At 42.6% G+C, this 144,179-nt stretch overlaps 1 protein-coding gene across 1 annotated transcript; it reads right to left on the bottom strand.

Annotated features, from left to right (window-relative positions):
• Window positions 1-54,295: 54,295 nt before the first annotated feature.
• On the bottom strand, window positions 54,296-117,824 carry IRS1 (insulin receptor substrate 1). The gene is made up of 2 exons (XM_043578005.1): window positions 112,928-117,824; window positions 54,296-58,843 (listed from the first exon to the last, which is right to left on the bottom strand). Exon 1 carries the CDS (start codon window positions 116,657-116,659, stop codon window positions 112,949-112,951), a length of 3,711 nt encoding a protein of 1,236 aa, XP_043433940.1. The 5' UTR covers window positions 116,660-117,824; the 3' UTR covers window positions 54,296-58,843; window positions 112,928-112,948.
• Between the last annotated feature and the right edge of the window lie 26,355 nt (window positions 117,825-144,179).

Consider the following 144,179-nt stretch of genomic DNA (forward strand, 5'->3'; position numbering starts at 1 on the left):
ACAGAAAAGAACACTAATAAAGCCATTGTATTAGCTACATTAGCTTTGTGAAAGTTAAGGGTTTGAACGCAGAATGTATGACTCACTTATCTGGAAGCCTTGATAAGGATTAGGCCTATCCAGGGACTGGACAATGTCATGAAACACTCAGGTTCTTTCTATCTCTCTGCTAAACACAATTCAGCTTCATCCTAAGGTTGTTTTCCCTGTGGTTATAGGACAGCTACATGTATCACTTAGGCCTTTCATGTCTACTGGAGGGGCAAGTGAGGAGGAATAGAGAAGGAGAGAGAGAGATGGATGATTTCCCCAGCCACTGAATCAAAGCCTTCTTTTTTGTCTGTTTAGACCAACATATGTCATTTACCCCTAAGCTGTCATACATGGAATGCTGTGTTCTGTCTGAGTTCCTGAACCAACTACTGATAAGGAGAAGAAGGGCCATTATTGACTGAGACTAATCAGGGCCCCACCCACCCTGAAGCTGGCACAAAATCTCCCAACCCAGGCTGGGGGGGAGGTGCATACAATGGATATTATGGAGTCAACCACGAGGTCTAACAGAGCTCCCCTCCCCCCAAAAAATGATCGATGACATTTTATCAAGGAAGGAAACAAGACAAGAGAATGAATCTCTGAAATTTTAGAAGTCAGAGAGAAACCCGATTGGGAAAGGCTCACTTACTTAATGATTCTCATGTCATATGCTGGAAATGACAGACCAGATCTGGGAGGGAAGGAGACTTCTCAAAGTCATTGTGAGTGAAGACAGAGTCCTGGAACATAAGTTAGTCCAGGAAGAGTTTTGCCTAAAGAACTATTATTAAACACACCGAACCCAGAAGAAATGACATTTGGGGGTTGGGGGAGGGGGGTCTCAGAAATTGGATCAAGGCTGCGAAACAGAAAAATAAAGACAAGATGAAGGTATGAGGCCCTAGAGGCTGGGGGTGACCCAATGGGGGTTGGAAAATTTGGGACTTAAATCAGAAAGACATGGGGACACGAGGTCTTGGGGGAAAGCCTCACAGTAATACAACAGCCCTTTTTTATCCACAGGGGATACATGCCAAGATGCCCAGTGGGTGTCTGATACTGGATAGTACCAAGGTCTATATATATATATATATATATACTGTTTTTTCCTACACATACATACCTATGATAAAGTTTAATTTATAAATTAGGCACAGTCAGAGATCAACACCAATAACTGGTAATAAAATAGAATGATTATAGTAATATGCTGTTATAAAAGTTCCGTGGCTATGGTCTCTCTTAAAGTATCTTATTGTACTGTATTCACCCTTCTCCTTGTGACGATATGAGATGACCAAATGTTCATGGAATGAGATGAAGTGACGTTAATGATGTAGATATTGGGACATAGCATTAGGCAACCACTGACCTTCTGACAATACATCAGAAGAATCATCTGCTTCTGGACGGTAGTTGACCGTGGGTAGCTGAAACCACAAGTATGGGGAGGGCTACTCCATTCCCAGAGGAGCCACAGGAAGAGGACTCAGCCAATTCTGAGGCAGTATTTCTAATGACCGAGTAAGAAAGGGGGATGTTCTCTTTTGGTTTTATTGTGCAATGTGCTTTTTTTTTTTTTTCCTAGATCACTTTGTACATATAACCCACCAAACTAAATGAATTATCTCATGAAGTGGATCCCCTTTATAGATATACACTGTTGAACTGAAGCAAAAATGATGCGTAAAATGGTCTTTGGAAGTCTCTAAGAACACTTATCAATATATTTTGTTGAATTAGCAGAACTGTCTCCCAAACTGTACCTTCCACCTTTAGTAGAAAAGACCTCTATTTTGGTGTGACCTGTAAGTAATTAGACTCAGGCTTTCTAATTAATATAGCCTGCTTTGAGTGTTGCCCAAACAAACAGGTAACCCTCCGTAGGAATCATGACTCTGAGTTTCAAATGATGGAAACCCAACTCAAATGAGCTCTTGAAAAAAAAAAAAAAAGGCAATCCCATATTTCTGGGAGGCGTAGAATTATCACGGATTTCAGGCACAGCTAGTGTGAGGAAGTAAATAATGTCTCCAGACCTCCATTTCTCTATCCCTCCTCCTTTTTTTTTTTTTTACCTCACTTGGCTTCATACTTCAACCTGTGTCTCCCCGAGATGACCCCCAGCGCTGCCCACCGCATTCTCTCAGTGTAGCAACTCCGGCAGAAAATAGCGAACTCTGAGATTTTAGAGGAGGCAGTTAGTGATGGACTCAAATTGGTCCACGTGCCAATCTCGGAATCAGTCGCTGTAGCCGTGCCAAAAGGATACTCTGAATTATGTGCCTGGCTTCTGGGGTCACGAGAGGGCAGGCCAATGTGACTGCCAGGCCCGCCAAGTTCACGTGGAATGGGCAGGGTTGGTACCAAAAGGAAAACAAAGATCTGTTATCAGAAGGACACTGGAAAAGCATGCAGGGCAGTGAGAGGCCACGGTTACCACAGGCTGACCTGCTCTCTGGGTCTTAATCTTTACTCTGTGACTTCCTGAAAGGTAATCTGAATGTGTTCAATCCCCCACCTTAAATATAAACCATGGTAACGGGACGCCTGGGTCGCTCAGTCAGTTAAGCATCAGACTTCTGCTCAGGTCATGATGTCTCTCTATTCATGGGTTCTAGCTCTGCATCAGGCTCTGTGCTGACAGCTCAGAGCCTGGAGCCTGCTTCACGTTCTGGGTCTCCCTCGCTCTCTGCCCCTCCCCCGTTCATGCTCGGTCTCTCTTTCTCTCAAAAAGAAATAAACTTTAAAAAAAAATTGTTTTGAATAATATAAGCCATGGTCATTCCTATCCATGTGAATGAGAGTAATATTACAAAAATCACATAGTAGATGAAGAGTTCAGAAAATTTAACAAAATGTTTAATAATAAACATCACCAAGCAGACTAAGAATACTACTGTAACGAAAGTGTCTACTAATCTCGAGTGAAGTTTAGTCTAATTAAAAGGCAACCACAATGGCCTAGAAGTACCCAGTGTCCACACATAAGATACAAGGGCAATATATATTCTGTCCCAATATCGATAATCCCGGCCAGGTTTACCCTTTCGACACATAAGTCTTTAAAGGAGAAAACTTAAAAAAAAAAAAAAAAAAAAAAAAAAAAGGAGGAAACTTTTACCGAAATGCTTTTGTATGTGTGTTGCTTTTTTTATGATTAGCTTTGAAGGATAATGCATTCCACTAAATCACATCGTATGAACAGAAATATGTTCCAGCGTGCCTAAATGTCTTTCAAATAATTCTCCATTAGAATTCCGCTTAACGCACTCTAACAAGTGAACAGAGCTGGTGAAGCATAACACTACTGGTTTTATTGACAGATTTTACTGCTATCTGTTACCCGGCTGTGGGGTTCGTTAGTAGTTTATCACAGGGCAATTAAAGACATTGCTCCTTAGACACATAGCTAGATTGTTTATTTGAAAGTCATTTTGCTAATTAGAAATTACCACATTAATATGCATAACTCTTTATAAGTATCCTCACCCAAACACTAACTTCATGCTAACATCTCCAAGAAACTTCCCCAATCAAAAGTATCTTTGGACACAAATATCTACAGAATACTTTATATGTAATATCTTCACCTGGTAATATATAGCTGTCACATTGCTCTCATTTTAAAAAAAAATGCTTACTTATATACAACAGTGGATCACATATATAAATTTATTTTTACGCTTCTCAAAATGGTTTCAAAAATAAGCAAAAAGCAGACAAAAACAAAAAAAAACAAAAAACACTTACCTCAAAAATGAAAATCCAGACTCCTAGAACTATAAAATTCCAACTGGGTTACATTAACAAGATTGTTTGTTACACTTACCAAAAAAAAAAAAAAAAGCACAGTCTTTTTTTTCTTTTTGGCAAGTGAACGCTACACTATAATTCTCCCTGTATAAAATTGGTGCCAAGCCCAAAACAAAGCAAGAAGCAAATGGCAACCTATTTGTGGGTCTGCAATGAGCTGCCGTTTGTGTAATTGCCTGGGCCCCCAGGGACGCCTGACCTTGCTTATCTGAGCATGAGCTTGCCACGGAGTTCAGTCTGGACCTCTCCATATCTGCACACGCTGGCTTGGTAAATTAAGCAGGCCTCTGCGTGCAGGTGGCCTGGCTTTCGTAGGCACTGTCCTTGTAGCTCAGTGACAAATGCTTGGTGCTATAGGGGTGCTCATACGACCAAAGTCCCCAGAGACATGGCAGAAATCAGTTGGTCTTAAGTCACAAGGGAAAACAGGCACATATACCCTGGCTTTTTTGGGTTTTTTTTCAGTTGTTTCTATGGCCCTTCTATTTCATACTAGTGTCCATGGGGGTTATGGTAGAAAAATAGTGATTGCAAATTCTTAATTTGGAGGAGGAAATTTTACAGTGGAAAAAATAGATCTAGTTTTCATCCCGTGTGTGTTTGTGTTTGTGTACATGATCTTACGGCGAGAGAGAATAGCAAACAATCTCAAAGCCATGCTTCATCGATAGAAAGATCTAGATTTTAAAGGTAGCTTAGGGACCGTGTCCTGCCTATCATTCTATCTCCAGTGGCTAGAACATGGCTGGCACATAAATATTTGCCCAGTGAGTGATCAAACAATAGTTCTCAGAACTATTTAATTCATAACAAGAGCTCAACTAGTGTTTATCTCCGTCACCCTTCTTCCTCCTACTGTTCCAGCCATTGAAAAAGGAAATTCTGACCTGCATATCTATCCCACAACGAAAGAAGCCGTGTGCAGCCTTGATGTGATCCAGAAACCATCATGTTGTATAGTCTGCCCTGTGAGGCTCTGAGAAGAATCATGCATTGGGATGGGTAGTCCATTTCAGCAGCGAACGGTGGAAGAAAAAGATGCTTCCGGAGGGGACACAGAGCTAAAAACACAGAGGTGAAAATCCCCATGGGACGACCCATTGGAGAAGAGATTAGGAAACAGAGCCAAAGCCTAGCTGGTCTAAAAAGCCAAAGTAATTATTCTTGCGTGGTCTGCTCCCCCAAGTTAGCTCAGATGTCGGAATTGTTGTGTGCAGGAGGTGACTCACACAGTGGCAGGAAGTAACACCACAACACGATCCCTCTTCACACCCCAGGAGGCGGTGCTCAGCTGGTGGCCATTGGGAGCTGTGTGCCTGCTCATAATCCTTTTAGGAGCTTCTGCTTAATCAGTCCTCACGCCTTGCTTCTCCTAAGAGAACTAGACATTAAGTCTTACGTGTCTGAGAGCTGAGATAATTAGGCTTAGGGGGACACAGCATAGAGGTTCAAGAAGTGTCGCAGATGCCTTGACGTTTCCAAGCAGACAATCAGAAGCCTTGAATCTTTGTTGTTTAGGGGTTTTGTTGCTGGTGGTGGTGGTGGTTTGTTTGGGGAGATTTGAGGGGGTGTAGTTTTTTTGTTTCGAGTGATTGCTTCAGAGCACTGAAGTTGAAACCATTAGCTGAGGGCCTTACAATGTCTCAGCCTCCAATACAAGTCCTCAGATGCTCCGTAAATAGTAGACTTTTAAAAACCTTTCCCTTAATACAGAAAGGGCACCAAACAGCCAGAAGGGATGTCAGCCTCGGCACGACAGCAAGATCCTGGGGACCCCTTTGGTGGGAGAGTCCCAGGGAATCTGGGGGCAGAAAGACGTCCGCTTGGGGCCTGGGAGGCAGTGGGTATTTAACAACCAGTACGGAAGTATGGGGTTAAGTCACATGAACGGACCGATATTTAACCATTTTCAGCCCACAAAAAGTCGATTTCATAAAGCTTCACTATTTTTATAACCAGTACAGCCACAGGAGTGCGTATGCAGAGGTTACGTCTCTTGGAGAGTCTGATACTCTGGTAACCCAGCACAAGTAGGTATGACCTGGCAAGTATCTAGTTAACTTAATCCATACAGGCAACTAGATGTTTTTGGACCTCAAGTAGAAGTGGCTGGGGTTAGGGGGCTCAGTCAGTAGCATACCAGCCCCCCCACACCCCATTCAGAATCATAACAGCTGCATTTACTGAGCAAGCACCCCTTTCTCATTATCATTCTAAGACCTTTATGTGAACAAACTCATTGCATTTTCATACAAGCCTATGGGGAGGGTTCTGTTAGCTCCATTTTACAAACGAGAAAACTGAGTTGGAGAAATACATCGCTTTCCAAAGGCCCCAGCAGGTAGTAGCAGGGGTGGGCTTTGCACCCAAGCTGTCTGCCTCCAGAATCTGTGGGCTTGAGCCTCACAGTCGGGCTGGCCTGGGGATTGCAGAGGGAGGTTGACCAAGGAGGCCGACCACAGCAAGACATCAGGAGCTCCAAAACGGTTGCTTGCTTGCCGATAAAAACTGGATCTGAACACAAGGCTTAGCACCATCACAAAGGATGATGTGCGGGACCCCTGAAAGAGACAGATTTGCCCGCTTTGTATCTGGCGAACAGCTCGACGACTGCAGGCAGGTCTCCCTTCTAGGGCAGGCTTCTCTGCGGGACGAGAAGTGGGAAGGAAGGCAGTGTGCAGACAAGGCTCTCTGGAAAAGCGAGACAAGACTGCAGGAAGCCGAGCGGAGAAGAGCAGGCTGCGTTTCTTTTCCCAAAGTCACCAGGCCGATACCCCATCCCTCCTCTGGCAGAAAACGAGTGAGGGAAGCATAGCCAGGGGTTCTAAACAAGATGTCCCTGGAGAAAATTCAGGGAGGGCTCTGAAATTGGAGAGGGGAAAAATTACTTCTTTCTTGTCATTGACCTCTGGCTGACCTACTCACCTCTAGCTGAAATTTAGCATTTCCTGCAGTTATGAAAGGAGGCAATGAGCCAGACTTACATGAGCAGTTAGTTGCATGTGACTCTGTGGGCAACGCACAGCTCAGATGCTTTCATGCCGCGTGACCACACACTTCAAAGTTATGGAAGTGCGGACGTGCTGCTAGATCTCATTCTGTATCTTAAAACACATATGTATTACCTCCCAGATTTAGATTTGTGTTAGTATTTTGATAATGGCATTTTGAGAGAATTAATGTTGTCTACGGTACGATATAATTTCCTCTACTAATCCAATATATGTGCACACTGTATATGTATTATCTAATTTAAAAATATTATTCTGGGGCTCCTGGGTAGCTCAGTTGGTGGATCGTCGGGTTCTTGATGTCAGGTCAAGTCATGACCCCAAGGTCATGGGATTGAGCCCCGCGTTGGGCTCCCCGCGTTGGCCTGCTTAAAATTCTCTCTTTCTCTCCCTCTGCCCCTCTCCCCTACTCGTGCGCTGTCTAAAGAATAAAAATTAAAAATTAATAAAAAGAAACATTATTCTTAGAAGGTGTCGGTAAATTTTGCCAGACTTCCAAAAAGACCCCCCAAAATCAAAGAATTTCTGCTTAATATGAAGTGCCTCCATGTAGAAATGAAGGGCAGTAGAAACGAAGCCCCTCCCCCACCTCTGCACGCCCCTAAGAAGTGTAAATAAATAATAAATAACTGAATAATCTTGTCTCTCTGGGTTTGACGTCTCCTCCCTCCTTTCCATGAATCCTTCCATCAGACCTCTCAAAACTCAAGGCTGTGACACTGACATCTTCTTACACTAGACTGCTGGGTGGGAGATTTTGTTTCCTTCCTCTCCTGTCTTTTCTGATCACGATTTGCTTAAACTAGGCAAAAGTGTTAAATGTGTCTTTTTACTTTTGCTTTATGTACTTATGCCCTGCCTTGACCCAAAAGTATGTTTAGGGATTCTTGAAATGCATGCCTTTGAGGACCGTCACACAATAATATTCCTAATTATGGCCACTGGCAGTTCTGTGACTTGCTGATGCCCGAATACTGTGCCCCGCATCAAATTCTGCTTTCTGCGCAGAGAAACGTGCTAGTTCTTCCCAGGGAAACAGGAAGGAAACTGCAGGCACCAACTATGAGGGGTGCTTCACATCTAAGTGATAATAAACAGATTTAGAAATTCTCATTTCAGACATACCACTTTGTATTTGAACTGCATATTTACGTAGGGAAGTTTCTTTCCCATCAAGCTCAGAGTTTGTGGGTGTTTGCAAAAGACTCTGCGTCACCCTGAGTGTCCATGACCAAGTAGAGTTCACACTTCTCTTCCCCTCACAAAACTCTCATTGTCCAACCAGGAGAAATTGACATTAAGAGAGAAAAAAAAAACAAAAACAAAACCCTAATGATCTAATGCCAACCTGGTCTTAAAGTCTTCATGTGCATTTAATGTCTTATACTAGCCTCTCTTTGGGAATTGCTTCTTCTTATTATTATTTCATTAACAGCACAGATATTTGCTCCTAAGATTCAAGCCTTTGTCCCTTTTTACAATCATCATAATATCCAGTTCTCCTCATTTATATACATATTTTGAAAGCCTTTAGAATTTAATTACCTTTATCCCAAAACTCAGAAAAACGTATGTAAATGGATTTCCTTCCCTATCTCTGCCAAATATAAACAATGAGCTGGTGAGCATGAGAACGTGTGGTGTATCCGGGTGTATCTGGGGATAAGCCCAGACTGCAACAAGCCTTTTCTGGGCACTCTGTAAGGAGAACTCTGTCTTGTCTGCCTCCTCCAAGAATCTAAATCTCCTGTGAATTTATCAATTGATTCTGCCCAGTACATACATGTCTAAAAATATCAGAACAGGCTCTTTCACTCGATACTTTATAAAGAGTCCGTTGAACGCGATCAAACTCACGCTATGAAATAAAAAACTAGAGAGATTGACTTACTCATCAGTATAAGCACGTGCTCACACACACGAGCTAGACCTCAGCTGCCACACTATACCCAGAAAACAAACTGCGAACACTGTTTCGTGAAGTTCTGGTATTCTTTTCTAAGTGAATTCCTTTCTTACTGAAGGATTGGTGGAAATTCTTAGCCAGGTAAGATCTAGCCTTTCCCGGCCGAGTCTGTCCCCACCCTCACCCGCTGTTGGAGTCCCAGTTCTGTCCCCTGAAGATTCATTTCAAGGGGGCTCTAAACGTATCCTCACTGGTGAGCTGTTTCTTCATGGCAAGATATTTCATATCAGCTACAAATGATTCTCAGTCCGCAATGCTTTCGGTGGTGATTTGGGGTGAGCAGTCTATCAACCCTAGTGCCACGCCAGTTGCTTTCATTCAACGCCCTCCGAAAGGCCATCTCCGGTCTGACATGTGCTTGCTGGTTCGCTTGTGAGGCCTCCCGGCTCTGCCTGTACTCTGCACCTTGAGTGATCTTGGCCACTGAGGCTCCTCCGTCCAGCCTCCCCCAAAGGACTGCAGCATCTGGGAACGTTTTTAAAGCAACTGGCTATAACTTCCAAGCTGGATCCAAACAGAAAGAGGTTTCCCAGACAAGTGGAGTTCCTGGTCATCCTGATAGTCCCTGGGCACCCCATTATACATGTTCCATGGGGCACAGGCTCAAAGCTTCAGAGTTTAACCCTTTTGTTCCCACAGACTCTTAGGCAATGCTAAGGGTTCTCGTCCATGGAGTCAGGACACCATGTATACTAGGCATGAAGCACACTGGAAATAATTCATTACTGATGTTGGAAAATGATGGAGTGCTTTAATAAGTCAGAGCCTTTTCTAGGTTATTCTTATAAGAGAGGTAACTTCATTCACCCTTTCTTTAAGAGAGAGCTGCACTCCTCTGGCCAGGGAATAAAATGTTGCCTATGGCCCATTTTATCTACGCCAGGGGCTCTTAATTCTTACGATGATAAAAATCGTTAGTCCCCACCTTCCTCCCACTCCTAATTCGGTGTTTCCATAAAGTCTGAATACATCCAGTGAGTGTAGCACATGGAAATGTCAACTAATCATTGTAGTGGAGTAAGGAGGAGGGAGAGAAGAAAGAACCACTACTGATCAATTTTATAATCAACCTGTGCGATATAAACCAAGAAATATCCATTCTAAGTATGACTCTAAGAAATGGCCAAAATTTGGCCATTTCTGACCCGCAAAACTAACAATTTCATATGGTTTGGTCTGTTATTCACATTGCACTGAACACAACCTGGGAACAGACTGAGAAAAGTCACCCAGTCCTACCCGACGTACGTGTCTGCAGTTGCTGGAAGGAGGTTGCCCGCAATGTTTTTATTCTGTTTTATTTTGTTTTGTTTTATTCCATTTTTACCCAAGAGGACTTCAACAATACACAGCGCTATAAATGCTTCCTTGTTTTTACCCATGTTTGGGAATATACATCTGAGAATAGCAATGGAATTTCTTCCTCGGCTCTGGACCCTTCATCACTGCAAGAAAAGTGCGTCAACAGAGTTTGTGAGAATGGTCGATCTAAGTCCTCTGGAAATGGAAAGCTAGTATTTTAAAGTTTCTGAGAAAGCATCCAACAGAGAGGAATAAAGTATCCTTTTACTTGAACTTTTCTGACTGGGTTTCTCCATCAGTAACAGGACACAATGATATCTGCCACTATAATTTGACCCCCAATACAAATACAAATGAGATCATGTGTGTGAAAGATTCAAGAATGATTGTATTCTTTTTAAAATTTTGTTACATTTTCATTTCTCAAGTTAATCTGTTGTCGTTGCAAGGAAGGAACTCACCAACTATATTGTAAGTAGACATTACCATAGTCAAAATCCTTCCACACGGGAAGTTTTATTTCCTTAATGTATTTACAGGTATATATGGAACCAGGTCATCCTCCATGGCCAAGATCATAACAATTCTATTTCAAAACAAAGATGTGGCTATTAGTCATTTAAACATTGGCAGCGTCCCTCTCCCTCCTCCCGGTATTATACTGCCAAAGACACAGAAATGCTTAACTTTGAGGGCTTTGCCTTTTAATTAAACATTTTAAGTCTACCCATGGTAGAAATGTTTTATCAAGTGAGGACCAGTGCAGATCAGAACAAGTATTGGGAGCAGTCTTCACCTGCTGGCATTTCCAAAAGATTTCATTCATCATGGAGGAAAGAGAAAAGAATATGGAGAGGAACAAAAATGTCTGGTGGGTCATTCCTGGATTACTGAACAATAACCATACAACTTATCTTTTCGACACAACAATGGCAATGCTGGTTGTATTCGCTGTCCTGGCTGCTATAGCAGAATACCATAGGCTGGGTGGCTTAAACAACAGACATTGATTTCCCACAGTCCTGGAGGCTGGGAAGTCCAAGATCAAGATGCCAGCAGACTTGGTTCATGATGAGGAGTCTCTTCTTGGCTTGCAGACGGCCCCTTTCCACTGTGTCCTCACATAGTGGAGGGAGAGAGAGAAAGAGCAAGCACTCTGGTGTGTCTTCTGATGGGGGCACCATTCCCATCACGAGGACCCTACCACCAAGAGCTTATCTAGATGGTCTTGCTTCCCAAAGGCTCCACCTCCAAATGTGGTCCCCTTAGGCGTTAGGGCTTCAACATATGAGTGGGGTGGGGGGGGGGGGTGGACGATTCAGTCCACAGCCCTGGTTAATAACAAAAAGTACCTCTTGAAATTTTCTAATTCAGTTCAGGTAGTACTTTCTGGATATCTGAATTTTACAAATATTAATAAAATAACAGAGATGGCCATTTTAAAACGAATATCCTCAATGCTCTGGACATACCTGGAATCCTTGGAAATTATGGCTACGCGCCAAGAAACTTCTGTTACCTTTTCTTCTAAGTATTTATACTCCCTTCTTTCTACTTACTCTTGGCTTTAAAAAAAATTTTTAAAAAGGAAGAAGAAGAAAAACAATTTGGTGAAGTGTGCTAAAAATAGCCTGGGTGCTCTGTTTCTTCTTTTAGCTTCATTGTTAGGAACAGATTTCTAATTGTCTTGCAGACTCAGAAAATCTCACCTGAAAGGACTAAGCATATTTGATTGAAATTCATGAGGGGATTGATGGACCCTGGATTTGGGGCTGTAGTTCTTCTGATCCCTTCAACGCTACCCATCCCACCCTCCTTAATCACACGCGTTTGGAATTCAGTTCGGAATTCAGTTCTGCCCGTGTAGAATCTGGGTATTAAATGCTCTGAGTTGCTATAGTTAGATAGACTCTATTTTTAGTTACAAACTGTTTCCCTGAGATACATACAGCTGCTCATTAACACTGGAAGCCTTTCTCACAAAACTTGGGTTCCCGTCCTTCCTTTTCAATGCCCAACAGGCTTATGCGGGAAAAATACAAATGCTGGTTATATTTAGTTTTCTACTCTGCCCTGTCAAGCCCTAAATGGACGAGAAAGTTATAAATACACTGCAAGGAAAATGCTCTCACTTCCTTTACGTCCCATTTTAGTGCCACGCCGTGTTGTGGTATTAAAGGGGTATTAAAAGAGGAGATTAAGTAAATCAAAGCTTGACTTTTTGAGAGAGAGAGAGAGAGAAAATAGGGAGGGGCAGAGAGAGGGGTGGACAGAGGTGCATGCTCCACGCGGGCAGCACAGAGCCGGATGCAGGGCTCGAACGCTTGAACCGTGAGATCATGACCTGAGCGGAAGGCAGACGCTTACTTAACCCCCTGAGCCACCCAGACGCCCCTGAAATATGAATTTTAAAATACATCGTCCAATACAAGGAGTTAGCGTTCACCTTAGGTGGCTTTGAAGAACCCCTGACACATAACAGGCTTTCATTCAATGTTTGTGGAACGTGGAAGGATGGGGAGGAGGTACTCAAAAAAGGTGGATTTTGCTTGAATGAATCATTTTGCACGGTTTACATAGATCCCTCGGGGATGAGAGAAAACATTCCCTGAAGCGGATTCCCTCAGAAAATAGCCATTGCGAACCCACAAACGTCCAACATATTCCCAACCGTGGGTCCAACAGTCGGAGAGCGCAAGTTGTCTCCATTGTTTCTCCGTGGTGGTGAGCTTTCACTAACACGGATGCAACAAGAGGTGTTCCTGAGTTTGGATCTCCAGGCTTGTCAAAATCCTGAGACTGCTACCAGCCCCTTTCTCCATGATTGATCCCGGTTTGCTCCTCACCACCTCATCACTCACTTCCCGACAAGTAACAGGAACCACCAACACGCTCGTCAGCGGCCCTTTCCATCCCTCCCAAATGGCTCACACACATAATGACCACCCACATCTTCCATTTTCCACCTGGGGTCAGTGGAGTTGAGAAGACGTTGTCATAATGGGAGGGCAGAGGCTTTGGCACTCAACAGGCTTGCATGTAAATCCAGACACACGTACCTTTTTACCTGGAGGTCAAAAAGCTACCTTGAGTGAGTTGTTTCATCTCTCGATTTGGGTTTCCCCACTGAGGCATAGGGGGAGAAGATCTACTTCATAGGGTTGTCAGGAAAATTACAAGAAATAATCAATGTAAATAACCTAGCTCAGATCCTGGTGTTGGAAGGAAGTGTCTGTAAGTGGAGAGGATTATCATTCCCAAGTCCGTGAATTTCTCCTCCGGCAATCATCCTAAACTTTGGCTTTGTCCTTTCACTTTCTTTCAACTTCTGTCCACTGTATATCAGTCTCCGTTTGCCTCTCAACTTTTCTTTTCTCTCTCATAGTTTTTTCCAGTCACAAATCCACACAAGGCTACTTAATGATTCTAAGAGCAGCCCCGCTGCTATGCCCACAGACAAGAAAAGGGAAGCTATCAACTTTGAAATAAAATACTTGAAGTGAAATATAGGGCTAGGGCTAATAAGTGCGAACACTCTTAAGATAAGCCCCGAATGGGAAGCCTGGATGGCTCAGTCCATTAAGTGCCCGACTCTTGATCTTAGCTCATGTCTTGATCTCAGCGTTGGGAGTTCAAGCCCCACATGGGGTTCCGTGCTGGGCACGAAGCCTACTTTAAAAAAAACAGGCCCAGAGTACCCCAGACACCTTCTTCAGAATGTCCCCCCAAATCTCCCTCTTCTTCTAAATTTAATCTGCTTTTCTTTGAGTAGCCAACACTTCAAAACAAAACAAAAAATCAACTCTTCTGCAATGTGTCAAACCTCGCAAGTGTTTTTGGAGAGCAGTATCGAATAATTAACCTTGCTGTGTTTGGGTGTGGCTTTCCGTTAACAGCCTGCACTCCGCAGAAGCATTTTCTCCTATTTTTTTGCAAATATGCCATATGTCAACTCCATGATGGGTCAAATAGACTACCAGAGGTTAGCCTTGGAAGCTAGCCAGTTATAAAAGTGCTTCCATAGAGAACACGTTCCAGATTCCAAGTCAGTGAGTTACAGTCACACATGGAATGACTTGGTAGCAAGTTGAAACCTGAATCATAAAGCATTTTCCCACACCTAGCACAGCTTCCCCTCTCTGTTTTACTGTTTTGTTTTGTTTTTCTAAGATGGGGCTTGGAAAGGAGTTCGACAGCTCTCCGACACAGATAAAAGTGCAGGAACCCAGCATCCAGAAATGAATGACAGTAGGAGAGTGGTCTGCTTGCTGAGACATTACTGCTTTTCATCACGGCAAATGTCTGGCCAAGAAATAATCATCAGTCCTTCCCAAGAAACACCTGTAACTTGAGCTTTTTTTTTTTCTTTTCATTTCTTTTCTTCTGGTTTTTAATGAGGGTGTTATCATATTGCAGGAATGTGTCTTGCTTCTATGATCAGCACTTCAGCTTCGTGAGAAAAATAAGTGGAAGCTCCCAAGCTTTAAAAACATACACCAGACATTGCATCCTTGAATTATGCGTTGCCCGCGAAGCAGGTGCTCACAACACATCTGTGCTGCGGTCCCTCTAGAACCGTGCTACCCAACGTAGGATCCATTAGACGCATGGGACTACTTAAATTAAAATGAATTAAAAATAAGTGAACCTGGGGCACCTGGGTGGCTCAGTCAGTTAAGCATCCAGCTCTTGAGTTTGGCTCAGGTCATGATCTATCTACTGTTCATGAGATCAACCCCCATGTCAGGCTCTGCACTAACAGCTTGGGATTCTCTCTCTCCCTCTCTCTCTGACCCTCTCCCACTCATCCATCCTCTCTCTCTCTCTCTCTCTCTCTCTCTCTCCTCTCTCTCTCAATAAATAAACATCTAAAAATAAAAATAAGTAACACTAAACTTCAGTTTCTTAGTCCCAGTAGCCACATGCGGCTTGTGGCTACCATATTGGACAGTGCAGACAGAGAACATTTCCTTCACCATGCAAGGTCTTTTATTGAACAAAGCTGTTGCAGAACATGGACAATTTTTTTTTTCATGGAGACCTGTACTATCACCGGGTGATGAATCTTTGGAGAGAAACTTTGCTGTTCCGCAACAGTGTTCACATGAAGATTTCTCTATTGCACCACATGACTCTTTGGTACTGGCCACCGTATTGCACAAGAAAGTCGTCACTCTGCTTGTCTGACTTTGGGACTAGTTGCTTTAGGAATAGGTAAAGTCACGCACAGATTGAGACTGCCGACCTGTTACACAACTCAGCAGGCGGTGAGCAGTGAAGGAGTCAACCTTTGTTCTCAACCATTCTGTTAGCAAGCAAATTGGGCAAGGACAACCTGGCTGTCATGTTCTCCCCCCATTACAACAGAGATTGTGAGTCCCTAACCAAGGCCATCATGCAGTTCTAGACATAAGGCCTCCTTAGTTTCCTGTGTGGCCTTTATGACACTTCTGAAAATGACTCTTGACATTTTCAAGAACCTCAACACGCAGACCGCCTTCTCAGAGAGGGAAGGCAGATAACAGAAAATGACTTCAGCCTTAGGATTAAGCCAGTCTTTCCCACTAGTCAGCTCAGTACAAGCACAGAAAAATATTCTTCTGACCTAAACCCTTGTATTATTCAGACGCTAATTTCCACCTTCTAAAACACATCTATTAAATTCGGTAGTCCAATAAGTGTTTTATTAAATGTGGGTTGAGCCGGCTTTCACTTAACTCTGCCATGAGCTTATTAAATTAAAAAAAAAAAAACTGTTAAGAAGATCAAAGTTCCCTCTTCTAATTCCTTTAGATCCTTTGGGGAAACCAATGTTTATCTCTGTAAAGTTCAAGCCTGCATAACTAAAAGTCAGCCAAATCTGACATCCAACCACTGAATCTCGTAGAGGCCACTTCTCCCTCCCTCTTCAGTCTTGGGTTCCCATTCCCTGCTTAGACTACAGTTTGGAAGTCACTGAATGAATTCACAAGTACTACCATTTGCTCGTTCACGCATGGTTTAAAGGCAAAAGTATCAGGTTTCACAGCGCTTGGAGGAAGTTGGCAACCGCTTCAAAGTGATTTTGAAGCATCTATTACTTTATTAAGCAGGGGCAATAATGACCTACAAAGTGCCAACTTGCCCTCGTTCCCCTGCTCTTCCTGCCTTTGGTTGCAAATAGCACAGTTTCTTTTCCTGCTCAAACGCCAGTTAGCATGTTGCCTTTCAAATTACGGATCTGGGCGGTGAGCCCCAGTAAAATAGCTAAGACCACATAGCTAGGTGACTTCTTCAGCCATGAGAACTATGGACGGGTAGGAAAGTCTGTGGTGAAATAATCCGTCTCTCTTCACTTTCCCTGCAGCAAAATGCACTGTATTCCCCCACTTGCTTTGTTTCTGCGCCGTATGTATTTCTACAGATATTGTGAGACCCAAACATGCTTACAAATGGTTAGTCCTAACAGTAACTCAACATATTTAACTGCCTGTTTCCAAATAGTCCAACACTTGCTAACCTAAGTGGAGACAGTACAAGTGCATCTTTTCTAGGCTAATTCCAAGCAACACACGATTTAGTCTTGGACAGAAATCTAACCCACCCTAAGCAGCAATGACAAATTATCATTTAATTACATGTGAATTGTGGGAAATGAATTCTTTTCCCCAGTCCCTTTCTACCTTAAAGCTCTATGTATTCGAGGACTGCATACATAGGGGGCTCCATGATGCCTTTCAGGCTGTCAGTCTTGTGGACATTAAGACTCAAGGTGACAATTGAACTGCCATTCCTGAAGCTTGACCTTGTCTCTTTTAACAAGGCTAGCCCTTACCAAGTGATCCCTTGCACTTAGGATCTATTTGTCAGCAGCTAGTGAAACTCCAGCTGATAGCGACACTTACCTCTTCTCTCTGACGGTCCGCCCTGGGATAGACGCGCGGAGGTGAATTACTTTCAAAGTCACAGTGATTCGGTCAGCCTCTCGAATGTGATCGCATTAGCACATGGTCCTGTCAAAGTCTTCTGCAAGGTCCCATCAATGAATAATTTCTGTGGAAGCCAAATATCAAATGGGATTATTGGTCTTCCCATTTATATATATAAAATAAAAATCGTTTGGTGATCATAATCCCTCTACCACCAAAAATTCCAATGCTGAAGAACATGGAGATAGCATCTACTCAGGAAAGTGGAGGCAAAGTTTAGAGATTATCGTGCATACAGCTAGCCAGTCATCCGAGTGTTTCAGGACTCAGGCCTCAAGCCAAAGTTTGAGGCATATAGCTGGGTGTGGCAGAGCATCAAGGGACAGGAGAAGTGGAAGGGGCTACATGTGTCCCCAAACGGGCACTGTGTCTTGTTCGCATGATGTGCGTACTGCCTAATTTTTCTCTTTTATTAAGGACAAAGTCAAAGTTAATTACCTCCTTTGACCACACCAATGATGCTCATATAATAATTAAATATGAGCTGAGTTTGTTCTCCTTTCCCTATGATTTTCTTGAGTCAGAGAGGTCATTTCTTGACATCACAGCTAATTGGTTTGATTACAGAAGCAAAGAAGACATTTCCATGTGCAAAGAGCCAGTAGAAGGAATTCAGAGAAATGAGAAAAGAATCCCTTTCTACAATTGTGGAAAGTGATGAATGAATAGTAACGTTGCTTTTTTAGCAATTATTTATCCAAATGAGCAATGGCTTTCAAAACAGTCACCTTAGAAGGTGATTTACGACAGACACAGTTCTCCTCAACACATTTTTAACCCCCAACTTTAAAGGCAACCCTGAGTTGCCTTCAGCTCCAGTGTGGGAGACACATCTGAAAATATAGCCCATTACTTTAAAATCACACTTCCGTTGAGGTTCGAACAGCATTGTCCAACTTGATTGGTGCCGGTGTCTCAGTTCATGCAGGCTGCTATAACAAAATACCATAGATTGGGTGGTTTATAAGCAACAAATATTTATTTCTGACAGTTCCGGATGCCTGGAAGTCTAAGATCAAGGCACCAGCAGATCGGGGGGCTTGTGAAAGCCTACTCCCTAATTAATAGCCATTTTGTCTGTGTCCTCACATGGTGGAAGGAGTAAGGGAGTTCTTTGAGGTCCCTTTAATAAGACCACTAATCCCATTATTAATCCCACGAGAGCCATCATGACCTAATCACCCCAAAAGCCCACCTTGAGCATTAGGCTCTCATAGGATCAAGCCCTATGTTTTCCAGGAAACTTTCCCCACCAACCAGCTACCTTCAGTCCATTCAGCCAAGGTTGCTTACACACTCCCTGAGCTCTTTCTCTTATTCTGCCTCAAGACTTCATACTATTTTCCTGGGTTCTTAATTTTCCATGCATCGACATCTCCTTCACCAATTACATTTTAAGATATTCGAAGGCAAAGGTCTCTCTTGAGCTTCAGGTATTATCCAACACAACGCCTAATGTGTAACCAGCACTCAGTAACTATCGACTGATTAATTGCAAGATAACTTTCCTGCCTAACTTTTATCTGCTAGTTTCTCCCTCAGAAGTTTTTGGCTATGCAAAGAATAAAAATAAAATGCATAGGCCATGAAGCGTGTCCTTAATTTTGTGCAAATGATAAAAGTCCTCATCCTTAATTTAGGTCAACAGATATTTACTGAGCACCTTCTATGTGAAAGCCACCATTCTAGGTGCTTAGAATACGACTATATAAGAACAGTGCTTATATTTCCAGTGAGGGGAGAGAAAAATAGTTGATTAATAATAATAATAACTAATAAATAGTAAAATATATATTCTATCTAAAGGCGAGAGTTGCTGGAGAAAAAGCAATAAAGCACAGAGGGGCGCCTGGGTGACTCCGTCAGTTAAGCATCAGACTCTCAATTTCAGCTCATGTCATGATCTCATGGCTCGTGAGTTCAAGCCCTGCATCTGTGCTGACAGCATGGAGCCTGCTTGGGATTAATTCTCTCTCTCTCTCTCTCTCTCCTTCTCAAAATAAATAAAAATTAAACAAAAAAGAAATAAAGTACAGAAGAAGATTAGAGAATACAGGGTCGGGGAAGAGTGATCTGGGTGGATGTGAGATAAAGATAGATTTTTAAATCTGATAACCCCAGAAGACCTCAGTAGGAAGGTGGTATTCGAGGAAAGACTTAAAGAACACGGGTTGTCAACCCTTGTAATATGCAGAGAGCATTTGGGAAACCGAAGAAAATAAGAATCCAGATAGGTAGTTGTAGAAGTCTTTGGCATTGCAATGGTTGATATTCTGAACCTGATATTTTATGTCTGGAGCCCCTCAAAATGGCTTTAAAGCTTCCTCTGCTTACTTACACCTAGACATTAATTACAAGTGCCATTAATCTTTTATTATACATCTCTCTCAAGAGACGGTGAGTGATTTGAAGGCAGGCATTATCTCATTTATCAATACAAACCTCATAGTATTTAACACAATTCCTGGCCAACATTGAGAAATCAATAAATGTTTGTTGAATACCGAATAAATCTTCATTCTGGCAAACAACGCATCTCGTCTAAATTCCAAGCATAGCTTATCCTAATTTGAGTCAAATAGTGTTTGTGTAGATATATTTCTTTTTAATGTAAACACTTGGCAAATGTCTTTTAAAATACAGAATTCAATTTCTTATAAAAATCAAGAAAAGCTGGCCCCGTCACCTCTTTTGACACCGAACTATGGAGAACTTGCCAAAAATGGATTTAAAACTGGGTAACACACTTGCTACCGTTCAATAAAGGAGGAACAGCTAGTACCAGAAACAATGGTGTAGGTTCCCAACGGAAAACTTTAAACTGGCACACACAGTACTAATTTAGTCCTAGAATTATTAACATGAGGAAAAAGTAAAGTTGAAGCCATCCAAACACTCAAGGGCAAATAAGACGACTACTCAGTCTCTTTGGCATAATCATGGTAGTGTGAAGACAGAACTTTCTCTCTGGCTTTTAAGGTGGGAGAGGAAAGGTGAGGAGTGCCAGTTTCTTCTTACCGGTGATCTACAGCCCATGGAAGAGAAGTTTCCTTTCTTTCTTAACCCATCTCCAGTCCTCCCCTTATTGACTGTGTGAGCCCTGGAGGCAGAGAAATCTAGCACTCTGTCATCAAGTCATCTCTTCAGAATGGCTCTTCTCCTGAAAAAAGCCATCTATTGAGCAGTCCTGAAGGGTAACACCAACTCGTCTGTTGCCTGGCAACCAGGCATCATGAGGAAGTTTGTTCCAATCAAATAAAATCTATTGTAACTATAGTTGATATAACAAGGCAAACAAAATGTTTGGTATCACTCAATGCTCCACTGTGAGCCTTCCACAGTGTCTCCTGTTGAAGGACTTAGAGAGAGAAGAGATGACTCAGGGGTCCTGTCATACTCCTTGGCCCTGAGCTGGTGTGGCAGTTCCAGAGAAATCTACTGCTGGCTGCTGGCCAGCCATGATCCTCTTCACCAGTACAGTTCTAGTCATTTCATAGTTGGCAAGGTCCAGATGTTGCTTTTGATGGTACCTCTCTGCTATCCCCAGAAGTGACAACGTGCCTACAAAAAGTTGCTAGAGCCACTCTCACAACTCAGGCTCCATTTCCCTTCCACTTCTAAACCCTGGACTCAACTGGTTTCCCGCCCATTGACAGGACTTTCTTCTGATGGGTCCTTCAGATGGACAAACCAGCTGTATAATTCGATCTGATTTTGTTTCCAGATGCTGCATCTGAATGGATGCTGCATCTTCAGGGTGTTCCTTCAGTGAGTGAAAATTAACACCCAAGGGCATGAGATAGCCATCCCTGGCCCCCTCAGTACCATCCAATAAGTGTCTCAGCTCCTGCTCATCTAGGAGAGGACATAGATGGAGTATCGTCCATTACCCCACACCAAAAAATAAATATAAAACATATGAAAGAAAAGGAATGTACTTGATATCTGTGCCATAATATAAATCTGTCATTCTATCATCCTAAGGCACACTTTTAACCAACGAATAGTGTAAAAGGAATCAACATTGACTCCTAGAGGCTCTCAGCTTGGGATATGTCCAAAACATCAGCAAAAAAATAAATAAATAAAAAGATGTGGTGTCAAGTTAAATGGGCAGAAGGCAGACAGGAGCCAATTTTTTAATAATTTTCTTTTATTTATTTTATGTATTTCTTTTTTTAAGTTTTTTATTAATGTTTATTTTTGAGAGAGAGAAAGACAGAGCGCAAGTGGGGGAGGGGCAGAGAGAGAGGGAGACACAGAATCCTAAGCCGACTCCAGGCTCCCAGCTGACAGCACAGAGCCCGACCTGGCGCTTGAATTCAAGAACTGTCAGATCATGACCTGAGCTGAAGCTGGACGCTTAACTGACCGAGCCACCCAGGCACACCTATAAAGAATTTTTTTTTTGAAAGCTAGTCATAGACTATCATCTCAGGGATCTTCAAAATTCTTATATTTGCCTGTGAACACAAAATTCTGCCTTTAGAGATCAGTGAATACTACCTGGTAGCCTAGAGATCACCTCTCAACTGCTAAGCAGAGACCCTTGAAGCTTTGATTTCAAAGAAGACTGGAGGGGCGCATGGGTGACTCAGTGGGTTGAGCATATGACCTCGGCTCAGGTCATAATCTCATGGTTCGTGGGTTCGAGCCCCACATCAGGCTCTGTGCTGACAGCTCGGAGCTTGGAACCTGCTTTAGATTCTGTGTCTCCCTCTCTCCCCGTGCCCCTCCTCCACTTATGCTCGTGCTCTTTTTCTCTCTCTCTCTCAAAAATAAACTTAAAAAATAAAAAGTATATCAAAGAAGACTGGAGCTGGGTTTGAAATTATCCTTCTTTATTTTAGTGAAAAACCAAGACCTTGTGAAGTTGAATGGTGAACCCAAGACCTCTGCTGGAGTTCACATGTGGTTCATACATGGCTCACACATGCCTTGTACATGCCTCTCTTTTAGTCTCATCTTCCTCCATACTCGATCTGATGATGTTGAATATGCCTTCTCTGAGAGAAGAAACACGATGTGTTAAGAAATGAGTAAATTACATTGTAGTTTCCCCAAGTTTATTTCAAAATGAACTCTAAAGTCTTTCAACCTTCTCAGATGGTGCTAGACCTTCATAGGTCTCAGTCTGCCCCAATCAACTGTAAGCCCCATAAAGGCAGAGACTGTCTTCATCTTGTTTTTCCCAGGGTTTGTACACGATTCATTATGAGTGTTCCATATGCAGTTTTTGAATAAGTAATAAATCCTTCTAGTGTTAACTGTAGGGCAGTCAACATGTAAGCATATTGACTTCACTGTCAGTATGTGACTAGTAAGCTACCTTGGGGGATGCTTGGTTAAACGATTTCAGGAAAGTCATGGTTTGTTTATCCTTTTAACTGGTTACCTATGTTCTGTCCAAAGAGATAATTTAAATCTATAATCTCTACTAGTCCTCTTGAAGGTGGGCACCATAAATGAAAACTCATTTGTATCAAGGTCCATAAATATGTTTATGCTGTTTAACTTGATATTTATACTTTTAGGAAATCAAATTTTAGAAAATAACTCCCAAGGCAAGTGATTTATGATGTGTTCAAAAGCATCCCTAGTAATATAATTTATAAAAGAAAGAAACTGCCCATAAGAGTAAACAAGTAAATTAGAGTACATTCATAATAGACAGAACCATTCAATAGCTATCAAGAGCCTACTATGTCCAGACACTATCCAGACAAACATCTCTGCCACAGTGGAGTTTACATAATTTAAAAATTATGTTCTTAAGAGTTTTTAGTTATATAGAATATGCTTAACATTTGTTGTTAAGTAAAAAAAGCAGAATACTAAATTACATGTTCAACAGGATCTTTATATATTTATATATCCACAGAAAACTATTTTAAAAGTCAGATTCTGAATAGAAGTTGTCTCCGAGTGTTGAAATTGAGTTATTGTCATTTTATTTATGCTCTTATTGATTTCCATATTTAAAAAATTATTTTCAATAAGCAACTTTTATAATCAGATAAACAATGGAGTAGGCCGGACCATGAGTAACACAGCCACAGGAATCTGAAATCCTTGCTCCAAAAATTCCCACTCTGTGTTTCTAATAAGTAATATCATTTTTTTAAGTGTAAGTTTACCAACCTACAAAGCCATTTTTAGCATTCCTTCATCTGGCAGCCAAGAAGAGAAAGAAATAACCTGCCATGAACAATGGCTGCTCAGTGTTGTATGTTTAGGTGTGATAAGTTAACAACCTGATTGGTCAATGTAAATTGCATTTTGAAATATTATATATTCTAATACCTTGGAATTATTTATATAATACTACTTGTACACAAAGTAGACTAAGCATCTGTAAGAATCTCATACACACACACACACACACACACACACACATCCAACCAAGGGTAACGATACAATAGTGATCAAGTACTGAAGATTGTCTAAAACAGTCCTAATGTCATAGAACTTTCTTTCATCAATACAGCTAACTTTTAAACTAAGCATTTTTATCCCCTTGTAAACTGGACCAAATAGATACTTAAACACAAGAAAAAAATATATGCCACATTATGTGTCCTAATTTTTGCTTCAGAATCTAAGGTCACCTAAACAAAGAGCAGTATATAAATGTTCATGGAGCAACCTAATGGGGAGTCTTACATTTTAATCCCAAACAGATTACCAAATGTGTGCAAACATCCTATCGTTCAACTGTCATTTTGCTATATATCTGCAAGTCTTACCCGTATGCGGGTGTGTGAGCACGCATGATGTTGAGAAGGAAACGATGCCCAGCAGGAAGAGGGTGCTGTGAAGGCATAATAAGTTAGGTAAAAGTGACTAATAGGACAACGATATAAAGATCAGAAATTATAACATCTCAGCTCTGATTAGTGGATTTGGGGAAGGTAGCATATGGGGTCAAGGGAGATTTTTCTCAACTTTGTGAAACTAATCAATCAACATCTCTAAAGGAACAAAAAAAAAACCTCAAATGCTTCACTAATACTCAGAGCATAAGAAGTTTAAGATTATCTGCTTGACCAGAAGATTAGCTTTCAGGTAAAGCTAATGACTACATGAAGGGGAAGAATGGTACGTTCACCTTAAATTCTTCACGACTCGTACAAGAAGTAGTGACATCTGAGTGCTCTAATGCAGTGACCGGCAGAAAGGGGTCACCATGGAGAAATAGCACTACAAAAGACTGAATTTTGCTCTAAATTGGTAGCTAAAAGAAAAGCAATCTCTTTTATCCCCAAGGTCGAAAGAGTTTCCCAACTATGATATATGAACAAGGCGGGCTTCGAAAACATCGAGGTGTCAGATCTCAATGAAACAGGGCTCTGAAGGGCTGGATTCCAAAGACACAGGTGGTAGGAAGAGGCCAGCAGTCCCTGGGGAGTGTATATATATATAGATTCCATTCCCTACATAGCTCCACACTGCCCTATGTAAGGAACAGGGGGAAGAGACAGCGACTCAGATTGTGTTTTTCTGTTGTGTTCATTTTTTTCCATTTGTCTTTGTTCTCTTGGGCTAATTTCTTAACATAACAGCAATACACGGTAACACATGCATTGTAGAAAACACAGAGATGCAAAATAACACAAAAATAGAAATAAATGCCTCCTCTAATCACATCCTCCAGAGATACTGAAGATATTTAACATGCTGACGTAGCTATTCAGCTTTTTTTTTTTTTTTACAATGCATGAAGATGTTTGGGTTTTTTAATTTTTTTTTTCAACGTTTATTTATTTTTGGGACAGAGACAGAGCCTGAACGGGGGAGGGGCAGAGAGAGAGGGAGACACAGAATCGGAAACAGGCTCCAGGCTCTGAGCCATCAGCCCAGAGCCCGACGCGGGGCTCGAACCCACGGACCGCCAGATCGTGACCTGGCTGAAGTCGGACGCTTAACCGACTGCGCCACCCAGGCGCCCCTGTTTGGGTTTTTTAAATCACAGATCATTACGAACCTACTGCTTTGTAACCTACCTCTTAAATTTTAAACAATGTCCTGATCATTTGGCAGTGTTATTAAATATTCATTTAAAACGTGATTTTTAATGGCTGCATGAAATGCTATCATACGGATGCCCTCTAATTTAACTATTACCCTACTAATGTTTCACTGATTGCGACCTACACATAGTTTGTGAATGCATATCCCTCACACATAGGTCTGTAACAAATCTTTTTTGTTTTTCTTCTAGATAATTTCCTAGAGGTGAAGCTGGGTGAACACATGGGCATATTTTTCAGGCCTTTGAAAATTGATATAAAATTCTCCCCCAGAAAAGTCTGCTGACCTATATTGTACCAGCAGTGTGTTAGACTGCCTATTCTCCCCACATCCCTAGTATTAAATATCACAACATCACCGTAAAAAGAATCTGCTGGGTTGACATTTAAATATAAGTATGCATTATAGTTTTAATTACAATTTCTTAAATTATGGGTGAGGGTCTCCTTATCCTTTTTCACTTCTTGCATCTTTTTTGTTTTTAAGTTTATTTATTTATTTTGAGAGAGAGAGAGAGAAGCGGGGAGGGGCAGAGAGAGAGAATCTCAAGCAGGCTCTGCTCTGCCAGCACAGAACCCGATGTGGGGCTCAAACTCACAAAACGTGAGATCGTAACCTGAGCCGAAACCAAGAGTGAGTTGGTTAACTGACTCAGCCGCCCGGGAACACCTACTTCTCGCATTTTAACGTTAAAGTAAAACCAAAATGCGCTGGTTCCTAGTGCACATCCCTATACACAAAAGCCGATGGAGCCCCCATACTTAGGTCTCTTCCTTCCCAATTCCTGAGGTACTGTTTTCCTCACTTTTTTCCCCACTAAAGTGACAGTACAGTGGTTAATAAAAGAAGAGAGGGGACAATGGTGGAAGAGGACATCACAGAGTTTGAAAACGATGGACTTAGCTTTCAACCTCAGTGTCCCTAAAGGAGAAGACTCGGCAGGCAAGTGAATTTTTGCCAAAGGATATTGGAAACGTTCAGAAGTCGGTGTTAATAGTTCAGTCCTCTCATTTCCTCTTCTAACCCACGTGGCCTGACGGAGGCTCTCCCAGGGGAAGATGGTGGGTGGGTATCTAGAAGGTGGTTATACAGCCTGCCCACTGTGACCGAGCAAGGACACTTGACTGGCGTTCCATCCTGTTTAGCATTTGTCAATCCCAACATGTCTTGGCTTGGACAAACAAAATATATAGTCACTGTATTGGGTTGACTTGTGTTCCCCAAAAGACATCCACCCCCAACCTCAGAATGTGACCTTATTTGGAATAATCTTTGCAGATGTAATGAAGGTAAAGATGTCTCGAAAGAAGACCTGTTTTGGATAAAGATGGATCCTAAATCTAATGAGGAGATCCCTTATCAGAGACAGAAAGGAGAAGAAAGAGACACGGGGAGGGTCATGTGACAACTAGAGACAAAAATGAGGTGATGTAGCCACAAGCCAAGGAGCATCAAAGATTGCCAACAGCCACCAGAAGCCATGAGAGAGGCATGACATGGATTCTCCCTCACAGCTTCCAGAAAGAACCAGCCCTCCCAACACCTTCATTTGGGACTTAGTGCCCAGAGAACTGTGAGAAAATTAATTCCTGTTGTTGTAAGCCATCCAGTTTGCGGTACTTTGTTACATACGGCAGTCCTGGGAAGCTAATACAGTCACCTTGATCTAGAAAGACCATCCCGGGGGTTGAAGGAGTAAGGATCTCCTGGAGAGAGGATGGTAAAGTGGAATGTACATGCTGAAAGTTCTGATAACCCTCATCAGCCTGCTTTTCCTACTCAGCTCCAGAACTCAATTTCCAGGCAGGAGATTGGCAGAGGTTTTCCTGGGTCAGGCAACTGCCCTGGCTAGTGCCCCTACTGAACCCTCTCCTGTGAGACCCATGAGTCAACAGTCTCTGCCCATGCAGACACAGCCTCCAATCACATCTCCATGCAACACTCTTAACTATAATTGGACACCAAATAATCATAAATGGAAACAAATTTAGATAATTAAGACAATGGTGTGCAGAGACTTACAAGTGATCAGACGACCAAATTCTCTATCCCTGTCCCTCTATCTTGCTCTGGATTCCTAGAGTCTGATCTAGCTGCCTTAGTCCTGTGGCATTTATGAGAACTTTTATATCTATTTCACTCTCTCTTGCAGATGCTGAGTTCTGTATCTTATACACTTCTGTCTTTCCCACAGCACTGACTTCTGCCAAGAATCTCCATAAATATGACCAAACAGAGGATTCAGAGTACAGTACATTCGCCCCACCACCACTGCCGCCCAAACACACACACACACACACACACACACACACACACACACATATATTCAGCATAACCTTGGGGAATCAACAAGCAAATCCATGTTCTGAAAATCTCCGTGGCTGGACACATTATTCACAAGTGCTTCCACAGATTGAGTGCTTCTGGATGCCAGCCATTGTGCTAAAAGCTTGACTCAGGGGGCACCTGGGTGGCTCAGTTGGTTACGCGTCCGACTTCAGCTCAGGTCACGATCTCACAGTCCATGAGTTCGAGCCCTGTGTCAGGCTCTGTGCTGACCGCTCAGAGCCTGGAGCCTGCTTCGGATTCTATGTCTCCCTCTCTGCCCCTCCCTTGCTCATGCTCTGTCTCTCTCTGTCTCAAAAATAAATAGAAACATAAAAAAGAAAACTTGACTCAGATTATATTATTCAATCTTCCCAGCAAACGCAGAAGCTAAGAATTGCAATTTTCCCCCATTTTACAGCTCGGAAAACCGAGGCTCCCAAAGGTTTCCCACCTTGCCCAGGATCACACAGACCAGATTCAGACCCAGGAAGTCTAACTCCAGAGCCTGGACCCTTAAATCTTAAGCCAGATGCTTCTTCTGACATCATCTGGATTATTCGTGGTATCCAGCAATAAGATTCACTCACCTCTTCCACCATCCATAGCTTCCCTACCTCCAGAGGTTACAGGCACCCAGACCTTAAATCTTAAGGCTTATGTCAAGTATACTGAGAGAAAAATCACTGGCCAGTGTCATAGGTGGGGCTCCCAATTGCGCAGTGGAAAGAAGCCAGAACCAGAGCCTGACACGGAACCCTTCCAAATCCAGCTGAGGTCCAGTAGGATCCGAGACAATAAGGCTTCCAGTCCTGTGTGGTGATAAGACTTGTATTTGGAAGAGAGAAGAACACGAGAGGAGAGAGGAATAATCCTTCTCCTTACCGCCAGCCAGATCTGCACAAATGTAAGCAAACTCAGCCTATATAAAGAGTAGTAGCTGTTATGGATAAAAATTTAATCCCGTTCCAAAGCCCCTTCCTGAGTGTAAATTGGGCCTTTAAGAAAGTAGATGAATTTCTGTGGGCTTCTAAGATCCACTTTGGCACAGTGAGTGCACCCAATGGCCCTGAAGAATTAATTATGCTTAAAATTACGCTCAAAAGCAGGGCTCATGTGTACCCTTGAGAAAGCTTATTGGCCTTGCAAACTCTGGTCAGCTAAATAATGCAGTGCCCTCCACCAATATATTGAGGGTGCAGTCCTTGAAACCTGTGAATGCTACCTTATGTGGCAAAAGAGACTGCAGGTGTGATTAAATTAAGAATCTTGAGATGGAGAGACTACCCCGGGTTATTCAGGTAGGTGCTAAATGTAATCACTCCCTAGATACTCAGAGGGAGCACAGTCCTGCTGACATCTTGATTTTGGCTCAGTGAAACTGAGTCTAGGCTTCTGACCTCCAGACCCATGGGAGAATAAACACGTGCTGTTTCAAGCCATCAAGTTGGTATTTATTTGTTATAGAAGCGACAGGAAGCTAATACACAGACTCATGCTTATTAATGAATAACCAGTTTGTTCTGCATTCATAGAGTGTGCCCAACTTTCTTTTTATTGAATAAGTAGCAAACAATCATCAGATGCTTTGTGAACAAAGAACGGGCAGCAGCTGGTCAATCACATGCCGCTGATGACCGCTAGAAGACTCACTTCTCGTTTCTTCTGGCTTTTGGTGCATTAGCTTGGAGGAAGGTATGATTATGGGGCAGCCTGCAACAGGATGCACATATCCCAAACTCTGTTAAGATCATCTGCTTTTCCTCAACAATAGTAGACAAGGTAAAACACTGCAAATTCACAGCAATCATCATGATGCTATGGTCCCAAACCACTGGTCCCTGAAACTCCGTCTCCCATACGTGTATCAAAGCAGAAATCACAGAGTTGCAATGATGCTCACAGATCAACAGCAAGTCGAGAAGGTTCCTCTCTCTCATCCTCAACAGGAGGGCAACAAACCTACAGGACAGAGTGGACTTAGCTACTCCAACTCCATTCCTGTTGTTTCGGTCAAGTTGACTTCTAATAAGAGCCTTGAGGAAACTATTGAAGACTTTTGATAAGTGGTGTTTGGCCACATTCAGGCACTTCTGATCTTCCATCAGCATTGGGTGGTAGAAAGTAGGCTGGTCTTAGACAAGCTCACCTTTGACGTATCACATCTGGGCCTCAATGTCATCTATAAAATGGGAGAATGGCATCAGATAATTGCACCCCAGCTTCCCTTATTTATTGACTTCACTGGTCTGCACTGTCAAATAGTTTAAAATCATCACTCAATGTATAGCTTACAAATAGTGCTGTTTTTTTAAGAATATAAATGCAATGAAAATTATTTTTCCCTTTATAGACAAAAATGTATAGAATAAGCAGCATCCTGTTTAAAGCCTAAATAGAGATGATTATTTTTTGAAGGGAGTATTTCAAGAGAGCAATCAAAACCATGCCAGCTGGCATAACTATCGTATTTGTGATCGTCAAGTTTTATGCCATTTAACCGAATACTGTATTTAAAGCCCGTTGTTTGACCCTAGGTACAAACATGTGTCTGTACTGTAAGATCCATTCCTGAACTTTAATGAATGGTATAAATGTGTAGCATTTATCACAACATACACTTTGTCTTTAAGCACCTCCTGAAATAAAATCATGAAGTCTCTAAAATCGAGACACTCTGTAGAAAGTGCTGATCATTACTCATTAAAGAAATTAATTTATGCAGTACCATAGGTGAGAAAGTGCTTATCGGTGAATATTTTCTTCAATTGTAAACCTGCTAAGAAAATGCATTTGCAGCTCATCAGGCTGTTAGCTCTGTGTTATTTACTTTGCAAGGGCTTCCTCTTTTTCTTCACCTTTCAGAGGGAAGCATTTAATTTGCTGGAAGGCAGAGCCGGGAGGTTGACAAGACCCTCCACACAAATGAACATTTCCCAGAAAACTTGGGAGGTGAGAGTGATTCTGTAGGTCTGGCCAAGGCCACACTTTATATCCTTCGTCTAGGTGAGAGTCAGTTGGGTTAGGAATCCAAGAGATTCTGGAATATATCTTTTGAAATGTGCATATGGTTAATCTTTTCCTAGGTAAATTTGGTATCTGACATTTATCACATCCTTTTGTAAACTGAGATATAATTTAGAAACCACAAAATTCACTAAAGTGTTCAACTCAGTAGATTTTAGGATATTCATGAGGTGGCACAATTATCCTCTCTAACTCCAGAACATTATTATCATCCCCAAAAGAAACCCGATATTCGTTAGCAGTCACTCCCCATTGTCCCCTCTCTGCAACCCCATGGCAATTACTAATCTACTGTCTGTCTCTATGGATCGGCCTATCCTGGACATCTCATACACATGGAATCATCCAACATGTGGCTTCTTTTACTTAGCATAGTGTTTTCAAGAGTCATTCATGTTGTAGCATGTATCTCTATTTCATTCTATTTTAAATTCCACTTAACATACAGTGTAATATCAGCTTCAGGTGTGCAATACTGTGATCCAACAATTCTGTACAACACCCAGTGATCAAGACAAGTGCGCTCCTTAATCCCCATCACTTATTCCACTCATCCCCCCACCAACCTCCATTTTGATTGAATAATACCATCGTATAGGTGTAACACATTTTTTTATCTCTTCATCGGTTGATGGACATTTGGGTTGTCTTCATTGTTTTGGCTCTTAGGAGTAATACATACAAGTCTTTGTGTGGACATCTGTTTTCAGTTCTCTTGGATATAGACCTAAGGTTGACATTGCTGCCTTGCATGGTAACTCTATGTTGAAACTTTTAAGAACTGCAAGGTATTTTTCTTTTATTTTTTTTTTAAGTTTATTTATTTATTTTGAGAGAGAAAGCGCACACGAGCAAGGGAGGGGCAAAGGGAGAGGGAGACAGAGAATCCCAAGCAGGTTCAACACTGTTAACACAAAGCCTGATGTGGGGCTCCAACCCACGAACCGTGACCTGAGCCAAAGGCAAGAGCTGGACGCTTAACTGACTGAGCCACCAGGCACCCCACAAAACTGTTTTTCAAATGGCTACACCATTCTACAATCCCAAATGTATGAAGGTTCTGTTTTCTCTACGTTCTAATCAACACTTGTTACGGCCTATCTTTCTGATTGCCGCCATCCCAGTGGATGAGAAATGGTATCTCATCGTGACTTTGATTGGTATTTCTCTAATGACACTGATGTTAGCCATCTTTTCATGGGCTTATTGGCCATTTGTATATCTTCTCTGGGCAAATGTCTATTCGAATATTTTTCCACTTCTTGAGTAACTTGTCTTTTTTATTGTTGGCTTGTAAGAGTTCCTTCTATATTCTCAATACTAGACTTATCAGATACATGACTTGCAAACATTTTCAATTCTATGGGTTGTCTTTTCACTTTGTTGATAGTGTTCTTTGAGGCCAAAGGTTTTTAATTTTGATGACATCCAATTTATATATTTTTCCTTTGTTTGCTTGTGCTTTAGGTGTCATAGCTGAGAAATCATTGCCTAATCCAAAATCCTACAGATTTACAACCACGTTTCCTCTTAAGAGTTTTATCATTTGAGCTGTTACATTAAAGGCTTTGACCCATTTTGAGTTAATTTTCATATATGGTGTGAGCATTTATTTTATCTTGATAACACATGAAAACCCCCAACTCAGCATCCTGTTACATAAGTAAATCAATTATATTTTTGTAAATAAAAGGTGGCCAGAAAAAAAATCTATGTCATGAAAGAAAAATATTTTATGTACTTTAAAATATTTATTTGTTATAAAAATTAAAATATGTGTTGGTATGTGTGTATATTATAAATCATGCATATGTATTAAAAGAGATCTCCTAAGGTATTTATTAGGCGACAAATTATTGACTTTATTTTACTTACTATTTTTACTTAAAAACAATGCAAGTGGCATTTCTTTAAAAGCCATACTGCATAACTGAATTTGAGTTACTCAAATACTCAATAACTAATTTCTCTAAGAATTTCTCTCTATTACTCTTGTGGTTATCTCCTACATTAGCTCCAAGTTAACAACATATTAGGACTCAAAATCACTCTTGCTAAAGTGTAGGTACCTGACGAAGAGAAATAACCTTGTAGCATTCTGATATCTTCTTTTTTAAAAAATGTTCAGTTTAGGGGCGCCTGGGTGGCGCAGTCGGTTAAGCGTCCGACTTCAGCCAGGTCACGATCTCGCGGTCCGGGAGTTCGAGCCCCGCGTCAGGCTCTGAGCTGATGGCTCAGAGCTTGGAGCCTGTTTCCGATTCTGTGTCTCCCTCTCTCTCTCTGCCCCTCCCCCGTTCATGCTCTGTCTCTCTCTGTCCCAAAAATAAATAAACGTTGAAAAAAAAAATTAAAATGTTCAGTTTATTTTTTTGAAAGAGATCAGGAGCGGGGGAGGGGCAGAGAGAGAGAGGACAGAGGATCTGAAGCAGGCTCTGCACTGTCAGCAGAGAGCCTGATGCAGAGCTCAAACCCACACACCATGAGATCTTGAACCCACAAACCGTGAGATCACGACCTGAGCCAAAGTCAGAGGCTCAACTGGCTGAGCCACCCAGACACCCCCATTCTGATGTCTTCAATGAAGGTTTTTGTTTTTTTTTTTTTAATGTCTGTTTTTGAGACAGAGACAGAGACAGAGACAGAGACAGAGACAGAATCCAAAGCAGGCTTCAAGGCTCTGAGCTGTCAGCACAGAGCCTGATACGGGGCTCGAACTCACAAACCACAAGATGGTGACCAGAGCCAAAGTCAGATGCTTAACCAACTAAGCCACCCAGATGCCCCTTCAATGAAGTCTTAGATAAGACGAAGTGTCCAAGAGCAGAACTGTTGGTAGACTGCCATCAGAGCTCATTGCATTCAGAAATTCATGAAAATATAAAGACATTTCCAAACCAGTGGGTCTGAAAGAAGTGGAAGGAAACCAGAGTCAGAGATCTAAAGAAAAAAAAGAATTCCTTATGACAGAGGCATCTGAGAAACCATGAAGGATGTTGATTCATTCAGGAGTTAACCTTCATTTGCCTGCAACTCAATTCCATTTCTGACCAGTTCTGACAACCTGAGAGACTTCACGTCTGCAAGCCTCAGTTCCTTCCTCGTGAAATGGGTTCCATGACAGTATCTGTCTCCTAATATTGTTAAGAAGATTAAATGAGTTAATACAGGTAGCTCTTGCTTCCTTGCTTATAGAGAGAACCCAATAAATGTTAGCTATACTATTTATTATTGTTATTATTCTAGGAAAACAGAAAGCTTGCACAGCATCGCCAAATTACTGAACGTTCTTGACTTACAGAATCAAATCTCTATTCTTTGGAGCTATAATGCAATACCTAACTTCAGAATAAGACCACAAAGAAAATGTTCCTGTATACAGAGGAATTTAGTTATCACTCCAGCCTTTGGCCATGAATTTTAGGGATCTAATTTCCTATTGGGGAATAACAAACTTGGAAGAACCATGAAGTAGTTATTACACAATTAATACTAAGCAAGAACCAACTAAGTAGAACAGGGGAGTTAAAATAGCCTGAAAGGAATTGTATAAATGATCACTAATTTGCCAGGGAATCAATAGGAAAATGCAAGCTGTCTTAGTTCTAGCTCGCTCTGACAGTAGGTAAAACAGACCACGTCATGTCTCTGGGCGTACGTCCCACCCTTGGCCAAAGAGATTTTGGATTTCCTCAGATGATCGTTCCAGATTTAAAAGTGCTACGATTACGCTCCCAGCAACACTGAAAGTATTATCATTTGTTGTGAGAGCACAGATAATCATAGTAGCACAAACTTGTAACTTCTTTTTCAAATTACCTACTTAATATTTTGAATAGGTAATAGATTCATGTGATCCCAGAACTAAAAGTATGAAAAGATATACTATAAAAAGTCTTTCTTCACCTATTTGGTTTCAGTTACTCCCTCACGACACACACGCACATGTGTGCAGCACAACTTACTATGATTTCACCTTCTTGTTATCTTTTCAGATGATATTTATAAATTTATACATTCCAGATAACACAAACATCTTTTCTCTTCCTTTCTACATGCTGATAATATGTGATGCTCTTTCCTCTGCACCTTGCTTTTTTTTTTTTTTCACTTAACAATGTACCTTGGAGATATTTCCATACCAGCAATGGAGATGTTCCTCATTCTTTCTCTCTCTCTTACGGGGACAGAACAGTCCATTGTGTGTATGTATCATAATTTATATACTAGTCCTCATTGATGACTACACACGTTTCCACTTCTTTCTATTTTAATACAAAACCTTTTTAGTTAAAAAAAATGGACATTGTGGGGTGCCTGGGTGGCTCAGTCAGTTAAGTATCCACTCTTGATTTCAGCTCAGGTCATGATCTCGTGGGTTTGTGGGATCGAGCCCCACTTGGAGCTTTGCACTGACAGCATGGATCCTGCTTGGGATTCTCTCTCTTCCTTGCTCTCTGCCCCTCCCTCACTTGTGCACACTCTCTCTCTCTCTCTCTCTCTCTCTTTCTCTTTTTCAAAAGAAATAAATAGGAGCACCTAGGTGGCTCAGTTGGTTAAGCATGTGACTCTTGATTTCAGCTCATGATTTCACGGTTCCTGAATTCGAGCCCTGCATTCGTTTTCTCTGCTGTCAGTGTGGAACCTGCTTCAGATCCTGCCGCACCCCCCTCTCTCTGCCCCTCCCCCACTGATGCACACGTGCTCTCTCTGTCTCAAAAATAAAAATTTACAAATAAATAAATGCATAAACATTTAAAAAAATGGACATTGAATATTATCAAATGCCTTTTCCACATACATTGGGACAAATGACTCTCATAGCTTTAGCTACTGACTTGCTAAATTATGTTAAACATCTTTTTATTTTTATTTGTATTTTTTAAGTTTATTTATTTATTTTGAGAGAGAGAGAGAGAGAGAGTGCATGTGAATGGGAGAGGGGCAGAGAGAAAGGGAGGGAGAGAGAATCCTAGGCAGGCTCCACACCGTCAGTGCAGAGCCCAATGCGGGACTCAAACTCAGGAACAGTGAGATTATGACCTGAGCCGAAGTTGGATGTTTAACCAACTGAGCCATCCAGGTGCCCCAAACTTTTTGTTTTCAAATCATCGTATGTTCCTTAAATAATCCCCATGTGACTATGATTTATTTTTTTAATAAAGAAGAAGTTATTCTTCTTGCTAGAGTCCTGTCTGCTAGTATGTCATCTAGGATTTTTGCATTGATAGCCATGTAATATTGTTTATGGCTTTCTTTTTGTGCTATCTCTGTTGGGTTGTGAGATCAGTACTATCCTTGTCCTGTAAGAATCACTTAGAAGCTTTCCTTCTTCTGTTCTACAACACCCTGAGTAACACAGGAGTTACCTGTTCTAAAGATTTGGTAGAACTTCTTTGTGAAACTGTCTGGGCCTGGGGCTTTCCAAGGATTTGCTTTCACAAACTGCTGTTTTATTTATATTATTTTTCCAGTGTACATTTTAGTTTAGTTTAGTTTAGTTTTTTTAAGGTTCAGGAACAAAAGGTTGGGTTTATCAGACTCCTCAACATCATTATCATGTGTTTCACAAGGACCCCCCCCCCTTTCCAATTTTTAAAAGCATCTGTTCCTGGGGTGTCGGGGTGGCTCAGTCAGTTGAGCGTCTGTCTTTGGCTTAGGCCATGATCTCACAGTTCTTGAGTTTGGGCCCCATATCGGGCTCCCTGCTGTCAGTGCAGAGACCACTTTGGATCCTCTCTCCTTCTTTCTCTGCCCCTGCCCCATCTGTGCTCACTCTCCCTCTCTCAAAAATAAATAAACATTAAAAATTTAAATTAAAAAAAAATTTTTAAAGCATCTGTTTCTTTTACCCCTCACGTCCTCTCCCATCCTCGTCCCCCTAATACAGGCAACTATTCTAATATGTTTAATGAGGGTGATGGGCATTGAGGAGGGCACCTGTTGGGATGAGCACTGGGTGTTGTATGGAAACCAATTTGACAATAAATTATATTTAATAAAAAAATAATATGTTTAATGAACGTCTTTCTATATATGTGTGTGTGTGTGTATATATATATAGAGAGAGAGAAAGACAAATAGATATCCTTGCAAAGTGCATTTGTGTGTGTGTGTGTGTGTGTGTGTGTGCGTGTGCAGGCATTCTTTTATCTCTATAAATGGTGTTGTGCTATGTGTCTTATTCCTTTCGTTACCTTTTCTCTCAAGCACTATGTTTTAAGACCCATTCATGTCACTTTGCAAACATGAAATCCACTGCTTCTAACTGGTGCAATAGATTCCAAAGTGTGCATCCTCCTGATTTTAAAATACTGCCCTCTTCCAGCAATGGGCACCCAGGTGGTCCTCTGTGCCCCACCTTCCACCATCAAGTGGCTCTGCAGTGTCCTTGTACCTGGCCTCCCTGGAAACCAACGTGAGAATTCACTGGTAGAAAGGCCAGGCCACAGGGGATGTCCTGTTTCATTGAGTAAAATAGCTGAGCAGCCTACAGTCCTGCTAACAGTGTGTAAGGATTTCTCCTCTTTGAACCCTACTGATTGTCTAGTTTTCTAATTGTTGTCCGATAGGTACACACCAATATACCATTGTTACTTTAAATTTGCTTTTGATTTCTCTTCAAATACAAGCTTTCCAAATACTGTCCTCTTCAGTGTCCTGCCTTTTCATATCCTTTGCCCATTTTTTCTAACGGACTTGCTCTAATTTTCTTTTTGGTTTTCAAGGGTTTCTTGATTAATCTGGATATTAGTCCTTGGCTTTAGACAGTGCAAATGCCTCTCTTATTCTGTCCTTGATCTATCCACTTTGGTCATGATGACTTTTGTGGACTAGCAGTCTTTAATGTAATCAGTTTTCTCAGAATTTTCGTTTATGGTCTTGCTTTTGAGGTTTTTTTGGAAAGTTTTTTCCTGCTAACTTTCTGACCACCAGTTCCAATTCAGGGCAGGGTGGGGGTGGGGGATGGGTGTTGTCCTACACATCCAAGCAATTCTCTGGCACCAGCTGAATATCCTACAGTTCATCTCCATTGTGACCCCATTCAACTGGAGATGACATCAGATCCCACAGCTTAAGGGCTCAGTCCCACAAGACTGCTCCCTACTTGAGGTGCCAGTCTCAAGACCAGGTTGTCACCTGTGCTTCCGACTGCCTGGCTCTAGATTGAAGGTTCCAGTGACCCCCTCCTTAAGCCTGATTAATTTGCTAGAGCAGCTCACAGGACTCAGAGAAATATTTTACTTCCTAGGTCACTGGTTTATTATAAAAGGGTATAATCAGGATAGCCCAATGGAAGAAGTGGAAAGAACAAGGTATGGGAGAAGGGTGTAGAGCTTTCATGCACCCTCTGAGTACTCCATTCACCCGAAATCTCCGTGTGTTTATCAACCCAGAAGCTCTCTGAGCCCCATCCTTTGGGCTTTTTGTGGAAACTTTGTTCCATAGGCATGATTAATTAAACCACTGGCCATGGGTTATTGAAACCAGTCTACAGCCTGTCTCCCCTCCCTGGCGGTTGGGAAGATGGGGCTGAAAGTTCTAGCCCTCCAACCTCAAGGTCAGCTCTCCTATAACCAGCCCTCCATCCCCTTAGCTTACCTAGGCACTTTGCAAAAGTCACTTCATTAACATAAGAAAAGACACCTTTATTGCTCTTGTCACTTAGGAAATTCCAATAGTTTTAGGAGCTCTGTGCCAGAAATGGGACAAAGAGCAAATATTTATTTATTATCATAAATCACAACATCATACTTGCTCGAGGTAACAAAGATATTCTTCTGAATTTTCTTCTACCAACTTGTTTGTTCTTTTTTTCTTTGATATTTAATTATCTAGTTAAATCCATTTCAAGTTTACCTTTAGGTGAGATATTCGGGAAGAATCTAGTTGGATTTTCCTCCAAGTTTTTCTAATACCACCTTAATTGGATATGTAGTCATGATGGTTAACTTTATGTGTCAACTTGCCTGGGCATGGTGTTCAGATAAGTGGTCATACATTATTCTGCATGTTTCTGTGAGGGTACTTTTGGTTGAAATTAACACTTAAATGACTTGAGTAAAGCAGGCTGCTCTCCATAATGTGAGTGGGTCTCATGCCATCAGTTGAAAGCCCAAAAAGAACAAAAGACAGACCTCTGGGAAGAGGAAACCCAGCTCTTCTGTGGGTGTCCAGCTCCCCGGCTCACCCTGTAGACTTTGGATTTGCCAGCCTTCATAATCATGTGTTATTACTTTGTTAAATTAACGTTTGTTAAGCAGAGGCCCAGAGAGCTGGATGGTGAGTCTTGGTTCAACGAAGACCACAAGAGACATCAAAATCAAGAGTTTGATTACTCACAGGTGCCAGAAGAAGTACACAGCATTCCTCAAAATTCCACCATAGGAAGGTCAAGGGAGGGAGCAGGAGAGAACGTGATGGGATCTGAGGCACATGCCTTTATCAGCATCTGTGGGTGAGGTGCTTTGGGGGTTAGCCAGACTAAGGCAAGATTGAAATTCAAATTTAAAAAGCAGGGTGTTTGTAAGCTGCATGAGGATTCTATCTAAGCAATGCACAAGGGAACACTTGGGAGTCTGAGAGACTGTTTATTACAAGGCCTTGGTGGAAGTCACATCAATAACCTACATTTACTTGTGACCTAAAGGGTGTTATCTAGAACATGGGCTTGCATGAGGGGCAAGAGTCAGTTTAAGGCCCCCAGTGGCTATTTGGCCAAATTAAATGGATGCCAAGGCAGCAGTACCCTGGAGTAGTTTATCTATCTATCTATCTATTTTTAATGTTTGTTTATTTTTGAGAGAGAGAGAGAGAAAGAGCAAGGGAGGGGTAGAGAGAGGAAGACAAAGGATCTGAAGCAGGATCCGCACTGATAGCATTGAGCCCCACGTGGGGTTTGAACTCACAAACTGTGAGACCATGACCTGAGCTGAAGTCAGACCCTTAACTAACTGAGTCACACAGGGACCCCATACCATGGAGTATGGTGTATATATACACACACATATATAGTGTATATATATGCATATATACACACACATATATATGCATATACATACACTATATATGTGTGTGTATATATGCATATAGATAGATAGATAATAGATGATTGGTAGATAGATACATAAATACATACATACATACATAGATCTCCTATTGGTCTGTCTCTCTAGAGAACCCTACCTAATAGTTTTAGCTTTACACATAATTTATTAAGAACCATACATTCAGGGCTCTGTCCTTAAGCTCTTTATCCTGATCATTGGAATGATTTGCTATTAACACTCCTTTCATAAAACTAAACCTGTGACTTCTGTCATAACACCTGGTAAGACAAATCTCTCTTTGTCTCCTTTTTTTGATTGACTTAACAATTTGTAGAACTTTATTCCTCCAGGTACATTTTAGGATAAATTTATTGTTTCTTTTTAAAAATCCAAATGTAAATTTGATGAGGGTTGTACTGAAATTATAGGTAAATTTGTTGCAACCAAGAGCATGAGTATCTTTAGCATCCTTATTTTTTAAATCTTCCTTGTTTCCAAGTAAATTTATCTCAAAGTTCTGCTTTGCTGCCACACAATTTTAAAAAACCAACTTTATTGAGATCAAATTTAAATTGAATTCAGTATAGTAATTTTAAGTGGACAGGTTGACATCTTAACTTATGTATCCCACTGAGTAACCATAGTCACATTTCCACAACCTTCCAAAACGTTCCTTCATCCCCCTTGTCAATCTTTCCTGATCCTTCACCAAAGGAACCGCTAATTTGCTTTCTAGTACTATAGATCAGTTTTGCCTTTTCCAGAACTTTATATAAATGGAAACATAAGCTACTATTTTATGCCTGGTGTTATTTACTCAGCATAATGTCTTTGAGGCCCATCCATGTTGTTGAGTGTATCAATAGTTCATTCCTTGTTATTCCTGAGTGTTATCCCACTGTATAGATATACCACAATCTGTTGAGCTGTTCACCCATTAGTGAACATTTGACTTGTTTCCAATTTGGGGCTAATATGTAGAAGTCTGTGAACGTTTTGTACAAACACGTGTGTTGTCTCACAAACTCTGAACTATAGTATTTTCATATCATTCATTACTAAATACTTTTTTTCTTTACAATTTTCACTTTAACTTGAGAGCTATATAATTATATGTTACCTAGTTTCCAAAAATATGAATTTTAGGCTTATTTCTTGCTATTTTCTAATATTTCCAGTTCCTATCTATTCTGGGATCAGTTTTTATAACTCGTCCTAGAAAACGTATCCATTACAACCAAGTTCACACATTTATTTTTATGGAGTGATGCAGTGTATTCTCTGAGAGACTTTTAATCCCCTTTCCTGTGTTTCTTTTCTCATTATTAGTTTATATAGTCTTCACTTTGTGTCTTCCTTTTTCACTTATTTAAATTAGCTGACGGTTTTGTTTTGTGTTGCTTCTTTTAAAAAAAACAGATTTGGGTTTTTCATTTTCTACTGTACTCTTTATTTTCTCAATTAATTTATGTTCTCTTCTTTCATACTTTCTCTTACTTTCCTTTGATTTATTCTCCCCTCTTTGTTAGTTTATTTTCATTTTTTACTACATGTAAATGGAGTAGAGTAGAATTCATACCTTTATAACATGGTTCTGATAGGTAGTGTTTTTGTTTTCATTATTTCCTAAATAACTTCGGTTCTGCAGTCTCAGTTTTGAATTCCTGTTTGACCCAGGAGTTACCTAAGAAAATTCCAGTCAGTAGAGCTTTTGTTGTTGATTGTTTTCTTCTATTTTTTTTCCATTTATGAGCAGGAGATGATTTTTGTACAGGTTGGACTTTGCTTAGTTTTCTCTGTGTACTGATATGTGGTCTTTTTTGTGAATGTTCCATGGACACATAGGGAAAAAGGCATAGTCTGTGTTTGTGAAACAAAGTATGAGATATACCACGTAGATTTTGGTTGTTAATTTTGTTGTATAAGTATTTTTCTGTTTTTATTACTTTTTATACACTTGATCCACCCTGGACTAATAGAATGCATGCAAGTCTTTTGCTAGAAAGTATTTTTGTTTTGTTTTGTTTTGTTTTTAATTTGTTAATGTTTTATTTGTTTTTGAGAGAGACAGAGCATGAGTGGGGGAGAGGAAGAGAGAGAAGGAGACAGAGAATCCAAAGCAGGCTCCAGGCTCTGAGCTGTCAGCACAGAGCCCGATGTGGGGCTTGAACCCATGAACTGCGAGATCATGACCTGAGCCGAAGTCAGACACTTAACTGATTGAACCACCCAGGCGCCCCTAATTTATTATTTAAAAAATGTTTTAATGTTTATTTATTTTTGATAAAGAGAGAGAGAGAGAGGAGGAGAAGGAGGGGGAGAGAGAGAGGGAGACAGAATCTGAAGCAGGCTCCAGGCTCTGAGCTGTCAGCACAGAGCCCGATGTGGGGCTGGAACCCACGAACCATGAGATCATGACCTAAGCTAAAGTCAGATGCTTAACCGACTGAGCCACCCAGGGGCCCCTTGTTTTGGTTTTTAGGGAAAGAGAGAGAGTGTGAGTGGGGGAGAGGGCAGAGAGAGAGAGAGAGAGAGAGAGAATCTTAAGCAGTCTCCACACAGTGTGGTTCCCAACGTGGGGCTCAATCCCATGACCCTGGGATCGTGACCTGAGCCAAAATCAAGAGTCAGATGCTTAACCAACTGAGCTACCTAGGTGCCCTTGTAAAGTAATTTTGCCTGTATTTTGTATTGAATTTTTTTCTTTATGAATATTGATACTGTGTTCTTAGGCTTACGTATATTCAAAACCATTAGATCCTTGCTCTGAATTGCACTCTTTATCATACTAAACTGTGATATATTATAGTTATAAAGGCAACCAGTAGATCGGAATTGTTATAGTTCTATTTCTGTCTCCCATGGCTCTTTCCTCTGCTATCAATTTTGCTTTGTGATATTGAGTTTTACACTTTGAATATACGTTTACTTCTACCATTTGGCTTATCACCCATAAATTATGTTTTGTCTCTTCACCTGAAAGATCAGGAAATCAGCACATCTACACGACCTCCTTCACATCACACTGTAAAAATCACATCGACATCATCTCTTTCAGTTCCCTGAAAACACACTGGTATCAATCTAAATGGAATCTACTGTGACTGGCAGGGCTCTTGCTGTGCTTTCGATTCTAGTGGCCAGCCCGCCCCCAACAGGTCTGAGACTCAGAAGAGAGGAGGCCTTTGGCCCCGTCCTGTGAGGACCACAGTGTATAGGTCCAGTGCCGGGAAGACTAAGGGGAATGCAGTCCATTTGGAGACTGGGGATCTGGAGCCATAGGCAGGGGACTTGGTCCAAAGCACGGAGTCCAGCAGCAGAGAGAGGGCAAAGCAGAGAAAACAGGAAGGACTTGTCTGTGAACGCAGCCGATGTGTCCCTGAAAACGCGAGGAAAATCTGGTCAGAGGTATTTCAAGGAACATAAAACCTACTAAGTAGATGGGGACACCGAATCGTGAAAACTTGGGTTTAAGTGGTAACGTGGTCATATGTGACCCCTCCCTCAGGCTAGATAGGCCTGGGAACGTTTAGACTGCATCTGAACTGAAGACGTGACTCAGGAAGAAAATATATTTTGTTTTGTAGATAAATAGTGAGGTTTGCTTAAACAGAAATGTGAGATAATAAATGTTTATTTGAAGCTCTTACTCTAATAGATACAGATGTGTGCTTTTGTCTTTAAATAATAATCAGAGAGCTGGAGACCAGAAGAAAATACTCCCTATTACAAGCACTAGCTTCCTCTGCACTGAATTTAAAATCATCTTGTTCTTGCCTTTCTGCCCTCAGCGATCACGTGCGTGCTTGCGTGTACGCACACACACGCACACACACACACACGCACACACAGCCCTCTGGTGTTTGACTTCAACCCACTCCAACTGTCCAAATCCCCCCACCTCTCTCCCTTGAGTCATCAGGGGCACAAGGCCAGCAAAACAAAATCACCTTGTCACAAGCCTTCCCTGTTGCCCTCATCCAGAGGCCACTTCTTCCTTCTTTGAATTCCCATGACATTTTATCTGTGCCTCTCATGGAGCTTATCTCTTCCTGGCTTGTATGATCGTTGTTTACGTGTTTTAGACATCACGGTCAAGAGGAAAGAACAACCACCGGCCATAAGGTCAGACCTGTCTGAGGATAGATCCCAGGTCTGTCCCTCACTAGGTAGGTGGTCTTGGGAAAATACCAATGCTTGGAAGCCTCATTTAGGGGTGGGAGGGCAAAATATAAGAACAATATTCTCTCTCAATTGTTTTGCAGATTGGGGATAGCATCCATAAGACACAGTGCTTGGGAAAATCCCCAGAGAAGTCAATCATTGTTACCATTATCATGATTTGTGATGCTATTTCTTACATCCCCTACTGAAGTATTTATTTATCCACTTATTCAACAGATATTTATGGAAGACGAAGTCTGTGTCAGGCACTGGGGGCCACATGGAGAAAAAGACAGAGGGTCTGCGGGATAAAGGCAGAAAATAAACAAGTAAACAAATAAATACAGAGATAATTGCAGATGAAGACTGCACTGTTAAGAAAGTAAACATGTGCAGTGGACGGCTAGAGAGGCAGGGGTGATGAGCCAAGGCCACTCCGGGAAGGGAGCGTTTGGATTGAGTGGTGTCCCGGGGGATGAGAAGAAAGCACCTATGAGAAGTTCTGAAGCCAGGCATTTTGGAAGAGGGGGCGTGAATGTGATGGCTCTGGGCGGGGAAGGAGCTGACAGCACAGGGAGTGAAGGGAAGCATGCAGAGGTCAGGTGGGAAGAGACAGGCAGGGGCCAGTCCCTCAGGGCCAGGCTGGCCCCGATGAAGAGCGCGGATTTTATTCTCCGTGTGTTGGGAACATTCTGGAAGACATGGCTCACTGGCTCGTACTCAGTGTTATATCTGCCATTGTGCTTGGAGAGCTGTTACCCAGCAGCCAGCCCACAGATTTTTATGAAAGGTAGAGGAAGGGAAGGGAGGAAGACAGGAAGGGAGAAAGAGACAGGAAGGAGAGAAGATCCTGGTAGACACCCACACAGATGAATCTGATGGCTCTCCCCCTTGTTGGGGGCTCAAGGACAGACCGAGGCCGACCTTGGCGGGTGGAGAAAACTTCCATCCTCCTGTGAACATTTGTTGTCACACTGGTCTCTTTCCTCGGGTGGTCCCAGATGGCGGTGGGGGCTGGGGAGCTGGGAGGTCTTCGAGAAGAACAGGCTCCTGGCTGCCTCTGGCTTTCAGGTCACAGATAACAACTGTCAGATGGTCTCACTGTGAAGCAATAAGCTTCCCCAAAACAAAGAGGCCGGCCCAGCTCCAGAAGAGCCACAGTCTGGACAAAACACACAAGCCTGGAAAAAATTAAAAGTTCATGAGCGACTGAACAAAGCACCTCGGGGAAATGCAAGGGGTTAACCGTAAGTAAGCACACGATGTTCCCGAGCCCCCGAATGCACGGTGGAAAAACAATCGCACATCCTTGGTAAAGGGGAAAAAGAAACCAGCAGAGAGACAAGTCCGTGTTCCCGTGCGAGAACTAAAAATAATGCTGTGCAAGGTTGGCTCAGCCCTAAAATGGAGGGAAAAAAACGAAAGGCAGGAGAAGGGATGAAACATGGTGAGAAGAAGTTGGCCAGAAGCAGGGTCTGCTCCGCGCTGCCTGGCTCCTTTGTCTTGGGCAGTATGCTCTCTCCACAGCGTGGGGTGGCTGAACCATGCCATAGCAGGGTCCCCTGGACACCCTCCTCTCTAAGAGCCCTGTGACAGAGACAACCCGCATTATAAACAAGGCAGAAACAGCCTCTTCTTACATATTTTTCTTCATTAATTTTGTTTTTTAATATAATTTATTGTCAAATTGGTTTCCATAAAACACCCAGTGTTCATCCCAGCAAGTGCCCTCCTCAATGCCCATCACCCATTTTCCCCTCTCCCGCACCCCCCCATTTTCTTCATTAATTTTGATCTTAAATATAAAAAGAGTTGAACTTAAGCCTGGCCAACCCCAAGGGCCAAAGGGTGCAGCGGCTATTTGCTAATAGACAGGCACCTCCAAAAGAGGGCTACAGTTAGAATGAAACAGCAGTGTTTGCACGAGCGGAAAGCGTGAGAGGGTGACACTCGGGAACCATATTTGAATCCAAGGGAAAAGTTACCATGCTTGGCTGGGAGGAGAGTGTCCAGTCCCCACTCATGTCTTGAGAGTAACGCAGTAGTTGGAGTGGAAGGTAGAGTTAACTAACGTTGTTCGTTGTTCTTAATGCCCAGTTTCCTCATCAGTGCCAGTTTTGTGCTCAGAGACTGCCCGAGTGCATTTCTGAGAAGCAGCGCCATGATCACTCAATTCCACCAGTGGCCCTGTCATAAACTTTCCTTGGAGCCTGGGTCTTTTTTGCCAGAAATACAGAATGAAGACCAGGCAAGGAAGACTTCCTGTGTCTACGGCCTTTTAAACTTTACAGATATAAACAGATAGATTGAACGCTTTTGGCACGAAAGAAGTGCTATTGTCCAAAAGTTGTAAAAATGTTGAGACTCAAAATTACTCTACGGGGTCTACATGTATCGGGTACCAGCTACGGGTGAAGCGCTACTTGAAATGCACTGGGAATGACAGGAGTATCTTCAATGCTTAAGAAACCTCTTCAGGGTAAATAGCATCATCCCCACGTTACAAATGGTAAAACAATAGCTCTGGGAAGTTAAGTGATTTTCCCATGGTCTCTGAGCTAGTAAACAGCATTTCCCGGTTGGCCTAGGACTGACTAATTCCAACACTACAGCATAGTTTTTCTAGAAGAAAAACTTACCTCTCTCTCCGTGACCACCAAGGGAAAAGTTAAATGGCAGATTTCAACTGTGTGGTCATCTCTGTTGAAAATCTTTGATTGTAGGTTGTTTTCACTGGGGCTCAACATTTTTATGGAACATGCACAGGGAGCATCATCTTCATACTTGAAGTACTATAGTGTGGTTTCCTAGAGGAGATGTTGGGAGTTGGTAAGTTCCAAAGAGAAATGCTCTTTCTAAATTTTTTGGCTGAGGGTTTCTTTGTGTCATGAAGATCAACTCCATTGCTGGGGCACGGAAGAATAAAAATAGATTTCCTGTTAGTAGCAACAAGTAGGAATTGTTTGTCTGCCAGAAGGAAATTCTTTCATTCTTTTCCTGCTTCAGTTCTTTCCCTGCCAACAAGTAAACAAAGTTCATCGTTAAGTGAGTCAGAGCCAACTTCACAAATGGCTGGTGTAGGTGGTCACCTACCAGAATGACCTCAGAGACGTGAAGACAAGGGGGTTGAGCCCAGGAAAGGCTTGAGAGCACCAGCCAGGCAAAGACCCTCCTTTCACCCCAAAAACAAAGGAGGGAAAAAGTTTAACTTTGGTGAACTTACCCCAAATTAAATTTATTCAAAAAATCTAGAAATTAAGGTTATCATTAGCAAACATGCATGGATTATGTCATTACCAAAGTACAGTTTTATTTTAATTACATGTAAGAGAAGGGGATTACCTCATCATACCGAGGCTCAGTGCCTATAAAGTATGAAATCTGATTCAACTAAACTAAACACCCCTTATTAAACATCTCCCCACATGGTTACCTAAAATACCACCATTAGCAATTAATTCCTTTTTGCCAAAGTGTTCTTTTCCTTCTGGATATGTTTTCTTTTTTGAGCCAAATGCTCTGAGGGCTAATACATTAATTTCATATACTTGTGGGAAAAATAGTTTATCAGATGTGTTTTCTCCACTCCAGGAACCTGGGCCCCCAAGAAAACATTTGGCAAAGGGGGTGGTAGGTATCCAACTTCAATCAGTGTGTAGAGTTGAGGGGAGAAAACACTAGGGGAAATTTGTGCTGGTCTAATATTTTTGCCAGTCCCTAACTCTATACAAATTGCTAGAGCATCCTACCAATTGCGAAATTCTGTGATTTCAAGAAACCATCTCTTTGCTTTGAATCTTTGGTGAATCCAGCAGAAATCACAGTCCCTTCTCCCCAGGGGAAAAGAATGCACACAGCCATCCACATGAAAAACATTGCACCAGATTTTAGTGTTGACGGGTTCCTGAAACCCAGGGTACAATTAGGTAGCCCTCATATTTTATAAACAAAGAAGTGGAGAGCCAGAGAGAAGTGCTTTGCCCAAAGTCACACAGGTAGTGGCGAGGCAAAGACAAGATTTGAAGTATTCACACAGCCATTAAAAGAAATTCCACCCCCACCTCCATCAGATTCCCATCTGTCAAACATTTCAGCAAACACAAATGGTAGAGTTACTCTGTTCAGGAAGAAGTTTGTTTAGCTCAGACCAACTCATTTTATTTTTCAACAGATGAAGTAAACCAGATTCAGAGGTCTACATTTTTTTTTTTCACATATGGGGCATGGGACCGTGCTAACTGGAATAGTTGCTGTGTGGTGGAGACGACAGGGGGATGTAAAATTAAATGGACAACTTGAATTTAACCCAGAAACATGCTGCTGATATAAAAAATAAGTTGGCTGTTTGAGATGCCTCATTAACATTTCCTCCTTGAATTGTGTTTGTGTGTGGGGCCTGTGTGTGTGTGTCTGTGTGCACGCACGTGCATGAGTGGTGTGGTATGCATGTGTGTGTGTATTTGTCTGCCATCTTCTGTGACAAGCAAATTAGAAGCTGCATTAACCTGGTGAGGAAAATCGCTTAAGAATTGAGTTTCAAGAAGCTGAGGAACACTTTCATCTTGACTTAACTGGAAACCCTCAAAAGCACTAGAGAAAGTTGGACTTGATGGGGGGGGGGTGGTGTGGAGGAGAGGGTATAGGTTGTGTCTGGAGAATTGAAACTGTAAATCGAGAACTTTCCATATGGCATTTTCTGACAACCTAGGGTCATAAATGTATACGAAGATTTCAAAGAACGTGGATTTTTGTTGTTTCCATGGCTTTCAATTATTGAAACTCTAAAACAAAGCTCTGGAGTTAACTGGGCTCAGCTGGGATTCTAGCTCTACCTTTACCCACTGAGTGACCCTAGGCAAGTTCTTTTTCTAGACCTTGATTTTCTTTTCCTCTGTAAAATGGTGTTTTATATAATATCTACAAAACCTTTGGGATGAAGGGTTACATGGGCACACGAGCTGATCCATGACCAGCCTCAGACATGTAGCAAAAATGCCACTAAAGGGTGAGCTGGGGGTGTTACTTGGATTTTCACCATATTTGATCCAGGAGAAAGTTGCGAATTGATGGGCTGGTGTCTGGGGACCTTAGTTTCTTCACATTAGTTGAGTATAAGGAGTTGCTCCTGATGACAGATAAAGGACTCTGCTCCACAGCAACAATTTGTGATTCTATGATGCGTTCTGGTTTTTTTGAAAGATGGCTGTGGGAGGCTTTCCCCACCTCCTTGCTCTCACTCTCCTCATGCCAGCTTTCTGGTCCTCACCACCGCTCCATTTCAGTGCTGTACCTATCTCCCACTCTCCACCTAACCGGCTATCCAGGTCAACATCAGCAACCATCTAGGACATGACTTCTCAAATCTGTGCACCAGCTTCACTGCATACCGGGCCCTTGAAAGAACCCCAAACACTCGCTGGGAGGGGGGTGTTAAGGAATCCATTTAATCAACTGATATAAATTCAATTTATTTTATTTTATTTTATTTTATTTTATTTTAGAGAGAACATGAGAAGGGGAGAGGGGCAGAAGGAGAGAGAGAGAGAGAAAGAGAGAGAGAGAAAGAATCTCAAGCAGGCTCCAAGCCCATCATGGGGCTCCATATCAAGACCCTGGGATCATGACCTGAGCTGAAATCAAGAGTGGGATGCTCAACTGACTGAGCGACCCAGGCACCCCATTAATTCAACTTCTAAAATAAAGTCACATTCAGTGAGGGTGGGACTGAAATACAGTTTCTTTGTACATAAAACAAGTGGTCCAGATTTGAGAGTACCTCCAATGACAGCTCCAGGGGGACAAGATCTGGGTTATTATGAGGGTATCTCTTACACATAAGACATAATAGTTCCTCGATAATATTGTGGGTGAATAAATATTGGGACTCTATAACAATTTTAAAAAGTACCAAGCAATTGCCTTCCTAGCTAATGACTCAATTGATGACAGTGGTTCTTCTTTTTTAATCCAGCAATTCTCAAATATTTTCTCTTTGTCTCATAGGTTTCCAGGTATTATCTTCCTGACTGGAATTCATGCTCTTGGCCCTGGTTTCCATTCTCAGCATGACAGTTGATGACAAGTTAGAAAAGGAGATTGGAAAAGGATGCCTGTTTATTGTCTCTCTGATTGGTTGAGGTCCTGCTGTTCTGGACACCACAAACTACTTTGAACTCCCCTTGGAATTCTTGAGGAAACCCAGCCCCCTTTGAAAAGGACAAACTTTTAATTTGTTTCTACCTTTTGTGGGGGAGGTTGGCTGTTAATCTAGAAATACTGAGGCACCAAGAAAAAGGTATCATCCCAGATTGACCCTAATTCAGCTGTACATGCCTAACTATAAATAAGTATTTCAGTGTAAGTGACATTTAAAGAAGTCCTTCTAGCACTTCATTGATCAACTGTACAAGGACTAAGAAGCTCTGATAATATGATCATAAACTCTGTCCAACAGCAATATAGTGGTGGCCTCAGAGCTTCTTGACACTTTTTCAGCACACTGGGGAGAATTTCAGAAGCCCAGGGCACAAAACGTTGCTTCATCCCAAATATGACTCTTGAAAAACATCAGTTACAGGGATCAGCAAACATTTTCTATATAGGCCAGATAATATTTTATTTGGGGGCCATTTGGTCTTTGTCCCAACTACTCAACTCTGCTGTTACGGTGTTAGAGGCAATAAATAAATGAATGAGCATGGCTACATTCCAATAGTACTTTATTTACAAAAACAGGCAGCTGGCTGGATTTGGCTCACAGGCCATAGCTGTCTGACCTGACTGATTGATCATGGCATGGTGTGATGTATGGTAATATTGAAATGTGGGATTCACTGAGATTCCCACCCAACCCCCTTTGTGCTTTTTTAAAATAATATTTTGCTTTGTTTAACATTATGGAAATAAGACAGGATCATTGTAAACACAGAAAATTAGAAAAGCTAGAATTAAAGTCATCTATAATGCCATCAGACATACCACTTCTTAATATTTGGGGATATTTTGGTTTTTGTTTGTGATTTTGTTTTATAGAATCAGAAGAATGCTGTATAACACTGTAAGTAAAAATTTACCTAATTCCTTTATTTTTATGCTAATCCCTATGTAAGTTGAAACTAATTTATACTTTAGAGACTGTTTTTTATTTTTTTCTTTTTTTTTCCAGAAGCAGTGAGGATCTCCAACAATATCATTCCTTCTCTCCCATTTACAACTAAGAACATGATGCTTGAGATTTGGGGTGATATACATGTAGGACAGAGCAGAAAGGATAATGCTTATCAAGCACCAACAACACATTCCTTTAAGGTCAGGGTGTAAAATAACCCTGGAGAGATGTGTGTTTTGGGGAAACAACTGATTACTAATACAGTGTCATGAGGTCTTTGTTAAAATCTATTTGGTAAAAGCTCTTCAGGAAACTCTGTGTAGTTTGTGTGTAGTCCAAGCTTTGAGAAGCACTGTGGACTGGTGGGGTTCAAAGTACAGCAACTTGGGGCGCCTGGGTGGCTCAGTCGGTTGGGCGTCCGACTTCAGCTCAGGTCACGATCTCGCAGTCCGTGAGTTCGAGCCCCGCGTTGGGCTCTGGGCCGATGGCTCAGAGCCTGGAGCCTGCTTCCGATTCTGTGTCTCCCTCTCTCTCTGCCCCTCCCCCGTTCATGCTCTGTCTCTCTCTGTCCCAAAAATAAATAAACATTAAAAAAAATTCAAAATACAACACCTTCGCATATTAAATATTTTAAACTGAAGGAGTTTAAGAAAACAGCAGAAGCAGGAAGATCACTCTGACCTTCTCCCCTGGAACAGGTCATAACATGCTCACGTGAGTGGTGCCTGCCCTATACCCACAGGAAAAGAGCATACTTCTCTCCAAAGACAAAGGGGTGTCTGGAAAGAATCTGAACAAGCAGGCCTTGCTGTTTCCCTGTTTACTACCATAACCTCATACTCCTTAACCTTTCACCTTCCTCCACAATTGCCCGCTTTTCATCAAACCAAGCCTAAACATCCTCATCTAGCTGTTTCTTTGGGTCTTTGTTTCCTTAGGAAAGTTCCCGCCTTATGCAAAATTTATATTGAATAAATTTGTGTGCTCTCCTCCTGTCAATCTTTGTCAGTTTAATTTTCAGACCAAGCCAGGAACCTTAAGAGTCAATGAAAACTCTTTCCTCCCCTGCAGGGTATAGCAGAGAGGAAATTCCTGTATTGGAGGAGTTTCTACTATTCTTTCACTTCACGTGAGGCCTTGTTCTTCAACTCGTTGAGACTCAGGCATCCACCTGCTCATGTTTTTCCTCTGGCTAATCTCTGTCATTTATCTGATCATTGATAATCCATAAGAGAGAACCTAAGAAGTTCTGATTTACCTCTATTTACAGAGGTAATATGTAAAACCTAATGCCCAAAAACACAGTGGTTTGGATTTTATGCGGCTTTCACATTTCACCTGCTGCCCATGTTCATTCCTAAAATAAAGCCAAATATTTCTATTCTGCTGCTTTTGAAAAGGGGCATACCTATTGAGAAAAACAAGAGGGAACCAGAAAAAAAGATTTTTGACACAAATAAACGAAGCTAGACACAAAGGTAAAGAATGGAAACAAATCTAATAAGGCCTTGTTACTTTCTAGGGTGAAAGTTATTAAGATGAACAGAACTTCACTTTCAAGCTCCTATGAGATCATACTTGCTCAGCAAATTTGTAACACAAGGCAGCTGGAGCGATAAATGTTTTTCATGTACAGAACTTAAGTTTTGTTTAAGTACTTAGAAACCAAAGACTTGCAGTGGCATCGATGAGAATACACACTTGGCCATCAAGTCACCCTCACTGCAGGGGCTGCTCTGAAGCATCCTAGCCAGTGACACACATGTGCCCCTTCTCGCCTCTGCTTCCACATCTGGGAAACAGGAATACGGATAATACCTACCTCTGGGTTGCTGGAAAGATGAGGTGAGACAATTGATGTAACTTCCTGGTATCTAACCTAGAATGAATGCAGAGTAATGTCGCTTCAGAGAGATAATACCAGATACTCGATTATTAATGCTCCTAGTCCTTTCATCCACCTTTTATGTGCTCTGGTTTATTTCTGTATATGTGTAAAAGGCAATAAAACAGTTAGGCTATAAATGGCACCATCAATTCATTCCAACTAGACTTCCCTCAAATTACTCCTAATTAGTGATGTTCACATATAATTTCAATAGGGGCTAGAGTGATGTTTGTTGTGTAATACTACAGGGAGGGCAAAGTCAGTTGCTGTCATTGTTTTTCTTTTGAAAATAAATGGACAAAGTTAATGTAAAGCAAAGATGAACTAATGACTTCAAGCATTTATTCAATCATGTTCTGTGCTGCTTCTTAGCAATAAGGATACCATTTACAATGTAGGCAGAGGGAAGACCGTGCTAGCCTGTTGCACCAAATAAGAAAACTCAGGCTTTTTACTCTCAGTGGAGTATCAGCCTCATTAAAAAAAACGTTTTTTAAGTTAATCTTGAGTCTGCTCTAACAATGTAAGACACAACAATCACCTATTTAAATTGCTTAAGTTAGGGGTACCTGGGTGGCTCAGTCAGTTAAGCATCCAACTTCAGTTCAGGTCACGATCTCATGGGTTCATGGGTTTGAGCCCCATGTCAGGCTGTGTACTGACAGCTCAGAACCCACAGACTACTTCAGGTTTTGTGTGTGTCTCTCTCTCTGCCTGTCTCCTGTTCACACTCTGTCTTTGTCTCTGTCTCTCTCTCAAAAAATAAACATTAAAAAAATAAATTGCTTAAGCAAGAAAGCTCAATTTGGGAGAAGGTAGAGGAGTTGGCTGTTTCTATATTGGCAACATGCTTTCTTATTTGCAAAAGTCATTGGTGTCCTATCTTTTCTAGTGGTGAAACAATCCAAAAGGTTCCACTTGCACAGAAATCAGGATTTCTCACTCGCCCACCATGAGTCACCTGTTTAAACATATGTTCCTACACAGCTCCAGGGAATCAGCATTTCTAAGTGACTTTAGCAATCAGATACTTTCCCTGTACTAGTGTCCTATACAGTGTAAACAGTGGTGGCAGTAACCACGGCTGATGCCCAGACCCCATTCCAAAGAATCGGCCATCTTTGGAGTGGGTCTGGCCATTGATGTTTTTTTAAAAGCTATCCAGATGACGACAATGTGTCACCAGTGCATCTCTAGCCCCGTCCCCATAACCCATCAATGACAATCTGCATTTGAACAACCTCTTGGGGGATCCATGTGCACACTGAAAGTTTTGACAAGGCTGTTCCAGTGCCTATCAACAGAACATCTATCTTTCCATCCCAAGGAGAATGGATTTTTGCTTCCCTCTTCCCATTTTACCAACAACAACAAAAGCAGCTTAAAATCTTTCCAGGGTCTTTTTCTTTATGCTCTTGGCCACTGAAAGCCAACTGACAAGGGACAGTGTGAAGCAAACCTATCTGTTCCAAAATCATTTATTAAAGTATGTTAAATGGTGTATGCTGCTCTTACCCAAATGCCCCAGCAACTCTTTTAATTGGCAGTTTTGTTTCACATCCCATAACCAAAAACATTAAGGATCACTAGCATTCACATCCGTGAATTCATTTAGACAATTTTCTTTAATTAACAATGAAGACACTACAGTTCTAAGTACCAGACAAAATCGGGGGGAAGGGGGGACCGAAAATAAGCATAACACTATAAAGAAAACTAGGAAAAGTGAAACACTTCTAAATAAAAATATATACCTGGCCTGGTACCCATTACATATATACATAATACATATGTTATACACATATATACAGTAAATGTTTTGGTAGCAATACAGACCATGCATTGGTCCTTTTGTACACGGATGAAGTAGCACCATGGACAGCACCACCATCTTAAGATGATAAACCAAACTGCACATACATTAAATGAAAAAAATATATATATGTATTTAATTTGGCCCACCCTGCAGCCAAGAGGTGTAATGAAAGAACTTCGTAAGGAAAATTGTCCTGGGAACTACATTCTTAAGCCAAATAGCAAAGTTCTAACACAAACAAACAAAAACAAACAAAAACAAACACAAAACAGCACTCAAGAGGTCTATACAAATACAGACAAGTTTTCCTGTTTACTGAATTTGTCCTATTATGTGGCAGACTGGTTCACACCAGGGAAATTAACAACAGAAGCAAGGAGAGATTTAAATGCCAGGTGAATGGCAAGGGTTGAAAACACCAGAGCTCTTGGTGTATACATCACAAATGCCAAGTCATCAACAATGAAAGGAAGGCAACTCTCCGGCTGAGTCATTTTCTAATCTTATTAACTAATTATAAGCTCTCCATTACTGATACATTCCTTAAGAATGGGGTCAAACACCTTCACTATCTTTCTACCTCTTCACCACATCGAACTAGATGCTCTGGTTACAAGAAGTGGGAAACCCAACATGCCATCCGACCCATGCTTTCTCTACCCAGGTGTAGGAGACATGGACATACAGAGCTACACTAGGTAGGACCTCCAAGATCTTCTATGGCTTGGTTTTGGAAATGATCAAAGGCACCGGTGTCTAACCCTCGATGTTCTGACTACAGGAAGGCTGTTTTGCTTTCCACAGTGGATGTCTTTCTCTCAGTATTGGTGAGGCCAGATTTCCTCACATCCCAAGAAATGCATCCTTCTTCCTCTCAACTTTTTCAGCAGCCTTTATGAAAGCAGCGTTACCTCCACCTAACACACACGATGTCCTAGGAACACTAACTCCCCTGTCAAGTCATTGCAAAGCAGCAATTTCATATGTGGCTTCCATCCATCTCCATATTCCTCCCAAGGGGTCCTCCTGATCTCCCCAATCAAGGTCTTACTTCCCACAGTGTCTCTGGCTTCAGCACCTCTTTGTGTGATGGACTGACCCACAGAATTGTGCCAAAGCACTCAGAGCATTTCACATCTCTCCCATTTTTCATGGCTCTACTGTCGGTGGACGATGAGCTCCCCTCCCATTTTTAAACCACCTGCAGTAAACAAAATTAAAGTTTCAACTACATGGTGTATTGCATTCAGGATGCGAGATCGAACAAAACGGGCTTCAGTGTTGTAAAATGCTGTTTCTTACAGGACAGTAAAATTGTTTCTTAATATGTTAAATGTCCCAAAATTAAGTTAGGAGACAACAGAGGAAAAAAGGTTAAAAATCTCTACTTTTGGCTAGATGGTGTTCAGTAAACCCACTTTTGCAGTCAACCTAGATTAGTTAAGAAAGTCCCTGACCTTTGAAAGTTAGCAAGAAATAGCCACAAATGTAACATCGGTACTGAATTGTCATTATTGACTCAGGTGGTTGATCATTAATGGATTCTCTTCACTTCTAGCTGGTTCTAGGATTTTTTTTTCCCAGAATGAAGATATTCTCAAAGTCATGAAATATATTTGTTCTTTCTACAAAGGAGAATTTTAAAACTCTGTCTAGGTCTCTAAGAAAGAACACTATAAAAGGTTGGTCTCATGAGGAAAAGCCACTAACTTATAGGTTAACCAGAGGCCACTAGAAGCCCCATTAATGTAATTCCTTGGCTGGCCTACAAATACTTGGAAATGGATAAAAGCCAGCTCTCAATAGGAACTGAACACAAGGATTTAGTGGCTGATGTTGCTCAAGGTCAACCCCTCTGTAGTCAGAGCATGAGTTTTTGCCTTAAATACCAGCACTTCCAGTTTTAAATTGATGAGGTTGGATACCACCACCAGACCCAGCTCAGGGACCCCTAGAAGCAGCTTCTATAAGATTTTCTAACTTTATGCTACGTGACTCAACAAAGCATCAGAGAAATTAACCAAGCGATGGCTTTTCCAGTCTGTTCATTTCTGTTCTCACTCAAAAGATGTCGATACTCCACACACAGAGGTATCTTGGCAATACATAGTCAAAACTTAGCTTCCTTGAGAAATAATAACCAGCTTCACAGGAAAAGTGGTTGGGGCTGACTTTGTTCATTGATTTCTCTTTAACTACCTATGTCCCCAGTAGAAGACAGCAGGACAGCTTGCTTTCTTCCTACACTAGCAAGAGTATGAGTCAGAATACTTGAAACATTTAAGTTAGTTTGACGAAGAAAGTCTTTTTTATAAAAGTGTAAAAAAAAAATTCGTATCAGATTTTTAAAATCGGTAGTGTCCTCTCCTCATAGGAAATGATGTAATTCAGCAAGTTCCTTGAAAACAATGGATTCTTACGACCACAGACCTATTCATCTTAGAAATTGATGAGCATGCAAATGATTGGAATCTGCCACAATGAACACTGTACAACAATCTGTGAGGTACATGCTATCTGGCTGAGTTAACAGAACGCAGGCCTTGCCAGCGTGAGGAATTCCATTTATGTCCACTCCCTTTTGAGTGGTCCCCCGACCAGTTGACGAGGGGCAGCGGCCACTGCAGTGCCCCCAACCCTGGCCCCTTCCGGGTCTCCCTTCCCCCACCCAGGGAGCTCAACCCATGGGAGAAATAAAATGTTGCTCTTTCTCAACAGCAGGGCTGGGAATTTTTGATAGAGAGTTTACATGGCCTCCGAAGAGCCTGACATCGGCATTAATTCACTTAACCTTTAGGAAGTTCCCTGGCAAAAAAAGATTAAAAACACTGTAGGCAATAGCTCGAAGTTATGTCCACTGCCTTTTCTTTTTCATAAGGAAAAATTCCAAGATGTGTGTACTTTCCAAATAAGAGGAGGATTAACCTCTTCACTGCTGGCTAGATGTTTCAGTAGCTGGTCATTAGGCATTGACATGCTCTCTGTACACTGGGTTTTATTAACTAATCACTAAAAGGCCAGTACCCACCAGGGCAAATGGGCCAAATTACATTCAGTTAAATAATGTGGCACGGGATGTTCTCAGAAAACAGGAGATAAGGGTCTTATGGAAAGTGACATGTAGCCCTGGTCATGATAAAAAACATTTTTCTGGAGTTTTAATTTCTGGTTAGAAATGAAAGACAAGTACTCACTTGTCTTACCATCTTTCCCGAGACGATGCAGGAAATAAAAGATCCTAATGTGTGCACAGAAAAAAAAAAATGGTAGCAATGGAGCAGGAAGCTTACAGAAGTGGGGGGAGGGGGAGAAGAAAAGATCAACAGTCTCTAGTTTATTATGAATAGAAAGAAATTTCCAGAATTTACAAACACCCACATTGTTCATTCCAAAGAGAGCTTTTGATTTAAAGGAATCACCCAAGTCTCCTCCTCTTTACAGTATATACAATGGAAGTCTTTGATTTCTTTTAGTTGTGATTTTACTTCCATCCAATTGCCAATTTTACGCTGACACTTGAAAATACCCAGTAGAATATACCCTTCTTCAGTTTAATTAACATGGCCTATTGCCTTACAGGAAAAATACAAAATTAAGGTCAATTCTTGTAAGGATCTCAGCTCAACATCAGGGCTATATTACAAGAGATAGTATCAGCAAATATAACTATACAATTGAGAACCATCTAATGGTACTATGATTCTTATTATATTATTTTTCTGAATTACAATCTTAAAACAAGGATCGTACCCTATTCTACTCTTGTTAGCCTCGTTTTAAGTATTTGCTCCACTCTTTACAACAGAACATTGTATACCTCAGTTCCACATCCAAAAAAAAGATGTGCTGTAAGAAAAGTTACATTTTAATTAAAAAAATTACACATATAAATCAAAACCTATGTTAAATATTTAATACTCTCTCCACCCAAAGCGAACAGTTCTGTATGAAATAATTTACAATGATGCTTTGTCATACGCAGTTTCAGCAGCAGATGAAATGTATCTTGTAAATGCAGTGAGAGTAAACCCCTTCTCTCGTGGCATGGAGGTGATCACATCAGCTCACGTGGCCAGCTGAGTCCTTAAGGTTGAAGATGAACTTAATGCAGACTCATTATTCTGGTGTCACAGTGCTTTTTTGCTTGGCACAATATAGTACGTGCAGTTCAGTCAAGGAACTCCTGAGGATTGTAGAAAGTAAACAAACTGAAATGGATGCATCGTACCATCTACTGAGGAGGAAGATGTGAGGTCCTGGTTGTGAATCATGAAATATTCAGAGTCTGGGTACCCATGAGTTAAGGGAAGATTTGCTGAGGTCATTCAGGTCTTCATTCTGAAAAGAAAAAGAAAAAGAGTCGTCAGCAAAGGCATCTCAAACCTCATATTCCATCATTTTCTAAGGGTTTTTCTTTAAAAAGGAGGCAGAACCAGATAAGCCGAAGTTACGGGCACAAACAGTACTGTGTACTTAAATAAAATCAACAGACTGTATTTAACTTTTTTTCCCCTTTCAAAATGCAAGAGTCTAAAGCAAATACAAACTCAAAACAGTCAATATTAAGTCAGTAAACAAATCGATCTGATTTGGAGGTTTCAGAATTTAACAACACAAAAACACAAAATACTTGGATGTTCTTAGGATCAGAACAAAAATGTGAATTACAGTTATTGTGTAAAACTACTATAAAATATGGTAGGCAGAGTCCAGCCAGGCCACACTTCATCTTCTTTTGGTTAAAAGTCAAGTGTAGATTTTAGAATTTGAAGCCGGAGGGCCTAACGTTACAAAATCTGAAGTCAAGTTTTTAATGTGCCGTTGTTTGACATGAGATGAAAATTTCAGATGCGAAAGGAGACCCAGGTGAAACAGACCCAGTTAATCATTAAATTAAAAAGGGAAGGGATTCTGATTTAGACCTAATAGAAATGTTACTCTGCAAGAAGCACATTTCTTCCATGCAATTCAAGAAGGCAGACCTCATGGGGCATTATCCATTCCCTTCCAGAGAGGAGACACCTTTTTCAACGTTACGAACCCTCCTTCGCTCTCAAGTGTTAGCATTCGACAGTCCTTCTGAGGGCCACATTCTTTATGCATTCCACAGTTATTTACAAGTACCAATATTTACAGAATGCCTTCAGTAGTATATGGCACCACACAAAAGAGGAAGGAGGTAAATCCCCTGGTAAATGCACAGGAAGGAGGTAAATCCCATGGTAAATGCACAGGAAAAAAGCTCTCGCTGCACGGAAAGAATACTTCTAACTGGGAACAGAAAGGAAGTAATTCACTGACACATATGGCTTGGTCTGGAAGGAAAGGGATAGTTTGGGGATGTGGAAATGGGATCCTATCTATGCTGCTTTGGGGTTGCCTCTCCAGAGCTCAACACAAGGGCTGGCACACAGTAAGTACTCACTAAATATGAGTGGAATGAATCCAAGGGGAAAAGCACAGTTCCCACCGTGAGCACACGATAAAACAAGGTCTGGGGAAGAGAGTGCGGCCGCGGAAAGGCCAAGGAAAGAATATAGTCATGTTGCCTCACGAGGTATGTGGAAGGGGGTCAAGGAAGTAAGCCTGCAAATGTAGGTTGGGTAGATGAAGAACTCTGAAGGAAACCCCAAGACACCTTTAAGTATAGGGACAACAAAGACATGCTTCATGATAAGTCAAGATGCGGTAGTTATAATAATCCATATCCGTGGCAAGGAAAGGAACAGGTTCTACAATTCGTCCAGAGTATATGTTGACCGATTGAACTGTTTCTCGCTCTCTTCTCTCGAAGGAGAGTATGGCCGGGACCTGTGAGCCTTCCCTATTTACATAATGGCTTTCAGGTAAGTCGAAATGTACTAAGCGGAGACTCTAGCTTGATGAGGAGATTTCTGTTTATTTCAGAATATTAACCCCACCCCTAAATGACAGGTAAACAGCCTATTTTTCTCTATACAAATAAAGACGTGACATGGAGACACCAATGTGAAAACAAGAGAGCGCTCCAGGCCTATCCCTTTCGTTGCCAGAGAAACAGGACTTACTCTGTGTGGTTCCCAAAGTGTCAGGAAAACCCATCCCTTCAGAAACCCCGGAGAACCATCTCCAGATCTCCCATAGGCTTGCAAGGTTCTCCTGCACTCACACCGCAATCTATCCGAACGTTCTGACCAGAGTATCCAGACACAGCTTCACAGCTCTGGGCCTCAGATGAAGTGGGAAGGCCCCACTGTATTAAAGGGCTTGAGACAAACAAACAAACTGCTCATTTACAGAAAAGGGGAGGGGAGTGTGTGTGCGGTGGGAACGGAGGGCACACGGTATGCTTTTCATTTTATACCTGGCTCTCGGCCAGAAGGGTTGAATGAACAGCTCAGCACAGGAACAAACTGTATCCAGTTTTGTAGTCACATGTGCCAACCTGCATGAATGCGGCGGGGCAGAGATCGGGGGCCCTCTGAAAAGGGAAAACACTGTGGCTTCGCCAGATGCTGAAATCTGTTGCTTTGGGGCCACTCCGGAACCCTCCCTGTAGCTTCCCGCATGCGTGTGTGTTCAAAGAGCAGGAAATAAAGGATCTGTCAACTGCACCATAAACTCTCCCTCTAAAGTCTCAGCGTACTACTTTTCAAACCCCTTGGTCGTAAATCCTGATCAGCACACGTCTCAGCCACGAATGCTCCCTTCTGGTGCCATCACCTTGGGGATCTCTGAGAAAGTGAAAACAAGTGGGGAAAGTGGGAGGGTCTGCTGACCGCGAGTATGGGGACAGAGGCTATAAACAGGCAACAGAGGCCCAGAAAAACTTAAAGGGAAAGTCTGAAGTTCACATCTGCTTATCTTTGTTCAAGGGTGTGTGTGTACGTGTGTCTGTGTGTCTGTATGGACACACAGAAAACTTCGCTCCTGAGTAAATGATACAGATTTCTAACAGGCACGCCTGGGTGAGAACTGTCCTTCATTCCAGCCACCTTGGGGTCTGCATACTTATCCCAATCAGGCAGCCATTGTTGGAAGCAGCATTTTTGGAATGCCTTCTCAAGTTCCCATTTCTTTTTTTTGCACCCGCCTTCTCAGCCTCGGGCATATTCTTTTGAAGGATCTCTATAGCAGCCAGTCTTGGCCCTTTGAGGGCACATTTGATCTTTCGAAACAGCCAAGAAGTTTTGGGAGCCAAATAGGGTGAACACAGGGGCTGATTAAGCTGAGTAATGGTTCCCAGTGAGGCATTAGCTAAAGCCAAAGAACCCCAAAACTAAAGTTCCAAAAGCATAGCTGTTCACAAATGCTCTGAGGAGTTTTATTGGACATGAACTCTGAGGACATTACAGACAGACCTCAGCCTATGTTCCTGGGGCTTAAGTTCACTTGCCTATATCCCCGCCTCTATGCAACTGCAGTCAGGAAGGGCTGATTCTCAATAAAGGAAGTCTCTTGAAGGAAGGCAAACACATATAGTATACATTTTTGGAATATATTTTTAAAAAGTCAATACCCACAGTAGGTTCCAGCACTCATTCAATTCAAGAAACATCTGTTAGTGACAAATGAAAAGTCAGTGATAAAGACTATAATCAGCACCAAAAGGGAAGACAGGGGTGTAGGTATGTTTGATGCACTTTATATATACAACCCCAAAGGACTCCCCACCAACCGAATGAGGCAAATATTGCAACAACGTTTCACAAAAACAAAAAGTCATTTGTAACATCCATAAGCTGGAAACAAAAAAGCAAAAAACACTTCCTTGGAGAAGAGCTGGGCAAATACCAAATGGTGATGTTCCTATGATATTTTCTGTCTAGTTACATCACTGGGGAATAACTTCTGAACTCAGAAATACCATGCACCTGTCATGAGATTTAGTAGCAGGAAATTACATTTTGATAAAATTTCATCACCACATCAGCATCTCTTGTACCTTTCCGTGTGTCTTGTCGTAAGATAAAACCTACCTAATCCTGTTGCCAGTAATGAAAAATGCAATTTTTAAAGCATTATCAAGTAAGTCAACACTTGAGCAATGCTACTTGAGACTTATGGATTACTGCATTATTGCATCCAGTAGGAATTTACATCTTTTGGACTCGACCCACTTAAACTATGCCTACCAAAGCTGAAAAACAAATAAAGCTTCTGCTGCTGTTCACACTCAGCCTGATTAACCTTCACCGTAAAGCAGCTGAAAACAGCATCAGGCTATATGATATTGTGTACAATGAAGGATCCATACCCTTCCAACGACGAATTTTTAGTCCAACCCATTGACTAAAAGTTTTCTCTTGTATTCAAAGGCCTTGAAACCTCCTTCCAGTTTGTTGAGTCAACTGCAACACTGTTCTAAATACCTGGTTAAAGCAGTCCTTGCAATTTCTAGTTTTAGTAAGAAAACAGGAGTAAAATGTTATAAGTTGCTGGGCTATTGTCTTATTCCAAAATGTAGCCAGAACATAACTCTTCCTCACCCAACTATGCTTAGAAAAAAATGACTGTAACTACAGTAAATGGCTTTTCTTCGGTGGAGATCATTGTTTGAAATCTCATATCGTAGATCAACTAGAAAAAAATTTTTTATAAATAAATTCCTCCACTTAAAGGCATGTGTCAAAACAGCACATTTTTCTTTCACTTAACATAAACAGCTATGATTTAAAAAAAAAAATTCTCGATCACAATATAGAAAATTTATACAACACAAAAAATGTAAAGAAGGAATAAAATTTCCTGAAATCTTGTCAACCAGGTAAAACCCATGATTCAGCTGTGGTCCTAAGTTCACTATTTGCTTAAAGGACTTGAACTTTTAAAATTCTACATTTAATGTCAAAATTGTTTAAATAGGACTGGAAAATAATGTTTTCATCATATTTCGATCTTCCCCATTCTTAAAAAAAAAATCTGTGATGAGACGATATTTGAAATGTTAACCAACTTTTAAACCTTTTCGGTATTCTATCCCTTTCCCTTCCTCCCAATTTATCGTGGATGGGGATGGGGATGGGAGTTTGAAAGTAGGAAAAGCCTCTGGCTTCCTGGCTTTGGGGTCCAAAAGCCCAAGTCCTTACGGGAATGGGACAAAGCATATAGAAGAACAGGAGGGGAGGATTCCTCTCAGAGGAGAAGACCGTTCCCTTCACCTGGGAATAGAGAGAGAAATGGTGGGCATGGTGGGTAGCTTTGTACTTGGCAGAATGCCGAAAATGGAGCCTGTAACATCTCTCTAAATCTTGTCTTTCCTGGCTTGTTGACTTCTTATTTGACACAATTATAGTCAACTGCATACCACTACTGTGATGGCAGTCCATTTCTTCAGCCACCTCACTGATGCCAACACAATAATTCACGGTACCACTAATTTAGAGACGATCGAGTCTTCTAGAATGCTAACATATTATTAGTAAGGTACATTATAAAACACTGCCAAAGTATTCTGTCTTTAAGCAGACCTGATTCTGGCAAACAGGCCAGTAAATTAACACACACACACACACACACACACACACACACACACATCAGTATTAAATAGATTCATAGTTCTGGGAGTATATGTGTACTCTGGATTTTAACCTTCACACTACTCAATCTCAGATGGAGAAAGGAGACTGCTGATCCATTTGATGGACTGTGAAACCCTTGTTAAAGACATTTCCTGGCTTAGAGTTTGGTTCTACCACCGAGGGTTGGACGTCAGCATTTAGGGAGGAAACAGAATTATCAGCTCAGTCCTGTTAGCCGTAATAATCACCCAAGTAAAATAAAAGAAAAGCTAACTCCAGGGAGTTTCAAGTTTGGGACACAGGGAGAATCACTCTGCTTTTTACAAGGTACAGCTGGGGAGTGTGGGGGCAAGCTGGGACTCTAGCGAAGGACAGACCTAAGTGGCAGAGGAAGGAAAGAAGGAAGGAAGGAAGGAAGGAAAGAAGGAAAGAAAAGAGAGATAAAGAAAGAAAGAAAGAAAGAAAGAGATAAGAAAGAAAGAAAGAAAGAAAGAAAGAAAGAAAGAAAGAAAGAAAGAAAGAAAAAGAGAGAGAGAGAAAGAAAGAAAGAAAGAAAGAAAGAAAGAAAGAAAGAAAGAAAGAAAAAGAAAGAAGGAAAAATCAAGGTAGGATTAAACTAAAGAACTCAAGTTAGAGGAAAGACCAAGACGTTTGCTAGTTTCTGTTGACAAGAAGCTAAAGAAAGGAAACATCTTTGAAAATAGGCCAGAAGGGAGCTGGAAAGACTTGGTTTCACGGTCTTAAAAGGCAAAGGGTAACTGAGCAGCCAGGCCAGTGCTCTAAAGGAGCTGCTTAAATAGCACTTTTTCCTGGTGCAAGTCACATGGGCGAGAGCTGGGGAAGATAACAAGGTTGCTGGCCAGCCCTTCCAGCACACGGGGCTGCCAGGGAGGACCATTCAGGGACAGCTGCCAACATGTGAGAGGCCACCTCGCTCCAGTTCCCCTTTTGTCCCAGCGAAAGACCTTCTGGCAGGGCCGGTGACTTCAGGAGACCACCAGTGAAGAAAGGCAACGTGTATCATGAAAAGAAAAGGAGAGGGGCTGACCCAGGAGCCGGCCATCCAGCCTTCGAGCCTCCGCTGTGGTCCACGGGGTGAATCCTGCCAGCACTGTGGACCTCTCCTGTCCCCAAAAACAAAGGGCAGGGACTTTTCGAGAGGGTTGGAAATTTATGGAGAAGACAGATTAAAACGACTACAACGACCTATGGTTTGCAACAATTAAAAGTATTCTGCCAGGGGTGGCCAGCTGGCTCAGTGGGTACAGCGGGTGACTCTTGATCTCAGGGTCATGGGTTCGAGATTACTTAAAAATAAAATCTTAAGAAAAAAAAAAAGTATTCTGCCAATGATGTATTAAGGAAATCTGAAGAAGCATTCAGAAATCTTTTAAGCCAGGGGCGCCTGGATGGCTCAGTCAGTTAAGCAGTTGACTCTTAATTTTGGCTCATGATCTCATGGTTTCTGGGATCCAACCCTGCGTGGGGCTCTGCACTGACACTGTGGGGCCTGCTTGGGATTCTCTCTCTCCCTCTCTCTCTCTGCCCCTCCTCCCCTCTCTCTCTGTCTCAAAATAAATAAATAAACATTTTTAAAAAATCTTTTAAGCCAAAGAATATTCACTTCAGTTATTTCACGGGTTATTTCTTTTTATTAATATGGAGCATGCTGAGAAAGCAAACGGGGGTCGTCAACACCGTTAAGAGCCCTCCCCCATCCCCGCAAGGTAAGTCAAAATGTCTCAGATCTCTCTTCTACAGAAATCAGAACGCATCCCCACATACGTGACAGTCAAGGTAGGGGAAACTCAGAAAAACAACCCCTCTACATTACAAGTCAGACCACATAATGTGGGACAGGAAGCTTTAATTTTAACGGAGCTCAACCAAAATAAACCTGTTGCCTGAAGACACGAAAGTAATATGATACCTTCTTCCCTACCTGAGAAAGCAAGTCATAAAATTCAGTCTTTCTTCTGCTTTCATGGGAGCTATTTCTGCAGTTTATTTTCTCTCCTAGGAATTAAATTCCAGCTCTGAGGTTTATAGTTTATACTGTCACTTCGCATCAGTTTTTTGGTTTTGTTTTGTTTTAATGTTCAGAAACACAGGAAGTAGGTTTTATTGGTCTGGCTTTGATCCAAACCAGTAGACATAAATTCAAATCACAACTTAGTTTACAATGTGGGGTAGAGATAGTAAAAAAGTGTTTGCAATGCCATTTCTGGAATTAGGCAAATGGGAATGAAGCAGACTCAGCCTAGTGCTGCTGCCTCTAATATTTCTGCTAAACACTAAATAGATTTCGCATTCTTTCCTTTCTCCCTGGAGTCAGATCATAAATTGCTTCAAGAAAGCAAGTGCCTGATTTTACATTTGAGTAATTGTCTGACTACCCAATTGTTTCTTATCAACTATCAGCAGCTTTTCCGTAATAGCATAGGAACCAGAGCACAGAACAAGCATTCACACAGAGGGCCCCGAGTCTGCAGCGGGCTGAGGTAAGGATCATTAACACCACTGACATCACTTTTGGCAGCCGGGGAAAAGGGAAAACCTGTGTTTTTAATCTACTTCCTACTCACCACAAGTTTTTAGCCGGAGTCCCCGATAATATGGGTTTGTGGCTGACTGTATGGAAGAATTTGGTAATGCAAGAAAAATGCAAGTACTGAACTGAACAAGCATCTTTAACGGGAACCACGAGGTACCTCAGCTGCGTGGCCCTGATCTTCCGTGGTATTCTGATCATGAAACGGGCCTACCGGAGGACAGGGCCATGCCCAACTGTTCCTAGTAAGGTCAAGCTCAGTAGAAGACTCTCCGGACTGCACACAATCTAAGTGACATGTCCTGGAAACCATCATCATAAATCACAAACAAAAAGGTGTTACCCTTTGTCTTCCCTCTTGCTTTGAGAATACTTAGGGGGAAAATGTGGGGGAGAATGTAATCCAGATTCTTGGAAGTTACATGAGCTGTTGTTGTTTATGTGGCCCAAATGATGAAAGAAAGCTCTCTGAAACCAATCGAAACTGGTAGACGGCGGTGTATTTCAAATGCATTCAGAGCACAATTGTGACTCATTTTACTGGAAGCATTCTTTTAAAATTTTTTTTAATGTTTTTACTTAGTTTTGAGACAGAGAGAGACAGAGCATGAGCAGGGGAGGGGCAGAGAGAGAGGGAGACACAGAATCTGAAGCAGGCTCCAGGCTCTGAGCCGTCAGCACGGAGCCCGACTCGGGACTTGAACCACGATCTGTGAGATCATGACCTGAGCCCAAGTCGGATGCTTAACCAACCGAGCCACCCAGGCGCCCCAAGAATTCTTTTTAAAGAAATGCAAGTGATAAGACTTCTGGGCTAGGAAACCAAGTCTTTTTTTGTTCGGTTTTTTTCTTATGTGTTTTTTTTATTTTTTTTTGACAGAGAGAGAGAGAGAGAGAGAGAGAGAGAGAGAGAGTGTGTGTGTGTGTGTGTGCACGCGCACGCACGTGAGTGGGGGAGGGCAGAGAGAGAGGGGGACAGAGGATCCTACGTGGGCTCTGTGCTTTGAGCAGAGAGCTCAGTGCAGGGCTTGGACTCATGAACCACGAGATCATGACCTGAGCTGACGTCGGACGCTCAACTGAGCCACCCAGGTGCTTCTGTGAAAGCAAGTCTGAAACAAAAGTCAGTTAAGGAGGATGGAAAAGAGTCCCATCCATCTCAGGCTACCGAAGGCCAGGGGTGAGACCTCCATGTAGCTGGGCTGTGTTCAAGCTAAGCTGTAACCCTGCTTGCAATAAAGCCATGCGATAAGTAGGGCTGTCACCATCTGACTGAGGTGTGTCCTGTATGGACTTCTGAATTCTAAAATATAATTTAGGAAATTAAATCCAAACAAAAAAAGGTTATTTTTGAGAACGAAGATGGTCCTACCACATGGCTGTTAACACTTTTTAAACACTGGTCAATTTTAACTCAAAACTTCTTTCCAAGTTAAAATGCAAAAGGAGGGGCGCCTGGGTGGCTCAGTCGGCTAAGCGGCCCACTCTTGATTTCGGCTCAGGTCGTCATCCCAGGGTCGTGGGATTGAGCCCCACATCAGGCTCCGTTGCTGGGCATGGAACCCGCCTGAGATTCTCTCCCTCGCTCGCTCTCTCTGTCTTTCTCCCTCCCTCTACCCCTTTTTCCCACTTGTGTGCTCTTCCTAAAAAGAAAAAAAAAACATTGAAAAGGAGACTAAGAATTTACACGATCTCCTCTTCTCTCATGCTTTTCTCTGTGATTTTGGACAAGTTAGTAACCCCTGTAAATCACAACATTGTCATCTGTAACACGGGGATAACAGTACCCATTTCACAGGGTTATCTTTAAGCTCAAATGAGATAATACACGAAAATTTTCATCATTATGCCTGACACATGTGAGCCCTCAAACATCAGCTCTTATTGTAAGAACTCTTATCAAGAACTAGATATCCTTGGAGGCGCCTGGGTGGCTCAGTCGGCTAAGTGTCTGACTTGGGCTCAGGTCATGATCTCACAGCTACTGAGTTTAAGGCGAGTCGGGCTCTGTGCTGACAGCGTGGAGTCTGCTTAGAATTCTCTCCCTCCCTCCCTCTCTGTTCTTCCCCCGCTGGTGCACCCTCTGTCTCTGTCTCTCTCAAAACAAATAAATAAATATTAAAAAAAAAAGTCCTAGATATCCTTGGATCTCCCATCTTTTCCTGATACCTGAAAATACACGCCAACCAAAGATGCTCTGGTGGAATCTGCAAGCAAGAATAAATCCATAGACCAGATACCAGCCAAGGGCTGAGGCTGAAGCCAAGATTAGAATGAGTCTTGGGAAGGGAGACAAAATTATTTGCGAGGGGGGGTGGTATGGAGGAAGTGCCAGAACGAAAAGAAAAGGTAAAAAGTAGTGGTGAAGCTAAAAATAAGACCCTGGGATAGGATTTTAGACAAAGACCTGTCTACCTACACAGGGAACAGCACAAGGTAAATATTAGGACGGAAAGCGTTCGCGTGTCTTTGGCGGGTCTTAAATTAATGCTATCTACAGAAACACCGTTGAAAGCCCACTTCTCTTGCTTTCTCAGAGGAATCAGAAGCCTGAAGCCCCCAGCCCTTCTAAGTCAGCCAATGAAAGACTCACCATGCTACACGAAACGATTCACAAAGAATTCTCCTGAATAGACTTAAATGGATGTTTAGTGAGATTCTTATGCACTATTTCCAGGTTCCAAAGCATGTTTCTAATTGGAGGGGGAGGGGACGGGCGGCTTTTGTTTCTGAATTCTTGTCCCCAGTCTCGCATCTGAAGGAACCGAACGGGAATGTGACACAGCCAGTCAACGCTGCCTGACTTACTTGACGAAAACCTGAAACTACAGCCAGATGCACACGTCGAAGGGTGGGCAGCTGGAAGAGGAGGGGGAAAAACACTGGAAAGATCATCTGAAATTATTGACAACGTGTACATTGCTTGCATCTCTAAGGCCTTTGAAGCAGACAATGGTGCAGATTTCTAAGCGACTGCAAACACTTCTCTATTGTCCAGGATCAGGAAGCAAAATTCTTCCAGCCGACAAGGAGCAGCTGACCTTTCACCCGCTGACCCCGGGTTCACGGTCTCTGCTTTCATGTCTCAAGTCTCACTTCCACTTTGCTCTTGTTCCCCTTTCTTTTCCCCATTATCTGACATCTCAGCCTTTGGCTTTTTAATTTGGAGAACGGCGTTTGTGGAGAAGTTCCCTTACCAGCCCGCTGAATTGAACCCCATCATGTCACTCGGCTACTGAGCTGCCTGCCTGGCTGAACTAGAAACCTCCTGAGGACAGCTGTGCCAAATTCTTAATTAAGAGGTGGTGGTGGGGCGCCTGGGTGGCTCGGTCGGTTGAGTGTCCGACTTCGGCTCAGGTCATGATCTCACAGTTAGTGGGTTCGAGCCCCGCGTCGGGCTCTGGGCTGACAGCTCAGGGCCTGGAGCCTGCTTCAGATTCTATGTCTCCCTCTCTCTTTCTGCCCCTCCCCTGCTCGCTCTCGCTCTCTCTCTCTCTCAAAAATAAACATTAAAAAAAAGAAAAAAAGGAATAATGGAGCGCCTGGCTGGCTCAGTTGGTTAAGTGACCGGCTCTTGGATTTCAGTTCAGATTCTGATCTCACAGTTCATGAGTTCAGCCCCACATCAGGTTCTGTGCTGATGGCAGGGAGCCTGCTTGGGATTCTCTCTCTCTCTCCCTCTCTCCCTGCCCCTTCCCCTCTCCCGCTCATAAGCATGTGCGTTATCAAAATAAATAAATAAACATAAAAAAAAAAGACAACGCTGCTCAGTGACCCTGAGGGAATTACAGTCCCAGAGGAGATAAGGGGGTCTGTGAAGGTAAGCCACTGGTGAGCCAGGCAGGAGCCATCTGGACTCCACTGGAACATGCTCAGGGGACTAAACCCTTTTCTCTGTACAGACCTTCTAGCTTCCAAGCACGTCACTAAATCTCTCGTTCTCAATTTGGGTGGCCAGGAGTAATGTCTCCCTGCAAAAGGTATTTGGCAATGCCTGGAAACATTTTTGGTTGTCACAACTGGGGTTGGAACGAAGGGGGAGAGAGGCCGTTGGCATGTGGTGGGTGGAGGCCCCGAATCCTATTAAACCTCCCACAATGCACAGGATGGCCACCTGCAACCCAGAACTATCTGGCCCCAAACGTCAACAGTGCTGAGGCTGAGAAACGTGCCACCAAACGTGCCCGTTAACTGTTTCTGGGGTCCATGCCAATTCTACGGAAGTGCACGCGGGAAGAGGCAGGCATTCCCGTTTCTAAGACCCTCTTTTATTTATGACTGCCACACCGTGGCTTCAGAGTCCCGGTGGGTGTGCACTCCATGCTCACAGCCTTACCTCTGCTGTGTCCCCTTCCCTCCTTTTTTACTAGAAGATGGCCAATCTGATTAACCAGTCCAGGCCCATATTTTCACATGTTCCTCCTCCAAAGGAGAACAAAGATGTCCGGGTGTGACACAAAAGCAAACACTAAACCGGGGGGAGAACACCAGGCATCCTGGAGTCCAAAGTAACAGAGTGCGGGGGAGACTAGCAGGTGCCCTGTGCTCCCCCTACATGGACCATGAAAAAGAGATCGACCCCACGAAGAGTTATGCTTTATTACTTCCAGGTTTGTATCTCATCCAACTGAGCCAATACTTTCGGGATGGTCTGGGACAAGTCATCTGACCTCGCTTTGCCTCCACAATTTCATAAAATGGAGAAAATATCTAGTCCTTACGATCATTTGTAAAACTCACTGAGAAAGAAGAGACTTTCCTTATGTTATTTGTGACTATTAGTCGTGCCCGTTGGGCTCCAATATCTGGGAGTAAAATGAAGTTAAGAATTAGGCCCCCTTTGTTCCAGAATTAGTCAACATTTTTTTTTTAATTTTTTTAATGCTTATTTTTGAGAGAGAGAGAGAGAAAGAGCAAGCAGGGGAGGTGCAGAGAGAGAAGGAGACACAGAATCCAAAGCAGGTTCCAGGCTCTGAGCTATCAGCACAGAGCCCGACGTGGGGCTCAAACCCACAAACTGTGAGATCATGACCTGAGCTGAAGTCGGACACTCAACCAACTGAGCCACCCAGGTGCCCCTAGTCAACCTTTTAAAATAAATCCACTAACTTTGTTCTCTAAGAGGCTATTCCTAATTCAGAATACTAGTTCCTAGAGATGTTTATCACCTTATGAAATACTCACCTTGGAAGAGCATTTATTACCATATGTGTGTGTGTGTGTGTATATATATATATATATATATATATATATATATATCAAAGTACAAGATAGAAATTCCAGTTGCTGTTTCTAAAAGTATTTTTTTTAATCTTTAAATTTGTTTTATGTTTATTTTTGAGAGCGAAAGAGAGAGGAGGGGTGGGCGAAGAGAAAAGAGAGAAGGAGACAGAGAGTCTGAAACAGGCTCTGTGCTGACAGCAGAGAGCAGGATGTGGGGCTTGAACTCATGAACTGTGAGATCATGACCTGAGCCGAAGTCAGACACTTAACTGACTGAGCCACCCCGGCGCCCCTCAAAGTATTTTTTTTGAATGTTTATTTATTTATTTTGAGAGAGTGCAAGCAGGGAAGGGGCAGAGAGAAAGGGACACAGAGAATCCCAGGCAGACCCCTTGCTGTCAGTGCAGAGCCCAGGGCAGGGCTCAATCCCACGAACTGTGAGATCACGACCTGAGCCAAAATCAAGACTCAGATGCTCGACCGGCTGGGCCACCCAGGGGCCCTAATTGCTGTTTCTAAATATACGATGTCTTCCCAGGAAGATACATTCAGGGTCTGTTTTCCCTAAAACTTAAACTTGAAAAATGCTGGCGGGTGGGGGGTGGGGGACGTGGGAGGGTGGGGGGCTGGGCAGGGCATATATACCATCATCAACGAGAGTACACAGGATTCAAAGTTCTAAAAATTAGACATTGAACAGAAAGAACAAGTTGATTTCCGGGTGGCTAAGTATGAAGCTTTGCAGATTGAGCCCAAAGGTAATGGTAATAAGAGCTCATCCTCCTTAAATAAAGCCCCAGAAGCTACTGTGGTCCTCAAGTATACAAAGAAAACAATGGCTTCTATTCTTCTACACTGTAGCCTGCGAAGCTGACAAAATACCTTCAGAATAAAACTGAACCACACAATTTCACCATTACTACCCAACGGCGACAGGCTATAATTAACATTTAATTAACTTCCCTATGATGAGCTTTGCTTAATTCTGCTTAAAAACTGCCTGAAGTTTTTCCCATAAAACCATGTCACGAATGGGCAACCATCTACCTCTTCATTTGCTTACCCCCACTTTCCTTCCTTAACAGTATAAGGAAGAGCAAGACCACGTAAGTGTCCACATCAAATGTGAGTCTTAGGAGATGCTTCTCTTTCCTCCTGTCCTTCCACCCTGAGCTCTCCTCACTCCCAGCCATCAGCGGCACCCAAAGAGCCCCTAAACATAGCCACTGTCTTCACATATATCATTTCTTCTGCATCCTCCCCAGAGAATTTCCAGTAGAGACAAAGGCCTTCCCACAGTCTTCCATATAGAGGTGCAAGGATTAAGAGTGGCCAGATCCTTGCTAATGTCCTTTCTAACACACAGCTGGAGGAAATCAACAGGAAGGTGACTAGTGAACCATTTGATACAAGTAAATAAGCTAGCGGTAAGGACAGTCCAAGGACTCACCAAAATATGCATCTGGATGGTAATTATTCCAACTTTTGTTTTAGATGCTCCCTTCCCATTTCAACAGGTGACTTTCACGGCGTGCCCAAGTCATCATAGAAAGGGTTCACAGATTTAACATAAACAAAACGATCAAAGCAGTCCCATGCCTGGTATTACGGAGACTTCCTTGATCATGTGATTATTGCTAAGCGTTAGAATCACGCTGCCCGAGCTCACGAAACTGGTCAAGAGTACCACTGAGGTAAGATCCCACTGAGACATGGGGTGTCCTCACCCAAAAGAGTACTCTTTCTAACCAGGAATCATTAACATCTTAATAGCCCAAGTCTTCAGAAAAGAAAAGAGCCCCACTCCCCCGGCAAAAATGAGAAGTTCCCAAAAGAAGAGGAAAAACAAGGTGGTACCCAACATAAGCACAAAGCAAGATATTAGCAGCCAAGTCACAATGGGGCCTTCCATTAGGACAAGGGGGCAAATATAGAGCAGAGGGAAACCCCAAAAAGTCTCTGAAGGCTACAGATGTATTGTAAATGAAGAATACACATTAATTTAGTTCACACTTGTTGTAATATCACAGGTATGAAATTAATAGGGACTTGAGATACAGCAACACCGGCGATTTCCACTATTACGTCAGCGTGTCCAGTAGGGGTCTCCACTCTTCGGGCAAACCAGAGAAAAGTACAGAGAAAATAATAACTCAACTACGAAGGGATAAAATAAAGCAGTGCTTCTCAAACTTTAAGGTGCTTCGGATCTCTTGGAGATTTTGTTAAAATGCAGACTGGGATTCAGTAGGTCTGTGGACAGGCCCAAGATTCTGCACGTCTAACCTGTGGCCAGGTGCCACTCAGGTTGCTGGTCTGAGGACCATATTCTGAGTAGCCAAGGAGTAAAGAACCTTGAAGGAAAGACTACTTCACTGGGGACTTCGAAGGAAGGCCAGGCCATAAGCCATCTGGGCTCCATCTCAGCAAGGTAAGTGAGGTTAGGTTACAGAAACAGTTTTACAGTGAAACACAAAGAAAGACTTCCAGGCGGAAAGGTTCTAAAAGAGCGAACTGCAGAAGAATGAGAAGCCTCTGCCTCAGGGCCCTTGAACAAACAAGATCTAGATGGCTGCAAAGAAGACCCTGGGGAAGACAACGGCAGACTCCACACGGAGGGGCTTTTACCTGCTTCGTGTTCAGGCTAAGGGAGGACTACAGACGGTTGGCGTGGGAAAAGGGCGATGGAAACTGTGACCCGATACATTTCTATCTCTGTAAAACACCAATGCAGATTACTTTGAAGTCTGGAGGTCCTGGTCAAGAGGAAGTGAGACGGGCCATGTGTGTTAGCTCACAGATGATAGAACCCAAATAAACAAGCATTCGCCAAACCTCAACGAAACACATACATACACCCTGCCCTCCAGCAGGTCTTTGGCTTGGGGTTTTTTTTAGTTTATTTATTTTGAGACAGGGAGAGCGGGGGAGGGGCAGAGAGAGACAGAGAGAGGGAGAATCCCAAGCCGACTCCGGGTGGTCAGTGCTCAGAGTGCGACGCGGGGCTCAAACTCGTGGGTGGTGAGAGCACGACCTGAGCCGAAATCAAGAGTCGGACACTCCGCCAGCCGACAGAGCCAACCAGGCGCCCCTCCAGCTGTCTTTTACCAAATAAACCACAAGGCACAAATGGGAGGTTAGTTCCTAACTCCCTGGCTTCATCCTTTGAATGGACCAGCAGCAGCGAAAGCCACCAAACTGCCAACTCCGATCCCATCTGGCATACAAGAGTAGAATCGACATAACAATTACATGATGACGATACCTTCAGCTTCGAGGTATCAAAAGTACTGATATAAAAATATGCTCCCATTTTCCCACGGAACATTAATTTATCCCCATACTGTTTCTGCAGCATCAAGCAGACTCTATGTGCAAGTATCAAATCCCCAGAACCATAGATGCATGCAGAGGAAGACCCAGAGGCAGGCACACTTTGCCTCTGGGGAAGTAGCAAAGCCATAGTGACTCAAAGGTACCAAAATTTGGAAAAGACTACAAATTTAAGCACAGAAGCATGGTGCGTGTGTACTAGAAACTTCCATTCACATCAACAGACCGTAGCAAAGTCGTCTGCTTTCTAGAAGGCACATAGCCTGGGTCAAGAGCATGCCCTTCAGTCCAACTGATTGGCAAGTTAGTGACTACGAGGTTCCGTTTTCACGTTAATGAACTTTTACAGCAGTACAAAGGTCTTCGTTATTTGACCGCGGTTTCCTTCACTGGGCCTGACCCCGTGCTCTGACTAGGAGGTGCAGCTTTACTGGTCTGGGAGAGAAGCCCCAGTGAGGCAAGCATAGGTTTCTAATGGCTTTAGGACAATGATGAGGTGGCCGGAGATCTTCCCCAAGATCTAATTCTGAAACCACTGCCGGGTAGCGCAACTCACATGCTGTGCGATTCACGGGAGTTGTTTTCCTAACCAGCTGGGACAAGATGAAAATACATTTCACCAAGGGTTATGGGCTACAACAGGAGTGGAAACTGCCTGCAAGGCAGTTAGGCTTGTGGCTTTCCGATGATGGTAAGACCCTAGCTCCTCTGCGGCACTTACCGGCACTCAGGCACTGGATCGACCTCAGTGAGGTGCCAGATGAAAGTGCCCACCTAGCTCACTGGGTTGTTGCTAAGGATTAAATGAGATGGTGACCGTAAAGCACAGCGCCCAGACCCTGACAATTAAGCAATTACAAAACAATCCATGCATCCCATCCAGTAGCGAGAAGCCATGGGAGGGAAGGGCAGAAAGGGGAACACAAAGGAAATGGAAAGGTATTTGACACTGACTGCTCTCTGCTCTCTGCAACACTGTTCGTGTGTTTGCAGGGAGGAGCACCTCAAAAAACGGCGTCAGCGAAACCCCAACAATGACACTCATCGTCAATAAGGAATACTGTTCCAGGGGTGCCTGACCGGCTCAGTCAGTTAAGGGTCCAACTTCGGCTCAGGTCATGATCTCGTGGTTCGGGAGTTCGAGCCCCGTGTTGGGCTCTGTGCTGACAGCTCAGAGCCTGGAGCCTGCTTTGGATCCTGTGTGTCTGCTTTGGATCCTGGATCTCTCTCTGCCCCTCCCCTGCTTGCATTCTGTCTCTCTCTCTCACTCTCAAAAATAAACATGAAAAGAAATTTTTTTAAAGGAATACTGTTCCATTGTTTTATCACTGGGTGTGGAGGTGTTTCCTATTTTGCTCTGAACTTATAATTTTAATAGTTGATCCATTATTTAAAATGGATTGTTCTTAGCAATTCTAAAGCACCCTAAACTTTTATAACCTGAATTTTTATACTTCATTAGCTCAAAGGTAAAAGTATATCTTGGCATAGTAGAATCATACTATATTCCACATATGCCATGAAATCTCAGTTTCTGAGCCTGTCAATAAAACTTTCATTTGACTGGCATCATTTACCAAATTGTTCTCAAGGTTTGTCACTCTCCCGCTCTGATTTATCATTGTGTTTCATACATAACTGGTACTCAATAAATGTTTATAGATATAAAGGTATATATATGAAAATAAGATGCCATACACACATAGTCTAAGGTCCATATGACCTGATTAAGGGTAATTTTAGGCAAAGAAAAATAGGCTCTTAAGTTTTTGTGGTTTCCCTTACATTTAATAGTAAGTAGGGGTTTTGTTAACCTTTTAAAAGCGTTATCCCCTTCTGATAAAATTTTTTTAAAAAGCTCCATCTATTTTTAATACTACAAATTAAGCAGGACTAAACAAATAAAGCAAATTTTACACTGATTATAATTGTTTTCAAATTTCACTTGTATCTTCCTCCCTTCCCCAAATAGTTGAGTAAAGCACTTCTGGGGTGAGGTGGTGATACGTAAGCATGTTACACACACACACACACACACACACACACACACAGTCCCCACCAGCAAGCAATAGGGCCCACATTTGTTCCTTGGTAGCACTATGTTATGAGTTTTAACGCACATTATTTCATGTAATCCTCATGACCATCCTGAGACTATATTACTATTTCTGTTTTAAAAAAATGAGAAACTGAGATTTGGAAAGAATAGTAAATTCCTCAAGATCTCAAAGCTGATACCTGGGGCCACTGGGATTCAAAATCCAGGCTGGTGACCACACATTTACAGACAATGCTAGAAAAAGCATGGGTGGAAGGATTGTCAAACCGCTCATCTAAACAAAGTCCACCGGAATATACAAAGTTATTTTTACACCAGGAGATTGGGGTAAGCTTCGTGTTTACAAAGAGCAATGAGAAATTACAGAGTGAAATGCCATTCTGATAAATCTAAACGAAATCAGCTAGAACACCATTTCACACAATAGGCACCCAGATATCAGAAATCCCTCCACTTCTGGAAAATCATCTTTAAAAGATATTGCCATCATAAATGCATGCTTTTATCCCTTATTATGTGCCCTCCTGTGAAACCACTAAATATGAAATCTCTCATTTCTTGAAGAGTCTAGACAGTGGTCAACACAAGCAACTGGGTGTGACTAATAGACTCTGACAATCACACACACACACACACACACACACACACAGCGCCGAAAGATAAAGCTCATAGCCTGACATTTATTGGCCCCATAAAATAGAAACCCTCTCCATTCTAGGACCGTAGGCTCTTCTGGCCCAGTGCTTCCAGTGCAAGACCCAGTCTGTGGGGGGATATTTTTATCCAACGACTTTTCCTTCCGTCCTTCCGTCCTTTATTTAGAAAGCCGAAATAAAAACCAGAAAAAGCATACTTATGGTCCTAAGCCATACACTATCATATGTAAAGAACAGTCCTTTGACATGAGAAGCCACCAAAGAACAGAAGATGAAAAAGTAAATCATAAACAGCTGCATCTCTCCTCCCAACTGTTTACATTCTTAGACGTCCACTTTTTAAAAATATTCCCAATGTAGATCAAAACATGCTGTACTTGGGAAGGAGAAAACAATGACGTTAGCTTTAAGATATTATACAGTTTACATAGAAACAGAGCTTCTGTGTCATTATTTCAGTTGGCAGCAATTGATATAAAATGGGCTCAAGTGGAGAGCTGTTATTGTGTTAATGATGTCTGTCTACAGAAAGCTCTAAAATACATCTGTAATCTTGAAAATGGGATCCAGCTCCAGTGTATGTTCCCTGTTGCATGGTAGGGGGTACAAGTGGCTTAACAAATCAAAATACGCTAAAACCTTGGTTCGCGAGCAGAATTCGTTCTGGAAACATGCTCGTAATCCAAAGCATTCGTATATTGAAATGAATTTCGAGAACGATCGACTCAGTTGCGATCATGGGATGTTCGGCGTCACATACTACTCGGATGGCAAGACAGTTCAGTCGTTTCTCAAGTTAAATTTTATAAGACATGTTTGCTCGTCTAGTGGAACACTCACAGAACAAGTCACTCGCAACCCAAGGTTTTCCTGTGAGTCAAAACTCTTTGCGCTGAACTTGGGTGGCACTGGGCCTGGGTGACGGTGGATGCCATTATTGGGGGGCACTCTGTGCCTTCATCCCTTGTTTAGCTCCCTCCTCCTCCCAACTTTTTTTTTAACTTACCCTTAATAGCTTCTCCCTACCAATTAGTGCCACCCATAAATCCTTATCGGCCTGATCATTGATACTCCGGCTTAGAAAACCGGGTGTCCCCATCATGACAACCAGTTTTTAAACTCTTGTCTTTGAACATTAACGCACGAATGCCACAACAAGCGAACCCGAAAAGCATGAATCTCTGCATCCCAGCCACCTGGTAAGTGGAAAGGGGGAAGGGAGGAGCCAAACCTCTCAAACTCTGTTACATTTTCAGATCAACAGTTGGCAAAAAGTCTTTAAAACTCCATGTCATCTACAGGCCTTGTGCATTTACTTTCAATCGTCCGTGTAAAGGGAGAGACTTCATTCTAAGTCCCTTTTAAACTTTAATACAAGCACACTTCCATCAGGAGCAGCCAATTAAGATCAATGGTAACAGAGTCAATAAGTTCAGGCAGATAAAAGATTTGGCGGCTCTGAACTATCATTAAGAACGCATTTATCCTATACCCACATGTCTGAGGTATGAGCCAAGGTGAATCACCAACTTCATCTTACTGAGAAAATCCCGATGTTAAAATCTGGCATCGCTGATCTCACTGAATCAAAACATATGCACCACGAAAGGCGGTGAAACAGCCCTGGATATGCTTCCTGTGTCAGTGAATCGTCGCCCAAGAGTTATAGGCGCGGTTTGTAAACGTTAACCATGCAACTAGAAGTCAATGTCTTGACATCCAAATATCCAAATATATTCCAATGTCTTGACATTCCAAAGGAATATATTTTTCCTTTAGAATATAAGTAGAGAAGATCATTTTAGAGATCAGATGACTTATTGATCAATTATATCCTTATTGATGCATTACAGTAACAGTGTGAATTCATACCAACTAGGATAGAATTATAGGGAAGCCACAAATTGTCTCCTTCAATATGATGGCTCCTCCTTTCCTTAACAGGCTTCTGAGAAGGCAGCCATATAGATACAGCCAAAGAAAGGTCTAAGTGCTGTGCGCTTGCTTTCAGTGATGAAGGGCATGTGTAAGAATAGCAAATATATTTCTCTACTTATACAGTATTACAATTAATGGATCAGGACCAAGACTCCAAGTCATAGCAATATTTGGGGGAACCTACAATATACAAGGTAAGAAGCTTCCACTAGGGAGGATGATTGGTGCCCCCAAATTTGTGCACTCCAACAGACCCAGTTCTGGCCATACAGTAAGCCAACAGTACCAAATATGTTCTATGAAACATGAGCTCCATGACAAAGAAGGTTCTGTGGCCCATGACATTTAGGAAATATCTCCCTCTTGACATTAGAGCCTTCACATTTTGTTTAACCCCGTGTTTCCCAAACTTATGATCAGAAAGTATGTAGATCTTATTCCATACTAACAACTCGAACACCCTGTGAAGCACACTTCGAGAAAGGCTGCGTAAAATTTCTCCCCCCCCCCCCCGAAAATCATTTCTCCCTGAACTTCACTATTCAAAGAGCATTCTGATAAAATCCTGGGCAAAATATACACCCGTAGAAACAAGAGAAATTTTAGGATGGAAAAGTTGATAAAAATTAATTGAACGCAAAAACATACTTTGACAACACCATATTTGTTTTTCTATTCTTAAATTCCTACTATGATTTGTAGTCAGTGAGATTTTAATGCACCAATAATTAATAGTTTGGAATACAATTGATATACCAAAAGAAATGTTGGCTCCTCAGATTTTGAAGGACAAATGGATATGAGGATTGTTTTGAAGATGTTCTTGTAAATTCCTCTAACAAAGATCCTCGGTGCACTTTACAAATTATTTGATCCAGTAACTGTGGGATAAGAGAGGCTCTACAATTATACATTCACTTCTGTTTGTGCCCAGAAGATGACTCAGAGAGGCCCAATGGGGGAATACTGAAAAAATAAGCCCTAATACCCCAAAATGCCCGTTTCAGGGGGAACAATATTACACAAGGGCTCAAATCACAAGTAAAAGTCACAACTAGCAAGTAATATTCATTAGGCAACCATGTGGTCTTGAAAGCTATATAAAGCTGCTGTATTTTTATGATGCCATGTTGGTAAACAGACCAGTTCTTTCTAAAAAGCAAAACAGTTTGTCCAGAGAAAACTTTTATGGAGATCTGGAGCAAAGGAACTTCTAAACCTGGCACCTGCGTTTAATAAAGGGGCAAGTAAGTGCTGGGCTCTTGAGTCTGAAGTTACAAAGGTTTTGACATGGCCAGCAAACCACGGCAGTTGGCAAATTTCCTGAACCATTAACCACCAACAGCAGCTGAAGCAAGTCACATTCCAAAACTCGGGAACACTTCCTATAATATCGTAAAATGTTGATATGCAACGAAATTTATTTCTTCACAAAGGCTGAATGAGACTGCGTGAGCAGAAAAGGGCGATTATGATCCAAGCAGATAATACACTTTTGAACGTGTTTAAAAACAAGGAAAAGCAACACAGAAACTTCTTCTTTCAAAAATCGTGCAAAGACAACCCAAATCCACTTTTTGACTGTAATTTAAAACCATGGCACTTTCTATACACTAGAGAAGACACAAGAGAACCGAAACTCACACTGAAATGCAAATATGGCACCAGTACCATGAAGAATGAAACCATGAAAATACGCTGAAATGCTTTGACCTCAGTCTGTTAGAACATGTACGTAGGCTTGGATGAGAAAGAAAAATCACTCGCAGAATAAGCCCACCCTTCAAACAAGTTTTTTAGTGTATCTGCACAAATTAAATTTGTTTTATTCCCTGCATTATTGTCTTTTGCCCTAAGACAAGCTTAACAATTAATTTTGAAACCAAGATTCAATAAGTGGTTTTACTAAAAGGTTGCCTGAGGGGTGCCTGGGTGGCTCAGTCGGTTGGACGTCTGACTGCGACTCAGGTCATGATCTCACAGTCTGTGGGTTCGAGCCCCGCGTCGGGCTCTGTGCTGACAGCTCAGAGCCTGGAGCCTGCTTCGGATTCTGTGGCTCCCTCTCTCTCTGCCCCTCCCCCGCTCGCACTCTGTCTCGCTCTCTCCTTGAAAAATAAGCATTAAAATTTTTCTTTGTAAAAATAAATAAATAAATAATAATTAAAAAAAAAGGTTGCCCGTAATACTATTTCCACAAAAGGTGACATTAAGATTCTACTTTCTATTCCTTGGAGAGAGTTGAAAAATACTCAAGAAGTTTATGAAATATCGAAAAGAGAGGCTCTCACAAATAGCTAATCTAACAGTGTCCGGTCCACACTTGCCTACAAATCTGTGCAGTCATACTTTTTTCCCCGCTCTTAATCTGCTGTGGCTCCATTAGTAAGCCCCTAAAAATGTCACCTGGCATTTACACTCTTGTCCATCTGGAATGTCTCTACGTCAGAGGAAAACCCTCACCCCTGTGAAAGATGAAGAAGTACACAGCTGATAGAGATCTGGGCACGTAGGAAGGAACCCACTTACGTGCATGAGGACACTGGCTAAAAGGTTAATCCCTCCAGCACTCTCTTCTTCCCCCTTTCAGATAAAGTTATTAGCGGGAAAATAAGGTGTATTTTTAATTCAATTCTGTACGTTCATCACACACCAAATCATTCCTTGTTGAAAAGATGTTGCAAGAACAAAGCTTGAAAATGTGCCATGGAAGCTGTCTGAAATCCAAGGCGCTGCCTTTTACCGGCACTAGAAGCCTTGGAAGCAAATATGCATAATACGAAGGCCAATCTTGTGACGGCAGCGTTGTGAATCTTCACCCTGCAGCTCTTTCCTCCCCAGAGCAGCGGACTCATGCATGTGTACTTCGGCATGGATTCAGGAGTTGCTGAGGTCTTCCACACTGCTTCCATGAAAAACAATACTTCTAGGTTTCAGGGCTGGCTCATGACGGGAAGTTAAACTGAGAATCAAGCTGGGTTCTGTATCAAGCTACAACACACCTAATTAGCAGGAGTGGGAACCTAGAGACAATTCCAGTTCTTCACTCTCAGTTTTAATGAGCGAGGCAGGGCAATAAAACCCAACTCTCCAGATAATCTAACTAAAACAACAACATAATGGTTTGGGAATGTGTTTTGGTGTTAGTTTGGCTTTTTGCTGTAACCGAGGTTAGGGCAGTACAACTACAGGGGGCGCTGTTTATACCACTGTCTGCGTGAGAACAGCCCTGCGAATTGCACTGTACACAGCCCGGTGGTTGAGTTCCATTAAGCCATTCGAAACTGGTTGCCAAGCATCATGCCTCAGAAAAAGCTGGAAAGTAGCCATCTTGTCCCTGGTACTTTCCTATGTACTTCTTTCCAGTCGCCTCCACCACAGCGGTCAACTGTCATTCACAGTGTCAAAGTTTTGCTTCTTATCACACCTCCCACTGAATAAAGGCTTTTTGAGGTTTCAAAAGGCTTTCTCCTCCCCACGAAGATCCCCAATTACAGATGATACACATTCTAACATTTGAACAGAACTAAGATTTTATAGGTACATCAATACACCTGAAATTCTCCAAATGCATGGAATCAGCCCAAGGAAGAGCTGTCTAACCAGACTAAAATAAATACAAATTGTGAGTCTTGAATAACTGTTTCATGAGTGTAATTTAGAAGCTATGACAGGGCCATAAGCATGGTCACGAATAGAAGCTGTCAAATAACAGTACTTTCCCATGATCATAAACTATACAAAAATTAGTTTCCCATTAATTTTAGCAAAGACCCCTGGTCAGTCACTTCATTCAGATGACTCAAAAAGCATATAAAACAGGACTAAAATGACTAATCAATACAAAGGGCTGATCTGTAGCCCTACACCTATCCACTCCTGGCTCACTACAGAAGCACTCCCCATACGAAGTACGAGGCTCCCGGAGGTTCACTTTCTTTGAACAACTGGCGATCATTATTTTCCAGAAACGATCCATTCAAATTTGGCATGATTTATTCATTTACTTACGCTTTTTAAAACCTTGCTCTTAGTGACTATAAATATGCACTATCACCATGTGAATGTGGCATCCTGACTTGGAGTCACGGTCCAGGATTCTTTGGGAAGTCATAATAGATGTCACCTTGTAGTGACAAAGACACCTAACTCAGGCCTCCTGTGATACAATCACCTAACGCACCATGAGACCATAGACACGCACAAAATAGATAGAGAGCAATCACAATGTCAAGTTTTACCTACCATCTGTACCCGCAATCTCTATTCAAACAACTCACTTCTGCTGTTCTAGGTCGAAAGCTGCCAGACAATACATAAAGAAATGGGGTGGCCAAATCCCCATTATAACTAACACACACACACGAAAACAGGTGACGGCCAGATTTTAGCCCACAAGCTCTACTCTGTCAACTCCTTATCTAGCGTTAAGTAGAATTACGTGTTTTACTGTAAAGCGGGAATAATACAAACAGGACTACACATAAAACCCAAATCAACTCAGAGGAACAACCCTGCAAGTATAAAACACCTTTCTGATGCAAGGAATCAGGCAAGAAAATAGCTAACAAGTGGTCTGTCGTGGATAAATATGTATTTGCGATTCTTACAAAAATATTGCGATACTATTTTGACCATCCAGAAGAGAATAAGACCAACTTAGAGCATTCTGTGTCATCATCTTCTTTTAAATGCTTTTCTAGTAAAGAGCGTACGGCAGTTTTCTGAATGGAAAGACAGAAGGAGGAAAGAGACAAAGCCCTTGAAGGCAAGGAGGGAAGATGGTTTGTGTGAGAGATCCAGAAAGTGGAAAGAATGCATGGCAGATAGTCTTCCACTGGAGGGTCTTGTTAGTTTTAACTCCTCGTTCCCTAAACACTTCCCTTACCATCCTATTTTGGGGTCCTTTTTATTCAAATTGCTACATTTTTGGGGTTTTTCTTTTTATGCCGTGGTTTCTTTGGTCCTAAAATTATGCACGATTCTAAGAGTCCTGTATTAAGGTTCTCTGGATGGCTGCTCGCCACATTTCTGACAAAAATATTACAAACGAAAGCCACAAGAAGTACCATAGATGCCACATCCCAGATCCCAGTGGTTACCCCCTTGAATGCCCACGTGAAAATGAAATGAGCAATCCAGAGAGCTTGGATTTCAAGGGTATTTTTAAAAAGATGCCATCTGCTTTTCAAAAGCAAAACGGCAGCAGAAAGAGTTTTCTTCTTCCCTAGCGCCAGTAATTCAAAATATTTGATCATAGTGCGTTTGATTTCTAATGGCCAAGGTATCAACATTTTTGTGGTCTTTCTGTCTTGGTTTCTAGGATAGAAGTCAAGTTTTACTCCATCTGGAATTATTCATTATCCTCACAAACATCCCAGGTCCACTTTAAAAGCCATCACAAAAGACCCTGGGTAAATCCTCCATTCACAATTGGAATCAAATTTCTCTTGAGCAATACTCAAGCTACTCTAGTCAATACCAACAATAGGTCTCAGGGCAATAATATGTCCTACTTCATACAATAATCTTTGGGCCAACCACTTGGGTTAATCAGGGCTTCAAAACTCATCTGTATCAATGTTTTACAGCAAATGAACTTCAAACACTAATAAAATGAAAACCCCTATACATAACTCTGTAGTTCATGCCAAATGATGAAAGATGGAACATGGATGAACTTGAACAGCACACAATCCAGTACCATTTCTATTCCATTTGAAAATAAATTTTATGATTTCTCCCTATGCCAGATTTTCTAAACAATATTTTGCTTCTGCTTTTACTGCACTAATAAAAGCATGTGTTGGTTTGGCAATAACAGAATCACCCAAAGAATGTGACAAAGAATTGAATTTTGAAGTATGGACTTTTAAACGGCTATGGAAAGCACTCTATGAGCCTGAAACACAAAGACCAGGAAAAAGAGAATGACTAACGAGGATGATGTTATGAATCCAGAAAAAGGAATTCAAGTAGATCATGGTGGTCATCCCGCGTCATCATCTCTGTTCACAAATGATACTACAATTTATGCTCTGGGTTGTAGTTCTTAAGGTCTTCATCTTCATTTACGCGTGAGCAGATCAGAAACTGGACAGCTGCCCAACTGACTTTTTTCCTACAAGATTTGATTTTTTTCTACAAGACACTAATTAAGTGCTCCCTGGAAGACCTAGCAGTGCATAATCACACTGAGGTGGTGGTTATAGGAACAGCATCAATATCGTGCTTAGAACTGTATCAAACAAACTTCGTTTCTTGATAATTTTCTTCCCAGCCAAGAAAAATCTGTGCATATTTCCATTTCCCTCCTCTTGGATTTTATCGCTACCTAGCCCAACCTCCCACTACGGATGGCTTCATTGATTCATATTCCTTTCTTAGAAAAAAAAATTCGCTCTAACTCCACCTCCTTCAGGAAATATGCAGTTGAGCTGAAATGGGAATTAGACATGAGAAGAAACCCTTAAAATTTTAAATTTTATTGACTAGCATCAGCAAGCTTTTCATGAATGGCTATCTGTTGTCGGACAAACTTCTTAAGAGGCTCCTCTCTGTGTAGCCTTCTTGAGGACTGATCCATATCTAGCTGGAAGGGCCGGGAAGAATTTTTTATTGGGACTCCGTGGAATTGACAACTTATTTGTGTTTGCTACAACGCTGGCGAGCATCGCTCCGTTCCAATGAGTTTTCAAAACCATCCGTGAGCACTAATGGTCTTTCTTGGGCTCACCAGAGTGAATTATCCCTGGAGTTTTGCTACCTGCCTACTCAACAACTGGACTGACACAATGAGAAACTCCATTCTACTCTGCAAAATTTGGGGAGGAAAAGGGAAGGGCTCCTCCCCACGACTATCATACGCCACATGCATAAAAGAAATACACAGAACGTCATTATCAGCTGAACGTAACTGGTACTAGCAAAAAACCATTTAAAAAAGTAAAATCTGGGTGCCTGGGTGGCTCAGTCAGCTGAGCATCAGACTCTTGATTTCGGCTCAGGTCATGATCTCATGGTTCATAAGTTGGAGCCTCATGTTGGACTCTTCGCTGAGCATGGAGTCTGCTTAGGATTCTCTCTCTCTCTCTCTCTCTCTCTCTCTCTCTCTCTCCCTCCACCCCTCTCCCAACTTGTCCTCTCTCTCAGAACAAACAAAAAAAAGTTATAAAAAAAGTAAAATCTACTTAAAAGATGAAGCCCATTTTTCTAGTAAAAAGCAGTTTCAATGGAATTTTATATTGGAAAATTAGAGTACTGTAAATATTGAAACTAAAATAGATGGAAAAAGCTATTTTGCCTGTACTTAACAAAATGTAAGTCAGCTGCCTCTCCTGGCAAAGTCTTAGAATGAACAGAGTGTGATCAAAGTGTTCATTTTTTAAAATACTTTTCCTGCATATTTCATCTCTTTGAGTTCTTCGGTTTTTATAGAACAATCATAAAAAAATTATTCTATAGAAATATTCAGAGGCTTTATCAATTTCCCCATGGGCCTCTCTTAATCCTATATTTTTACCATTCCCTAAAGGAGTCATTATCTTTGATTTGTTTCTTCAGTAGCTCTCTCATCTAATTCTGCTAGATCTAGACTTGTCACTGACTACTTCGGAATCTCAGTAGTTCATTTTCTTCTTTTTTTGAGAATTTTATTTTATTTATTAAAGTTTATTTATTTTGAGAGTGTGAGCAGGGGATGGGGGAGAGAGAGAGAGAGAGAGAGAGAGAGAGAGAGAGAGAGAGAATCCCAAGCAGGCTCCAATGGTGTCAGTGCAGAGCCCAACATGGGGCTCGAGCTCACGAGCCGTGAGATCATGACCCGAGCCAAAATCAAGTCGGACGCTTAACCAACTGAGCCACCCAGGCACCCTTTCAACGTCTTTTCCATTGACTTCATGAAATTCTGCATCTTTTGCAAAATGCACACTTTCAGTGTTGAATAAAGCAGATAGAGGAGCCATCCCTGGTAGTAAGTATAGAGAGATAATAAGCATGGAGAGACTCTAGAAGTGGTTAGCTTATTAGTGAATATTTTTATAGCTTCTACTTCCCTACTAAATCCTTAATAATGGCGGGACCTCAGATAATGAAGGTCACTCTCCCCCTGCCACCTCCCCCTGCCATGCACATATTTAGGGTCTCATCAACCCGTGAGCATGTCTCCATGAAGCCACTACAGCCAGCTGTCCAGAGCAGCTCAAAACAAGAAAGATCACAGAGTTAACACCTCAAAGCAAATGGCATATCCAAAACATCATTAAAAGTGAACTCGGCCAACATTTTCCAGGAAGTAGGTAAAATCCAGTTTAAAAAAAAAAAAAAGCAATAAAAGTCAAAGCTAACTCACTCTACCTGATTGGTGCCATATGTTTCCATTACAGCTTTTAAATGTCACAGGAAAAAAAAGTGCTCTGAATGTAGGTGTTAGAGCAGACTAGTATCCAGCATACAGGAAGATCAAAGGATTAAAACGAACTAATACTGTACTTCCTAAAACATACAGACCTCCACTCAATGCCAGTCCACTAGCATCCAACTGTTATCAGCAAGTCTAAATTTGGATCCCATAACCTAAAAACCACTTAAGATAAAAAGAGGGCTGAAATAAATGTAAGCACTAATAAGGCCACTATGTGAACGGGTCATGTCAGGTGACATGGATTCCAAAACAAAAATGACCAAACCAAGGTAGATAAAAACTGGCTTAAATTATTTGCAGCTAGAATGCTTGACGGAGGCTTCAATCAAGGACCCTACCCTAGATGAAAGGGGCTTTGCCATTCTCCAAAGAATTGTGATCTGGCTGTAAAGAAACCAGAGTAGGCGTGCCTTGCCAGGAATGTGTCAAGGATCATTAGGTGGGTGGCCAAGCATCCAGAAAGTCTTGGAATGACGACTAAACTGTAGTGACAATATCCAAAGGGGCTGGTTTGGCCCACGGGCATCTCAGCGGCTTGGGCAACATGCTGCTGTGGCAAGACCGAAGATGAAATCTCCTGGAGGTACCCCTAAAATGTGCCTAAGCAATTCTAGGAACGGATCTATGAAAACCTAGGTCGAAGGTGGCTTTAGTTCATGGAAGAGACCCCAGCTGACTGGCTCAATTGAAAGTAAAGAGGTGACGAGTAAGAGATTATACAGACGAACTCCATGTCTCTCCAGTAGAATCCTTGGTAGGCATGTAGGGTGCTCCTGGCACGTATGTTAACCCTCTGACTGGGCTTTCCATCTCACAAGAATGAAATCCAAACCACTCACCATGACCTATCAAGCCCTCCAAGATCTGGCTCTAACCTACTACTCCTGTTGCGTCTGCTACCCCTCTCTCGGCTGTTCCAGATGCACTGGAACGTACTGGGATTGTTCCCTTTGTAGGACTCCCATCTGCTGCTCCTCAGAACACTCTTCACGAGCACATAGGTACAGGAACTTCTCTTTCACTTCACTCAGGTGTTTGCTCAAATGCTTCCTTTCTGACTACTGTTATCAAAAATAGCCCGCCCTACCCCTTCTTCTCCATCACTGTACACGACTTAATTTTCCTGGTAGGTCTTACTCCGTGAAATTATATGCTTTTGTTTACTTCTTTATCATTTGTCTCTTCCACTACGGTAATATATATGTCATGATGATAAAAACCTAATTCTGCCTAATTTACTGGAGTCTCCATCTTCCAAAGTAGCTGGGTACATGGTAGGTTAGTCAACAAGTAAATACCTATGCAATGAATAACTGGACATATATTAGTTGCCTTGATACAAATATACTTTATGAAATAATGAGACAGTAATGAATATAATAAGCAAATAACCATTGATAAGATGAAAATAAACCAAACCAAAGCCAAAGGGCTAATCAAAGACTTAGGTGTTTGTGTACTACAGAGAATGTCTAGAGGTGATTGATAAAATTGCCTTCAGTATTCCTCGATATTTGCTGACCTTCAAATCTACTTGGAACTAAGCTCTCGCTGTTTCCAAACCAATCTGGAGGCCCTCAGAAATTTACAAAGATCTTGATTCTTCTTTAAAGTCATCAGAGCTGATTGATGTGTTGTTTGGCCATAATGGGACTACTCACATTCTATATATTTTATGTGACTATATTCAGTATACTTCAAAATTGTTTACGCCACTGGAAAAACCATCAGAACCTAGAAACTGATATTAGAGTTCTCCTAATTCAACACTATCACCATCACCAAATTGCTCTGTGGCCACAAGTATGCTCTTAAAGCACAGAAGATATGCCAAAGATTGCAGTCAATGGAGCACGCTCAGAAAAGAGTCATGAACAATGAACTGAAGACAATTAGGACACAGGCCCTTGACCAGCCAAGAAAGGACATGGGCCATGAGGGATATGGATGCTAAAATCAGGAGAATCCAGGTTCGAATGATCAGCGACCAAAAGGAAAAAGGAGCTCAAGCCAGGCTACACAGAGGGTTTTCAGAAAGTCCAAATGTTAGACCAAAACAATGCAGGTCCCCAGCGCCCCATGGGACCAGAGAGCCATTTCTGGGCCTGTCCTTCCAGCCAACCAGTTTATGAATACAAGACCTAGACCTGCAGGACATGTCATTTTAGGCTCCCTAAGAGTTTCACAGGAGGCTGGAGACTTAACCTCCATTTCAGAAGCAACAACTTATCAACCATTACCATAACATCAAAGTCACTTGACAAAGGGATCTGTGTAGTGGGGAAAACAGGCAAGGACTACTCTAGTCATTATCTCCAGAAAACTCTTTATCTACAACTGTGGGGAGAACAGGTACCTATAAAAATAAGTCATAAGCCAATGAAATAAGAGTCTTCCAACTTTTACCAAGGAACCAGGGCTATTCATTGATAACCAGCATACATTTATCTTAGTTTAGACATATCATCCATTGATTGCCTTACTATTATTTAAAATAAGTCCTTCCAAGTTATATAACATACAGCATCACCATTTTCAGGGCTCTCCTAGATGAGCAGAGCAGTGCAAACACTGGGAAATCTAGTCCTCTCCTCCCCCAGAAAGGAAAGAGGATGCTGAAAAAAGAGCACTAATAAATTCCTGCTAGTCATAAATGCATTTTAAAAACTTTACGGATAGGGCTGGCTAAGTCATGGATACAGGCAGTTAATTACCAATGCTCATGAATTATTTTCATGGAGGGTTAATAATCAAATACTCTGCATATAAAAGAGGAAACTTCATTTAACAAGCAATCTTTTAAATCCTTTAATTATTCTCATAAATTATAATTTTTCCCCAAACATGTCTTTGAAAACCCAAATGCTTCTTGCCCAATCGAATTTTTCAGAACGACTTCAATAACAATAAATTGAAACTAAATTTGAGTGTGGTCCATTTAGCTGCTTTGATAAACTGATGATGGTGCATTTTGCCCATTATCTCCACCCTGCTGGATTTTTCCCGACGAGTACTTACCACTATCAGAAATAAATGTATCTGAAATAACTGTATCTGTTTATTGTCTGTCCCACTAGAATATAAACTTCATGAGGGCAGAAACTAGTTCTTATTCCCAGCTATATCCCTAGCACCCAAAACAGTGCCTAGCATTATTAACTATTTGAGGAACAAATAAATGAACAATTAAATCTACAGCGTATACCCTCTGGGCACACATATATGTATGCAACATGTGTAACATTATATATACATAAAATCAACAAGGCATATATGCATGAAAGTCTTTGTGCAGTATAGCATGGCAGGGGGTGGTGGGGGGGTGCCGAGAAAGCATCAAGCTGGAGATAATATATTAGGGTTCTCTGCTGATTCTACCATGAAACAGCCGTATCATCTTAAGCAACTGACTTCACTTCTCTGGACCTGAATTTATTTAACCATAGAATGAATGTTTGAAGTGTTATCATCTTTAGGGACACTTTCAGGCCTAGTATTTTTCTTACTAAATTCAAAGATTCATATAATAGTTCACATAACCCACTCTACGTGGAAAACAAAACAGTGAAATAACTAAAATTCAAACTCCTGACCCCTGGGTAATTATAAATTAGTAATTAACTCTGGTCAGTGGCTGTCTACAAAACCGCCACATGAATTTTACTCCTCCTCCAACCTACCCTTTGTTCTTCTCATTTTATCTCTGTTTGTCCTTGACCAATGGAGCCAATGCTCTGAAATAATTTTGGAACACATATGAGCCCAGTGAGCCACTGACATAATTACTCTGGAGAGCTGGCCAATGTCATACACTTGAGGACAGGAAAGGGGACCCAACTGTAGACTCCTCTACAGCCATGTGTACCCTATCATCGTCATCCTTCCCACAAACCTGTGACCTTGACAAAGGCAAGTCAGGACCAAGAATGAGCTCACAACTGAATATTCACTCTCCTCCATAAAAACATGGCACCCTTTAAAATCACAACACAGCCAACACTACAAAAAGTCACTTTGCAAGAGCAGAAGTGAATAGGAGATGATTTAGCTGGTTTTTGTTCTCCAAAGCTCCCTTTCTTTAGGAAGAGTAAGTTATGCCATCGAGAACCTATGACCAACCTTTACGTAAGTACGTTGAGTGCTATTGGCTTTCCTTCACCCATCTCTTTAGGATGGCTGTCCCTCCTGCTTGGCACAGCGCATCGCACCAGATCTCTCTGGCAAAGAAGGCACAGGTTCAAGAGCAAAGACATTTATCAACTCGAGTGCTGTGGAAGTAAACATTCAGTGCTACCCAGTAATACTTTTATTTTCCATATTTAGTATATAATTAAATCCATAGGAACTATAAAATGCATGTACATACTTCTTTTTAAAATGTAATAAATACGTTTCACTCTTTAATCCTGATTTATACTTACAGCTTATAAAATAATTTAGCCCATATGTAGAACTTTGATTTTTCTATGCCAAGCTAATAAATGCAACGCAGCTCCCTAGAATTTAACAGCACAACAGACTCCTACTTCATGAAACACATATCTCCACTAGAGAGTCAACATTGATGCATCTTCTCAGGTACAATCACAATATAGTCGTCCAGCCAACAAATCTAGGAAGCTGACTGAATTTGAAACATACTATTACTAAGGAAGGAACATGAGTCAAAAGTACCCTCGTGTCCTACGAGCTAAAGGGGAGCGGTGGATTTAAGGGAAACCACTATAAACCACAGGCTCCCAAGGCAATTCAGCTTATAAATGAGCTTCCATATATTTCTTCACTTGCTCCTTGGAACAACGCTATCAGATTGATTGGGGAACGATTATTACTACCTCTAATTTTATGAACCAGAAAATTAGGTCAAAAATGGTAGATCCCAGGAAGTGGCAGGATCAGGAATTAAATTCCCATCTCCTCTTTTCTTATCCATGCTGGTCTATCCCATTATCCAACCTTTCATGAGCCACAGTCAACCCAGCCTTGCATTACACTAACCTGGAATCGATGCCATATGCACACACATGCAACAGACAGAGCCAAGGGAATGAGCCAATGGTGGTATAGTTTTTGTCTTAGCCTACCAAACACTACTGAGTGGCTGGAAACGAAAGACTCTTCTCAAGACAGGAAAAATCATGCTGGTAAATTCTCTCCCCGTACCCCGCCCCACCTGCAACCACCAGATTTGTACATTTCCCTATATTTATTATTATCATTATTATTATTATCTGTAATCCTCTTACAGGAGCTGATTACAAGAAAAGAAATCTTGGGATCAGAAAAGCAGAACTGAAACCTAAAGCTTATCATAGTGATAAGGATACTTACACAGGAAGCAATAAATTACCACTGCTTCCTGTTTTAAGTATTCTTATCTGTAGGGCACTAAATTTTTTCACCACAGAACCTCACATTTAGGACACTTCCTAAAATAGAATCTTCTGATCTTCAGCTGTCAGCTGAAGTTGCTTCATAAATAGCCCAGTGTGTGTACTCTGGAGGGTTGCTAACACTCTAAATGCAAATATAGTCCAGGCATACTAATTCTTTTTAGACTCTGGTGACAATCTGGAATGTGCAAAAGCAAGCAGCGCCAGAAACTCTATAGAGGATACCATGAACGTCTCTAGTCAATGACCTGTGGGACGCTATTTGGATATTTCTGGGCATTTTGAAATCACGGGCATTAGCAGGTATACATGCCTGTTTTCAATATAAGGTTAAAAAAGGGCATAAGATGTATTTTAGGTCAGTAGGTTTTTAAACGGTTTTAAAAACAACTTTCATCCAGGTTCATTTTGGTGAAAAGGACACGTATAAAGAAACCTGTGAGTCTCCTGTACTTCAAACAACTTTTCCAGAGGCTTTCACAGTCAACAAGTACAGGCAACAAAACTGATTATAAGGGAATGTTTGAAAAATTACACATGTAACCCAAGGTTAAATATATGGAGAAAACACACACACACACACACACACACACACACACACACAGATATAAAATACGCCTAGCAGTAATCTTTATGATCTAGTATGTCAGGAATTCTATTGCCAGAAACACAAGTTGAGACAATTTCAGAGGGTGAGAAAAAAATCAATGTCTGTGTTTTTAAAGAAAAAAAAAAAAAGACTGTAGGGAATAAGACTATGAAACATAAATGACCTGGATTTTATTTGTCTTTTGTGTCCTAGCATTTGACCCAAACATCTGTGCCTTTGTGGCTCCCCTGTCACTCCCCCCTCTGAGTACCTGCCCCACAGCACACCTGCTCTCCTGGTGGGTAGGAAGCACAGTTGTCTGGGTCAAGGGTAGCCACCCCAGGAGAGAGTAGCCTTAAGGCTGATTATACTTTGCTTGTAGTAAATGATCAAAAAACAAAACAGAACAAACAAACATACAAACCCCAAAACCAAAAAAAAACCTGGTTGAGTGTTAAAAGACTCTGTAAATATGATCTGCGAGCCCCTTTCGGCCAGTTGCTAAGTAGCTACTTTTTTCCTGCAAAGGTGATAAGCACCAATTTACCACAAAGTGGCCTTTTTAAGCCCAGAAACAGTTTCCTGCAGTCCAGCAAAGAAAGCCCTGTCCCCAGAGGACAAATTGAGATGGGGCTGAGCCCTGTGGCTGCCTCCTGTGACCCATGCTGTTGTGCCCAGCCCAGGCAGCAGTGTGTGGCCACTTCCAGATTCCCACCGGGTGTCCAGGAACTGATGATGACCAGGCTCAAATGAACTGTATTAACTCGTTTCCTTGAGCCCCGTCAATCAACTACGGCAAAGTAAAAGTGAAGATTTTATAAATATCTACAGTGAGGCAAGATTACAAAACAGGGTTTTTAAAAGATGACCCGCAGGAGGATTCAAACAACACAGTTTCAAACGCCCGAATATCTAGACCCTTCAAGGAAGAAAGCTGAATCAGGCTGTGACAATCACAGTAGCTCTAAGGTGGTACAAAAATCTATAATGCTCTGTGGCTGCACAAATAAATACTGACATAGAGCAGATTAAAATGGAAAGAACGTGGGGGCCCCTGGGTGGCTCAGTTGGTTAAGCGCAGACTTCAGCTCAGGGTCATGATCTCACGGGTCATGGGTTCAAGCCCCGCGTGGGGCTCCGTGCTGACAGTTCAGAACCTGGAGCCTGCTTCGGATTCTCTCTCTCTCTCTCTCTCTCTCTCTCTCTCTGTCTGACTTGCACTCTCTTTCTCTCAAAAAAAAAATAAATAAACATAAAAAAAGAATAAACCTTAATGTCTGCAAATTTTTAAAAATCCTTAAGAAGTCAGTGATCACAGAGGCGCCTGGGTGGCTCAGTCGTTGAGCGTCCGACTTCAGCTCAGGTCAGGATCTCACACTTCGTGAGTTCGAGCCCCGGGTCCCACGTTGGGCTCTGTGCTGACAGCTCAGAGTCTGGAGCCTGCTTCGGATTCTGTGTCTCCCTCTCTCTCTCTCTACCCCTCCTGCTCATGCTCTCTTCTCTCTCTCAAAAATAAATAAACATTAAAAAACATTTTAAAAAATATTCTAAGGGATCCTACAAAAAAAAAAAAAGTCAGTGATCACAGGTAGAACACAGAATGGGACAGAAGAGTCAAAATGTATTACAAACACATGAAACTACCTCACTGAAGGGGGCCAAGGAAGAAGATACTGACTAAAGTAACTTTGGAAAGGAGGGGAATCTGTAAGACTTAAGGCAAAAGAAACTATACATAAGCACCACGCTCTGGTTGATCAAGTTGTTTCCTATAGGGCACAAGTTAACAATTCTGAAACTAGCATGCATATGCATGAGGTAGATTCCAACAAGGAAGTGAATGGACAGAGGATGGTGAGAGCAAAGTTTCCCACCATTGGGGGTGGGAGGTGACAGATAAACAAGGGGGAAAGCTAGAAGAATCCATATGGAAATCCATTAGAGTTAAGAGACATCAGTATGAACTCATGTGTAGTTTGGTATAGATCCAGATGGTTACATATAGACATATTTGTAGGTATGTCTGTATCGATAGGGTGTAATATACACACACGTGTTTCCTCACTCTGGCAACTGGGAGGACAGAAAATAAATGACACCCGTAGCAACAAACACAGCTAGCGCCAATATGTTGGTCCCTAATACAATTCACCAAGGAAAGGATCCAGGGCTTCTTGGAGAAATGGAAGATTCTAGGGTTAGGGCAGAAAATAAATCAGATGATCCTGGGTTATCTTGTAGTGTCACAAAGTAAGGGAACACTTAAAAAAAATACTGAGGGGTGCCTGGGTGGCGCAGTCGGTTGGGCGTCCGACTTCAGCCAGGTCACGATCTCGCGGTCTGTGAGTTCGAGTCCCGCGTCGGGCTCTGGGCTGATGGCTCAGAGCCTGGAGCCTGTTTCCGATTCTGTGTCTCCCTCTCTCTCTGTCCCTCGCCCGTTCATGCTCTGTCTCTCTCTGTCCCCAAAATAAAAATAAATGTTGAAAAAAAAATACTGAGTTAAAAATGAACGATGAAACAAGTTTACTTGAAAAACCGAATTGTATAAATATTCAGCAGCTCTCCCAACTGGTTTTCAAACACCTTTAAATCTCCTGGCCACATAAAAGAACCCTAAATTGGGGGTGCCTGGCTGGCGTAGTGGGTGGAGTGCATGACTCTTGATCTCGGGGTTGTGAGTTCAGGCCTCACGTTGGGTGTAGAGATTACTTAAAAGTAAACTCTTTAAAGAGCCCCAAATTGTATTTGTACTGGGTGCGCTGTTGTTACTGGTAGAAAAGTGAATTATAAAATATAAAATATTTCTTAGAAAATACATAACATAAAATATAATAAAAAAACAAAATGTAAAAAGTTTCTTTCAGAAGAATGTGACTCTATAAATAAATTTCAGCTAATGAATATATATCATATTTGAAACCCAGAAAGTCATATCCAGTTTAATGAGCATTGTCTAATCACTTATGAAACATTTTATGTTTACGGCTATTTTCTTTGAAGAGTTGGTTTAAAATCATTTCCAGCCTTATTTCCTCTTTTAGCAAACTGACTAGCACCAGCACCAAGGTTATTGTGATTTCCTGTATCATTTTCTGCACATTTAAATTTAGCCATTAAAGGGGCACCTGGGTAGCTCAGGGGTTTAAGTGACTGACTTTGGCTCAGGTCACGATCTCGAGGTTCATGAGTTCCAGTCCCACATCTGAGCTCTGCTCGCTGTCTCTTCCCCTCCCCTGCATGCATGCTCTCTCTCAAAAATAAATAAACATTAAAATAAATAAACGTAGCCATTATGTTTTATTTTTTAATTTGTTTTTACAACCTCACTGTCCTTTACAGTAGATTATATATATATATATATATATATATATATATATATATATTTAAACCCTCTGATAAAAATAAAATTTACATACCCAATTAAAAAAAAAGACAGGGGTTATCACTTCTCACCACTACTAAAATCAGAATGAGGGAAATGCTCTCCCTTGAGAATAAGGGACTTAAGTCAGCTATAAAGAAATCTCACCATAAAAGCTTTAAACCACTAGAAAATGTTCCCTGAAACTGTGGGATTTCCTCTCGTGATCTGTGGTTCTAACAGGAATATGCTTGAAGATCCTTACTAGCAAAACGCACAATAATATAAAAATAAAATCTTTCTATATAGGAGTAGTTTCAAGATTTTGGTCTTTCCTCCCAAACATTTTGTACAAGTAATAAGCATAGAGAAAGTATACTAAATACTTTTCCAACAGAATTTCCAGACAAAATTTCAGAAAAGGATTGGTATTACACATCACCAGTGTTGCACACTGGTGTTCAAAAGAAAAGTTTTGACACCCAGGGAAAATTACTGAAGTCAACATCGCAACATGAGCTATGGTTCGTTCATGACACCAACACAGATCTGTGGCCCAACACACAATGGTGGCCATACCTATGGCCAGTTCCCATCCTTGCCATGACCCCCAGAGATATCAATACCCCTCGCCCTTTTTCCCTCATTGTCATCTGCTCCAGATCTTGACTTTACGTGTAAGACCATCTCTTCCAAGCGGAGACACATCAACTTCAACTCTTACTTCCTTCTCTCTCATACACAGCCCTATTACAGCAGAAAAATCGGACTTTGCTGCATTTGTGAGTCACAAGGTAAACTTAGTCATGACTGATAAGCCACAAAGAGTCCAAATGATGTATTTACATCCAGGCAAAAGGACTGTGATGAGTTTTAAGGTAAAAGTGTGTGTACAAATCAATGTTGTCAACCTCTCAAGTCCATAAAGGGGGGGCCAGAAGCCCTTGTCACATCTCTCAGTGGGTCTCCTTTGTCCTCTGGGAAAGCTGATCCTTGACAGCTTACTCCCTCAACCTGTCCGTGAGAAAAGAAGCTCTACAAGGGCCCGAATGGCTGTCTGTTCTTCACAGCTGTGAGTCCAGAACTTAGGACTATGCCTGGCACTCAGCAGAAACCCACTAACTCCTTGTTGTATTAACTAAAACATTCTCTCACGTCTGGTCTACAAACATTTGAGCCTTTGGCAATTCCTCACCACTGTCTTCATGACCAGTTATGCTTTCTTCAAATATCCAGGTTTGCTAATTACAACAGCTTGATTATGGAACGAATGGAAACATTTAAGACAAGTACCCGCCAAGTAAGTGTGAGGCCGTGGCAATGGAGTTGAGAAACACTCTCTGTCCTCCTGAACAGAATATGATTCTGGTCTACAGATAAATAAAGTGCTGGCATACTTCCCATACTGTGGTTTAAAAACATATGGCCCCACATTCATTTATTCAGTATCGACAACAAACAGTATCTACCAAATGCCAAACTCACTGCATGAAGCATTCGAACCCAGTCAACCACGCTGGTCGAGCCAGAAATAGCCTAGCCCAATACCAGATGCATATACCTGCTGGGAAACACTGCAAGGTTTTATTTAGAAAGTAGCATAAATGTCAAATGACTGGCCAAGAAAATGGAAATACTCTTCAGAATAAAACAGAAGGCATTTATATTACAGATTTGGGGTTTCAGAACAAAGGGTGACAACTGGTGTTGCTAGGTGTAAAATTGCTTAGATTCTAAGTTTTAGCTTCATACTTGAAATAGCAAAAGCAATGTTGAAGAAGAATTGCTCTAATAGCTGATACACTAGTTTACAATACACGTCCTAGAACTGTGGCCATCAAACCAGCCCAGCCTCAATGGAGTGTGGAAACAGAACCCGGGGGCGGGGGGGAGCAGTCTCCTACCTTGGCAATTAAGTTCAACTTCCCAGACCCAGGATAACATTGTAGCAGAGTAGCTAACACGTGCCACACTGGCAGAACGGACTCATTTAAATTTAATTCCTTTCCCCAGATCGTCCCAGTATTTTAGTAGAAGGGCTAATTAGCAAAGATATACTCAGGAAGAAGAAAAGGAATAAGCACAGAGAACAAACTAGCCTCATTGTAAAGGCAGAGGTAATGGTGATACAATAATTATTTTTCAAATAATTTTCTCGTTGCTTTTGATACTTTTAAACCTCATCAGTGAGAATGCTAAGTAAGCTCTGACCTAGATTAGTAAACTACAATTAACATCACAAGAACTCTCTCAGTAGACTAAAAATTGGTTAAACTCCTGTTGGAAGCAGAGAAATAAATCTTGTCAAAACAAAGCAAAGTTTCCATCAATCTTTAAAAGAAGGGTTTGGGGGAAACAGAGGAAGCACCCCAGCATTTCAGACATATGAATGATGAGGCTGCAATTAATTTCACCCAAGCTTTTCATATCCGGTCATATCAGATTGCAAGAGCTCCTGTAATTTGGTTTGATTATTTTTAACACAATGGTAAATCTGAATTTGATTTTTAAGATATCTGGGGAATGAAATGGTTGGAGGCACTCAAAATATACCCACAGCATTGTTTTTGTTTGAGACTTTTTCTAAAGTTATCCCCTGCCTTGATTCAATAACTGCTCCCTGAACTGTTGATGAACAAGTTTTTAATCTGGCCAAGTGTCTTGTGGGCCCTTCCCTCTTCAGATACTGGAGTCTACGCTCAAAGAGCTCACAATTGTTAGTAGGTAAGAGTGCCCGAGTGCCTGGACACCAGGGTTTTCCCACCATCACAGGAAGAGGGAAAATTTCTGAAAGAAAGGAGAGAGGGAGGGTGCCAGGTACACTTGAACCAGGCAAATAAAATACTCTACATGTTTTCTGTGATCATTTAAATGTACTGATTTTACAATGCAAATTCAATCTGACTTACCTTCAGTGAAAATCTATTCTCAATTCTACAGAGCTAAGAACTCTTTACCTTCCGAAATACCACTGCCACTATTTTTTTTAAAGTAACATTCCCCACTCCCCAATCCCCACTCCCCCACCCCCCCCAAAAAGGAAGGCCTCAAGTTTCCTAATCTAGTGAGTCACTATAAATCATCTCAACTGGGGTAAAGAGGGAGCAGAGGAATGGGGCTGTATTCTTACAGAAGAGACACATTAATTTAAAACCCACCTAAAAGTAGCCATTGAATTAGATCAAATTGGGTGGCACGGGCTTTTGTTGTACACTTGATCATGCAAAGACGCTTTCCAAGAACCCATCTAATACAGCGTGGTGGGAAGCAGGCTTTGAAGACACAATAACATTCTTCCAGCTTTCAGGCTAGAGCCTAAAAGCAGGAGTCATTCCTTTTTCCGTCTTGAGACACATTCCTCACACAGTTCAAAGGCCCGAGAATCAACAAGCCCATACACTGTCTGAAGGTTGTCCCTTGTAGGAACTTGTGAGGGACCAAAGGCTCAGGCTGCAAAATATTTTTAAAGACCTCGTTTTAGGAATGTAACCCTTTTTATTGGAATGTAGTTTCCACTCCCCAGCCCTCCTCGCCTCTAAACACACACACACACACACACACACACACACACACACACACACACGAAAAGCTTAGCAAAAGGGAAAGTTTTCATTATGATCCCAACGACTTCCAGGGTACGCTCCCAGCGAAAGTAAAATATTTTCAGAAGTAAAGTCATTACCCATTCTTTAGGGGAAAAAATGTAATATTTATATACTTTAATCTAACCAGAGGGAAGGAGATCAGCTTTGAAAGGAAGGTATTGTTAACTGCGGTTCAAAGAGTGTGCTGGAATTGGGAAGGGGGCAGAGGGCAGGCCAAGGAGGAGCTGGGGGGTGGGTGCAAGCTGTCAAGATCAGGATATAAATACACCACTCAACTAGCCCCTCAAAACACTTTAGGGATCTCCCTTCCCTACTCCCGATATGACATAGGTTACCCAGTGTCCCAGTTTTGTTTTGTTCTCTGACCTCAGGAACCTTTAAGGCATTCGAGGCTCTGGTGTAAGAAAAATGGAAATGCTGCCTGGTAAGAGATCTGGGACAGGGTTGGCCTTCGGATACTGCCAACCATCAAGCATTTGCTCCCCAAGAACCAGCAACTCTGCGTTACCAAAGTCTACGTTTGTGCTCAGGTGGGAAAATCTCTTTCAAACCGTCGAAAAGTCCTGGACTCCACTTCACCCGTTACTCTCCACCACTCCCCACTAAAAGTCTAGTTCTCTGCACAAGCTCTGCTCTGGTGCAGCTTGCCACATACGTGGGGAGAGGGTGGTGTTGGTGAAGGGGCAGAGGGAAGATGCCTGATGCCCTGTGGCTTTGGGCCCCTTCCCACTACCCCATTTCATCGCCAAGACTGTGTGAACGGCCTGAGGACTGTTAGAAAGTGTAGTCCACAACAGCCTCTGCTACTAGAAACCTCAGGAGTCATTTTTCATGTTTTTCTTAGAGGTGAACTTCCAGCTTTCACTCATCCCATAAGAGGCCTATCTCAAGGGGGAAATCAAACTCTTAAAAAAAAAGATCTGAATCTGCACCTGGCCCATGACCACGTGGTATAAAAATATTTGCTCTCCTTTCACAAACCTGAATGATAGAGCCATATTCTGTACTATTTTCTCAAATCATTTCCTGTCCCCACATTTAAAGTGGGTTCCCATTATTCTACTCCGTAACACCGTGTCCTTCTTTCTCATCGTACCACATTCTGCAGCAATGAAATTCCTTGTTTACGTCTTTGTTCTCTGCCTCCTACAAGCACCAGGAAGGCAGGGGCACACCTATTTCCGTCCCCAGTGCCCGGCTCACAGTATGAACTCAATAAAAGTTTGTGGAGACCTTCTAAGCTTTTGTGTTTTTCAAAGAAAAATTAGAAGGAAAAAAGCGATAACACTTCATACAAAGGGAATCAGGGATGTTTCACCCAAAGCTAGGCCTGTTCATTATACACATTTAAGAATAACCTTATTCTAAATGTTCAACATGCAACTGATAAATGGTCAATGATGGTATGAACAACTGCACGTATGCATACGCTCATACATTGGAGAAGTCAGAAACAATGGCTTCTCCCATCAGGAAGTAGTGTCTACTTTCCTATCCCTTGAAACTGGGCACGGCTTTGTGACTTGCTCCGGCCAATGGGAGAGTCGCAAAAGTGGTGTAAGCAGAGCACTGAAAAGTACTTGTGCACTCCTGCCCCCTCTGGCTGCGGCTGGTTGCTCACCCAAGGACTGCTCGAACTTTGGGTTAGCTTGCTCTGGTTCAACCAACAGCAGGCACCAACGGTCAGCATCATCCACCAGACAAGTAAGGGAAACCACTGTAAACCAACCAGCCCTCGGCCAACCGTCCACCAACTGCAACCACAGGAGTTTACCCAGGTGAGACAGGAACTGCCCGGCTGAACGCAGCCCAGCTCCCCAGCCCTCAGGACTGGGATCTAACAAATGACAGATATCTTAAGGCAACAGGTCTTGGGGTGGTTTCTTACAGCTCAAATGATGCGTACACCTAATGAAGGCAAATGATGCATACACCTAAGAAATTAGCTTGCTTCCTATATTAAATTCTTTAACAGCTGTTTTAAAAATTCCTGCATGCTGTATTTCATCCCTCACTCCAGAGGATCTGGAAGAAAACCCGGTATTATTGCCTTTAGCATATTCTTATTAACAAGTCACCAAAAATGATAAAAAAATATTGGTAATTACGACTTAAATGTTATCTGTTCTCGTGTTCTCGAAAGTTTCTATTTTGTATCGAGAACTGCCCCTTCCTATTCATACCGTACCTGGACCACAATCAGGAAGGACATCAGCCATAAATGTGTCTAACCATTAGGCTGCCTCTCTGGTACAAAGTAGAGATTATCTCTGTCATACACACAGTGATACACATTTCCTCAGGAGACGGAACAGATTCCACTCACTTTCTCCAAAGTTACTAGGGGAGGAAATCACGAAAGCAATTTATTGTATTATTTACATGCGATTATGATGTCTAAAGTAACCTGCTCCCAGAATTTGAAGTGGTTTCCCCAATCTTTCAGACCATTCCAATAGAAAGTATTAATTCTTTTGAACTCTCACCAACAGGAGACCTGGGTGACCAGAAAGCCTTCAAAAGGATCGTTAACCTTTATAGTTAATCCTACCACACTATATTAAGAACTAGTTGTTCATTCCATTGGAGGGGGCGGGGAAATGCTGGCCAGCTACCATGGAAGTGCCCCGAGGAGAAAACAGAATAATAAAGACTTGCACTTTGAAGACTGAGACCCTTTTCCCTTCATAATCAATTTGCACAAATGCTTCAAAATCAGAAAAGCAGATCATTTCCTAACTAATGCTTTCCCTCCATCGCTGGGTTACACTAGATTATGCTTTTTATATTGCGTCCTGAAGAGTCACAAGAGGCAAGGAAAGTAAAGAGTACTTTTCTTTTTTCCTCTTAACAAAAAAGGCAGTGAGTCTCTTGTAAGAGGCATGCTCTCTGCTGTGTTCCTTCGGTGCAAAAACGGGGGATCTGAGCATGTTCTTCCATGGAAGACTTGGAGCAGTTGGGCATTTAACCAACCCCCTATTACTAAGCTTCAAAATTTATGAGCAGTTCATCTCTGGAAACATAAACAAAATCCAGCATTGATGGTGGCCTAGGGGAAGGCGACCTGGGGAGCAAGAGCAGGAGGGAAGCTTAGTTTTCACTTCATACCTTAAAAAAAACAAAAAAAAAAAATGTTTTCAACTGCTTGAAACTTAGAGCACGCGCACGAATTACCCACACCGACACTTTTTTTTTTTTTTTAAATAACGTGACTAGATCCGGCAAGCATTCCTAAGACTTGGTGGTCTTAAAAAAGAAATGCTTTTTTGTTCCTGTAAGAAACGACTCTAACCTTAAAAACAAATACGACTGCCCATCATCAAAGCAGAGAGAGTGCAAGGGAACACACGGAAGAAACAGCAAGGACAAAACCTCAAAGGAGATTATACTTCCAGCCAGAAGCAGGCACAGGAACCAGAGGTCAGAGGGTTAAAGCCTGTCACTACTAAAAATAAAAACCACCCACCCGAAGGGGGGGGGGGGAAGTCCTTGAATGATAGAACTTCGAAGACAAGACGGAAAGAAAAGACTTTTACAATTTCTTTTGCAGCCTCCACCTTCACCCCAGGCTTCGTAATGCGGCCCAACCTCCAGCAAGTCCTCATGAACTCTGGTCCCTGTAACACCTGCACCCCCTCTCCTGGCCGCTTCGCCTGCACAAAAGAGCCAAAGAGATCTTTCTCTTGCTTCTTGCTAATATTACGTTTGCCGGCTGAATATCCAAAAATGGGCCACTCTTCCAAATAGTTTCAACAGCCTTATAAGCTATTTAATTATGCTGGTGTTACTGCCAGCCAGGAAGGCAGGGTTAGAAGCGCTGAGAAAAGCATAATCCTTTGAGGTAGATGGGCACATTCACCCCGTAAGGCTATGAAAAATGCTGACTTTCATGGATTTCATGTTCTGAATCTTGTTTTTTGGTTTGTTTCTTTTCCCCCAGATAAGCTGTGCCGTAAGAAGTTTGGTAATTACTTGAACTGCCTTCACCACCTTTCCCCCCCCCCCTCCACTTTCATGGGTCCACTCCCATCGGCTTACAAGAAAATATGTGCTATTGGAACACCATCGGTGCTCAGTGGTGTATGTTGAGGAAAAGAGGGAGAGGGGCCAGCAAGAAAACATGGTCTGGGGCCTGTTAGGCCGAGGGCAGATCATGTATGTTGAGTTTGGGAGGTAGGCGGCCTCTGGTCTTGCACCAGAGAAGCTAAAGTTCTTCTGATTATCTCCACAATCCCTAAAATTTAAGGGTAAGTATGATTATTTTCTGGTATCCTAATGAGCCCTTCAAATAATTTGAAAAGGGAGCAAGGAAATGATCATGAGAGAATAAAAGACAAATAACAGTTGAAGACAGAGTAACTAATGAATATTTTGCAGACCTTTAACTGTCATATTTTTATAAATGTCTTTTCTCAAATTTGTGCCCACCTCGCATGGATTGTAACTTTCCTAAAAAGAAGCATCATGACTTTTTGTGCAAAATATAATTTGTTTGCCACACTATCCACGTTCACAGAAAAAAAAGGGGGGGGGATGTCTCTTTAATCATTTCAACAAACATAACACAACTATCAATTTCTCAAGATTAAGTGATACTGTTCATTCAGCAGCATGACCTAAATATGTCAGGGCGGATCAGAGAACTCGCATCCAAGTATTTTTTGGTCAATAGAAAACAAGGGGGAAAAGTTTATGAACTTGGGTTTACCGGCATCTTCTTTACAGCCCAACCAATTAGCATCCAATGTATGTGGGTTTGGCTCAAACAGGACCAGGAGTAAATGGCAGAAGGTACGACACAGAGTGGGGAACAAACAAACGAGCACACAAGGAATGGCAAAAGGAAAACAATGAATGCTCACTCAGTAAAACATTACTCAATAAAACATTCAGGGTGGGGGTAATAAAACCACAAAATTTCCTCTCCGCTTGAAGACAGATGCAATGATCCAATTAAAATTATAGCCTGACCCACATATTCAATTCCACTGCCATCATTAATGAAAATACAGAAAGAGGGTTGAAAAAGAAAAGCAGCCTTTTCAACATCAACACATCATTTTTAAAAGCTCTATTACTCAAAGATCACTGGCTCATTGAGGAAGCACAAATACCGTTTATCCAACCAACTCTATTTTAACAAACAGATTATAGCAGAGCCTGAAGCAAGAATATTATTAAAATGGGAAATGTTCCTTTCCCCATAGATGACAGTACCTTATACCCATCTAATCTATCTTTTCCTTTTTTCTGTGAATCAAGAACGGGCAAGATACTCCCATCTCCACCTTGCCAGACAAGAATGGAAGTAAGTAGATGATATTTCCTAGCTATCATTCAAAAAAGCTTTATGATAACTTTTTGGGGGGCAACTATTTCATTAGTTGGCAATTAGCATACTAATATTATATCCCATACCAATACTAGAATGTGATTCTGTTAAATTAAAATTCAACGTGATTACAACTTCTAAACATGTTTCAAGAACATTTTAAGAAGAGCTTTTAGAGTCTGACGCGTAGCTACGGACTCATAAGGAAATAATAAATCAAGTATATAATTGTAGATGTGGCAAAGAGGGTTGCAGAATCTTTAGGGTGAAACTGACTTCAAACTGAATTCACAAGACACTATTTTCCTTGAATACAATTTCCAGTAACTTTGTAACATGAGGAAATAATTGAGAGAATAGCTTTCTTTAAAACAAAACCTTGTATGGGGCGCCTGGGTGGCGCAGTCGGTTAAGCGTCCGACTTCAGCCAGGTCACGATCTCGCGGTCCGGGAGTTCGAGCCCCGCGTCGGGCTCTGGGCTGATGGCTCAGAGCCTGAAGCCTGTTTCCGATTCTGTGTCTCCCTCTCTCTCTGCCCCTGCCCCGTTCATGCTCTGTCTCTCTCTGTCCCAAAAATAAATAAACGTTGAAAAAAAAAAAACAAAACCTTGTAATTGTGAGGTGTCCCATTATCCTAAAGTTACCAACCCACCAAAATTAAAAAAAAAACCATTAATATACTATACAGCTAAGAAATATACATGATAAGTAGCAGAAGGATTGGAAAAGAGAACACACAAAAAAGCTAGATGACACTCAGGCTGCCAGCAAGAGAAATACGAGGCCTTTTCACACACCTAACAAGGCTGAAACAAAAAATTGTAAAAGATTTCCTATAGTCCTCACTTGCCCTCTCAGGTTTCCTCTCTGATACCTCACTGAAGGATTCGGACGGTACAAATGAGAAACACTATCCATAAGCAGACCACCCACATAAGAAGGGGTGATGTCCAAGAGAAGAAACAGAATAATGTCATAGGCATCGATTGGTTAAAGCTTGACCTGTACTGTGGGGTGGGATGCTTCCAACAGTTGACCTTGGGAGGCAAGAAACTAGCAGCCGACTTGCATTCCCACACACATTTGAGTTTTCAACAAGGAAAGAGGAGGAGGAGCCCAGTTCAGTCTAGAAAAGTTTCGAAAAATTGAGACTGGTGCAGTCTGGAGGTCTTGTCTTAAGGTCTGTTAAAATCTGCTCCCCTCCAAACCAGAAAGGTTAAAATAGGTCCTGAATCAAAACTATTAAGAGTGATCCAAAAGCCAGAACAGGACGAAACAGAATATTCTCATGCACTTCATTATGACCCATCAACAGCTTCTTCAGAAAGAATCCTCATTACAACTGACCCATTAAAGAATATCAGTTATTGTCTCCAAAATACTCCTATGTTTAGTGCTGCAAAGGAGGTCAGAATAATTTAGAACAAAACTCTCGAGTTACCGATGAGGAAATAGGTTCCGAGAAATTAAGTGACTTGCCCAAGGTCACTTAGCTAGTGAAGGGCACAGGCTGTGTTACAACCCAAGATCTCTGGCTTCCAGGAACTGGTTTTTCCATTCCATCATTGAAGATAGCATAATGCTATTTTCCAGAAATTTTGATAACCTCCTCACCACTCCGGGGGTGGGAGGGAGGAAGCAAGGGTCAGGGGAGACATGAACTTTTGAATTGCAAGTCCTTTATTGTAGGTAATATTGGAGATAGTCTTCATTGGGGGGGGGGGGCAATCAGAGAAACGACTACAATATATAGAATTTTTTATGGATTTTTTTTTTAACCTAAAATGCCACTTCAAGGAGAGCAGAGATTAATAAGATTGTTAGATGTTCAAAGTTTTCTGGAACAGAGAAACTCTCCCACAGCTCAGAACAGCATGAGGCATGGCATTTACATCAGGGCGGTGCTTCTTCCTTACATTTACACCTACGGAAAAAACGGCTGCCTTTGGGGCTTATGCTGCAGTGATGCATGAGGGATGCTGGCTGGTGAGAGGGGAAGGGGAGGGTTTCTTTTATTTTCCTTTATTTTAGAAAGGACAGATCTGAACACATTTTCCATCCCCTCAAGTAATATATCTCATATGCTGTTGGTTATGTGAGGGCCACAACACAAACCTAGCAAGCTTTAGGAAAGGTAGCCAGTCTCCCCTGATGATCTTTCACTGGAGCTGTCACTGGTCAAAAAAACAAATCTGGTTTTGAGAGCTTAAGCAGCGTTTCCCCCAACCTCAGTACCAAACCCTACCCAGGCCCTTGCAATGAATCTCTAGATTCTCATGATTTGCAAGCTATATCCGGCGTTTTCATTTCACTGGGAGCTCCCCTGGGCCTAGAAGGGTCAGTTTTTGTTGATCTTATCTGGCTCCATGCTTTTCGAACTGCAGCCGCTCGATATATAGTGTTGACCCTAATGCAATTTCCAGCCAAATGAGTTTTTCCTGAATGATTCCCCAAACAGTGCCAGCCACAGCACTTGTACTTCCTCCTCCGTTTTTTTCCCCCCTCCTTCCTCCCATTAGTAAGGGACGTAAATGTAAGAATCTTGAGCCAACCCAATCAATCCTACAACCACGTGCTCCTGGATTTCCAGACAGGAAGATGAAGGAACGTGGCGTCGTAGTAAACCGTAGTAAAGAGAGGAGGGAAACAAAATGGGGCATGTCACATGGTCATGGCCTGGATTTTTCTCAATTAAAAAAAAGAGGAAGTGTGTGTTTCCGGCCTCTGTCAGTGGGCTGGTTGGACTTTCTCATTCTTGGGATTCTGGGCTGGAGGCACGAATAAGACTGAGAGCATAACATCCTCCGGGCGTGGGGGGGGGGGGTGGCGGGGGGAGACACGCGCATTTGGCTCAGCTCCGCGGGCTCCAGAGGGAAGAGGTGGAGGGACAGAGGTAGACGACTGGCGCCCCCGATGCCCCAGCCCGCGGGCTACTGCGGAGACCCCGGACGGAGGCCCGAGCCCACCGCCCCCGCCCGACCCCCCGCTCGAGGCCCCACCCCGCGCCCTCCGCAGTACTGCCAATGCTCGCGCTGATTGGCTCTGGCGGGAGCCAATCCGCGCCCGTCCGCCCCGCCCACCCAGAGCCAGTCCTGCACCGAGGGGCCGGGGCTCAGCAGGCTCTCCCGACCACCACGCGGCCGGCGGGGCGGGGACGGGGCCAGGCAGCCCGGCGCCCCCAGGCGACCGGAGGTGGGCGGGGTGGGAGGTTTGTGAGGGCGGCCTCAGCCCCGCTGCAGATTCCCCAACCCCCGGCTCAAGGGGCTCGGAGGAGGGAGGGGAGCCAAGTGCCAAATAAATAGGGAGGAATGCAGGAAGCGGAGGTGACCCGGGAAACGGGAAAGTGCCAGAGCTGAGACGGTATGCGCCAGACAAAAAGGCCACACAGGGAGGGGAAGGGAAGGAGGGAGGAGGAGGGAGGTAGTCGTGGAGGTAGGAATCCTTGAAATCCCAAGGAAATGCAGTGAAAGAAAAGAAATGCTCCCCCCTCCCTTTTTTTTTGAAGGGATCATAACATAATGATCCAAAAAAGAAAAAAAAGGGGGGGGGACCTAAAAGGGGTGGCTTGGGTCTGTGCCTTTGCCAAAGCCTGATCTATGTGCCCTAGCTGCAGTTTCAAAACTAAAAAACAAATTGAAAAACTGGGCTGCTGTGTCCTTTCTGCCTTCTTTCTTGGGCTCTCAACCCACTCTCTGCAGAGTAGGCCACAAGGACTGCGAGATTCTGAAATGAGGCGCGCGCGCGCGCACACACACACACACACACACACACACACACACACAACAAGACAACGCCAGAAACAGGAAACAAGAGATGGGAAACAAAGAACAGGGGAGAAGGGGATGCCGGAAAACAACTAAAAACAGAACTCCGAGGAGACACAGGTTGACAAAACCCGGTAGCTGCCATGAGGTCAATCAGAAGGAAAACCACCAGTTCTGAGCTCCTGAGCTGCCTCACAAATGTTCTCCTTTAATAGAGAAAAATACTGGAGAAGCCGCAATGTTTAATAAAACGGGGAGGGGGGGGGTGAGGAGGAAGCGCGCCTCATTCCTTCCCAGTTTCGGGTTTTACCTGAGCAACAGCAAGGCAGGCAAAGACAGAAACTGCCGAGGGAGTTAGGAAAAGGATGTTTTCACAAAGCAGCATACTCATTCCTGGGAAAAGTTGTTTGCCAGGGGCGGGTCCGCTTTTGTGTTTCAGAGGAGAATGGACTGTCTTTAAACTCAACAGGGCAGAGGCAGGTGAGCAGAATTCACGATGGGAAGCGGGCCAAGCAGCATTCGGTGCCTCGCAGAAAACACACCCGCACACACCTCTCATCTCGCCATTTACATCGTACAATACGCACTGTCGAATTTTTCTGCCATGGTGCTGTGAAAGCATGGTGTGCTGCTACTCCCAGATTATTAGGGATATGACTATATGCATGTTCCAAAATATTATACTCTCCCTAAGAAAGCTCAGAAGATCGTTTGGCTTTGGTTGGTTGGTTTTTAAGGTGCCCTCCACGTAAAGGGGCTTGCATTTTAAAGCCCCTTGAAAAGATGAAAACTCTATTTGGTCATCAGTTTCTTTTAGAGCAAATATTATTTCTTCTACTCTACATAAAAAGAGACCGGTTCGACCGAAGAAAGCAGGTGAGGAGAATTTCTTCTTTCCTGTCCTCTTTCATCTCCCCTCTGGCCACAATGCTGGTTCTGCTGGGTTTTTTTCTTTTTTCCTTCAAACTCTCATTACTTTATAAATGAAACACTTTGCAGCATAAATGATTAAAGGATTAGAGGGGTCTTCCCCTAAGCATTTTTTTTTATAATTTAAAAATAACCAAAGTTTTTAACTGATGTTGATATATACAATTAAATCTCTCGTCTAGTGACTCATGAAAATAAAGGTTAAATACTGATCAAATAATGCTTTGTGTAATATATCCTCTAAAATCTTAGTCGGAATGTTTTTATATCTATGTCTTGTTCTAGAAAACAGAGAAGGATAGGGGTCAAATATTAGAGGCTGTTAGAATCAAGGAGACTGAGGCCACATGATAAGCAAATACCTATGAATAGAAACCCAATGCACAATTTCTTATGAATGGACACACATTACGAAGAATAATGCTTTTAAAAGCTCATTCTGTGAAGCATATATCAAAAAGACTATCACAAGATAATCAGTTCGTCAGAATAAAGTGTTTCCAAATGCTGGAAACTTCTACATTGCCAACTCATCACATTATTTGCAAACTGCACTCCTCTCTTCTTCCCACAATTATGACCACCAGAAAACAGGCTCAACAGAATGAAGGACAGGCTGATTTCCTATTACAAATGTTTTTCATTTTCAGTAGAGCCTTAGCCACAGAAGACGTAACAGGCTAAGTTTCCACATTTACTGAGGTGTCTACTCTTGCCTTTAAAGACCAACCAGAAATGCCCCCCAAACGAAGGCGCTTTAACATTCAATGCAAAATCAAACCAGACCCCTGCGCTCCCCTAGCTCAATACTCTTTCTCTTCCACACACAAAAAATGTTAAGTAATTTTACAGAAGATGTGCGGTAGTCCTCAAACGATCTGGGTGATGTCTCCCTGAGGCCTTTGCAAGAACAGACAACGGTAAGGCAGACACGCTGGGGTGAATTTCCATAACTCTTAACTAATAATGGGTCTCAGACACCAGCAGACTTCACTGCATACCCTGTATGAAAACAGCCATGCCTGTGAGGTGGTGGGTCGGTGTGTGAATAATATTTCACAAATCCTGGTTCGGGAACAAAAAGAGAATGTCACCCATAATGACTTTCTACAGAGAGTCACAAACAGGCAAGTATGTCTCTCTAAATATGGAAGCCTGAATAAGCTCTTCCTCCTGAATCGTTTTAGGGCAGCAGGAATAAAAATTGATGTTTCCACTGCTATTTATGTTGCCTTGGTATTGTGAAATCACAGAACTAAAGGACACGGAGCAACTTGATAAGATCACCCTGAAGAGCTCCAAGAAACTATCTCAAGTGGAGGGTTTGGTTTAGACCCTGTATTAACCAGTATTTTTTCGTCTGTTCCTTCTAGGGACTGACCTAAATATACAGTCAAAAGAAAACTTCAATAAAGAGAACAAGGTTCTTATATAGGGACTTCACAAGCCTCAGCACTGGTGTAGGGTATATATTTTTGAAAATCATACGGTTAAGTATTTCACTTGGGAACCTCAAATGAAAAAGGCCTCCTGGGCCGCTGTTCCAACAGGTTTATTTGACCACCAGCCAAGTGTCATGGGGGGGGGGGGGCGGGGGGGGGGGAGGGGGGAGAGTACACCTTGTGTGCCCTAACCTCTCCCATCCTGGGAATGCATCCCCTAAGGAAGCAGTGGGAAGGAGAGGAAAAGGGGCCTAGGCAAAGAGGAAGAGAATTCCAGCACAGGGTTCAAAGCGGTTTTGTCTTCTGACTTTGTCACCATGAAACGCACCTGCTGTGATGTCCAGTCGAGCTACTGGAGGTCCTCTGGCTGCTTCTGGAAACTGATGCTGGCATAGGCGCTTAAATCCTCGCTGGAGCGGCGGGTGGAGCTGCCCTCGCTGCTGCCCAGAGGCTGATGAGGGGGCGGGGGCGGGGGCGGCTGTGGTTGAGGGGGGCGCTCCTGAGGGCGCTGTTTGAAGTCCTTGACCAAATCCAGGTCTATGTAGTTAAGCCCGTTCTCCAAACCCCCGGCGGCCCCGCACACTTGGGCCGGCTCCTTGGGGGCTCCCCCGAGCTCCCCAGGCCTCAGCCACACGTTCTCGAAGGAAGCCGAACTGTGGCGTTTCACCTCCTCGGCGCTGCCGTTGCCACCACCGCTGCCCCCTCCTGCAGCGCCCCCTCCGAAGGGCACCGTATTGCCCGCCCGGGTGGCACTGGGTGTCGAGGAGAAGGTCTCAGAGCTGTGCCGCCTCCGGCACCCTTGCGGGTCCGCACGGATCACTTTGGCACTCTGGTTCCGGTTGGGGCTGAGGTTCACCCTGGTGAAGGCGCTCATGCCTCCGGGTCCCTGCGGGCCCCCCAGCAGGGAAGAGCGGGCCACCAGCTCCCCTGCTTTTTGAGGCGCAGTGGGGGAAGCCGAGGCCGCGGAGGATGAGGAGGGAGCCGCGGCCGTGGCCCCCGGAAGGCTCGCCTCCTCCACAACGAGGCCTGTCCGCATGTCAGCATAGCTGATGGGGGCAACTGGTGAGGTGTCCACATAGCTCTGACCGGGACAGCCCATCTGCATGGTCATGTAGTGACCGCGGCTGCTGGGCACGGCCCGGGTGGGCCTGCACACGCTGGCCGCCCCAGGAGGTGTGGGGCCCACTCTGCCTGGCTGGCCCCCGGCACCCTCCTGCCAGGTGGCCCTCCTGCCCGGCCCCAGGTCCATGTTCATGTACTCTTCAGTGCCAGTCTCTTCCTCTCTGGGGGCTGGCTGGAGCTGGGATGGGCACCTGACCGAAGGCGAGCCGCGGGAAGCCACGGGACCAGATAAGTAGCCCGGCTGATCCCCCCCAAACTCAATATTCACATATTCCCCTGGGCTCTTGGGCTCCGGAGGGTGCAGCAGCGGGGGCTGTGGCTGCTGCTCTCGGACCCGAGGTAAGGTGCTGGCCTTGGGATCCCCCAGGGACAGCCTCGTGGGCCGAGCCAGGCGGCTGTTGGTCTGGGCAGCTGTGTCCACCTTTCGAGGCAGATGGGGCTGCAGGACCTGATGGTGGATGTGCGGGAGGCCAGAGTCGGCCCTGACCCCACAGTACCCGCCGCCCAGGCTGTCGCTGCTGGTAGAGGAGGAGGAATCTTCTGCGGTGGCGGCATAGAGAAGGCGACCAGAGCTGGAGGAAAGGCGGAGGTGCTGGTGCCGGGCACTCTCCTCCAGCTCCCCGGGGCGCTGGGTGTGCTTAAAGGACCTTGGCAACGAGTAGTAGGAGAGGACTGGCTTGTGCTGGGGGTCCTCCGGGCCGTAGTAGCAGTCGGAGGGGCTGCTGGTATTGGAGTCCCCCACCGGCGACATGTTTATGTAGTCACCAGTACAAGACAAGAGCTTGCCGCCACCACTCTCTACGGGGAGTTTGGGATGTGGCAGAGCGTGAGGGTGGTGGCTCCCGACCCCGACCCCGTTGGTCCACAGCTTCCCGTAGCTGCTCCCAGAGGGGGCGGCGCCGCTGCCGCTGCTGCTGGGCCCACCTCCGATGTCAGGAGAGCAGCTGCCGCTAGGGGACATCATCATGTAGCCATTGGGGTCCACCCTCTGGGGATGGCGCCTGATGGGGTTGATGATCTGCTGTGGCGCAGACACGCTCTTGGGGCTCATGGGCATGTAGTCCCCGCTGCCCTTGCGGCTGCTGGGCACTGGGGCCACTCCTGGGGACATGGGCATGTAGCCATCATCAGTGTGGAGAGAGGAGGTGTCTGGGCGGTGGTGGCCCCGGTGCACCTCCAGACCCTCCTCGGGGTAGGAGTGGGTGGGCACGAAGGCGGAGTGCCGGTAGCCGGGCAGGCGGCCTCCGCTGCCACCTCCTGGCGGGTAGGCAGGCATCATCTCCGTGTACTCCTCAATGGAAGCCACCGAGGACTGCGATGGGGTCTTCTGGTGGGAAATGGTAGGGGACGTGCCGGCCGAGTGAGTCCGCTTTCGGAACCGATTATCCAGATCGGCTGCACTAGCTCCTTCATCCCCGGCCAGGGCTGGGCTGGTGCCCAGGCCGGCCCCGGCGACGTAGCGGTGACCATTGCCACCCCGAGGCAAAATGTAGTGACCATTGGGGGCGGTGAGGGTGGAGGATCCTTTGCCTCCCATGCAGATGTAGTTGCTCAGCTCCTCCTCCCCGCGGGCCGGTGGGGTGTGGCCCAGGGAATCCGGGGTGACACTGCGGAAGGAACTTCGGAAATCGCAAGGACTGGAGCCGTACTCATCCGAGGAGATGAAACCGCCATCGCTGGGGGAACCGGACACAGAAGCACTAGAGCGCCGGGGGAAGAGGCAGTCCGAGGTGGAGCCGTGGCCACTGGTGCTGCTGGACGACAGACTGACCGGGCTGGTGGCAGAAGGCGAGCAGCGGGACGAAGGCATGGGGATGGAGCGGCTGTGGTTGAGGGGCGGGTGCAGCCGGGAGCTGCCGCGATGCCGGTGCGCGTGCGTCCTGTTGGTGCTAGGACTCACGGGGCTGCCGTCCACCGAGGCCGGGCGGGACATGGTGCCCTCGCCGTCGCTGGACGCGCGCACGCGGAAGGAGCCCTGCTTCCCGCCCACCATGCTGGCCGGAGAGGTGGCGGTGATGCTCTCGGTGCGAGAGCGGCGGGTCAGCCCCACCTGGCTGGGTGGCGGGTTGTTGAGGTGGTGCCTGCGCAGGGGGACGCTGATGGGGTTGGAGCAGTTGGAGGAGGACTGGCTCTTACTCCGAGGACGGAACTCGTCGCTCATGGCCCGCATGGCCTCCAGGATTGTCTCGTGCATGTTCTGGGCCACCACAGAGTCATCCACCTGCATCCAGAACTCCCCAGGTCCCGTCACCGCGGAACGGCCCACTTCGATGAAGAAGAAGTTCTCGGAGTGGCCGCAGCGTCTGATGTTCATCAGCTGCAGCACCACGGCCGCCGCCTCCGAGTTCAGCTTCACGAAGCTGATGGTCTTGCTGGTCAGGCAGAGACGGTAGATGCCAATCAGGTTCTTTGTCTGACCCAGGCCCTTGGGTTTCAGGATCACCTGCCAGACCTCCTTGAACGCAGGTCCTGGGGGCACATCCCCGTAGCTCAAGTCCTCCCCAGCCTCGCCGAGGCCCGAGCTGCCACTGCAGCTGCCCCCGCCGCCTCCTGCCCCGGGGGCCGCGGCCCCGTCGTGGTGGCTCTTGGCCCGGTTGTGCAGCTGCAGGAGGGCCTGGTACCAGCTGTCCTGCTCCGCCTCGCTGTCCGCCGCGATGGCAAAGTGCTCGTCCCGGGTGTAGAGGGCCACCAGGTGCTTGTTCTTGGAGTCCGCCCGCTTGTTGATGTTGAAGCAGCTCTCCAGGGGGATCGAGCGTTTGGGGGCGCTCGACTTGTGCCGCCACTTCTTCTCGTTCTCGTAGTACTCGAGGCGCGCCGGGCCCCCCGCCTCGCTGGCCGCCCGCAGCACGAAGAAGCGCTTGTGCATGCTCTTGGGTTTGCGCAGGTAGCCCACCTTGCGCACGTCCGAGAAGCCTTCGGTCTCCGGAGGGCTCGCCATGCTGCCGCTGCCGCCGCCGCCGCCGCCGCCGCCGCCGCCGCCGCCGCCGCCGCCGCCGCCGCCGCCGCCGAGGAGAGGGAGGCGCCGAAAAACAACCGGGTGGGGGGCGGAGGCTCCTCGCCGCGGCCCCGCACATGCAAACAGGGCTGGAGGCGGCAGAACCCCCGACTCCAAACACCACGCCGCCGCCCGCGCCGGGGAGGGGCAGCCTAAGGGGGACGCAGCGGCTGCGCCAAGGAGGTGGCCCCGGCCGGAGTTTACGGGCGTTTCATGCCCTGGGGGGGAGGCAGTGCGTCCGGCGCTAGTGCAGCCCGGATCCTCCGAGAGCCAAGTCTCCTCGCAGCCGCCGCGGCCGGGAAGGAGCGAAGATGCATCTCTCGCCGCCCGGGCTGGAGTCTGGCGCAGGCGGGCGGCGGCGGCGGCCAGGGGTCCCCGCGTTGCCCCTCCAGGCGCGCGCGCCTTCCCTCCTGAGTTCCCCTCTGGAAGTAGCGATTCCCGAGGCAAATTAAATATCCTTGGGCAGGGGGAGGCGAGCTGCCAAGTCCCAACGTTGCACGGGGTTCTCCCTCCTCCTCCTCCTCCTTCGCCTCCTCCTCCGCCTCCTCCCACCCCCCAACCGCCCCGCCGCCACCAGCCGCCCAAATACCAGCTCAATCGCAGAGACCGCGGCGCTGCGGCTGTTGCTGCTGCTGCTGCTGCCGCCCGCGGACGGGTCCGCTGCAGCCCCCATTCGGGCCCATCTCGGCGGACGGAGAAAGTGCCTTTTCCACGCGAAACGCTACTAGGCGGCCGAGGGAGCTGGGGACGCGCCGGAGGGACAGGCTCATCCCTGCCCCTCGCTCCAGTCGGCAGGGGAGGAGGGGAGGGGACGAGGGCGGGAGGCAAAGGGGGAGGTTTGGGAAGGAGTCGGGGAAGACGCCTCTTCCCCGGGAGGCGCTGCCTCTGCAGTTACTTCTCCCCTCCTCCCTCCTCCTCCTCCTCGGAGAGTTGCCGAGAGCCCCAACCAAAACAAGCGGCGGCGTCTGGCTCTGCGCGCCGGCCCCCGCCGACCGCGCCGCCGTCTCACTCGGAGGAGAAAAACACGTGACGGAGCCTCCGCGCTCCGCAGCCCGGCCGCCGCCGCCGCCGCCGCCGCCGCCGCCGCCGGGAGGCTCCCGCCCGGGTCTCTACATTCCCGGCCGAGCCCGCCCCGCGCCCGCCCCTCTCCGCCCCCCGGCAGTGCCGCAGCGGCGCCCGCGCTGGGCCCCGGCGCAGCGCTCGGGCAGCGCCCCTGCGCGGCCGCCCGCCCTGGCGCAGAGCCGTCCTCGCCGCGTGCCACCCAGGGCGCCCCCGGCCCGCAGGAATCCCCGCCGAGGGTGCGGGCGGGTGTGTTTGGGTGGCTACCCGAAAGCACGAGGGGAGTCTGGGAAAACGGCGGCGGGGGGGCGAGCTCGGGAAGACGCAGGAGTGAGGGTGGGGGGCGGCGGGGGGGGGGGGGGGACTGCGGCTACGGGGCCCTGAGTGGGAGGACCCAGGGAGGAGGGGGCGCCGGAGCTGGGCTAGATCTTACCTAACAGGTAAGATCGACCCCTCGAGAGGGTGGCTTCTGGTCAAGCCTCTTTCCTCCAGAAAATAGAGAAGCCAGACTTTGGTTTCACAGTGATAGGCCACGGTGAGGAAATCTGTATTTTTATAAGGTCTTCTAAGGGACTTCTGGGCCGGCCTTCCACCTTGGAATCCCCGAAACCACTGCAGGGAGAGGTACCTCGAAGGGACAGAGGGACGCCCAAGGGCATTTACTGGGGGATTCTGGTCACTCCAAATGAGAAGAGGGATCCGGGTAGGGTGTTCGAAACCCAGCGCTGTGGGGTTACTGCTGAGGAACTGGGGGAGAAAAAATGTAAATATCGCGGCTTCCCCCTACCTCCTTCCTAGCGAGGGGGCGGGGATTCACGGGGGTGAAGGGGGGGCGAGAAAACGAAGACGTCCTTTATCATATTCCGAAATGTGTCTGTGTTTTAAAAAGGAGGTTAGGGACCTACAGAGGGTTCACAAGGCCCAAACCCTACTGTGTAAATATTGGCTTAAGTGTTTGTTTCACGCACGGTATCCATCCACACCCATTGAACCACCCCATAAAATTTTTACCCTTGACCACAAGGATAATCGGGAGAAAACAAGGATCCTGCCAGCTCAACGCTACGGGGAAAATGGGTACTTCGTGAGTAGAAGAGGTCAGCATCCTGGATTTGCTTGCGTAGTCTTACAGTTACCTTGGGGTCTCCGTCTCACCACATGCCAACGCTCCCCAAAGTTGTTTGTGTGAGCTGACCTATGAACAAGCAGTTTGTCCCTTGCTCGCCCGGCTGGCATTGAGAACCCTACAAAGATGACGTTTGTCATTCAGGGTAACGCTGTCTTAATTATCCACCCCGTTCCTGGCCGGTGTGGGGTTTCCGCCCCCTCTCCACGCCGGAGACCCTCCTCTGCCTCCAGCTCGCAGACACTGCGGGATGCTCGCGGGGAAACGCAGCAGTGGAAGCGCTGGGCATGCTCAATGGCCCGGCCGGCTGGGCCGCGGCGGAGCGCGCCTGGGCCTAGAGCTGGGGTGAGGGGCGGGGGCTGTTTCCAGGGGAAGCCTGCTGATTGGTAGGGCTGCCTGTCTTTCAAGCCTTGCATAGCAGGAGGGGAGGTGGGGACAGAGGGTGAGGGTACCAAGGTAGGTTGCAAAGCGTAGTAAGAGAGAGAGAAAGAGAGAGAGAGAACCATAGGCGCCATTCAGTGGCGTAAGGTATGTAAGTTGGGAGACCCGGCATCTGCGGAAGCCTGGGAGCTTCTCATTTCTCCTCGTACCTTCACGTTCCCTGCCATCATGCAGGCTCATCTAAACCTGGTTAATCTGTAATTTGTGTACACACTGTTGAATTGAAAGCCCGCCCTTCTCTCCCTCTGACAGCTTGGTGATGAGGGCACACGTGCCCACTACAGCAAAGCTATAAATAGCAGATATTTGGTAATGAGGCTGCAGCGACGGGGACCGGGATTCTGGGGGCACAGCTTGCTTCCTGGGGAACAGGGAAGGGGGGGTGCGGAGCAGGGAAGCCTGAAGTTCATAGCAAAGTGTAATTGTGTGGGCTTTTACCCTTGGCAAGAAAAAAGTGAGACGAAAGGGTTATTCGTTAGTAACATAATCTAAGGCCAAAGGGCTTTTTGCAAGTTTGATGGTTAGCGCGGGGTGGGACTGGAGGGTATTTATCATTTTGTAGGAAAATCATCCAAATCCATAGAATTTTACTTTTCAAATGATCCTCTTCCTTTCCCCACCTCCCTTCCCCCCAAAAGCTAAATAAAGGAAATACGCCTTTGTGGAAAACAAAATACTCTTTCCTAAAAGGAGGAGAAAGCCAGAAGATCAATTTAATTGCAAATAAATATTCTGCCCTAACCTTCACAGAAAGGTTTGATTTTAATCATATGAAACAAATTATTACATAATAGTATAAAAGCTTTTTTGTCTTAATGAGAAATGATTTCTGCCTTAAAAATTGAATTTCAGTGGCTAAAACTTCTATGAAAATCATGACATAAGCCAGATTGCTGCGACAAATTCCATTCAGACCAGCAGGTTTCAGGTGGAAGGTTACTGGTGTTCACGGGATGTTATTGCCATTTCTTCCTATTTGCTGATTTTTTTTTACTACCAACGTTAAAAATGGTTAATATTTATTAGAATTGTACTATAGTAAGTTCATTTGTTCTTCACATTTTTTTTTTTTTATTAATGGGTTGAGATTACTCTGGAAATGCACATTTGGTTCATATAAGATACAGAATAGAAAGAGATGCTTTTGCGGAATCTAAGTAATTTGGAGCAGGTACAAGTATTATTTTGTCACTGTACGTGCTAAATTAGTCTTGTGGCGTACTGTAATGAAATAACACTGTATGAAAAATTCAGCTCTAGCTGAAAATTCACAGAAACCAAAAAGCAACCCTATTACCGAATATGTTGCTCAATGCTGCCATCTATAGGATAGTTAGAGATGAGTTGTGTGGTAGACTAGAGTGCATTTTAAAACTAAGAGCTGAAATGGTTCATCTAAACACGGGAACAGTTGTGTTGATATTCACAAATGCAGTGACGATTCCAGGAGCTAAAACTTCACATGCCATGGATGCACTATTGGGCAATATGTCTACACTTAGCTTGAAATGAAAATATTGGTCTATGTGTAATGCTATCAGGGACATCGTAAAAACTTCGTAAATTATTACCTATGTCCCTAAAGTGATCTCTAAGTATAAACTTATTTTGGTTATGAATTAATCTGCTATAAATTAAACATTTTCTATATTGTCAACATAGAGAAGTATAAGTCAGTGTCAGAAATAACAGAAATTAGATTTGAATGGGCTGAAACTACAACTAACTGACAATTAGAAAGCATTTAGTATTTCCTATATCAGAACATGTTCTGCTTAAGAGAAATAGCTCACAGGGAAGCCTGGGTGGCTCAGTCGGTTAAGGGTCCAGCTTCGGATCAGGTCATGATCTTGCCATCCTTGAATTCCAGCCAGCGTCGGGCTCTGTGCTGACAGCTCAGAGCCTGGAGCCTACTTTAGATTCTGTGTCTCCTTCTCTCTCTGTACCTCTCCTCTCTCTCTCTCTCTCTCTCTCAAAAGTAAATAAGCATTAAAATTTTTTTAAAAAAAGAGAAATAGCTCACAACTGGAGGAGCTGTTTAAATAGTCATCTCTAAAATTTTGGCCATTTAGAATAATGCTTGAAGGAAAATAAAAACTTGCAGATTTTCTCATTTTAATGTCTATTTTTAAGATAGCTTAATAGTAACAAATATTTGAATACCTTCTCTTCAAGGCAGTATAAAATATATAAAAAGAGCTTCTTACAGCTTTGATGGGATAATAAGAGATACAAGATAATGATGAGTGATACCTAAAGTCCTATGTACGTATGTTAAATGTCAAATAAGAAGTATTTACTTAGAGCAGATGGAGACCATGGTAGATGAAATATCTAAATAAATCTTTGTGAAGGAGAGAAGCCTTAAGCTTGAACTTGAAGGGTGGCTATCACTCAGGTAAGTGATAGGCATTTTTTTTTTTTTTCTGTTCAGGTGCTAGGGTCACCTCTTTGGTCAGGCATTAAGCAGGGCACTGAAGATTTAGATTCCTGAGATATGATCCTGCCCACAGAAAGCTTACAGTGAAGGTGGGGGACGAATTAATACAATTCCAGAGCACTGTGATCTCGTGAAAAAGTAGGCACAGGGCAAACAATATCCCATGTCAGCCTATTGGCCTCTGATTTAAAAGTCATCAATCACAAATGGTATGATTTGGGAGCCTGGAGATGCCCCTCCCCTTAATAACCTTGTTCTCGTGATTAAAATCTCTCATCCTTTCAGATTAAAAAAAAAAATGTGAGGTAGGGAAATTGAAAGTGAGCTGGAAAGTGACATTTGGCTCGAGAATCTGCAAGATCAATGCTTCTCAAATCTGATGGTGTTTGTAAAGTGCAGGTTCTGATTCAGAAGGTCTAGGGCAGGCTGATGTCCTACATTTTTGACATACTCCCAGTGACACCATTTCTGCCGGGTCCATGCGGGTACCATCTTTTCTGTGACACAGTTTCAGATGACTGACGATTGGCTGAAAGGCACAACAATATGCTGCTGTGAAAGGCAAGTACTTGCATTTCAGTATTATATACATTCCAAGAGAACACAGCAATGAAAATTCTACTTAACTGAGGCATTATTGCATTGGAGCTTCTCTCTTTTCATTCACAGGTATCAAATCTTTCAGACAAGTGTGAAGAATTATTCTGTCTCTTAAAAACATTTGTGTGAGTGTTTTCCAAGGTGTGATTAAAAATGTAGAGTTCCGGCTACATCCAAGTCCTACTGAACCAGAATGTCACAGAGAACACTAGACCCCCACCATCTGCATTTTTAAGTAGCCGTTATTATGATAGGAAAAGAGGATAAAATAGGCAGAGAGGGAAAGGATAGGACCTGAGGTCACTGGGTGGAGAAAAACACGTATTTTGGAACAATGGTGGGAGTGTCTGATCCCAGCAAACCCCCTCCGGTGAAAGGTTCCTCTTAAGAATGTAACAGAACCCCTACTCCCCTTCAGGTTTTCCTCAGGAATTTGATGAAAGACCTAAGAGTGGCCATAGGCCACCCCTCTTACCATGGAAACAAGCCATTCCAGAACGGGCAACCCAGCACCTAGAGCTATCAAACCAGTAAGTGTAGAACCTGAGAAGGAACAGGGGGGAAGGGGAGGGGGGTGGGCTGCCCAGAATTTTCTAAAACAAGGACCCTTGCTTATAGTCCTCGGGCGCTTGCTTTCCGATGTACTCCCCCTGCAAAGAGAGCTTTCCTACTATTCTTCCTTTCTAATCTTATACTCTAATAAACCTCTGCCTGCTGCTCATGCTGTGTCTGCAGCAAAACAATGAATTCCGGGTATTAAGGTAAAAATCCTGCAACATTTTGAGCTGCTACTTTTTTAAGTGGCATTCTAAAAGATTCTTATTTACACTAAAACTTAAGAATCATTGGCTTAGGCCCAAAGGGGAATGTTTCATTAAATACCTTGGGAATAGGTAAATGCACAGCCTTAACCAGGAAGCAAAGGTCTCTACCTGCGGGCTATTTACAACCGTTGGGTGAAACAGAGACTTCTCGGACCGTGTAAGTCTCTGAGTCTTAGGGAATAATCAGTTACAGGCAGTCAGCCAGTAAGGATCCAGTTCTGCTCTAGTCTTGATTTCATTCCCCATCAATCCCAGAGAACTCAGAGAAGATAACTAACTGAGAACTCACACAGGATTTCAGACAGGCATTAACACCCTCAACAGACAATCTCAAACCTTTTGCTGTTTGGGGTATCAACAAAACATCAAATAAACAGATGACTGAGGTTGGAGGGGAGGGAGCAGGTGAGAACTCTATGCCACGCTTTAATTTTTCCATTTCACAACTTCTACTGATTGGTGATTTTTTTAGGTTGATTCCTCATGACTGACACACTCATCTAAAGGACTTGCTTTTTCTTTTTAAAAACGTAAAAAATTTAAAAATGTTTTGGTGTGGTGCACTCCGTCTAAAATTCGATAACCAAAAAATGTCTTCGAAATAATTCTACTTGTTTCCAAAAAATGTTTACTATTTATTTATTTTTGAGAGAGGGAGACAAAATGCAAGCGGGGAAGGGACACAGACAGCCAGAGACACAGAATCCAAAGCAGGTTCTAGACTCTGAGCTGTCAGCACAGATCCCAATGCAGGGCTCCAACCCACAAACTGTGAGATCATGACCTGAGCTGAAGTCTTGACACTTAACCGACTGAGCCACCCAGGTGGCCCAACTTTACTTGTTTTTTAATAAGAATTTTAGTAATGACAAATTTGCAGTACTTTTTATTCAGTAGTCAGGGCCTGGAGGTAAAATATGTTGGTTTTCCTAACAAAGAATCCCTGGTCACCCACAGCCCCTCATTTTTCTCCCACCAACCCCCCCTTAATGGCAGGGTTAATAATCATATCTTTTGTTTCTTTCCCCCTCCTCCTCCCCCTTCCCTCCCCCTCCCCCTTCCCTCCTCCTCCTCTCTTTCTCCTCCTCCTCCTCCTCCTCCTCCTCTTCCTCCTCCTCCTCCTTCGTCCTCCTCTTCTTCTTCTTCTTCTTCTTCTTCTTGTAATTCTTCCTCAAACTAGGGCTTATGATTTTAAGGCTCTTTATTTAAAAACAAACAAAGAAAAAAACCTACAAAAAATGCACAACTGATTAGAAGCTTAGAAATATTTACTATGTGTGGATTAGGAAGATATGAGTTAACTTGAACTCAAGGCATTCATAATCACATCAACGACCGCGGTATTGTCTGCTATGGCTCTACATGTGGGCAGAAGGCCACCCGCATCAGAATCACCTGGGTACTTGTTAAATGTGCAGCCTTTTTCTATCCCACCCCTGACTCCTGGATCAGATGCTCTCTAATTTAATGTGCACTTCCCCCACTGAGTTTCATGTGTGCTAAGATTTGCAAACCACTCCCTATCTTATGTCTAAACCCACATATTTTAAATGAAAATGTCATGCAATACATAAGGACTGACCTTTGGTCAGTAGTTTTATTCTGAAATACTCTACTGCAGTGACTTAAAACCTTTTGACCATGACCCGCAGTAAAAATACATTTTACAAACACATCGTATGTCAAGCCCTGTACACATCTACATACACAACTGAAACACCGTCTACCCTTATTCCCTGCGATGCACTTGAATCTTTTTACTCGTCTTTCTCTCTTTTCTCATGCTCTTTTAATGCTTGCTAAGAGCCACTAAATTAATTTCCAAGCACATTAACATGTCATGATCTGCAGTTTGCCTCACTATAGGAGTATTTCTGAATTCAAAAGCAAAACAACCACACCTCTAGTTTCTCGGTTGTGCTCACCATAAAACCTCCCAAGGACAAAAGCACATCACACTTCCAGTGGATTCTAGTTCATTTAAATTATACGATTCTTAGTACCAACCAAATATGATTTTTCCACTGAAGCCAATCTGTACCTGCCAAGTAATGAAGTCTGTTACACTTAAATTTTCCATGTATCTTAACAATGGAAATTTAAATACAGGTGAAAGACAAATTAAGAACATAATGTAATTCAATTACTATTTCTTAAAAATAGACATTTATTATCATTTCTCAATTTTATTCTATTGTATTGTTAACGTCATTTCCCTTGCAAGATGTATAAAGTGTTTGAGGTGAAGTAGACATAAATGCATATAAAATATATTCATATAAACTTATCTTTAATTTTCACCAGTTTTGGATTGAGGTTACATAAGAAAGGGACTGCCCTTTATTGTAAAGGAGACACATTTAAAAATGAATTACGTATTAGTAATGTAAATTAGTTTTATTGATATTGGTTTAATTAAACTAGTTAAAATATTAAATGCTCTTTTGTACTTCCCAATTTACCAAACATAAACACCTCTGAGTACTAGGAAATTAAGTTTTTAAGGGCTATTTCTCATTCATTCAACAAATATTTATTGAGCATTGACTGTCAGTCACTATTTCAAGTGCTTGAGATACGTACAGCACAAGGTGGCCAGGTACCTGCCTTCACAGAGCTTACATTCTAGTAAGGGAAGACACATGGCGAGAAAACTAAGCATCTTCTTAAAAATATATATATTTATTATTTTAGGGTGCCTGAGTGGCTCAGTCGGTTAAGCATCTGACCTCGACTTCGACTTGGATCATGATCTCCCGGTGCATGGGTTTGGGCCCCGCATAAGGCTCTCTGCTGTCAGCGGTGAGCTGCTTCAGATCCTGTCTCCCTCTCTCTCTGTGTCTCCCCGGCTTGTTGTCTCTCTCAGTTTCTCAAAAATAAACATTTAAAAAATATTATTTTTATTTTTGAGAGGGAGAGCAAGTGTGCAAGCAGGGTAGGGGCAGAGAGAGAGGGAGACGGAGGGTCCATGCGCTGTCAGCACAGAGCCCCACATGGGGCTCCATGTGGGGGCTTGAACTCCCTAATGGAGAGATCACGACCTGAGCCGAAGTCCATCACTTAACCAACTGAGCCATCAAGTTGGCGCCCCAAGACAAGGCATCTTAAATGATTAAAATATCTAGTATGTTAGAAGTTGATAAGTGCTATGGAAGAAAAAAATTAAATCAAGATTAGGAGGTTTGGGAATGTTGGCAGTAGCAGAGGCTTGCAGTGATAAGTAGATGGTCCAGGTTTAAGTCTCCTTCAAGAAGGTGACATTGAGACCCAAAGGAGATGAGCTAATAGCCAACTGAAAAATGTGAAGAGTGTTCCGTGCTGAAGAAATAGACAAGGCAAAGGGCCCAAGTTAGGAAACTGCTTGGCATGTTAGAGGAATGGTGAAGAAGGAAGCGTAGCTGAAGCAGAGTTGGGAAGGGGAGAATAGGAAGCAGAGAGATTCGAGAGAGAACAGTGCATGAAACCATAAAGGATCATGTGATGGAGATCCGTTTGGCAGTGGAGATGGGAGGAAGTGGTAAAATTCTGAATATTTTTTGAACATGGAGTCAGCAGGATTTGTAGGTGGTTTGGATGTGACATGAGAGAAAAAGGGCATTTTTATCTGCGCAACCAGAAAGGTAAAGTTTCCAACAACTGAGACAGTGTCCGTTTTCTATTAGTGGGTTAACAAACCGCTCCAAAGGAAGTGTCTTAAAGTGTTAACCATTTTGTTATGCTCTAAGATTCTATGGATCAGGAATTCAGTCAGGTCACTGTGAGGATGGTGTGTCCCTATTCCATGATGCCCAGGACCCTTCCTGGGATGGCATGAATAGCTGGGGGCAACTTGAATGACTGGAGTCTGGAATCATCTGGAAACTTCTTCATTCATACATCTGGCACCTGGGTTGGGATGACTGAAAGGCTGGGTCTCTCAGAACACTTAAACCTGCTCTCTCCATGTGGCTAGAGGTCATAATGAAGGTTAAATTCTAAATTCCAAAGGATTGAGACTACATATAGAGCACCCCAAGAGCAAACGTGCTGAGAGGGGTGTTCCAAGAGAACCAGACAGAAGTTGTGTAGCCTTGAACGACCTCATCTCAGAAGTCATAGAGCTTCACTTTCGTATGTACTTTCTCGGGCAAAGCAGTCACCAACCCCTGCCAGATTAAAGGGGAAGACACCTGAACCATATTCTTCATGGGAGGAATAATAAAGAATTTGTAGCCATTTTTTTTAACCACCACAGATTGGGTGATTGTGAGTAAACAGGTACACGGATGATGGGAAGATCAGGAAGATTCGGCTCTAGACATGCGGATTTTCAGGTGAGTGTTGAATGTTTAGGTTGAGATATCAAGTAGGCATTTGTATATATAAAATTGAAGTTGAAACGACTGGTCTGGGCTGGGTTGTTGGCATATGTGGAATGGAAAGCCCATGATACCGGACACGATCATCAAGAGGCAGAAAGTAGAGAACAGAATAGGATAAAGGAACCAGCGAAGGAGAGTGGGAAGAGTAACTACTTAAGGGTGTTCTCTTTAAGGCAAAGGGAAGACACTTTGGCAAAGGGAAGACACTAAGGCAAAGGGAAGAAAGTAAACTACTAAGTCAATTGCTACTGATGGTCAAATCAGAGGAAACCTTGGAATTGGCACAGGCTTTAGCCTTATTGTGTTTTATGTGTAAGACTGATCAACATTAATCTCAGGTGCACACAAACTGCCCAGGGTATGATTTGATTTCTAGGGAAATCACTGGAGTTCAATGTACTCTTCAGATGTATACGGTACAGTAAATGTGTATAGTAAAATCTGTAGCGCTTACGTGGATAATCATGGCAACACATTTTCTAATTGCTAAATAACTCTTACTTGAAAAATTGCCATAAGGATAAAGGTATTGAAATATATAAAGGTATGGATGTTATATTTAGATAATTCTCACCATGGACTTTTACCTTCTTGCCTCTAAAACCTAGACTTCTAGACATTTCTTGAAATTCAGAGAGAGGGAAAGAAGGGGGAAGTGAGGAGAGAGATAGAGATTCATAGAAAAAATTTCCAAGATCATATGTCCTAATTTTTTTACCAAACTTTTAAATAATATTTTTATATGAAAGTTTATTTCTAGAAATTTACTTTTAGATTAATCACACCTTAGTGCTTTAAAAATTTCCCAAATAAATAATAGCTTTCCCCTTTATCTTGTTATTTTTTTTAATGTTTATTTTTGAGAGAGACAGAGAGACACTGTGTGAGCAGGGGAGGGACAGAGAGAGGGAGACACAGAATCCAAAGCAGACTCTAGGCTCCAAGTTGTCAGTACAGAGCCTGACGCGGGGCTCGAACTCACGAGCTGTGAGATCATGACCTGAGCCGAAGTCGGTTGCCAACCGACTGAGCCACCCAGGAGCCTCTATCTTGAATTACTTTTAAAGATTAATGTAAAGTATTTAGTGCACCCAAAAGACAAATATCAATACTAGCACTTAGTCTTAAGCTGGAAAAGTAACAAATAAAATCTTTTGTAAAATAAATCAACACCAACAATATAATTATGTAAAATAAAAATGACTATGTCATTGATGAGCACACAATTTACCAAAGAGTAAAAGCCATAACTCTCAAAATCTTTATGGAACTACAAAATATACTTAAACACAGCTTTATGAATTGTGAGACTTTATTATTATTTTAGTTCTGCAATTATCCCATCATAACATCAAAGTAAAAATAAAGAAAATCCATGTAATTTTTTATAAGTTCACTGTGAAGGGCAGTTGATGTGCCATTTCTCTACACAGTGATGATCTGCTGACTCCCCTACATGACTTTGCCTGTGCACTTGCACATTTGCACAGATCGACACGGCTTCCTACAAAATCGCTTGCTCTTTTGGTTCGATCAGGATTGGTTTTAGTTCTTTGTTGGTTACTGAGAGTATTTAAAAATTAACAAAACTGGGCAGTTTCTTCACTTTTTCTATCCCTTTTCCCCCTCCTAACACATTTCAACTGACTGTAGTGGTTCAGGACCACGGAGAGCGTGATGAAGGGGGCGCTTTCAAAATATTCTAGTCATGTAGGTGGGGGAGGAGATGATTCTGGAATTGTTGCTGCACAAGTTTCACTTGTAGGACATTATTATAAATAATAACATTGAAATTATGACTCCTTGATATTTAGGAGGGATGATTTTTCTGAACACTCTACCAGTGCTTTCTAAACTTCTTGATTGAATTCCGCCAAATAAGAAGATACCAATAGTATGGATAAACCAGCAGCTGCCAGTGCAAAAATATCTTTGGAAGTTCTGTGTTTATACTTTGCTACCTTTTCACATTTTTGGCAGTTATGAGACCCACCAGTCTACCAATGAAGATAATTCAATCATTCAGAGATTCAGAGTTGTAAATGAATAATTAGATGTGTGTGTGCGGACTCTGGTCCTACCTCTCTAGAATTTCTCTGGAACCTGCAGCTCATCTTTCAATTCTGTGAACTACTTAGAATCCATTCAGTAATTATCCTCCCCACTCTTTTAATTTTCCTTAATCTAGTTTCACTTGAGTTTTCTTACTTACTACCAAATGTGTCCCACTAATGCAGATGGGGAAGATTTAGATAGGACAAATGAGAAGGATAATTCTAGGCTAGGAGCAAAGACAATTACAGGAAAGGAGGTAGGAATGTAGCATGGGCTTTTCTGGGACAGTGAGAAAATTGGCTTAAGAAAATTGAGTGATTTTTAAGGAATGTATTTAAATAGATTCTTTACACTACAACTGAGGAGGAGTATGAATTCTTTCAACCTCTTCAGACGGCAGTTGCACAAGAGCTATACAAATTTCAAATGCACATACCATTTGACCCAACAATTCCCCTTCTAGAAATGAATTCTAAAAAACACAATTATACAAAGATATTCAGGGAAATGTTATTTTGCAATGGGAAATAACTGAAAACCACGTACATGTCCATCAGTAATAAAGCTTGTTAAATAAGTTATGCCACATTTACCTATTGAAATACTGCATAGCCACTGAAGATAACTCAGTAGATCTGTAAGTGCCATTACAGAATAATCCTCACAGGAAAAAAAAAAAGGTAAGATGCAAACCATGTAATAAATGCTATCACTTATTTTTTTTAAAGAGCTCATGTATATTTTTATACACAAAAATTCTAGAAGGACAAATAAGAAATCTTAGCAATGGAGGGGCACCTGGGTGGCTCAGTCAGTTGGGTGTCCCACTTCGGCTCAGGTCATGATCTCGTGGTTCCTGAGTTTGAGCCCCGAGTCAGGCACTGTGGTAACATCTCAGGGCCTGGAGTCTGCTTCAGATTCTGTGTCTCCCTCTCTCTCTGCCCCTCCCCAGCTCACACTGTCTCTCTCTTTCAAAAATAAATAAACATTAAAAAGAAAAAGGAATCTTGCAGTGGATTTCTCGGGAAGAAGGATTTTTATCCCATATTCAAGCAATATAAGATTGCTTGTCTTTAAAGCTACATTCACATATTACTACTTGAATTTAACTACCATAATAGCATATAATAAGGGTAGAACAATGAAAACTTTAATAATATATAATGGTTATCATTTGCTTAGGAATTTCTATGTGGGCATTGTTTTCAGCCCATTAATATCTGGTCTCATTTGATGCTCACAACAACCTTATGAGGAGGAAAAAATTTCCCCAAATTGCACTTGATGGTGCTGCAGATAAGTCTGCTGGATCTCTAAGGAAGTCAGCATGCCATGATTCCAAATTCTGGCTCCAAAGCCCTTGTGCTTGTTCTTCCTTTTGCCACCCCAAGCTGCCTCTTACTTTGCTTTTATGCCCCCTGAGGACATATTTCTGTGCATAGAAACTAAATTCCAGTCTATCAGTGAAATCTAATAAGGATTCTCTTTATAATGGCTAATAAATCACTAAATAAACTTTTCTTTCTGTACCAGGTGCTTAAGTTTGGCGTAGAGATTTTCTTAAACTGACGGTCAAGGTACGTACCACTTCATACATTTTGTTAGCGAGTAATAATAATAATAGTAATAACAATAATAATAATAGTTTCTCTCTCTAGCAGTGGGAGTCATCGAATTGTTTAATCAGGGTAATGACAAAGTTGGGCTTTCTTGTGGAATAGACCACTCTTGGAGTTTTGAAGGAGGGGTTTAGAAGAGAGGAGATTGGAGGCACAGAGGTAGTTAACATGGAAATTTGGGGGGCATCTACCCAGCATCGAGTTTCTCCATCTCTTGCACCCTCATACTCTGTGCATCGATTCATAGAATGGCTATTAGTTTAGACCTTAGGTCTGGACTGCCTTGGGTCAACTGACTGTCACTTACATCACTATAAATGTCAACCATTTTATTCAACCTCTCTCATGTCTCAAATATCAATAGCATGTGAATAAAGTAGTATTTCACTAAATCTTTGTGAGATTTTAAGCAGTTAGAGCTTACATTATGAGTGCTCCATAAATATTAACCATCATCGGCATTATGGTCATTGTCCTCAACCATGTATTTTGAATGGGATTAGTCCTACCACTCTTCATCACTCCTCACCCTTCAATCCCTACCCTATTATAGAACAGGGCCTTCCCTAGAGTGGTGAGGATCACAGAAACCCCATCCTTAAGGGGCAAGACTTGGTCAGTTTGACACTATTAACTTACTTTATGTTTCTTAAATATCACCAGACATGTTTTATACTTATTTATTCTCATAAAGTAGAGAATGGATGTGATTTGTTCGCTGCTGTCTTTGGGTGAGCAATAGATGTGTCTTAAAGAAAGGTGGCTTGAAGAAAGCTTTCCTGGCAGAGGCCTATATGAACAATGGTGGGAGAATCATGAAGAAACACAGGCATTCTATGTGGACTGGAGTAAGGAGAACATGTGGCTTGTCTATAAATGAGATCATGCTTGTAATGTGTTTAGCACCTGTTAGTTAACCATCGTGATAGCCATTATAAGAAGTGGCAACCACAAAGTCTTTGAGAAGAGTGTCCTATTCATTTGATAATCGTTCAGAACATCTAGTGTCTTATCTTTATTATATAGCAGGCACTTGATACCCAATTTTAGAATCAGATGCTATTATATAACCTTGAGGACCATACAGATGACTCTGAATGCAGATCAAAGAGTTTGGACTTATTTCATTAGTAATGAAGAGCACTTGATACGATAAACAGGGGAAGTGACATGAGCAGATCCAGGAAATAGAATAAAATGGAAACCTTGGGCAGGGATAGGCTAGTTAGGAGTCTGTTTCAATAGAACCAATGTGATCATGGGGGGCTGGGTTAAGTCTGTGGTGGTAAAAATGAAGAGGAAGGAAGAGATGCAGAAAAAATTCAGAGGTGGAGACAATGCTTTGAAAACAGATTGGATATTTGGGAGCATCGTGAGAGAACTCAACGATAACTAGAATTTTAATCCTGAGTGATTAGGAAGCTGATGGGACATCTGATCACCTTTTCTCCCTAGCGATGAATGATTTTATTACTCATAGAAAAAGCAGTAACCACAAGTCATGTTTACGCCAGTTTCCTCTCCCCACAAGTCCACCAGGCTGACACAAGTGGTTGAGATGGATATTGCACAAAAAGCGGGCTTAGTATAGGAGAGGAGCCCATGACCCCAGCCCTGCAAGCAGAGAACAAGCCACCCTCCCATCGTTGCTGTCCCCCAGGGAGTGGGCACTTATGGTAGTCACACTGTGTGCACCTTGACATGGTTGCCCATGTGACTAACTACAGAGACTGCTCAGCATCAGGAAAGGGAGAAGGCTACAGGCTGGCCACTCAAAGACTTTTCACAGACTGCATCTGGCCAGTGGTGGACGGCCCTCCCAACACCATTCTTTTTTTTTTTTAATGTTTATTTATTTTTGAGAGACAGAGACAGAGTGCGAGTGGGGAAGGGGCAGAGAGAGAGGGAGACACAGAATCCAAAGCAGCCAGGCTCCGAGCTGTCAGCACAGAGCCTGGCATGGGGCTCGAACTCAGGAACTGCGAGAACATGACCTGAGCCCAAGTCGGAGGCCCAATCGACTGAGCCACCCAGGGGCCCCAACACCATTCTTTTAAAGTGCATGCTTCTGATTCCTTCTTAGGTATAACTGGCTTGAATTTATTTTCTTTTCTTTGCCCAAACCAATCTAATTAATTTTTCTTCCCATGATCCTTATTCACGAACTCTAATCATTAATCTGAGGTCCTTGGTTGTCTTCATGCAATTAATTTCCCATCAGTAATTATATGATGAGTTAATTTCTGCAACGGGAGCAGTTGAAATGATTTTTCTAATTTCTAAAATAATATTTCTGGGGGCCTGGGTGGCTCAGTCGGTTAAGTGTCCGACTATTGGTTTCTGCTCAGGTTATGATCTCATGGTTTGTGATAAACCCTGCATGAGGCTCTACGCTGACAGTGCAGAGCCAGCTTGGGATTCTCTCTCTCCCTTTCTCTCTGCTCCTCTTGCATGCTCTCCCTCTTTCAAAACTAAATAAAATTAAATTAAAAAATAAAATAAAATAAAATAAAATAAAATAAAATAAAATAAAATTTCATCATGAACAATTTCCTAGAATTTGCTTTCTAGAATCCCACTTCGCATCCAGTTTGGGGATTCTCTTTTCTAAAATAAAGATCTATGCACATCAGATCAGGTAATACAGTTACTATACATTTCATCCAAGCTTTCAAAATTCATTGAATATCTTACTTTTTAATTCCTCTAGGTCACACAGAACTCTTTTGGAAATTTTTTATACTGTATTAATCAAAGCATATCAAGTTTGATTGATTCCAAGACCATGCACTTTACCTACGTAACAGAAGGCAAAAGTAAAAATTAGAACTTGCAATTTTTATTCCACTTCATTAATTCTAGTTGAAGTTATTTCTGCTAAGTGTATTCTGTGGAAGAAAAGGTTATTTGAAGAGCTGTCACTCTATTTGTTCCGAGCAATACTAAAGTTTTTTTATTACAGGTGCTCAAAAAATGGAGGACTGAGTTTTCTAGGAATTCTTCAAAGTGTAATTTTTGGAATTCTGGCTACCAAAGGTCAATGTTTATGTCTAAGTTATATTCATGGGCTCTTCAGACATTAGAAGAAAAGGTCAATTCTTTGGGTTTGGGGTGAGGGGAATAGAGGGGAATAGAAAATAAAAGAGGCTATTTATAGCTTTAAGTTCTCTTTATAAATTGCCACAGCTCTGTGTTTCTAGTTTGTGAGGTGATGCTGATGGCTTATCAGTGTGCAGGTGGGGTGGCCTTTGTCAATGTGTCTGGCTTCAGCTAGGAAGGGGAATCCGATAACATTATGCTGACTTGCAGGCTACAGAGCCTCTGATGAAGGGTCATCGCATCTGGTGCATGATTTTATGCTGTAGCTAACCTTCTTTTCACCTTCTTCTCCATGGGCTTCCTAACTTAGTATTTCTAAAGATATTGTACAGTGCCATCTTGCTGACTTAGAGGAGGCAGGGACAAATTTAATGTTACTTCACCTCTGCAGGGGTGAATTCAAGACCCATCACTGTGTCCAGGATCCTAATAGCATATTTGAATATTCTGAACTGCAAGGCTTGTTGCCTTAACTAGAATAGCATGGAAATGATGAAAAAAAGACAAGCTGTGCAAAAAATTATCAGTTTATCTTCTGGAGAAGGTTACCTTGGAGGTCAAAATTTTCTTTTGTCTAACAATGCGTGGAATGGTTTAAGAGGCAGTTTATTTATAGTCTAAGCTAAGTGATGAATGATCTCTTAAACTGTGCCCTATACCCAGATTCCGTTGTTGATAGAACACACAGGTCTATTGCCTTTTCCTGATCTTGATGTTTTTAAAATACAACTTGCATTTTGGTTCATTTTTCACCGAAGCAAAATAGCAATTTACATTTCAGTTGTGGTTTTTCCCTAGACACACTAAAATGTGTAGCTCATTGAACGTGTCAATCTATCAGCATATTCTACAGCTAATGTTTCCAGTGTCTAGAATGGTGTGACTGTCACACTTTCATGATACTATTTTTGTCCTGTGTAAGAATGCATAATGAGTTACACACTCCTAATAATGTGCTTACTTCCTGAATTTAAGAGCAGGTGAGGCCAGAAATTTTATTATTTGGGGATGGGCTCGTTTGGTCAATGTCATCAAATAATTTTCTGAGAACTAAAAATTAGTCAAATTATTGGCTTACCCAAAATGCCTCGTGGGTTAAAGTAAATGATTGTTCAGTTCAGTCACAGACAGTTGATTTGGTAGGCCTAGTTGACAGTGTTCTAATTAATACATTATTATAGTCGATCAAAAATTACTTACTGGGCGCCTATCAGGTACACTACATTGATCCTCAGTAGGGAGCCAGGAGGAAATAACCCACTAAGACATTAGCTAAATGAAGACGTGTACTGAGCATCTATAAACTGCAAGCTAATGAGGTAGACATTTGTCACTGTGGACTACAGAATTGAATGACCCAAAAGCACAGACGTGTTCTGGGTCACGCAAGCAACCAGGGATCCAAAGGGTCCAAAACTTAACCCTTTTTAAATCAGAGCTGTGTCTGCTTGGGAGTACAGGGATGATACAGACGTGAAGGAAGTGACCACATCCCCTGCGTGTTCTCAGAATGGGGGAGCTCCGTTAATGGCGGTTAGAATCATCTGGGGATTGAGGTGCTTGCTTGCACAAAGTCAGATTTGTAGCAGCCACCTGAGACCTAATTAATGTAAATCCAGCATGCACATTTTAAATAAGCTCTTTAGTTAATTCTGAAGGAGGTGGTATAGAGTTCACACATCAAGGAACGCACCATATGGTTTCATATAGGATGCCAGGCCTACACCTTCTTTCCTGTTTGTTTTGGTCAAGTATAACTTAAGTGCATTTTTAATGTTATATAAAGGCTAGTAAAGAGGTATAAGAATTCAGAACCATGAGATCATTTGCAGGTATCACTTCTATTACTATTTGTCTCATTTCCTTAAATCAGAAGTTGCACCCTTGGTAGCCTGTTGACCAGAAGTGGTCCAGGGTATTTTTTTTTTTTAATTGGCCCAACTAGTATTTTCAAAAGTAATCATCAACTATTAAACATTAGAAGATACCCATAAAAATTTGAAATTCTAATTCCTCTTTAAAAATCAAATGATCTGAAAGCATTGAGCCCCGATTCCCAAATGTCCTCAGTCAGCCAAAATTGAAAAACAGCTGCCCCTTTCCATGGCCGGTTTGCCAGAGTCCCATGGCACCAGCTCATCTCCCTAACACCATGGCCAAGTGTCAGGTGCCATTTGTCACCATGATGTGTCAGGTCCTTTCCTCCACCCAGCCCACTTGACTCTGTATCACCTGCCTACCTCCTCTAGGCACTGGAGTTTGTGACCTCTGTCTGAAGAGTACTTCAAAACCAATTGCTTTTGAACAGTATTTGATGATGAAGACAGATATTCCACATTCTGACTTGTTCTAGTGCATTCCCCTGGGATGCCCAGACTATGCTCCTGGGCAGAATCTGGGCTAATTCATTTAAAGAATGCCCATTAATCAAAAGAAGGTCTAATATAACTCAAGTCTTTCTAAGAGGCTACACAATTTGCCACATCTAATTGATGTGCATATTTTATTTTGTGAATATTTTTCACAGCCAAAAGGAAGAAAGTGCTTCTAGAGACTGTTGTTTTCGAGGAAACAACTGGTTACAATTTACCAAAAATAATTTTAAAAACTACTCTTAAATACTCACCTTAAATCAATCACCTGTGGTTAAAAGTCCAAGAATATTCAATAAGCAACATGTCCTGTATTTCTTCCATAAAAATACAGTTAAAATCTGTCATATTATTTCTCAGTGGGGCTTGAAAATTAAACAACATGTTGCCTTTCCCTAAGATTAAATATAACCTGGCGCTGGAAGAGTCAGCGTTTCCCTTCATTATTTTTTCTCCCTTGATTATGTGCACTAAAAATAAGTCTCAAGAAAATTCAAGGTAAAAACCTGTTAATAAAATATCAAACCGAGGTTTAAATATGAAAACTAAACGGTAGTTTTCTCCTACAAATCAGGTCCCTCCGGTAGCTCGGGCAGCTGAAGATTTGTGGGTGAATTCACGGTGATTTAGGTTTAAGTACAAAGTCTTTTTGCCTTTGTGAACTTGTACTTAGTCATTTTGTTTTGGAGCTCTGTATCTGTAAAAGGAGATAATAATCCTATTTCGTAGACTCATTAGAAGGATAAATGTAGTTTGATGAGTAAAGCACATGGCACAGGTTCAGTAAATGATAGCCTTTATTTTCATCAGTGATTCTTTTTCTTTTTTTTTTAATTAAAAAAAAAAGTTTTAATGTTTATTTATTTTTGAGACAGAGAGAGAGCATGAACGGGGGAGGGTCAGAGAGAGACGGAGACACAGAATCTGAAACAGGCTCCAGGCTCTGAGCTGTCAGCCCAGAGCCCGATGCGGGGCTCAAACTCACAGACTGCGAGATCATGACCTGAGCCAAAGTCGGTCGCCCAACTGACTGAGCCACCCAGGCGCCCCATCAGTGATTCTTTTTCTGATACTGACTAAACAATATTTCCTAAGGCCTAGGAAAAACTCCCTAAAAAGGCAAGTAGTCTTTGCTACTTAAATCCTTGTTTTAAAAACAATCCTTTTAATTTTTCTCATAAGGAGCTTTATTCATTCAAAAAAAGAAAAAGGCAAATGAGTTATCTATGACAGAGTATTGTTCAGACTAATGTCTAGTCATCACTCCTAAGACTCTCTTGATGAATCTTCCATTTCTCAGGTGCATATTCTAAAGAAGTCCACAGAAAAGTAAATATTTGTTTTAAAAATTAACTTCTGTTTTTGAAAGTCAGATCAGAAAAGCTGTTAACACAGACAGAAAAAGGAATTACCAGAAAGTTTGGTGTTCCAAAGAGCAGTGTTGAAGAAACGGGGCCTGTTAACTGGTCCAGGAAGGTGGGCACCCAGCACCCCCACATCAGTCAGACCCCCGTTCTTTCTCTGGCTTCCAATACCCCCCATTTTCTTTTATCTCTGCCACTCAAGCTCTGGCTTTTCCTCCCCAAAGTGGAAAACTGAGTATGAATTGTGGAAAAGTTGATATTAGAGTTCCTATTTTTGAGCCCTTAACTATGTGCCAGTCACGAAGGTTTACATTTTGCATACCTTATCTCATTTAATCCTGGTGAGAAGCCACAGAAGAAAGAATTATTGGCCCAGTTGAGAGGTTGGTCAGAACACACAGTACCTTGGCTAGGGCTAAGGCTGAAGCTTGGTGTGCTGGAATTCAAGCTGCTTATGAGTGCAATCACGATTACGAGCGTCTTCTATATTTTGTAAGGGCAGTGAATGAATTCTTGATATTTTTTCCTAGGAAGTTAAAAAATAATCAGCTTACTGTTTGCTTGAGTTGGTTTCACAGTTGTTGACTTCACTTAGTTGTATATTTTTCTCCCCCCCCCCCCCCATGACTTACAGGCTTTCAATAGATAGAAATGTTTTAACTTTATGTTGCTTGATTTTTCAAGTTGTGCATTATTCCATAATTGAGATTTCTTTGTCTAGAGCTGTAACCGTGTCTCATCGACATCGTAACACAAGACATATTTAGTAAGTAATTGTGATTTGTATTTAGTTTTTTGACTGTGTCCTCGTTCTGTTTTCTTCATTCTAAAATACAGCGAAACCATATATTTTATTCCTTTTACTTTTGTTCACTATCAAGGTTTTAATTAAACTTATGTGAATTTTTAAGTGTTGAAAATTATAGTGAGCTTTCATCCATATCTAAAAATGTTTCTTTGGCTTAGCAACTTTTACTTTTAGTCACATTTTATATTTTATTACCTTCTTTGATTTTTTTTTCTAACATTGTATTTATTTTTTCTTTCCATCTTAGAATCTTAAAATATTTAAGCTGAAGGAGAACTTAGAAATAATTTCATGTGATTCCCTCATCTTACAGTTCAGGAAATTAAGTGTCAGAGGGTCAGAATGGCTTACGTGAGGCCACATGGCAGTGGTAGAACTGAAAATCATATTCTGTGCATTTTCCAATTTTCTATGTTTTCTTGTTCCTTGTAAGTCAGAAACATTAGAAACAAAAGCCTGCATCAAGCGCTCAAACAGCTTTAAAGGTTTATGTAACAGTAAGTTCTACCATAGCCTGTTAGACCCATGCTCATCCCCACCTTGCCGCATCCTCGATATCTTGGATTCATTGTAGTCATTCAATCAATTGATTTTAAGGTTCTGGGGTATTACTGAGTCAAATGAATTAAATTGTGTCGGAATGTTTGTCATTTTGTGCCCTAGTAGAAAGAAATGTTTGAGTCCTGTTGGTAGTTAGAAATGTTTAATTCGTGTTGGTAGTTCAGCCCAAAGTATCAATTTGCATTTTGCTTTTTTAAAATCCAGGTTGTGCTCTACTCAATATTTTTTTTTTAATTTTTTTTTTTCAACGTTGATTTATTTTTGGGACAGAGAGAGACAGAGCATGAACGGGGGAGGGGCAGAGAGAGAGGGAGACACAGAATCGGAAACAGGCTCCAGGCTCTGAGCCATCAGCCCAGAGCCCGACGCGGGGCTCGAACTCACGGACCGTGAGATCGTGACCTGGCTGAAGTCGGACGCCTAACCGACTGCGCCACCCAGGCGCCCCTCTACTCAATATTTAAATGTATGATCTAGAATAGAATGGATGTCATCATTTGCTCCCAACTGAGCTTCATGGCACTTGGACGTTTGCAACTTAAAATGCATAGAATAGTGTGCTAGATTTACCCCAGAGATTTAAGACTAATAACTTTTTTCTTAAAAAACAAATCTTGTTTTAGGCAATGATACTGAAGCAAAGGAGCACCTTGCCTGCAATTTACATGAAAATAATTAAGAAAAAAGTGTGTGTATATATTAAAATACTAATGCTAATATTAATGTATATATAAAGACAGAGAGGAAGAGGACAAGAGAAACAAATGTTAACAGCATATTTTGTGAATATAGAGAAAGTCTCTGTACTATTTTTGCAACTTTTCTAAAGTTTGCAATTATTTCAAAATAAATATTAAAAAATAATTGGCTGCATAAAACCTTGTATGATCTGACATCCACCTGATGCCTGGCATGCTCATAAGAAAAGTAAAGTTACCTCTAAAAATCCTTTTCCGGGGCGCCTGGGTGGCGCAGTCGGTTAAGCGTCCGACTTCAGCCAGGTCACGATCTCGCGGTCCGTGAGTTCGAGCCCCGCGTCGGGCTCTGGGCTGATGGCTCGGAGCTTGGAGCCTGTTTCCGATTCTGTGTCTCCCTCTCTCTCTGCCCCTCCCCTGTTCATGCTCTGTCTCTCTCTCTGTCTCAAAAATAAATAAACGTTAAAAAAAAATTTAATAAAAAAAAAATAAAAATCCTTTTCCAGTTACACATATTTAAAATTCTCAGATAAATGACAGCTCTTACTTATGTGGTTAGCACTCAAAAAAACAAATCCCCCCGAGAAGGAAATGCTTTGATTAGAAATCAGGTGTGTCAAATTTAAAAAGAAAAAGAAAAATCTAAATGATGCAAAGTGCAGCTCTCTGTCATTATAGGTGATATCAACCCCCTCCCCCCCCCCCAACCCCATGCTCTGCCCCATTTTTCCTAGCCTGTTGCCGTTAAGTTGGATAGAACCTTAGCAATAACTCTGTTTTTTGACTGTGTCTTTTGTCCCTGGCTCCCTCCACCTGAGATGCCTCTGCCTCTGATTCTCCCAGTCACCACCCAGGACTACCACATGCTAGGGAACAGGTTGACCCATTGACCTTTAGGTGGCATTCATTCTCTTCTAAGTGTTCCCTCAACAGCCCTCCATTTAAAACAGATTCTGGTTTGGGGCGCCTTGGTTAAGGCTCTGACTTCTGCTCAGGTCATGATATAGTAGTTTGTGAGTTCAAGCCCCTCGTCGGGCTCTGTGCTGACAGCTCGGAGCCTGGAGCCTGCTTCAGATTCTGTGTCTCCCTCTCTCTCTGCCCCTCCCCTACTCTCTCTCTCTCTCTCCCTCCCTCTAAGAATAAATAAACAGTTAAAAAAAAAAAAGTAAAACACATTATGTTTAATTGTGGATGCAAGCAGTGGTGGAGGAACAGTTGGGTACCTGTGGGTGTGGACGTGCCTGTATGTGCCCAGGGGAGGTCCTGAAATCACCTGGGCTACAGGTAGATGGGAAGTTGACACAAACGCCTGCTACTGTTACTGCTGTGATCACAGCCACATTTCCCATATTTTGATGTGAGCTCCTTTATGGACATTTTTTTTTCCCTAAAAAGATGATTGATAGCTCTTCCTTTTCTAAGACTTCCTTATCTAAATTAGTTTTTCATAAAGCACATTTACAATATTCCTGATACAATCTGCCTGATTAGAGAAGGTGTGGTTTAGAGGGTCTCCTGTTAGGTCCCAGAGGGCACGTAGAAAATATGATTTGGCAGATTGGCAAAATCTGCCAATTTGGAAAAATCATTCATTGTACTCATGGAAGCATAAGAATTTTAGTTGATATAAAAATAGAAGGGGCATTTGCAGATGTAAAAGAAAAATGCTGCTAAAATAATTATTAAATTACTTATTTGGGATTTATTATTTGAAAGAAATGGGAGCTCTCAAACAATATTCTACTATTATCCCGTAAACATAAGAACAATGGGACATCTGTAAACCTAATTTTATTTTGAGATAATCATCATAAGTGAAAACAAGATTAAGGAAGATTTATCCAAAACAATAAATTACTTTTGAAAATAGAAAAATGTGGATAATTGAAAGAAACACAATCATTCCAAATAAATCCAAAATGGACAATGGTTATGTCCAGTTTTAATGGCTTAGATAATTAAACAAGGAAAACTCTAAACATGTATAGGAATAAAAACAAAATTACCTCTTACATAGATGATTCCGCATCCGGTGACACACAGTGCTAGCCATTTAATATTTAGAAGTAGAAATAATGTATTAGGAAGAAAGTTTGATCATCCCCATCATTCCCTCTACCCACTAGGTATGTGTGCTTTGATAAATTAGACTCTCTGACCCTCTGTTTCCTCATTAAAAACAAACAAAAAACCCCTTTATTGATTTTGAGAAAGAGAGAACGCACACATGGGTAAGGGGTAGAGAGAGAAAGGGAATCTCAAGCAGGCTCTGTGCTGTCAGTGCAGAGCCTCACGTGGGGTGCGACCTCATGAACTGTGAGATCGTGACCTGAGCAGAAATCACGAGTGGGACGCTTAATGGACTGAGTCACCCAGGCGCCCCCTTCTCATTTTTAAAATAGAGGTGAGGTGCCCGGCAAGTGGTAGACACTCAACAAACGGTAGCTAATAGTATAATAACAGTGAATGCATATTGAGGATGTATTGTGTGATAGGCGCTTTGATGAGCTTTAAGTGCATTAACTTACTCAGCAAGTGGAAGTCATAGTGGTGGTAACAGTGAGAGCTTGTAGGATGTTGCAGGAGTAAGAAAACTATCTTATAATTTACCAAAATAATACTGATTTGTAAGAAAATCTATATCTGAAGGTCTTAGTAGGAGTAGGTCAAGGGTTGAGTCAGAGCTCAGGGTATTCTGAGGTAGTCATGCTAAAGGTGCCTTAAGTGGTACTCAGCCTCCAGCTCTCACAGTGAAGCACTGTCATTTATGGTGCTGAGATGACTATGGCTTCCAAACGACCATTTCCAGATCTCCTAAGAGTCCAAGTCCCAAGGCAGAATCTTTGACTAAGAGATTTCCATGTTATATTCTTGTTCTCTAGTGGTTACTGGGGTAGGGAGAAGGAAATTAAGGCTTATTCATCTTCTATGGAGGGAGGGGATTACCCCTTAGACAATCATTTAGACAATACATGAGGAGAGAATGAAGTTTTATTGGTTTAATGCTCAATATAACGGGTAAAATGATCTGTTTTGGGTATGATTGGAAATCAGGAAGTGGCTGATCTAGGGGCAGGAGTTTAAGCATTAAATTCTAAGCATTAAAATATCCAAAGAATAACATGAAATATTTTACTGTTATTGCAGCCCTTCTCAGACAAGGTAGACTAATTGAGAGTTGATTAGTGAAAATTCATATTCAATTATAATAATGTACATAATAATTTCAGAATAATTAACCATCACAGGTCTGTTGCAAGTGCATTGCTATATGTGTTTTAGTATACCTTATGACTGCCAGAACTTCTCTCATTGGCTGTAGAATAAATTCAATCATGATAGATCCTTAATTCTACATTCTTCCTTTAAACAAAAAATCATTTGAGTTCCAAAGCATACATTTCCAGATAAAGACTCAAAGACAAGAGCATTATAAGAATTTCTAAAGCATTTTAATTGACTGCATTTTATTAATGGTGTTTTTTCAAATAAGATTTAATATTCTCTATCTTACATCCATAATCTACAGCTAACCTTTCCCATTATTCTCCTTAATTCTCCATTCCATTTAGTTCAGTATCTACATAAATGGTCATACACCAAGAATGGTCATACATCATGGCATACCCTTTTCATCTGTTACTATTGATGAAAATAACACCCTGTTCAAATAATACATAAAGCATAAATCACCCTAATGATTCCTCACAATATTGTTCTTATCTTACTGCTTTTTGGTTCAGAATGCTCCATTCCATTCATGTCAGTGGGTACAATCCTACTTACATATCAAGGATACCATTCAAATGTCAACTTCACAAAGGACTTCCTCATCTGTCCAGCTCCTAATTAATATTCTCTTCCTTTAAAGTCCCAAATTAATTGAACTAAACATCAGTAAGAATAGTTAGCTCTATCTGGCTTCTTTAAAATTTATGTAGATCCCTTGGCTCCTTTTCAGGACTAGAAGTTCCTAGGGTATGGCATCCATATCTGATTGGTATCCCCCAACTCAAGAATAATGCTCTGAACATAGCAT

This window comes from Prionailurus bengalensis, chromosome C1 (assembly GCF_016509475.1).
Source record: "Prionailurus bengalensis isolate Pbe53 chromosome C1, Fcat_Pben_1.1_paternal_pri, whole genome shotgun sequence".
Taxonomy (NCBI): domain Eukaryota; kingdom Metazoa; phylum Chordata; class Mammalia; order Carnivora; family Felidae; genus Prionailurus; species Prionailurus bengalensis.

Excerpts from the sequence above, each read along its gene's own strand:
- IRS1 (XM_043578005.1), bottom strand. The coding sequence starts at position 116,659 with ATGGCGAGCCCTCCGGAGACCGAAGGCTTCTCGGACGTGCGCAAGGTG.